This window comes from Pelophylax lessonae (assembly GCF_965119305.1).
Source record: "Pelophylax lessonae genome assembly, chromosome: 3".
In the NCBI taxonomy this organism is placed as follows: Eukaryota; Metazoa; Chordata; class Amphibia; order Anura; family Ranidae; genus Pelophylax; species Pelophylax lessonae.
In genome coordinates, this window is record NC_138770.1 from 540,883,041 (window position 1) to 541,018,309 (window position 135,269).

At 43.7% G+C, this 135,269-nt stretch overlaps 1 protein-coding gene across 2 annotated transcripts; it reads left to right on the forward strand.

Annotated features, from left to right (window-relative positions):
• Positions 1-12,233: 12,233 nt before the first annotated feature.
• LOC309549635 (cystatin-2-like) lies at positions 12,234-83,605 on the forward strand. 2 transcript variants are annotated; one of them, XM_082250015.1, is made up of 4 exons: positions 12,234-12,375; positions 47,394-47,608; positions 70,562-70,681; positions 83,461-83,605. In XM_082250015.1, the coding sequence occupies exons 2-4, from the start codon at positions 47,402-47,404 to the stop codon at positions 83,539-83,541; spliced, it is 408 nt and encodes a 135-aa protein (XP_082106141.1). In that variant the 5' UTR covers positions 12,234-12,375; positions 47,394-47,401; the 3' UTR covers positions 83,542-83,605. The 2 variants fall into 2 exon arrangements, with proteins under 2 accessions (XP_082106141.1, XP_082106142.1); XM_082250016.1 differs by having other exon boundaries at positions 12,283-12,379.
• The last annotated feature ends 51,664 nt before the right edge of the window (positions 83,606-135,269 follow it).

Below are 135,269 nucleotides of genomic sequence, written 5' to 3' on the forward strand. Positions count from 1 at the left end.
ATCAGACTAGCATGCAACAAAAAACGGACGACAGATCATTCGATAATCTGATAGTGTGTGCAGGGCTTAAGGCTCTGAAATGTCAGGACAGTACAAATACCCCCCCAAATTACCCCTTTTTGGGAAGTAGACATTCCAGGGTATTTAATATGAGGCATGGGGAGTTTTTAAAGTTGTAATTTTTTCAAACAATTCTTGGTAAAATTAAGAAATTTTTTTGTTTACACAAAGTTGTCATAATAACAAGTTATTTCTCACACACAGCATATGCACCTATCACATTTCGAATGCTCTGGATCACCAGGACAGTGGAATTACCCACAAAATGACCCCATTTTGGAAAGCAAACACCCCAAGGTATATTCTATGAGGTGTTATGAGTAGAGTTGAGCGGACACCTGGATGTCTGTGTTCGGCGGGTTCGGCCAAACTTGAAAAAAAAGTCCGGGTCCGTGTCCCGGACTTTTTCCGAACTTTACCCGGACACCAAACCCCATTGAAGTCAATGGGGACCCGAACTTTCAGGCACTAAAATGGCTCTAAAACACCAATGGAAAGGGCTAGAGTGCTGCAAATGGCAGCAAAACGTAGTTAAGAGCATGTGCTCTGCAAACAAATGTGGATAGGGAAATAACTTAAAACAACAACAAAAAAAAAAAACAGAAAAATAAAACAATGTTCTTCATCTTTGAAGGACGAGGCCCATATGGAGTAAGAGGGAGGTTGAGGTGGTGATAGATGTGGCAGTGTCATAGGCGTGCGCACAGGGTGTGCCTGGGCACACCCTAATCACCTAGGGCACATTAGCATTATCGCTCTGTTTGCCAGTGAGGAGATGGGAAAGATCTCCCTCAGACCTGCTCTGCCATAAGAGAAGTGCCACACACTTCTATTTCACTTTGCCAGCAGGGAGAGTAATGTACCGGGGCCATATACATGTAGGCAAACACATGCATGTGTATTTAAACTTTGGGGTGCACACCCTAATGCAATAGGCTGCGTAAACCTATGGGCGGTGTAGGTGGAAGCGGCGGTGGAGGAGGACGAGGTAGCCAACACTGCTTTTTTTCAGTCATTTTAAATGAGGGTACACCCCAAAAGAGTGAGAAAGATCAAAAATAGAACAATGGCTGGGTAAGGTCGGTATCCATCTCTATTCTGCACAAGGTACGGAAAAGTCCTGTGGGATCCATGCCTGGTTCATTTTAATGAACGTGAGCTTGTCCACATTGTCTCTGGACAGGCGGCTGCGCTTGTCTGTGATAACGCCCCCAGCCGTGCTAAATACACGTTCAGATAATACACTGGCTGCAGGGCACGCCAGCACCTCCAAGGCGTAAAGGGCAAGCTCAGGCCATGTGCCCAATTTGGAGACCCAGAAGTTGAAGGGGGCAGACCCGTCATTCACTACATGTAGGCGTGTGCACACATACTGCTCCACCATGTTGGTGAAATGCTGCCTCCTGCTAAGACGTTCCATATGAGCTGCTGGTGCTGCTGTTTGTTGTGGCGTGCTGACAAAGCTTTTCCACATTTCGGCCATGCTAACCCTGCCTTCTGAGGTGCTGGCGGTGCCCTGGTTGCGTTGGCGACCTCTTCCTCCTCCTCCTCCTCTGCCTTGGCCTTGTGCTTCCACTGTGGCCCCGCTGTCAGGTGGGAATGCCAGCAGCATCGCGTCTACCAGCGTGCGCTTGTACTCGCGCATCTTGCGATCGCGCTCCAGTGTGTGAATTAAGGACGGTACGTTGTCCTTGTAACGGGGATCCAGCAGCGTGGCCACCCAGTAATCAGCACAAATTAGAATGTGGGCAACTTGGCGGTCGTTGTGGAGACACTGCAGCATGTAATCGCTCATGTGTGCCAGGCTGCCCAGAGGCAATGAAAGGCTGTCCTCTGTGGGAGGTGTATCGTCTGTGTCCTCTGTATCCCCCCAGCCACGCGCCAGTGATGGCCATGAGCTGACCTGGGTGTCACCCTGCTGTGAACATGGTTCCATCTCCTCCTCCATCTCCTCATCCTCCTCATCCTCCAGAACTGTGCCCCTGCTGGACAATTGTGTCCCTGGCGTTTGTGTGTGCAGGAACGCACCCTCGGAGCCCCTTGCGAATGACTGCCCTGAAAGCCTTGGAAATGTTACCTCTTCATCCTCCTCCTCCTCATCCTGTGCCACATCCTCTTCCATCATCGCCCAATCGTTTTTTGAAGGAGGCATAGAAGTGGGATAGTTAAGCTGACAACGGCGTCATCGGCACTGGCCATGTTGGTGGAGTACTCAAAACAGTGCAACAAGGCACACAGGTCTCGCATGGAGGCCCAGTTATTGGTGGTGAAGTGGTGCTCTTCCGCAGAGCGACTCACGCGTGCATGCTGCAGCTGAAACTCCACTATGGCCTGCTGCTGCTCGCACAGTCTTTGCAGCATGTGCAAGGTGGAGTTCCACCTTGTGGGCACGTCACATATGAGGCGGTGAGCAGGAAGGCCGAAGTTACGCTGCATCGCTGACAGGCGAGCAGCAGCAGGGTGAGAACGATGAAAGTGCGCACAGACGGCCCGCACTTTCTGCAGCAGCTCTGACATATTGGGGTAATTTTTAAGGAACCTCTGCACCACCAAATTCAGCACATGCGCCAGGCAAGGGATGTGCGTCAAACCGGCTAGGCCCAGAGCTGCTATGAGATTTCCCCCGTTATCGCACACCACCAGGCCGGGCTTGAGGCTCGCTGGCAGCAACCACTCATTTGTCTGCTGTTCCATGCTCCTCCACAACTCCTGCGCGGTGTGTGGTTTTTCCCCTAAACAGGCAAGTTTTAAAACTGCCTGCTGTCGTTTACCCCTGGCCGTGCTGAAGTTGGTGGTGAAGGTGTTACGCTGACCGGATGAGGAGGCGGTAGAGGATGAGGAAGCGGAGTAGGAGGAGTTAGGAACAGGAGGCAAACTGAAGCACCCTGCAATCCTCGGTGGTGGAAGGACATGAGCCAAATTGCTATCCGCCTCAGGCCCATCTGCCACTGCATTTACCCAGTGTGCCGTTAGGGAGATATAACGCCCCTGACCGTGCTTACTGGTCCACGTATCGGTAGTTAGGTGGACCTTGGCATAGATGGCGTTGCGCAGTGCACACCTGATTTTTTCCCCCACTTGGTTGTGCAGGGAAGGGATGGCTTGCCTGGAAAAGTAGTGGCGGCTGGGCACGACGTACTGTGGGACAGCCACCGACATAAGGCTTTTAAAACTGTGCGTCTCCACCAGAATGACAGCATGTCAAAGGCCAAGAATTTTGAAATGCTGGCATTCAGGGCCAGGGATCGCGGGTGGGTAGGGGGGTACTTCCTCTTCCTCTGAAGTGTTTGGGAGATGGAAAGCTGAACGCTTCCACGGGACATTGTGGAGATGGTTGGTGACCCAGGTGGTGGTGTTGCTGACAGATCATCTGTTTGCGGGGTGGCAGGTGCCGGTATCACTACAGATGTGGATGGAGAGGCCGAGACTGCAGCAGAAGAGGAAGCAGGAGGAGCCAGAGACCTTTCTTGGTTTTGAAGGTATCTACTCCACTGCAGCTCGTGCTTTGCACTTAGATGCCTGATCATGCAGGTTGTGCTCAGGTTGAGAAGGTTTATGCCTCGCTTCAGGCTCTGATTGCACAGGGTGCAAACCACTTGTGTCCTGTCATCAGCACATTTTCTGAAGAACTTCCACGCTAGAGAACTCCTTTGAGCTCGCTTTGGTGCGCTCGTTCCCTTGCTGCGTTGGGCAGTAGCAGGCGTAGTGTCTAGGGCACAGCCGCTCCGCTTCTGCACCCTGCTCCCTCTTCTGCTGTGCTGGTGGCTCTGTGCGACCACCACCTCTTCCTCCAAACTACTCAGGTCACCTGCATGACCTCCATTCCATGTGGGGTCGAGGACCTCATCATCCTCCACATCATCTTCCACCCAGTCTTCACCCCTGCCCTCCTTGTCGGTCTCCACAATTCTGAATGCCGCAGCAGTTGGCACCTGCTTTTCGTCATCATCGGAGACGTGCTGCAATGGTCCTTCCATGTACTCATCTTGAGAAATAAGTGGTTGGGCATCGCTGCACTCAATCTCTTCCACTTCTGGGGCAGGGCTAGGTGGATGGCCCTGGGAAACCATGCTGACAGAGTCATCAAAAAGAAGAAGAGACTGCTGCATGACTTGGGGCTCAGACTGCGTGCCTGATTTGCAAGGGGGTGAGGTGAAAGACGGTTGGACATTGGCTGCAGGTGCCAACTCTGACCTTTCTGCAGTAGACTGGGTGGGAGACAATGTGAAGGAACTGGAGGCACTGTCAGCAACCCAATCTACTATCGCCTGTACTTCTTCTGGCCTCATCACTTCTAGAGGCGCATGATGCTCTACCAAATACTGCTGCAGGTTCTGTCGCCTACTCGCACTTGAGGAAGGTGTTTCACTTGTGCGTGTAGCTGGCACAGATCGACCACGTCCTCTCCTTGCAACAGGAGCTCTACCAGCAGCACCACGACCCAGGCCACGGCCCCTATTTGACGGTCTCCTCATATTTCTGTAATACAAAACAAATACGGAACAAAACAACAACAGTATCGCACCGGTGTATCTCACAGTCAAATATGCAAACTATGCCGCAATTTAATTTTTTTTACCCCAAAAGGGTGTATATTGAATAGCGGAATAGAAAAAAGGATAAAAAACGGTGTATCTCACACATACAAACACAGACTAGGCCCCAATTAAAATTTTTTGTACCCTAAAGGGAGGATGAGGAAGAGGAGTAGGAGGAGTTCGGAACAGGAGGCAAACTGAAGCGCCCTGCAATCCTTGACGGTGGAAGGAGATGCGCCAAACAAATTTAAAAGGTGTATCTCACACGTACCGATACAGACTATGCCGTCATTTAATTTTTTACACTCCAAAAGGGTGTATATTGAATAGCGGAATAGGAAAAATTTTATAATACGGTGTATCTCACACGTACAAACACAGACTAGGCCCCGATTACAATTTTTTGTACCCTAAAGGCAGGATGAGGATGAGGAGTAGGAGGAGGTCCAAACAGGAGGCAAAATGAAGCACCCTGCAATCCTCGGCGGTATGAGATGCGCCCCAAAAATTGGAAAGGTGTATCTCACACGTACCAATACAGACTATCCCGCAATTTAATTGTTTTTACCCCAAAGGTGTAGATTAAATAGCGGAATAGAAAATATGATATCAAAAGGTGTATGTATCTCACACGTACAGACCCAGACTAGGCCCAAATTACTATTTTTTGTACCCCCAAAGGCAGGATGAGGAGTAGGAGGAGTTCGGAACAGGCAGGAGGCAGACTGAAGCACCCTGCAATCCTCGGCGGTATGAGATGCGCCCCAAAAATTGGAAAGGTGTATCTCACACGTACCGATACAGACTATCCCGCAATTTAATTGTTTTTACCTCAAAGGTGTAGATTGAATAGCGGAATAGAAAATATGATATCAAAAGGTGTATGTATCTCACACGTACAGACCCAGACAAGGCCCAAATTACTATTTTTGTACCCCCAAAGGCAGGATGAGGAGTAGGAGGAGTTCGGAACAGGCAGGAGGCACACTGAAGCACCCTGCAATCCTCAGCGGTATGAGATGCGCCCCAAAAATTGGAAAGGTGTATCTCACACGTACCGATACAGACTATCCCGCAATTTAATTGTTTTTACCCCAAAGGTGTAGATTGAATAGCGGAATAGAAAATATGATATCAAAAGGTGTATGTATCTCAAACGTACAGACCCAGACTAGGCCCAAATTACTATTTTTTTGTACTCCCAAAGGCAGGATGAGGAATAGGAGGAGTTCGGAATAGTCAGGAGGCACACTGAAGCAGCCTGCAATCCTCGGCAGTATGAGATGCGCCCCAAAAATTGGAAAGGTGTATCTCACACGTACCAATACAGACTATCTCGCAATTTAATTGTTTTTACCCCAAGGGTGTAGATTGAATAGCGGAATAGAAAATATGATATAAAATTGGTGATTTTTCAATAGCACATGTGAACAGCAGTGTCTTATATCAGTCAGCTCTGCTGCAGGCTATGGAGGGAAAAAAAAAAGAAAATTCCCCTTTTAAGTTAGTAATTTTTAAATAGATTAGTACAGACTACGCCACAATTTAATTTTTTTTAACCCAAAAGGGTGTATATTGAATAGTGGAATAAAAAAAAAGTGTATAAATTTTGAAATCACTCAATAATAGCACATGTGAACACAGCAGTGTATTATCACAGTCAGCAGCACTGAAGGAAAAACGCTGCACACAACTGACTGATAAAAAATACTTTTTTCTCCCTCCTCCTCAGCGGGCAAAAAGATTGTGTTCACACCCCCCCACACACAGCAAAATCGATGTGGACCACTGACCCTGCCTATCTCCAGCCTCGCCCTAAAATGATCGATAAGATCGGTCACTGCCGGCACTGCAAACCCCCCACACAGCAAAGTCGATTGTAGAACACTGACCCTGCCTATCTCCAGCCTCGCCCTAAAATGCCCTAATATCTCGCCCTGCCTGCACTCCGACCTGTCCCTGAATTCTTTTCAGACACAATATAAATTTTGACTGTCTGTCCCTAATCAGCAGCCAGCACGTATGCTCTGTCCCTGTACTACAGCAGAATGACGCAGCGGCGCTCTGTCTCGAACTTATAAAGACTTGGTCACATGCTTCAGATGGCCAATCACAGCTACTAATACATTTGTAGGCATGGCTGGGATGGCTTAAGGCACACCAGTTAAACACTTGTTGATTGGCTGTTGAAAGCCCACCATTAAAAGCGTGCCAATACATACAAACCCGGAAATAAAATGACCGAACACGGATTTTAAACCCGAACATACAGTAAAGTTTTCGGGTCTGTGTTCGGGTAACAAAAATCCAATTATTTGGTACGAACACAAATAATACAGTCCGTATTCGCTCAACACTAGTTATGAGTCTTTTGAACGTGTCATTTTTTTCCACAAGCTTTTGGAAAATGTGTAAAGAAAATTAAAACTTTTTTTTTTTTCACAAAGTTGCCAGTTCATAAGATATTTTTAACACATAACATGTACATAGCAAAAATTACAACCCAATAACACATTCTGCTACTCCTCCTGATTATGACGATACCATGTGTGAGACTGTTACACAGCCTGGCCACATACAGAGGCCCAACATCAAGCAGCACCTTCAGGCTTTCTAGGAGCATAAATTACACCTCTAATTTCCTGACTACCTTTCACACTTTTGAAGGCCCTGGAGCCCCAGGACAATGGAAATGCCCACAACATCACCCCATTTTGGAAAGCAAATACCCTATATATAATCTATGATGGGCGTCAGGTACAGTCAGGTCCAAAATAATTGGGACATCTACACAATTCTAATCTTTTTGGCTCTATAAACAACCACAATGGATTTTAAATGAGGTGAACGGTGTAGGAATTACAACAGTTTGTATATGTGCCTCACACTTTTTAAGGGACCAAAAGTAATGGGACAGATTATCAATCATAAATCAAACTTTCACTTTTTAATACTTGGTTGCAAATCCTTTGCAGTCAATTACAGCCTGAAGTCTGGAACACATAGACATCACTAGACGTTGGGTTTCATCCCTGGTGATGCTCTGCCAGGCCTCTACTGCAACTGTCTTCAGTTCCTGCTTGTTCTTAGGGCATTTTCCCTTCAGTTTTATCTTCAGCAAGTGAAATGCATGCTCAATCAGGCTCATGTCAGGTGCTTGACTTGACAATTGCATAACATTCCACTTCTTTCCCTTAAAATAATCTTTGGTTGCTTTCGCAGTTTGCTTCGGGTCATTGTCCATCTTCACTGTGAAGCGCCGTCTAATGAGTTCTGAAGCATTTGGCTGAATATGAGCAGATAATATTGCCCGAAACACTTCAGAATTCATCCTGCTGCTTTTGTCAGCAGTCACATTATCAATAAATACAAGAGAAAAAGTTCCATTGGCAGCCATACATAGCCCCCGCCTTGACACTACCACCACCATGCTTCACTGATGAGGTGGTGTGCTTTGGATCATGAGCAGTTCCTTTCCTTCACCATACTCTTCTCTTCCCATCACTCTGGTACAAGTTGATCTTGGCCTCATCTGTCCATAGTATGTTGTTCCAGAACTGTGAAGGCTTTTTTAGATGTTGTTTGGCAAACTCTTATCTCGTCTTCCTGTTTTTGAGGCTCACCAATGGTTTACATCTTGTGGTGAACCCTCTGTATTCACTCTGGCAAAGTCTTCTCTTGATTGTTGACTTTGTCACACATACACCTACCTCCTGGAGAGTGTTCTTGATCTGGCCAACTGTTGTGAAGGGTGTTTTCTTCACCAGGGAAAGAATTCTTCGGTCATCCACCACAGTTGTTTTCTGTGGTCTTCCAGGTCTTTTGGTGTTGCTGAGATCACCGGTGCATTCTTTCTTTTTAAGGATGTTCCAAACAGTGGATTTGGCAAGACCTAATGTTTTTTCTATCACTCTGATGGGTTTGTTTTGTTTTTTCAGCCTAATGATGGCTTGCTTCACTGATAGTGACAGCTCTTTGGATCTCATATTGAGAGTTGACAGCAACAGATTCCAAATGCAAATAGCACACTTGAAATTAACTCTGGACCTTTTATCTGCTCCTCGTAAATGGGATAATGAGGGAATAACACACGTCTGGCCATGGAACAGCTGAGCAGCCAATTGTCCCATTACTTTTGGTCCCTTAAAAAGTGGGAGGCACATATACAAACTGTTGCAATTCTTACACCTTTCACTTGATTTGGATGTAAATACCCTCAAACTAAAGCTGAAAGTCTGCAGTTAAAGCACATCTTGTTTGTTTCATTTCAAATCCATTGTGGTGGTGGTGTATAGAGCCAAAAAGATTAGAATTGTTTTGATGTCCCAATATTTATGGACCTGACTGTCAGTACTCAGGTACTCTGATGGGCTGCAGACAGGTACTTGGGTACTCTGATGGGCTGCAGAGAGGTACTTGGGTACACTGATGGGCTGCAGAGAGGTACTCGGGTAATCTGAGGGGCTTCAGAGAGGTATTTGGGTAATCTGAGGGGCTGCAGATAGGTACTTGGGTACTCTGATATAGGTACTCAGGTACTCTAATGGGCTGAAAACAGGTACTCGGGTACTCTGATGGCCTGGGGACAGGTACTCGGGTACTCCAATGGGCTGGAGGCAGGTACTCAGGTACTCCGATGGGCTGGAGACAGGTACTCAGGTACTCCGATGGGCTGGATATAGGTATTCAGGTACTTTGATGGGCTGCAGATAGGTACTTAGGTACTCTCATGGGCTGGAGACAGGTACTTGGGTAATCTGGGCTGAAGACAGGTATGCAGGTACTCTGATGGGCTGGTAACAGGTACTTGGGTACTCTGATGACAGGTACTTGGGTACTCTGAGGGGTTGTGACAGGTATTCGGGTACTCTGATGGGTTGGTGACAGATACTCGAGTACTCTGATGGGCTGTTGACAGATACTCGAGTACTCTGATGGGCTCTTTACCCTGATCGGGGATAGGCTGTGTCAGAGTGACATTCTCCATTCCTGAATGCTGTTCTGTATGCCCCTGGGGGTGCGTACGAGCGAAGTGCACAAGGACAGTGCATGTGGCCAGTTGTGATTGGACACAGCCGGTCATGTAGTAAAGAGGCATTTTTATTGGCTCTTTACACTGATTGGGGATGGGCCATGTCCCAAGGGACACGCCTCATCCAAGATCGCCAGGGGGCGTGCAGAAGTGGACGGACGTCATATGACGCCTGTCCAGAGGGGGAAAGTGTTCCTGCCGGCATCATTTTACAATGCGCCTGTATGGAACTGGGTAATGATCATAGTATCATTGTGCTTGATTGGCCAGCAAACTCGCCTGACCTAAACACCATAGAGAATCTGTGGGGTATTGTCAAGAGGAAGATGAGAGACACCAGACCCAACAATGCAGATGAGCTAAAGGCCGTTATCAAAGCAACCTTGGCTTCCAAAACACCTCATCAGTGCCACAGGTGCATCGCCTCCATGCCAAGCCGCATTGATGCAGTAATTCATGCAAAAGGAGCCCTGACCAAGTACTGAGTGCATACTATACTGTACATGGATATACTTTTCAGTAAGCCAACATTTCTGTATTAAAAACCCTTTTATTTTATTGGCCTTATGTAATATTCTAATTTTCTGAGATACTGAATTTTGGGTTTTCACTAGCTGTAAGTCATCAAAATTAAAAGAAAGAAATGCTTAAAATATATCACTCTGTGTGTAACGCATCTACAGTACCTCAGAAAAGTGAGTACACCCCTCACGTTTTTGTAAATATTTGATTATATCTTTTCATGTGACAACACTGAAGAAATGACACTTTCCGCTACAATGTAAAGTAGTTAGTGTACAGCTTAACAGTGTAAATTTGCTGTCTCCTCAAAATAACTCCACACACACAGCCAATTAATGTCTAAACCCCTGGCAACAAAAGTGAGTACACCTCTAAGTGAAAATGTCCAAATTGGGCCCAATTAGACATTTCCCTCCCCACTGTCATGTGACTCGTTAGTGTTACAAGGTCTCAGGTGTGAATGGGGAGCAGGTGTGTTAAATTTGGTGTTATCGCTCTCACTCTCCAATACATGGCGCCTCATGACAAAGAACTCTGAGGCTCTAAAAAAAAAAGAATTGTTGCTCTACATAAAGATGGCCTAGGCTTTAAGAAGATTGCCAAGACCCTGTAACTGAGCTGCAGCACTGTGGCCATTCAGCGGTTTAACAGGACAGGTTCCACTCAGAACAGGCCTCACCACGGATGAGCAAAGAAGTTGAGTGCACGTGCTCAGAGTCATGTCCAGAGGTTGTCTTTAGGAAATAGACATGTGAGTGCTGCCAGCATTTCTGCAGAGGTTTAAGGGGTGGGGGGGGATCAGCCTGTCTGTGCTCAGACCATACGCCGCGCAATACATCAAATTGGTCTGCATGTCTGTCGTCCCAGAAGGAAGTCTCTTCTAAAGATAATGCACAAGAAAGCCTGTAAGCAGTTTGCTGAAGACAAGCAGACTAAGGTCATGGGTTACTGGAACCATGTCCTTTGGTTTGATGAGACCAAGATAAACTTATTTGGTTCAGCTGGTGTCAAGGTGTGGCAGCAACGAGGTGAGGAGTACAAAGACAAGTGTGTCTTGCCTACAGTCAAGCGTGGTGGTGGGAGAGTCATGGTCTGGGGCTGCATTAGTGCTGCCGAAAACTGGGGAGCTACAGTTCATTGAGGGAACCATGAATGCCAACATGTGCTGTGACATACTGAAGCAGAGCATGATCCCCTCCCTTCGGAGACTGGGCCGCAGGGCAATATTCCAACATGATAACGACCCTAAACACACATCCACGATGACCACTGCCTTGCTAAAGAAGCTGGGGGTAAAGGTAATGGACTGGCCAAGCATGTCTCCAGACCTAAACCCTATTTAGCATCTGTGGGGCATCCTCAAACGGAAGGTGGAGGAGCTCAAGGTCTCTAACATCCACCAGCTCTGTGATGTCGTCATGGAGGAGTGAAAGAGGATTCCACTGGCTACCTGTGAAGCTCTGGTGAACTCCATGCCCAAGAGGGATAAGGCAATGCTGGAAAATAATGGTGGCCACACAAAATATTGACACTTTGGGCCCAATTGGGGCATTTTCACTTAGGGGTGTACTGACTTTTGTTGCTAGCGGTTTAGACATTAATGGCTGTGTGTTGAGTTATTTTGAGGGGACAGCAAATATACACTGTTATAAAAGCTGTACACTCACTACTTTACATTGTAGCAAAGTGTAATTTCTTGTCACATGAAAAGATATAAAAAAATATTTACATAAATGTGAGGAGTGTACTCACTTTGTGAGATACTGTAAATAAAATATATGAGTTCCACTTTTTGATGACAATCTAATTTTATGAGATGCACCTGTATGTCATCTTTATTATTTAAAAAAAAAAAAAGTACTTTACAATCACTTTAAATCCAAGTAACTAGTATTTTAATGCAGGTAGCAATGGAAAATTACACACTTCTCTCTTTGGGCCCCAGTCAATCATATATGAGCCAAACGTAAGGGAAACACAAATATATATAGGCAATGTACGGTAAATAAGGCCCAAATGATATAAGGATACAGAAATGATACGTGACACTCCAGTTTCACCATGGATTTTCCCTTCCTGTATTCTGAATGTGAAGGTGGAGTTAGTTAGAAACAGCTGATGGTTCCGGAAAAACCTGTTCTGTGTCGACATTAGCACACTTCTGTTTATCTCTGTGGTGTCAGCATACGCAGTCTGTGAAACAAAAGGTCGTTGTTTTGAACAGTAAGTAGAAAAATTAATTAGAATGTTTTATTTTACAAGATGCGACATGATAGCAAAAAAACTAAACCAAACACAACTAAGGTTTTTTTGGCTAACTAAAAGGCAGGCTTTGGGTGAAAGCTTTCTAAAACGCTCTTAAAAGGAAATATAGACAAGTAAGCACTCAGTTTAGCACGGGATCCGTGAACAGATCCTTCTGAATCATAGCTGAACAGGACGGATGTTAGCTTTTTAGCATCCATGACTGTTTATTTTGTGTCTGCATTTAGAGAGTGGACATAGGTGGACCCATGATGACTCTATAGGTGACAGGATATAAATGGACTTGTGTCCCTTTACATCAGGCTACCTCCGATCCATCACGTTTAGATGCAGACCTGGATGAACTTGAAGGAAGGCAGGTGTAAATGCACACAAGTCAGTTTACATCAGCCTGCCAATACACCTAAATAGAGCTTCAGATCAGGGCCGTCTGAAAAATCGGTGTTCTGCCGAAAGTTCCAACTTGCCGAGATCTCCAACCCACGTCACCTCCGGTCAGAGATCTCGTCAAGTTGCTGTTACTGCGCATGCGCGAAATCAATGCCCGTGCACAAAAAACTCCAAAGCAGTGCATTAGAGTTGGAGTTCTCGGCAGCACAATTCGATGCTACTATGCATGTGCTTGTGGGTCCACAGTGCCTGACAGTTGCAGCTTTTGGCAGATAAAAACCCATGCACAGTGCTATCCCCCACAGTACTTGTACAATTGTGAGCGTCCCTATGCGCTGTTTGAATGGGCAGAGACCAGTGGTGGCCTGTGCATAGGGGGCGCCGCCCCCCCTAAAAAAAGGAAAGAAAAAAAAGTTTTAAAAAAGAAAAAAAAAAGTTAAAAAAAAAAATTCCCGGTCTCCGGTCTCAGTGGTGGCTATGGGGGGGGGGGGGTGGGGTTTACGACCCAGCAGAGGCGACGATTGGCTGCCTTCTGGGGCGTAACCTGGGCGCAGGTCATAGCGCTAGGACACCCCCACTTTCGTGATATCCTGGCTGTGATTGGTCCAGTCTCCAGCCTGGACCAATCATCATCCAGGACATCTGTTTGCTGACCCCGCTGACGTCGCAATGGGGGCGGTGCCGGTGCGTGCATCAGTCACGCACCATCACCGCCCGATCTCCTTCCCGCCGGACGGATCTGAAGAGCCAGAGAGCCCGCCACCGTCAAAGAAGACAGAAGAGGACAAGAGGAGCAGCGCCGTGAAATCCCGCCGCCTTCAGAAGAAGAGGACTCGAGGAGAGGAGCAGTGCCGTGGACGTCTCACAGGCAGCCCAGGAGAGCAGGTAAGTGATTGAAGCCGACCTGTGACCTGACCTGTGACATGCCCTTACCATGACCTGTGACATGCCCTTACCATGACCTGTGACATGCCCTGTACCATCACCTGTGCCATGCCTGTACCATCACCTGTGCCATGCCTGTACCATCACCTGTGCCATGCCTATACCATGCCTATACCATCTGTGCCATGCCTATACCATCACCTGTGCCATGCCTATACCATCACCCATACCATCACCTGTGCCATGCCTATACCATCACCTGTGCCATGCCTGTACCATCACCTGTGCCACGCCTGTACCATACCTATACCATCACCTGTGCCATGCCTATACCATCACCTGTGCCATGCCTATACCATCACCTGTGCCATGCCTGTACCATGCCTATACCATCACCTGTGCCATGCCTATACCATCACCTGTGCCATGCCTATACCATCACCTATACCATCACCCGTGCCATGCCTGTACCATCACCTGTGCCATGCCTATACCATCACCTGTGCCATGCCTATACCATCACCTGTGCCATGCCTGTACCATGCCTATACCATCACCTGTGCCATGCCTATACCATCACCTGTGCCATGCCTGTACCATCACCTGTGCCATGCCTATACCATCACCTGTGCCATACCTATACCATCACCTGTGCCATGCCTATACCATCACCTGTGCCATGCCTATACCATCACCTATACCATCACCTGTGCCATGCCTGTACCATCACCTGTGCCATGCCTTTATCATCACCTGTGCCATGCCTATACAATAACCTGTGCCATGCCTATACCATCACCTGTGCCATGAATATACTATCACCTGTGCCATGCCTATACCATCACATGTGCCATGCCTGTACCATCACCTGTGCCATGCCTATACCATCACTTGTGCCATGCCTGTGCCATGCCTATACCATCACCTGTGCCATGCATATACCATCACCTATGTCATGCCTATACCATCACCTGTGCCATGCCTATACCATCACATGTGCCATGCCTGTACCATCACCTGTGCCATGCCTATACCATCACCTGTGCCATGCCTATACCATCACCTGTGCCATGCCTGTACCATCACCTGTGCCATGCCTATACCATCACCTGTGCCATGCCTGTGCCATGCCTATACCATCACCTGTGCCATGCCTATACCATCACCTGTGCCATGCCTATACCATCACCTGTGCCATGCCTGTACCATCACCTGTGCCATGCCTGTACCATCACCTGTGCCATGCCTGTACCATGCCTATACCATCACCTGTGCCATGCCTATACCATCACCTGTGCCATACCTATACCATCACCTGTGCCATGCCTATACCATCACCTGTGCCATGCCTGTACCATGCCTATACCATCACCTGTGCCATGCCTGTACCATCACCTGTGCCATGCCTATACCATCACCTGTGCCATGCCTATATCATCACCTGTGCCATGCCTGTGCCATGCCTATGCCATCACCTGTGCCATGCCTGTACTATCACGTGTGCCATGCCAATACCATCACCTGTGCCATGCCTATACTATCACATGGGCCATGCCTGTACCATCACCTGTGCCATGCCTGTACCATGACCTCAAAGTCACGCAATTTGTTTACCGCGTTTTTTGCCGCGAAGCAATACCTATTACATTTTTCTTTTTGCGCCCCCCCCCCCCCAAAAATTTTGAGCACCAGACGCCACTGGCAGAGACACAGCCAGGAAATTAGCTGAGATAAACTTGAATGGGAATGCTGGGATCTATAGTTTCTCTCCATAAAAAAAATGTCACAGGAGTTAGCATAGCTGAGCCTGAAAGTACATGCTAGGATTTATAGTTCCCTTAAGTGCCGGTTCACACTAGTGCGGCTGCGGCGATCGCATGTAATGTCGGAGCGCACTGCTCCTTCATTACATGCGATCGGCTGTGCGGTGCGAGTTTAGCCATACACTTTGTATGGCTAAATTCGCACCGCACCCGCAGCAAAGATGCACAGGACCCTTTTTTGCAGCCGCATCAGGATCGGATCGCACAGTGGTTCACACTTGTGCGATCCGATCCTGTGCGAACTGTAAGATCGCACTGCGATATGCGATCAAACTGGGGGTGTCGTTAAGATTACATTGACACCCCCAGCTCATCGCATATGGCAGTGTGAACTGCCAGGAGTGCGTTTGCGATGCGGAAACAGGCTGCGAATTTGCAGCCTTCCCGCATCGCATAAGTGTGAACCGGGGCTAAAAAACAAAAAACCACAATTGTCAACAGTGCAGAGACACAGGCTGCATGATGGCAGGGACATGGGCTGAATGACGGCGGGGACACGGGCTGCATGATGTTGCACAGATGAGGCACAAATGAGCACTGATGAGGCACGCATGGGCATGAATGAGGCAAAGATAGGCATGAATGAGGCACAGATGGGCATGAATGAGGTACAAATGGGCATGAATGAGGCAGAGATGGGCATGGATGAGGCACAGCTGGGTATGAATTAGGCAGGGGAGTGCCAATCTGTGTGTACAGCGTGCGAGGAGAGAGCTGAACTGGACATGCAGTGGTTTGTTGACAAATGATCGCTCCGTCATTCGATAAAGTAATCACGTGGTAAAGGGCCCCTGACGTTGGCCCTTTACCACAATCTGCAGGAAGCGCGAAAATCCCCAGGGACAAGCACTGACCATTCGGCATGCAAGGGGTGTGTCCCCGTCATCATCCAGCCCGTGTCCCCGCCGTCATTTAGCCCGTGTCCCCGCCGTCATCCAGCCCGTGTCCCCGCCGTCATCCAGCCTGTGTCTCTGCGCTGTTCACAATTGTGTTTTTTTTTCTTTTTGGAGAGGAACTATAAATCCCAGCAGGCACTTTTAGGCTCAGCTACATCCCGCCTTTGTCTCTGCACTGTTGACAATTGTGTTTTTTTTTTTTTTTAAGGGAACTATAAATCCTAGCATGTACTTTCAGGCTCAGCTATGCTAACTCCTGTGACATTTTTTTATGGAGAGAAACTATAGATCCCAGCATTCCCATTCAGGCTTATCTCAGCTAATTTCCTGGCTGTGTCTCTGCCCATTCAAACAGCGCATAGGGACGCTCACAATTGTACAAGTAATGTGGGGGATAGCACTGTGCACGGGTTTTTAGCTGCCAAAAGCTCCAACTGTCAAGCACCGTGGACCCGCGGGCGCATGCGCAGTAGCATCGAATTGTGCTGCCGAGAACTTCAACTCTCATGCACTGCTTTGGAGTTCTCTGTGCAAGGGCATTGGCTTCACGCATGCGCAGTAGCGGCAACTTGCCGAGATCTCCGACCGGAAGTGACATGGGTTGGAGATCTCGGCAAGTTGGAACTTTCGGCAGGACACCGGCAGGCAGACCTGATCGGAAAGTTCATGCGAAAGTGACCCTATGTGTGTTGACAGAGTTAGAAACAGCTGATGGTGCCTGGAAAGCTTGTTTCATATGCCCTAGTTCACACTGAATGAGACTTCAAAGTGGTGCGATTTGGTCCTATTTAAGCGTGACTTCAGTGCGACTTCAATGCGATTTCTGACTATTTCAATACACTGCATCTTGGCTATATCCAATCAAAAAAGTACAGTGTGTGACATAATTCCAAAAATGGCGTGGAATTCCCCCCCAATTTATACCAGGCCCTTCAGGTCTAGTATGGATTTTAAAGGGAACCCCATGCCAAAATGTTTTTAAAAAATGGCATGGGGTTCCCCCAAAATCCATACCAGACCCATATCCAAGCATGCAGCCCGGAAGACCAGGAAAGGAGGGGATGAGCGAGTGCTCCCCTCCCTCCTGGCTTAGTATGGTTTTGTAAGGAGGGGTGCTCCCTCATCCCCCCTTTCCTGGCCTTTTGAGCTGCATGCTCAGATAAGGGTCTGGTAATGATTTTATGGGGGACCCCCATTTTTTTTTTTAATCTTGAGGTGGGGTTTCCCTTAAAACGCATACCAGACCCAAAGGGACTGGTATGGATACGGGGGGACCCCATGCTGTTTTTTTTTCCCACGTAATTGCCGGCAATTCATTAGGAAAGAGTTCAAAATATAGTGAAAAATGATATGGACACAGGCGGGACTTCAATGAGATTTACATTACAGTCTATGAGAGCTAAATCACACTGAAGTCAGAAAAAAAGTAATACATTAACTACTTTTCAAAACACACCACTTCAATTCACAGCTATTAAAACAGAGATTTAGAAATACATTCGGTGCGACTTCGGGTGCAATCTGGAAATTGCATGTCGCACCTGAAGTCGCACAGGTTTGAATGGGGGCTGAACACATTGAGCACAATTCTGCTTATCTCTGGCAGGAGTCAGCATTTGTGAAACACAAGCTTCAATAGCAGGGGGTCATTGTTTTGAACAATACTTTGGAAGATTGACTTAAATGTTTTACTTTAAAAAAATGTAACATGATAAAAATGCAAAAACAAACACAAATGAGGTTTTTTTCCTAACTAAAAGGCAGGCCAAGCCAGTTATTCTCATGTGACAGTTTTGTTGTCAGATTCCAGCAGAGTGTTTCTAGCAACCATCTGACTCCTTGACATTGAGAGGGGGCTTCCCGAGAGTCTGGCAGTTTTGATGCTCTGAGATTAGTTCTACTCGCTGTCCATCAGCTCGAAATAAACTATGGCGTTGCATGCATATAGGCACTCAGGCTTAGCACATTTCCCCTCTGTTCTTGAGGATGGACTCTCCACTCTCCAGATTTCAATGGCCAGACTTGGTGCAATAAGTGGGCTGAGCAGAGTGCTGCCAGCCCGACTGACTTTGTGAATCCACCTGACTGCCAGTGATAAGTTTCCCAGGTGAGGGAAGATTTTGTTTGGACAACATAAGAAGGTAAGGGGGAAAATTGTGCTAGGGGGAAAGGAGATAACTTGGGGTGGAGGTGCTTGGTAGGGGAATATTTTTCTGGGGTCAATGATTTTTTGCTAGAAAGGGGAAAGATTTTTGCTTAATGGTGTTGCTTGGGGGAGGGAGGACACTTTTTCTCTGTAACACCCTCCTCTAGTTAGGCTGTTGTTGTAGACTAAATTTAGATTCTGGTTTCACTGCAGTCATTGGAGCAGTGATTGATTGTTTTTGTCTTGTCAGGGTTTTCCAAGCTGGGCGTTTGATGTCTCTCACCTGCTTCTAGAAGAAGCTTCCAGAATATAGGGTGAGGAGAGTCAAATGAACATTTATCATGCTCCAGGCAATCTATGGAAGCAGGTGTCCATAAGGTGTTTGGGGAGGTAATACATGTTTGGGAGACTTGCTCAGAGTGTTCTTTCCTCTGCCAGGGGGGGTTCCAGTTCCAGTTCTTTTGGGGCTGCTGCCCCTGGAGGCAGTATTACGTAGTCAAGAATTGGAGTCTGGGCCTCAGCAGGAGTTAGGCTGAGGGCCTGGAGACAATTGCAAAGAAGATTTTTAGTTACAGTCTGGGTTTCAGCAGGAGCTTGGCTGAGGGCCTGATGAAGACTGGTAAAGGATCAGTGCTGAAGGCCCTGCCAGAAGTCCCTGTCTGGAGAAAGATCTTTATCTCTTTAACTGAGGATCTCCAAGTGGAAGCTGAGTGGCATACAGCTCCTGGGGCACTGTGAGTATGACCTACCTAATTTGGGACTTTCATATGTGTCAAAGTTATGAGGATTTAATGTAAAGATTATCCTCCTATTGATTCCCATTATTGTTTTGGAGTATCCTGTGAACCTTAAACCCCGCTTCTGTTCAAGTTTACTTAGCAATAAATTAAAAAAAGACATCCCCTAGAATAAGACTGTATTGTCAGTGTGTATGGATCTGTGCTTGTGACTGGTAGCCTTTGAACTAGCTAGGGAGACCTGGGTATATTCTCAGTGGCCCCTTTGAGGGTGAACACTACATCTCTTTACACTTGACTTTGCATTACATACTCTAGAACCCTGTATTACACATTTCTGGCCTCTTCAAGTCATGTTTTACATGCTCCTGAGCACAATACTTTGTATACTACATACTTATGACCTCTGCACTATATATATATGTCGCACTGCCCCCTTGAGGACTACTGGATCTCACACTTATGGGTCCCCCTGGGTTACCAATGGCAACTTTGACATTCACAGTCTATCACTTTACTTCTTAGTTCAGTCAATAATCCGTCCAGGGGTATGTAGTTGTTTTGTATTTTATTTGATAAATTAGGGATGGGAGAAGGGAATAGTGGGATACTCCAAATTAACTATGCACAATTGGTTGAGGACTCCTATTTTCAGGTACAGCCAGGCTGTTGATTCACCCTGCCACCAAAGGTGAATTAGAATTAAGTCTCCTTCCTAAGACCACTTGGTGAACTATTGATTGTTTTCAGGACACTCTCCTCAGCATCCTCTCTCTCTCTTTACTGCTGACACCTATCCTCTGACTATCCTACACGTGGGGTGGCCCTCCTCAGGTCAGGCCCCTTGGCACGAGTACCTGTACTCACAATACTGTTTTTCCAGGATCTCCAGTGTCCCCCCTTCAGTCAGCTATCCTTGGCCTCTGGGCTCAGCTCCTCTCATCCATTCCTCTGGTCTTCAGGACGACCTCCTGTGACCGCATGTACTTAATATGCACCTTTAACACAGAGTCACCTTTATATACTTTTTGTGGCTGGTTTCAATTGATTTAATTCTATTAGCGCTGTACCATTTTGGTTTTTGATATTTTGATTACTTTGCAGTGGTAAGCCTAGTTGGTTCAGCAGCTTTTTGTTGCACTTTATTAACTTCATTATTCATTAATTTAGTATTTATTAGTTTGTGCTGGTATATTATTTTGCACATGTCTCCCTATTGGACTAGTGTTAAACACATTCTAGACATAATGAATCACATACTGAGCACAATGAGCAGACCTCACTAACAGATCCTGCTCTCTTATAGGCAGAGAGCAATATAGATTTGCCTGCTGCTCCTCTGATAGGCAGACAGAGCCAAAAAATATACTCTCTCACTAGCACCTACCTAGGAGGGTGCTACATATACTATGTTGCACATTGCATCCACCTGACCCCTGCACACTTGGGGTTGCAATGTACAGAAAATACTCCTGACCAAAGTATTAGTTTTCTTAACAATTGCTGGTTGCTAAGTTGTTCCTGACTATTTAAATTATTTTTTTTTTTTAATTACGCTATGCTCTGATGAAGAGATAGTTCTAAATTTTGTGTGCAAAAAAGCATATGTAATAAAATAGTTTATTTCTTTTATTATTATTATAAGATGTACTGTATGTGTGTCTTCGAGTCCTATGCTTGTGGTACACTAATTAAAGCATAGTTTGTGGGTACAAGGACTGTGGTATATGTGTGAGGTGTAATCAGTGAGTAGGCTTAGGTCTCAATTGACCATGTCCCTTTAACCACTTGCCGACCGCCGCACGACTATTTATGTCGGCGGTCAGCCCCTCACAAGCAGAGCGACGTAGGGCTACGTCGCTAGCCTTTGAGGGTCTAGGGAGCGAGCGCACGCCAGCGGAGGCGCGCTCCCGCGTGGTCATGGACCCCCCCGCGCGTGTGACTGGTGGACCCGATGTCCGCCGGTCACTCGGTGATCGTCGGTGCAGAGGGAGAAAGGCAGGCGGCTGATGTAAACAAAGCCGCCTGTCATTCTCCCCTGTGTAGGAATGGTGATCACACGGTTCTACTATGTAGGACCATTGATCACTGTTCCTACACCTCAAGCCACAGCCAATCACAGTTAGAATCACGATCCTAGAGACACACATAACCCCTCCCTCTCAAAAAAAGTTAACCCCCTTCACTGCCAGTGTAATTTTACAGTAACAGTGCATATGTATAGCACTGATTACTGTAGAAATGTCACTGGTAACCCCAAAAGTGTCAAAAATGTCAGACAAGGGTCCGATCTGTCTGCCGCAATGTCTCAGTCCCGCAAAAAAAATCGCAGATCGCCGCCATTACGCATTAAAAAAAAAACAACAAAAATGACAAAAATCTTTCCCTTTGTTAGTAAACGCAATAACTTTTGCGCAAACCAATCAAAATGCGCTTTTTGCAATTTTTTTTTTACCAAACATATGGTAAAAAAAAAATTGGCCCAAAATGTTAAAAAATTTTGATTTTAGCCTTTTTTTTGGGGAGAATTTCATATAAAAAAAATGTGAAAAATATTGTTATTTTTGCAAAATTGACGCTGTTTGACCGCGCAATTGTCCGTTAAAGTCACGCTGTGCCGAATCGCAAAATACCCCCTGGTCAGGAAGGGGGTAAAATCTTCCGGGGCTTAAGTGGTTAAGACCCTCTCAAAGGGTGTGGCAATGTGACCACACCCACCATTTGATGCACTACGCACCTCACATCATTACTTACCTCAGGGTACCCAAGAGTAGTCTGGGTATTTAGTAATTCTAGCAACATATTCTGTCAAAACAATCTGAGTGAAAGAGATATAAATAAAAGAAAAATTACTGAAAGCAATTGTTTGTATTGTGTATGATATACAAAGCTTTTGTGTAAAAACAGACAAGGTGAAATTGGCTTTATTGTAATCATTCTTTGTAGAGCAGTTCATTTCCTAAATATTTGATAGTGATCAGGATCATGTTGCAGATATGGTATTTCTATGCATTAGGAATAAAAATAAAGGACCATATTTCTTAAAATAGGCCACACCCACAGCAACGATTATACCTCACCCCTCCCCCCACACACACATTGTATCCAAAAGGGAGCAGCTCTCTGGTGTTTTTTTGTGCTGCACCTAACTGAGACATTTTCTGCATTAAGGTAAACACCCCCTGTTTTCGTTTTTGACCACAGTAACAAGAAAATTCAAAGGAGCAGGATGGAATTTTTTTCTTGAACAAACAAGTTTCTAACAGTGTATGTTGTTTTCATTTGCTAAAGTTCATCAATTACAACATCAAATGGTAAAAGCAAACAAAGTATTTTGAAAGAAATTCAAATGTTCTGAGAATGAGAATTATTGTACAAACTTTTCTAAGACTTTTCCTAAGAATTTGTATTCGAAATGTTAGCCTTTTATGGCTAGCTTAAGACCATTTCAATCTTCCTGCCTCACAGGTGCCTGTTAGGAGCTTAACGTCATCAGAGGCACATCTTGCCTACTCTTTCTGATTACTAAATTACACTAATGGTTTCATCAAGGGATCTTAGAACAGGAAGAGCGGCCAAATGATAGCCAATGGTGGCTACTGAATTGTGCTATGGATAAAAAAGAGAGCCTAGACAAAAGAGCAGCTCTAGAATGTCTACTGTTAGTGCTAAATCATTCACAATTGACTTGTCCTAAACTCTAAAATATATTGTTTGAGTCTGGGTCAACTTTAGATCTGAGTAACTAGCATTTTAATACATATACAGAACCACATAATTCTATGTATGGACTCAATATAATGATCTGGATGTACATCACAGCTATATTATATTGTAGATATCTCTTTTTATTATATGATGGGTCACATGATGACCTTTCTGTCAATCAATTTTATAAATAAAGGTACTCTGCGAAGACCATTAAGCTGCCCAAGAGGTTGCTACAGCACTGTTGGAATATGCTCTTAGTTTTCCGATACTGGGGGGTTCTGTTTTTTGGGATATTTTGACTAACTAGGATACATACTTGTTGATGCTTAATGACCATATACAATCACAAAGAGCTTTTCTGAGGTCCTGTAGGGTGTTGTGGCCACAACATATTCTCTTGTCATAAGAAAAACATCCATTGAATGTGGATATCCTGTGGCAGCTGGAAATAAGATTTGAATGACTTCTTTGTTAAAGTGAAATGATGATGCCGCTTTTGGGATAAATTGACCATCCTATCCTATCTAGAAAAAATTCTTATGGCTGATGTTATAACTACAAGAAACTCAATTTTAAAATGTATCTAAAGGGGCAAAAATGTTTTTCCCTTAATGCAGTACCTGCATTAAGATATGTAGTACTACCTCTGAAGAAGCCATTGATTAGGATGGATCCTTCTTTGTCTCAACCTTTTCAAAAAACCTTAGCCTCTCTAACACACCAGGTTAAGTGTACAAACATACAATATCACAGGAAAACACTGAAAGTAATACTTAGTACCCAATAGTAGCTCTATATCAAAGAAAATAGGCACCATACTAGGTAGAAAAGGCAAACTTAATATATTGTCACACAATATGTTGGTAACTATGCAAGTATAAAATGGATTAACTATGGTAATAGCACAATTAAGCATATTAAGTGATTAACAGAAAGGCATAAGATGATATTGGGTGTCCAAATCAGTATCAACAGTAGCAAGGCCACCTCAAGTGCACCAGTGAGCATTAGTAAAGTTGAATCTACTGAGTGCTGGAACTATACTGCCAGAGCACATTTATGGTGGAGATGTTAGTCCTAGACTGACTGATATGCACTGTCCAAAAGAAAGTAAGGATGGTGGGGTGGGGAACAAAGGGAACAGGGAACGTGCAAAATAATTCTTACGGGAGGGGCAGTTCTTTGGGTTGTTCTTCTGGCAGCTATTGTTGGGGCCCTTGAAGAGCATTGGTGCACTTCACAACTTCCCAAGTTAACCTGCATGCAGTATAAGTAAAGTATAGATACGGTATAGCCTCAGCACAGATGCAAAGTAGATGTGGTTCAGGTGTGGTGAAGGTTCAGCATAATGCAGTATAGGGTTGGTATAGGTGCAGTCTACGTTTAGAACATGTGTGGTAAGGAGTGCAGTGTGGGTGCGGTATGAATTGGGTACACTTAGTGTCTTGCTCCCAGTCCCTGCAAGCAGTGTTAGTAATGAGTGAAAAGCCCATTCACCAGTCCCCGGGATGCTGCGGTGACCTCTCACTGTAGAAGGGGGGCCCTCTTGGTCACTCCCAGAAAGCCTCTGCGGATCAGCAGTGGGAAGCAGAGGGTAAGCTACATATTTTTGGTAACAAAATTGTGCAAAAGTTATAGTGTTTACAAACTACTGGATAGATTTTTGGACTTTTTATTTTTTGTTTTTATTAGTAATGGCGGCGATCTGTGATTTTTTTAGCGGGACTGCGACATTGCGGCGGACAAATCAGGCCCCTAACTGACGTTTTTGACACTTTTCAGGGACCAGTGACATTAATACAGAATTCAGTGCTAAATATTATACACTGTTACTGTAGAAATGACACTGGCAGGGAAGGGGTTAATACTGGGTCTTATCAAAGGGGTTAATGTATGCCTAACTGTGCTTACTGACTGTGGGGGGGGCTCTGTGACAGGCACAGAGAGATCGGGTTTCAGAAGCTTACATAAGCAGGCGGGTCTTCTGTCAGTTACTCTGACGATCGTGAGAGGCCGGCGGCAATCGCCGCCACTCCTCCTGCTGCCTGACTCCCGCTGTGTCTAATCATGTAGTGATCTCGTGCACATAATCACATAGTACTACGTGATTGTGCGCAACCGAGCTGCCCTGCCGCAATAAATCTGGGTGGGGCGGTTGGCAACTGGTTAAGAATCATTTCTTCACTCCTACTGCATGCTGCATAATTGGATCTGTAGTATAAGGATCCCTTTGGCACCATTTAATGGCTACCATCTCATATTACAGCTCCCAGGATTTTCAGCACTCGACATAGAGATCTATGGGCTTGCTTGGCATTTGCTCCCTCCCTGCTGAACGAATGGTGCAGCCTAACATCAGTATCTCAGTAGAGGAAAAAAAGAATAAAAGACAATGTCTCCTCCATATTGCTGTAGCCCAGCACCTGGCTATAGGTAAAGAATGTCCCATTTGTTGTATCACCCCCCTCACCCCCCCTATAATTACTGGAGTCCTATCTCAATCCAGCACTGTGCCCATCTGAAGTCGTGTTAGTCTTTCTCTCTCCTCAAAAGCTCAGAGACCGCAGCAGGAGCCATTGGCTCCTGCTGATGTCAATAAATCCTGTAAGTTGGGTGCGGGGTCATGCCATGCTGTGCATGTCCATGGCTGCACTTAGCCTGGCTTGGGAGCTCGGTAAGTGGCTTCTTATGGGGGTGCAGAGAGAAGAGGAGGAGTAGACAGCAGTGGTTGGGGATGCGCAGAATAGGATGTTCGTGGCCACTTGCACAGATCAGGTAAGTATACAAAGTTTATAATTTTAAAAATAAATAAATGAAGCTTTACAACCACTTTAAGGATTTGGCACCATAGAGAAGCTGTCGTGAACAGATGAAAATGAGGTCTTGAAAGAGTTTCCAACATGAGCTTCTTTACAAAAGTCAACATGTAATATGCCACTTGCACATGTTTCTCAGACATTAGGGAGGCGTCTTGGAAGAGGTCACCTACAGCCTTTAGGGCTGAGGCTGCCCACAGAAGACAGAAAAAGAAGACTTGAGCAAGAGGGAAGAACAAAGGCCATGGAACACATTTGTTCTTCCAATGGCCAAAAATCTACCACAAACATTTCTGCAAGTGTGAAAAGACCTACATTTTAGATTTCCCACCACTATGTCCCGCTTATAATGGCTACCACATTGGACATAAAGGTTGAATCTGCCTGGCGGGTACACAGACAACAAAAAAACTTGACAGGGCGTTTAAAACTTTCCTACTCTACTCAAAACGAAAAAAATAAATAAAAAGTTTGGTATATTTGTACACTTTAACCCTTTAGTTCACAATTTTACAGCTATGTGGCCTTGGATTTATTAGACTGCAAACATCATAGCTTTGTGCAGTAACAGTGTATAATTAAAAGCTTTGTGTTTCTAAACACTTTATCAAAGATCAATACATCTGTGTGGGAATGTTTTGAGGAAATTTGACGTATATTAGTATCTGGCAGTAAAACTAAAACAATTTAGTTCCTTGTTATGAAAGTATTAGATTTTCTTAGTTTCCCTAAAATTGTTCTTCAGTCCTCCATAAACAATACAATTGTTTTGCACATACAGGAAGTAGAAGCGTGTGCTATTTTATTTTGAAATACAATCTGGGTATTACACACAGATAGCAATGCAGAATGGGTGGAGTAACAGGTAATGCAATGAATCACTCACTATCTGAAACTATACAATACCATCACAATATAAAAAGGAGAAGCACAACACTGAGAGCTTTGTTTTAAGGCACGAGAAACGAGTAAGTGATGATATTTGCTAATATACACTTTTATATGTTTTAATATATATATATATATTTTTAAAACAAAAAATGTAGTTTTCCATCACAATAAGACAAATAGATTTTAAAATGTGATTCACATTATCAGACACAGGACAAGTCTATAAATACACTGAATACACCACTTTGGAATAGTTGTCATCTCAAAACAGTTTTTCTAAAAAGAACTTAAGTGGCTTCTTTGTAAAAAGCATATAGTCAACATTGACCTGTGCTAAAACTTTATTAAAAGTAGGCATTCTTGTCATAAGGAGTGCATACATTCTTGCTTAACTAAACTGTCTACTATGTACCCCTAGAGGAGAACAGGCTACCTATTTTTACCCAAATTGAGACAAAAGTGATAAGCAGAGGGGTCTAAATGCCCCAGCCTGCCAAACAATAAAGTAACAATAACAATAGAAATATAGTACACGTAGATATGTGTAGCGCACCCCCCTAAAGAGCCATTGGTAAATTTGGTCCTATTTCCCACCTTAGAGTTAACATAGTCAAGCACAAAGCATTTTCCCCATCCTTCCAGTGGCTCAAAGGATCAGTCTAGGGGTTTATTTTTAGGGTTTTTATTGGAGAGTGATAAACTTGGGTAGGGATGGGGAGCATGGGATACCCCGATACTGTGAAACTGTACAACTTGAGGACTCTTCAGCTTCTGACTGGACTGTACAAGCTGCTGTCTGTATTGAACAAACTTCTGGCTGCACTGTACAAGCTGCTGTCTGTACTGCACAAACTGCTGGCTGCACTTGAGCAAAAGAAATGTCCCACTGGGTCTCTAGGAAGACTGCGACCTGTTTAATATAATGTTCGGTTCCAGTGCTGCTTTAGCAATCAACTATGACCCTACCTCTGCAATCAGCAGCAGCAACCTGAATTGTAGTTGTTTTTTATCATCTATATTAAGAGGTCATCCTCAAGCGTGGACTCATCGGTTGTCTCCTGCCAATATCCACCAGGATATTTCTCCTGACCCAACTGGATCCTTTGACTGGGACTTGCACAAAGGCCCCCAGCTAAGGTTAGAGACGACTGTGACTCCAAATAAAAGATTAAATTATCAATCAGAGTGACATTAGTGGAGTTCTGTCAGTAAATTAGAGAAGGTTAGGGTGAGTAATAGTAGTCAGGTACTGCTGGGAGAAGGTACTGGGATGAAATCATGACATTGGTAAGCAAATGACAGGATGTCAGTAACAGCCCATACTCATATACTCATATGTTTTTGGAACATTTTTTGCCCCACATACTTGGGGCCTAATGACAAATTCCCCAGCCCATCTATAGGCTAGTACATGTCCCACTGACAGCTGCCCAAAAGAGACTTTGGTGAGATTTCCTCTTATTCCATATTTCTCATTCTCATATTGAATAAGAAAGGAAAATGAGTGGCATTTTAAAGCAGACCTTTAATAGGGGATTAGACTAATATCTATTTTTTTTAGGAAAGTCTTCAAACCTTTGCTCTCTGGAGAAATTTTTGTTACAACTGTGTACTCTAGTGATGATTGTCAAAAGGGGCATTTGCACTCCCTTTGTCCTGTCATAGCACCAGTATAGTCAGGAGTAGTGATGAGCCAAACACCCCCCTGTTCGGTTCGCACCAGAACAACGCGAACAGGGGAAAAGTTTGTTCGAAAAAAAGAACTCCATTGAAGTCTACGGGACTTGAATGTCAAAAATCAAATGGCCTCATTTTGAAGGCTTAAATGCAAGTTATTGCAAAATTGTATGGGGTCCGGATACTGACCTGGGGAACATAAAGCAAAGCAAAAAAAATGTTTTAAAACAATCATTTTTAAAGGAGCAGTAATTTACTGATTTTAATGAGGCTTAAAGTGAAACTATAAAAATGAAAAATTCCTTCAAATATCGTGCCTGGGGGGCTCCCCCCTTAATGTGCCTGTAAAGTAGCGCATTTCTACGATGTATGTAGCCTGCTGCAGCAATACTAACATTTCTAAAGGAAAAAATGTCATATACAAATATACGTACAAATTTCAAATGGCATGTGCTTGTCATACAGGTGCAGAAAAATTGGGCCTTGGTTGTTGGTGGTGCCTGAACACTGTAACCCCTCACAGTTACTCTTGCTGGGTGTAGGAACGGGCCCTGCTTGTAAAAATTCCATACAAATTTTGAAATCGCATGTACTTGCAATACAGGTGCAGAAAAATTGGGCCTTGGTTGTTGGCGGTGCCTGAACACCCCTAGCCCTCGCAGTTACTCTTACTGGGTGCAGAAACGGGCCCTGCTGGTAAAAATTCCATACCAATTTGGAAATCGCATGTACTTCTTATACAGGTGCAGAAAAGTTGGGCCTTGGTTGTTGGCGGTGCCTGAACACCACAACATTTACTCTTGCTGGGCGCAGGAACGGGCCCTGCTGCTAAAAATTCCATACCAATTTGTAATTGGCAAGTGTTGTATGTGTTCTTGTCTGTGATCTAGTGGGGGCGCTGTGCTGTCATCTGACCTGGCCTTGAGTGGCGGCTATGCAAACTGGCCGGACTGATGGGGACCTGGAAGGTTAGTATCAGCAGGAACTGAAACTGAAATTGGGCCTTTGGTGTTGGTGGTGCCTGAACACCGTAACCAACACCTCACAGTTATTCTTGCTGGGCGCAGGAATGGTACCTACTGGTAAGAGTTTCATACAAATTTGAAATTGCATGTACTTGTCATACAGGTGCCAAAAATTGGGCCTTTGGTGTTGGTGGTGCCTGAACACCGTAACCCCTCACAGTTAATCTTGCTGGGCGCAGGGCACAGGACAGGGCCTGCTGTTAAAAATTACATAGGAAATTTAAATTGTATGCCCTGTCATACAAATGCAGAAAAATTAGGCCTTGGGGGTTGGTGGTGACCTAAACCAAAAACATTGTTGGAATCAAGGTTGAGGAATAGGATAGGCAGCATATGCAGTCTTCAAGGGATGGCAGACCCCTAGCAAATCAAATCAGTTACATCAGCATCAGGGGTTTGATAGCTGTTGTTGATCCAGGACTGATACATTTTGATAAAAGTCAGCTGGTCAGCAGAGTCTGTGGACAGACGCACTCTTTTGTCCATCACAAAACCTCCAGCAGCACTGAACATCCGTTCGGAAAGCACACTGGTAGCAGGAAAGGCCAGTAGCTCCATTGCATATTGAGCAAGTTCTGGCCAGTGGTCCATCCTCTAGACCCAGTAACCAAGTGGATGCTCACTTGGAAAGGTCTCCAAGTCAGCTCTTGCCCCTAGATAATCATGCACCACATGATGGAGACGCTGCCGATGGTTGCTTAAACAACAACCCTGGGTGCTGCTGAGGACTAAAGAACTGTTTAAAGGCATCGGTCAGCCGGCCGCCTTCTCCACCACTCCTCTTTTCTCTAAATGATGCCTCAGAAACATGTCCAGAGAATGTTAACCTCCCAGTGTCTGGAAAGGTGGTACACACATTTTTTTTCAAGGCCTCCTCAAGATGTTTCATCCTCTGCTCCCTGTGCAAAGGCAGGATGAGCTCTGCAACTTTCCCCTTGTAACATGGATCAAGAAGGTTGCCAACCAGTAATTATCCCTCTCCTTGATAGCACGAATCCTAGGGTCCTTTCGCAGGCTTTATAGAATCAGGGAGCCAATGCAACGAAAGTTGGAGGAGGCATGAGCTTCTGAGTCCTCTGGGTCACTAAGGATGACATTGTCAGCAGCAACCTTTCCCCAACAACGTACAACTCCTGGGGTTTTTGGGGAATAAAAAAACACCCCTTGAAGACTGCTGTATGCTATCCTCTACATCCATGCTGCCGCAATCCTCCTCCTCCTCCTCTTCGTGAGTTTTGTGGCCCTGCAGGAATGATATCTGCATAAAGGGGACCTTGTGAGGAAAGTAAGTCCTCCTCTTCCCCCTGCTGTTCTGCCTCAAGTACCCAGTCCATGATTCCATGAAGCATGTGCTCCAGCAGGTAGACTAGAGGGATAGTGTCCCTGATGCATGCATCGTCCCAGCTCACCATCCATGTGGCCTCCTCAAATGGTGACAGGATGCTGCATGCATCCTTTATCAAAAGCCACTGGCGTGGTGAAAAAAAGCCAAGCTCCCCTGAGCCTGTCCTTGTGCCATACTCATACAGGTACTCATTGATGGCCCTCTGCTGCATGTGCAGCCGCTGCAGCATTGCCAATGTTGAGTTCCACCTGGAAGGCATGTCACAAATGAGGCGGTTGGTGGGCAGGTTGAATTCCCATTGAATGTCAGATAAGCAAGCACTGGCAATGTATGAATGCCGGAAATGGCCACAGACTTTTATGGCCTGCCTCTGGAGATCTTGGAAGCCTGGGTATCTGGTCAAGAAACGCTGCACCACCAGATCCAGGACATGTGCCAAGCATGGAATGGAACATGTGTCAAGTGTCCCTGTCGGAGGGTGGAGAAAGGTTGGTGCCATTATCCCATGCAACCATTCCTGGCTCAAGCTGTGGTGGTGTCAACCATCTCTGAGCCTGCCCCTGCAGAGCTGACTGAATCTCTGCCCCAGTGTGACTCCTATCCCCTAGACAGACCAACTGAAGCACAGCATGGCATCTTTTAGCCTGACTGCTTGCGTAGCCCCTTGAAAGCTTAGGGAGCACTGCTGCTTCAGAGGACAATTGAGCAGAAGAGGACATGGAGAAAGAAGAAGAGGAGGAGGAGGTGGTGGAGTAGCCAGGTGTGGCAGAACCAGCACCAGCTTTTTGGAGGCGTGGAGGAAAAACAAGCTGCAACACTGAACCTTGTCCTGCATCCTTCCCAGCTGCCAGCAGAGTTACCCAGTGTGCCGTGAAGGAAATGTAACATCCCTGTCCATGCCTGCTGGACCAAGAGTCAGCAGTAATGAGCACCTTCCTGCTGACTCCTCTGTCAAAGGAGGTCAAAACACTACCTTCCACATGACGGTAGAGAGCCGGAATGGCCTTACGTGAAAAGAAGTGCCTTTTTGGTACCTGCCACTGTGGTACAGCAAATTCCACAAATTCGCAAAAGGGAGCAGAGTTTACCAGATGAAAAGGCAGCAATTTTAATGCTATCAATTTGGCCAAGCTAGCATTAAGACGCTGAGCATGTGGATGGCTGGGACAGTATCTCTTTCTACGGTTCAGAAACTGGGGTAGTGAAATTTGCCTGCTGCTCAAATCAAGCGGTGGTGTACTCCTAGCAGATTGGGTGCAAGTCTCTGTGGAACTCATTGATATACCATCATCATTCTCAATGCAGGTATTTGAAAAGACATGAGGTATAGTAGGGTTAGAAATCCCAGATGAGGAGCAAGGTGAAGTATACTTGTTTTTATCTTGTGGCTCTTTCAGGTGCTGTTGCCAACTAACTGCATGGCAGGTCGTCATATGCCTTGTCAAGCATGTGGTGCCCAAGCAGCTGGTGTTCTGGCCACGCTTGATCGGCTTCAGACAGATGTTGTAAACAGCAACGCTGCAGTCTACTGCACATGTGCTGAAAAAAGCCCACACTAAGGAACTTTTGGAAGTCCAAGGGGAGTTTGCAGCACCCTGCACCTGTGGAGCTCTGTGCTGTGATGCAATAGGTTGGCTACTCCTATGGCGGCCCCTGGAGCACATCCTGCCTCTTTTTTAGTTGTGCCTCCTCCTCCCCCTCACTTTCCTCCTCTATCCTGTCAGGCACCTAAGTACAGTCAGGGACCTCATCATCCCCTCCCTCCTCATCACTGGCGCAAACTTGGCAGTATGCTGCAGCTGTGGCAACATGACTGCTAGTTTCTTGTCCGTCGTCACACCCTCTCTCTAGGTTCACGTTATTTCCTTCATCAACCTGCGAACTGACATCACAGCTTTCAAATTGCTGCGCATCCTCCAGCAGCATGTCACTGACACTATGATCGAATAGTTCAGGTGACTCCATTGTGCATGATGGTGGGGCGACAGAAGGAGTAGCTGTGGAGAAGGAGCCCTATGAAACGGGCAGCTTTGGCAGCTGCGGTGCAAGGCAAATTAGTGGGAGCATGGGTGTCAGAGGACGAGGAGGATGAGCACGGCTTATTTGTCCACTCCTCCAACTCTTCTACATGTTGTGGCTGAATAACACGGGCTGCACTGGAAAAAAAGAATGCCCCGCCTGCAGAGGGTGCATCATGTCAACTGTGACCACCTCTTTTCACTCTGGACACAGAGGCTGCTTGCCTTCTTTTTCGTGACCTTTGAGCATTTGCCTCTCCCTGTCGGCCTTTTGGACATAATGTGGATTTTAGGGGGGTTTTATTACTGGTTGATCAATATATATATATATATATATATATATATATATATATATATATACATACACAGTGCATTGTGAAAGTATTCGGCCCCCTTGAACTTTTCGACCTTTTGCCACATTTCAGGCTTCAAACATAAAGATATAAAACTGTAATTTTTTGTGAAGAATCAACAACAAGTGGGACACAATCATGAAGTGGAACGAAATTTATTGGATATTTCAAACTTTAACAAATAAAAAAACTGAAAAATTGGGCGTGCAAAATTATTCAGCCCCTTTACTTCCAGTGCAGCAAACTCTCTCCAGAAGTTCAGCGAGGATCTCTGAATGATCCAATGTTGACCCAAATGACTAATGATGATAAATAGAATCCACCTGTGTGTAATCAAGTCCCCGTATAAATGCACCTGCACTGTGATAGTATCAGAGGTCTGTTTAAATCGCAGAGAGCATCATGAAGAACAAGGAACACACCAGGCAGGTCCGAGATACTGTTGTGGAGAAGTTTAAAGCCGGAATTGGATACAAAAAGATTTCCCAAGCTTTAAACATCCCAAGGAGCACTGTGCAAGCGATAATATTGAAATGGAAGGAGTATCAGACCACTGCAAATCTACGAACACCTGGCCGTCCCTCTAAACTTTCAGCTCATACAAGGAGAAGACTGAGCAGAGATGCAGCCAAGAGGCCCATGATCACTCTGGAGGTGGGAGACTCTGTCCATAGGAAAACAATCAGTCGTATACTGCACAAATCTGGCCTTTATGGAAGAGTGGCAAAAAGAAAGCCATTTCTTAAAGATATTCATAAAAAGTGTCATTTAAAGTTTGCCACAAGCCACCTGGGAGACAATCCAAACATGTGGAAGAAGGTGCTCTGGTCAGATGAAACCAAAATCAAACTTTTTGACAAGAATGCAAAACGTTATGTTTGGCGTAAAAGCAACACAGCTCATCACCCTGAACACACCATCCCCACTGTCAAACATGGTGGTGGCAGCATCATGGTTTGGCCCTGCTTTTCTTCAGCAGGGACAGGGAACATGGTTAAAATTGATGGGAAGATGGATGGAGCCAAATACAGGACCATTCTGGAAGAAAACCTGATGGAGTCTGCAAAAGACCTGAGACTGGGACAGAGATTTGTCTTCCAACAAGACAATGATCCAAAACATTAAGCAAAATCTACAATGGAATGGTTCACAAATAAACATATCCAGGTGTTAGAATGGCCAAGTCAAAGTCCAGACCTGAATCCAATTGAGAATCTGTGGAAAGAGCTGAAAACTGCTGTTCACAAACAGCTTGAGCTGTTTTGCAAGGAGGAATGGGCAAAAATTTCAGTCTCTCGATGTGCAAAACTGATAGAGACATACCCCAAGCAACTTACAGCTGTAATCGCAGCAAAAGGTGGCGCTACAAAGTATTAACTTAAGGGGGCTGAATAATTTTGCACGCCCAATTTTTTAGTTTTTTTATGTGTTAAAAAAGTTTGAAATATGCAATAAATTACGTTCCACTTCATGATTGTGTCCAAATTGTTGTTGATTCTTCACAAAAAAGTACAGTTTTATATCTTTATGTTTGAAGTCTGAAATGTGGCAAAAGGTCGAAAAGTTCAAGGGGGCCAAATACTTTCGCAATGCACTGTATATATATATATATATATATATATATATATATATAAAAAATGCACTGCTGATATGTACTGAACTGACCGATAGATACAGAATGGGCTGATATCTAAACATTTGTCCTATATATAGATAGAGATCAATACAGGGTATACTGAACTGACCAATAGATACTCAATGGCCTGATATCTAAACAATTGTCCTACATATAGATAGAGAGCAATATAGGGTACACTGAACTGACCAATAGATTCTGAATGACCTGATATCTAATCAATTGTCCTATATATACAGTAGATAGAGATCAATTGGGGGTACACTGAACTGACCGATAGATACTTAATGGTCTTAGGACAAATATTAATTACACAGGTTCTGAGTCTAATATAAGGCAACTTAAAGAGGAAGTAAACCCTCTGAAAAAAAAAAGTGAAAAAAAAAAACCTGTAAAGACAAAGGCATAATGAGCTAGTATGTAATACAAAACATACACAAAGATAGATAGGTATAGAACCTAAAACCAAAAATAAAACCACAAAAAATCATAAATGGTATATGGTGTGGATCACAAAATGTGAAGAAGCATGTGGAAATCCTCCAAACCCGACGCGTTTCAGGTAGAGATACCTTTCTTCAGGGGTATGTCGATGGAGTGATATGATTTCCTAGATTGTATTAATAAAATGTAAATATCATCACTTAAATTGAAAGACAGTTGGGATCATCATTTGCATATATATATATATAAACATTTAAGAAACTGAATATCTGCATACCAGATGACTGTAAAAGGCGGCATAAAAGTTGAATACAGTTAAAATCACAAGAAGCGGATCAAGGACTGCTGTGGGTGACAATGACCATGAAATGGTGTTGCCTGCAAGGGGGCGAGTGGAGGCGGTAGTATTCCCAGGAGGTCTAGCAAGGATCCCAAATAACAAAGGCCAGTATGTTGTCCCTCAGATGATAGAATGCAATGTCCATCAAAATAAACTGTAGCGGATGATGTGCTAATGTGGTTCAGCACATGGACAAAAAACAGAGTAAAAAAAGAAGAGAGTAAAAAAGGACCGGCATATTGCATACCTGTATGTGTGTCTTAAAACTTGAATGAGATAATGAGAAAAAGCCAAGAGAGGGCGGGGTAATTATGTCCGCAAAGGGTATGTAAAGACTCATTGTGTATTTGGGTAAGAAGCTTTTAAGATATCTGTAAAAAAACAGATGAAAAAAGATGTGGCAAATTCTTATGGTAAAAATAACACGTATACAGTGGGAGAGTATGTAGGACAAAGGAAGAGACTTACATAGTAGCATACCAGCTGGTGCTGGAGCAAAGCTTGTCCATAAGCCATCAGCAGCACAAGAAAGTATTGAGACTGGCAGTTGTTTAAATGTATTGGCGAGAGACGCCCACACATGCTCTGTTGGGGTCAAACTACCGTGCATGCGCTGGAAATGGCCAATGGGATCCCTCGCCCCTGGGACGCACAGCGTGCCCCCCGGCATTGCAGAAGCATGCTGTGCATTCCAAGGGCGCCGGCACACAAATATGGCTGCCTAACAGTGGACTAGGTCTGCCGCGTCACGGTGGGCCTACGTCCATGGGAGGAGACATGTAGATGGGGCGGCGAAAGGTACGCCCCTTTGGGTGCCAGGTAGAACGCCAAGGTAAACAGAAGCAGTATGCCCATGAAGCAGGGATGTAAGCATAGAGTGCAGTAGAAAAAATGTCAAGGGGAAGTAAATGTGACAACTAATAAGAGATGGGAAAAATTAATGTATGTGCATCCAGATAACACACTCCTGGTATTTATTGCCCCTTTAGGATCCTCATGCTGAAGGTACAGTTTGGCCACACTGACCATTCAATGCTGTGCGGTGGGGGGGGGGGGGGGGCATGGTTAAATTCCTGCACCTATTCTCTGAGAAAAAAGCCCTGCATAAGTGTATATAGTCTTACAGATGCAACTGGCCCTTATACACATATGGACCGTTCATTTCATCAGTTCAGTCAAATCAAAATAGATAAAGTATTCATCAGTTTTTCATCCATTTATCATCCGTTTTTTCATCCATTCATTTTCATCCACTATCAATGCAAAAACGGATGAAAAATGGACCGTTTGTCAGTTTACATCCGTTTTTCGTCCGTTTTTTTAAACGGAAGAAAAATAGGGCTTTCATCCATTCCAAAAATATTTGACGGAAGCAAATGAAAACAAATGTTAGTGGGTGATCAACTGTTGTCATCCGTTTTTCCATAGGAATGCATTGATGTCTGTTTTTTATCCGTCAACGGATCGATGAAAAATGAACAAACGGTCTGTATGTGTGAAAGGGGTATTATGCTAATGCGGTTCACAATTCAACCACTTTTGGACCATAAGGATTAATACGCCTTAATAATACGCCCCTTAATGACCAGGCCATTTTTTTTGTGATTCGGCAATTGCGCGATCGTGCGATGCTGTACCTAAATTAAATTGGTGTCCTTTTTTTCCCACAAATAAGAGCTTTCTTTTGGTGGTATTTGATCACCTCTGCGATTTTTATTTTTTGTGCTATAAACAAAGAAAGAGCGACAATTCTGAAAAAAAACAAAAAACTATATTTTTCACATTCTGCTATATAACATTCCCAAAATAAAAAAAAATAAAAATGTTTTAAAATTTTAGGCCAATTTGTTTTCTGCTACATATTTTTGGTAAAAAAATCGCAATAAGCGTATTTTGATTAGTTTGCGCAAAAGGTACTAACTATGGCAAAGATTTATGTCATTTTTATTGTTTTGGGGATTTTTTTTACAGGTAATGGCGCTGATTTTTTTTTTTTTTTTTTGAAAGGTGTTTATTTAAATTTTTGCATAACAGTAACAAAAGGAAAACACAAGGGCAACATTGCCCATAAAACAAGTGTAGGGCAAGCATGTAAATTACACAAGAGTATCAGAAGACAACTTAACCTAACACCGCAGAAGGGGGGGGGAAGTGGGGGGGAATAGAGAGGGGCCAGACGGCCCAAATCAAGGGGGGGAAGGGGAAAAAAAAAGAATGCGTACCACAAAGAGCCAGGAGGGCCAAGCATCCGCGAGGCTACACTCCCAACCGGTTGTCACAGAGATGGGGGAGGGGGGGGGGGGGAAAGAGAAGGGAACACACCAACAAGACTAACCACACCATACATACCCACACAACCACAATGGCGCTGATTTTTAGCGGAACTGCAACATTGCGGCGGACAGATCGGACCCCTAACTGACATTTTTGACACTTTTGGGGGGACCAGTAACATTACTACAGTAATCAGTGCTAAAAATATGCACTGTTACTGTAACAATAACACTGGCAGGGAAGGAGTTAACACAGTGGGTGATCAAGGGGTTAAATTTGAGCCTAGGGGAGTGTTTCTAACTGTATGGGGTTTAGGCTTTTGAAAGGATCACAGAGACCTGTGATCCTATATAGAAGGTTCACAGGCACTCTGTGATCATTCCAGAGAGAAGAACGGTCAGCTGTGTTTACAATAGCTGACCGTCCTTCTCTCTCAGCGGGTAGCGATCGCGGGTGCCCGGTGGCAATTGGAGCCGCCGGACCCGTGCATTGGAGTCCCCGCTGCCGAGTGGGGACGGGAGCACGCAGCTGCAGGTGCGCGACTGATGTAAAGCAAATGTCGGTTTGCGCAGGAGAGCCAGCCTACCGCAGTAAAACTGCGGCGGGCAGGAAGAGGTTAAATTGAGTTTGACACCCCTGGTGTAAGCACTGAATAAAATCTAATGTGCATTTCATGCAGACCTCTGTGTAACTTTGAGGTCTATACCAGCAGGTGAGCAGTTTGGAGTAATAGGGAAGGGGTGTGCACCATCTGATGACTGCTTTCTCGACGAGGAGAGTGTGTCTGCATGAATTGCACATTGGGTTACACAGATTACCCAGTTCTTTTGCTGTATGGTCACAAGGAATTCATTGAGGACTTTAGTGTGTGTTCATATTGGGGGTTCATATTTTTATAACTATTAGTGCACTGCGATTTTTGCATTTTATTTTCACACCCTATGTTTATTGTTGGCACTTTTGCATATATGATTTTGTATCTTTGGATTATTAGCACTACACTGATCAATGAGTTCTGATTTCTCACTAGGTTAAGTGATATCACTAGTGGTGTTAGCAAGCGGTCATTGTTTGTATTGAGCCACCTGTTTCTCATAGTATTTTCATTGATTCATGGTTGTGCAGGTTGATTTTTAGTTCGGTTATCATTTTGCTTTTTATATGCTTCAGTGACTGAGGAAGAGAGAAAGCATACTTGAAAATCATAGGTTGCTGCAGACTGAAATAGAAGGTACATTGAAGTGCAAAATGGATTATAAAGCAAAAGTAGAGTTCATAATAGTTTTAGCCAGGCATGTTCTAAAGAGAAAAATCCCATACATTTTAGTCCAGGAGATGGCAAAACAAAACCTTTGGGGCAACGATTGTCCCTACTGCTACAAGGGCTTACTCATTCTTAACCCTTTCCCTTATGGATGGTAAAATATTTTTTGCTCTATACAGAGCTGATGAGCCCTTGAAAACACTTTTACCTCCCATATCTTTATACTGACATTCGGTATAATTTTACATATGTATCCATTCTCCCTAAGTCATCCCTGTCATCACATGACAACTAGGGTTGCCACCTCCATCCCTTTAATCCAGGACACATATTAACCACTTAAGCCCCGGAAGATTTTACCCCCTTCCTGACCAGGGCCTATTTTGCGATTCGGCACTGCGTGACTTTAACTGACAATTGCGCGGTCGTGCGAAGCTGTACCCAAATTAAACTGACGTCCTTTTTTTCCCACAAACAGAGCTTTCTTTTGGTGGTATTTGATCACCTGTGCGATTTTATTTTTTTTTTTTTTTTTATCATGTGCTATAAACAAAAAAAGAGAAAATTTTGCAAAAATAACAATAATTTTTCACATTTTTTTTATATGAAATTCCCCCCAAAAAAATGTAAAATTTTTTTTAAACATTTTAGGGCAATTTGTTTTCTGCTACATATGTTTGGTAAAAAAAAATCGCAAAAAGCGTATTTTAAATGGTTGGCGCAAAAGTTATTGCGTTTACTAAGGGAAAGATTTTTGTAATTTTCTTATTGTTTTTTTTTTGTTTTTTAACGAGTAATGGCGGCGATCTGCTTTTTTTTTTTTTTTTTTGCGGGACTGCGACATTGCGCCGGACAGATCGGACCCTTGACTGACATTTTTGACACTTTTGGGGGTACCAGTGACATTACTACCGTAATCAGTGCTATACATATGCACTGTTACTGTAAAAATTACACTGGCAAGGAAGGGGTTAACTTTATTGGAGAAGGAGGGGCTAAGTGTGTCCCTAGGGGCGTGCTTCTAACTGTGATTGGATGTGGCTTTTCATGTAACAGCAGAGATCTACGGTCCTACATAGCAGGACCGTATGATCTCTGCTGTTACACAAGGGAGAATGACAGGCAGCTTTGTTTACATTAGCCGCCTGTCTTTCTCCCGGTGTAACCGGCGATCGCGGGTGACCGGCGGACATCGGGTTTGCCACTCACACACGCGGGGGGGGGGGGGGTCCGTGAGCGAGCGGGAGCGCGCCTCCCTAGAGCCTCACAGGCTATCGACCTAGTACTACGTCACTTTGCCTGTGAGGGGCTGACTGCCGACGTAAATCGTCATTAGGCAGTCTGCAAGTGGTTAATTACACAGGTTCTGAGGCTAATAAAATGCACACAAGGCACTAAGTAAGGGCTCTTTCACACGAGCGTTCCTTTTTTTTTTTTGCCCGATCAGGTCCTTTTTTTTTTTGTAATGGACACAGATGACACTTGTGTCATCCGGTCCGTATGTCCGTTTTTCATCCCATCCGTTTGAAAAACTGACATAATGCATGTCTATGTAATACGGATGTCTGCGGATGACACCACTGACATCCGTTTTTGCTTCCGTTCCGTTTTTTGAAAGGAAGAAAAAATAGGGTTCTCCTCCATTCAAAAAAACTGAACTGAACTGACAAAAAACGGATGTCAGAGGATGATCATCCATGATCATCCGATGACATCCGTATTTACATAGAGATACATTATGTCCGTTTTTCATCCGCAAACGGATGGGATGAAAAACGGACATACGGAACGCCCGTGTGAAAGAGCCCTAAGTAAGTTTAGATACCACCTTAATCAGCCACAGAACCTGTGTAATTAATGTGTCCTGGTTTAAAGGGATGAGGTGGCAACCCTAATGACAACATGTTGCGGTACGTAAAGTTGCGTTAAGGCCCCTTTCACACTTGTGCGGCTGCAAAGTCACATGACAAGTCGTACTCCATGATTTCCAAGGAGTAGTGTTCATATCTATACAACTTCAAAGTAGTCCCTGCACTACTGTGGGCTAATTTTAATGCGTTTCGAGGTCCATAGGCATTGCTTCAAGTCTAGTTAAAATCGTGCAACTTTTAGGTTGCACAAGTGTGAAAGGGGCCTAAATGTAATTTTATGATAGTTGTATTGCAACACTACTACACACCAGTGTAGCATAACACACAGAGGCTGATGTGAATGAGTCCCAATACAGATTGCACCCATGACCCTGGTTTTTCAAAGCATTCTGACTTTTTGGCCCCTTTCACACTTGTGCAACTTGGGACTGCAAAGACGCATGACAAGTTGTACTCCATGATTTCCAATGAGTACCGTTCATGTCTGTGTGAATTCAAGTCGCAGCGCCTTCAAAGTTGTCCCTGCACTACTTTTAGTCTGATTTTAATGCGTTTTGAGGTCCATAGACATAGGTATTGCTTTGAGTCCAGTCAAAATCGTGTGACTTTTAGGTCGCACAAGTGTGAAAGGTGCTTAACCACTTAAGCCCCGGAAGATTTTACCCCCTTCCTGACCAGGGGGTATTTTGCGATTCGGCACTGCGTGAATTTAACGGACAATTGCGCGGTCGGGCGAAGCTGTACCTAAATGAATTTGACGTCCTTTTTTTCCCCACAAATAGAGCTTTCTTTTGGTGGTATTTGATCACCTGTGCGATTTTTTTTTTTTTGATCATGCGCTATAAACAAAAAAAGAGCGTCAATTTTGCAAAAATAACAATATTTTTCACATTTTTTTATATGAAATTCCCCCCAAAAAAATGTAAAAATCAAAATTTTTTAAATTTTTGGCCAATTTGTTTTCTTCTACCTATGTTTGGTAAAAAAAAATCACAATAAGCGTATTTTGATTGGTTTGCGCAGAAGTTATTGCGTTTACTATCTAAGGGAAAGATTTTTGTCATTTTTGTTGTTATTTTTTTTAACGAGTAATGGCGGCGATCTGCGATTTTTGCGGTACTGCGACATTGCGCCGGACAGATCGGACCCTTGACTGACATTTTTGACACTTTTGGGGTTACCAGTGACATTACTACAGTAATCAGTGCTATACATATGCACTGTTACTGTAAAAATGACACAGAGGGAAGGGGTTAACTTTATTGGAGAGGGAGGGGTTAAGTGTGTCCCTAGGGACGTGTTTCTTACTGTCATTGGCTGTGGCTGTGTGTGTAACAGCACAGATCAATGGTCCTACAAAGCAGGCCCGAGTGATCTGTGCTTTTACACAGGGGAGAATGACAGGCGGCTTTGTTTACATTAGCCGCCTGCCTTTCTCCCTCTCTACCCGACGATCGCGAGTGACCGGCGCCGGCTTCTTTGGGTACGAGCGGGGGGGCGGGAGCGTGCCTCCGGCGGCGCGCGTTTGCCCCCTATTCGCTCCCAGGCTAGTGACGTACCGGTACATTACTTTGCCTGGGAGGGGCTGACCACCACCGTATATAGTCGGTCGGCAAGTGGTTAAGTGACATTTTATGATAGTTGTATTGCAACACTACTACACCATACACACCAGTGTTCATTGCACTGCATAACACACAGATGCTGATGTGAATGAGTCCCAATACAGATTGCACCCATGACACTGGTTTTTCAAAGCATTTTGAATTTTATGCCTCCTTCACACTTGTGCGACTTGTCCTGCAACTTGGGACTGCAAAGTCACATGACAAGTCGTACTCCATGATTTCCAATGAGTACCTTTTCATATCTGTGCAACTTCAAAGTAGTCTCTGCACTACTTTGGTCCAATTTGAATGCGTTTTGAGGTCCAAAGACCTCCAAAAGCATTGTTTTAAATCTAGTCAAAATTGGGTGACTTTAAGGTCTTACAAGTGTGAAAGGGGCCTTATAAAGAGAGAGAGAGAACCCACAGTAGTTCCTTCCTAAAATGAAACTCCATGGAGGTGTACAGAACAGGGAGTTGAGGGGATACATCATTTAATTGACTCCTTCTGCCATATAGCCCTATAAATAACAGGTTTTGTTCAACAATAGTCAGCAAAATGTAAAAGTTGCTCTGCTTCCACCTCTGTCTCAACCCCAATCGCACCCAAAGCTCATCTGGCAATGAATGACTCTAGACTACTTTTGGTGTACCTAAAAAGACCTTGTCATTACAATCTAGGCTCACATATGCAGCCAATGTATAATAGGTGTTTCTTACAAAAGCCCTGTATGCCGAGCTATCCCCACCACAAATAATTGTTCTTACAGACCAGCAGTGAGCTTAACGCCCTCTAAAAAGTGATCCGTACCTGATGTGTTTTTTTTTTCCTCCATTTTTTATTATTTTTTCATTTGGCTCACGGATGCCGTGTGTCCCAGTTGATCTCAATCTGGTGAGTTTAACAAGGTGGTGCTGCCTTTCCAGCTCTGCAGCCCAATTTAAAAATGCTGTGGCTGCAGGTATTATAGTCCTGGAATGTGTACAGCCCTGTCAGGCTAGAATGTTAGAAATGGCGAGGGGGGGGGGGGGGGTAGTAAACCTGACCCCGTGTTTCTATGCCCCGCAGGCACCCTTGTGATGAAAAATAAAAAATTAAAACTGGCTCCTCTCAAAATGTTGGATTGTTAGACTTCCAGGTCATACATTGCTCCTACCCTTATATACCTCCCCACATTCTACATCATCAGTGTTTCTGCTGAAAGTACAAAAATTGATCCATAGTACACCTGTCGGTGGTTGTTATGCAAGGTCTTCATTGCTAATCATTTGATAATTTTGTAAATCCAGCAGAAATACTGTGATGACTTGACCTTTGAAAGATTGATTTACCCCCCCCCCCCCCTTAATGACCAGGCCATTTTTTTGCAATATGGCACTGCATTACATTAACTGACAATTGCGTGGTCATGCGATGCTGTACTCAAGTAAAATGTTTGTCCTTTTTTCAAACAAATATAGCTTTATTTTGGTGGCGTTTGATCACTACTGCTTTTTTTTTTTTTTTTAATTTTTTGCGCTATAAACAAAGATCGATTTAATTTTGAAAAAAAAAATGTAGTTTTTGCTATAAAACTTAGCCAATAAAAAAAAAAAAAATCACATTTCTTCATAAATTTAAGCTACATATTTTTGATTAAACAAAATCCCAATAAGCGTCTATTAATTGGTTTGCGCAAAAGTTATAGCGTCTACAAACTATGGCGTGTGTGTGTGTGTGTGTGTGTGTATATATATATATATATATATATATATATATATATATATATATATATATATATATATATATATATATACACACAAATCCAAAAAAGTTGGGACACTGTACAAATTGTGAATAAAAACAGAATGCAATGATGTGGAAATTTCAATATTCTATTCAGAATACAACATAGATGACAAATCAAATGTTTAAACTGAGAAAATCTATCATTTTAAGAGAACAATAAGTTGATTTTAAATTTCATGGCATCAACACATCCCAAAAAAGTTGGGACAAGGCCATGTTTACCACTGTGTGGCATCCCCTCTTCTTAACAGTCTGCAAATGTCTGGGGACTGAGAAGACAAGTTGCCCAAGTTTAGGAATAGGAATTTTGTCCCATTCTTTTCTAATACAGGCTTCTAGTTGCTCAACTGTCTTAGGTCTTCATTGTTGCATCTTCCTCTTTATGATGCGCAAATGTTTTCTATGGTTGAAAGATCTGGACTGCAGGCTGGCCATTTCAGTACCCGGATCCTTCTTCTACACAGCCATGATGTTGCAATTGATGCAGTATGTGGTCTGGCATTGTCATGTTGGAAAATGCAAGGTCTTCCCTGAAAGAGACGACATCTGGATGGGAGCATATGTTGTTCTAGAACTTGGATATACCTTTCAGAATTGATGGTGCCTTTCCAGATGTGTAAGCTGCCCATGCCACACGCTCTCATGCAACCCCATACCATCAGAGATGCAGGCTTCTGAATTGAGCGCTGATAACAACTTGGGTTGTCCTTGTCCTCTTTAGTCCGGATGACATGGCGTCCCAGTTTTCCAAAAATAACTTCAAATTTTGATTCGTCTGACCAGAGAACAGTTTTCCACTTTGCCACAGTCCATTTTACATGAGCCTTGGCCCAGAGAAAACACCTGCGCTTCTGAATCATGTTTAGATATGGCTTTTTTTTTTGGCCTATAGCGTTTTAGTTGGCAACGGCGAATGGCACGGTGGATTGTGTTCACCGACAATGTTTTCTGGAAGTATTCCTGAGCCCATGTTGTGATTTCCATTACAGTATCATTCCTGTATGTGATGCAGTGCCGTCTAAAGGCCGAAGATCACGGGCATCCAGAATGGTTTACTGGCCTTGACCCTTACGCACAGAGATTGTTCCAGATTCTCTGAATCTTTGGATGATATTATGCACTGTAGATGATGAAAACTTCAAACTCTTTGCAATTTTTCTCTGAGAAACTCCTTTCTCATATTGATCCACTATTTTTCGCCACAGCATTGGGGGAATTGGTGATCCTCTGCCCATCTTGACTTCTGAGAGGCTCTTTTTATACCCAATCATGTTGCCAATTGACCTAATAAGTTTCAAATTGGTCCTCCAGCTGTTCCTTATATGTACATTTAACATTTTTCGGCCTCTTATTGCTACCTGTCCCAACTTTTTTGGAATGTGTAGCTCTCATGAAATCCAAAATGAGCCAATATTTGGCATGACATTTCAAAATCTCTCACTTTCAACATGTGATATGTTATCTATATTATATTGTGAATAAAATATAAGTTTATGAGATTTGTAAATGAGTCCATTCCTTTTTTACTCACAATTTGTACAGTGTCCCAACTTTTTTGGAATTGGGTTTGTATATATATATATATATATATATATTGGAATTTTTTTTCATTTTTTTTTTTTTTTTTTTTTTTTTTTTTTTTTTTTTACTAGTAATGGTGGTGATCAGCAACTTACAGTGGGACTGAGATATTGTGGCGGACATTCGGACACTAACTCACACTTTTTGGGAACCAGTGACACTAATACAGTGGTCAGTGCTAAAAATATGCACTGCCACTGTACTAATGACACTGGCTGGAAAGTGGTTAAACCTCTAGGGCGATCAAAAGGTTAAATGTGTGCCTAGCCAGTGTTTTGGTGTACTGTGTGTGCTGCTCTTACTAAGGGAAAATGGACTTTATTCCCTGCTTTGCCAGGAAAGAAAATCAATTACTTCCCCCGCTGACAGGACAGGGCTCTGCCTTGCTTACATATTCCTTTGTGAATTCCCAATGATGCTGATCGTCATGTGTTTAATCACCGAACGGCCGTCTGAATTCTCACAATCGGACATTCCAGGACCCTCGTACTCTTAGGTGATGTCAGGGGCCACATCTACGAAGCTTTGTAGGCCACAAACCACTGACCTACAAAGTTCTGATGTGCTTGCTAAATAGTATGGCTGACTGATTACAAGTCTCAGATTGTCTCAGCAGGTAAGGCCATTTTTTTTTTTTTTTTTTTTAGCAACAGTGTCACTTTTAAGGGTCGGTTTACACCGACCCATTTTGGTGCATTGCAGTAATTATCACAATATCTGTTCACACAGGTTATGTAAATTAGCAACTTGCAATGCCATTTATTTCAATGGCACCCCAATTTATTGACCCAACAGATCTCTGATGCGCATGCGTATGATGCACTGCACTAGAAAAAATATGTGCCTTTTTTGTCTCTGATGCATTGGCAGCCAACTTATTTAAATCTCTTCTGCCACCCTTATGTTTTTTTTTTTTTTTTTAGCATTTGTGTGTGTGTGTACACTGTATTTGCAATGCATACTCTTGGGGGGACTATTTGCAAAACATGTATAGGGGAAATGTCACACACATTGATACAGGCTGCTTGAATTTAGCGGTAATTTTGGTAATAGATTACTTCCTAGAATTGCAAGCTCTATCCAGTGGCCAATTTATGGTAGGGTATCCTAAAACACCTTGAGAAAATACATCTCATTTTGACCACAAGATGGAGCTGAAGATCATAGGAATTAATCTATTACAAAAATTCCTGCCATAATTCCTGCATCCTGTACAAATGTGTGTGACATTCGGCCCACAGATTTTTATAAATCGACCCCCTAGGTCCGATCTTCATCATCTGTCACATCACCTGTTATAGTTTTGTGACCAGCCTCTCCACCAATCAGAGTGTTCTCTGCAGGGTATTCTGAGAACACTGTGTAGCACAACACATCCTTTACACTGTCACTAAGTTTTCCATGCTGATAAGAAAAAATAAATATGTTGATACAATATGTTTTATGTTTTGCATACAGGTGACATCATGGCGACTACCTTCTACTTGGGCCTCATGACTGCACTTTGTTTCCTATATGTCTTTGATACAAGGATGACCGGAGGATGGACAAGACGTAAACCTGAAGATCCAAAAATTCTAGAGATTGCCGATTATGCAGTTAAGGAATACAATATGCGATCAAACTATATCTATGCATTCACACTGACTAAAGTTCTCTCTGCTAAATCTCAGGTAATTCACCATTACTGCCTTGAAAAATTAATGTGAAAGTTAACTAAAGGGCTATACACACGGGTGGAATATCGGTTGGCATTGTCTGATTCAATAGAAACTGGCCAACATTCGGCCCGTGTGTATGGCAGTTGGTCCTAAGGGGCATGACCGAAAAAGATCTGTAGATCAGTGCTCTCAGTCAATGCTGAGAGCGCTGAGCGGTGTGTATTGGCGGGGGGGGGGGGCATACCCCTGTCAAAACACAATAGCTCAGTGGGGAAGATCGCTGTACAAACATTGCATAGTTAGTACAGCGGCTCCTCCCAAACTCTTCAGTTTTTTTGTTTTTTTTCCATTCAGTCCGCTGGGTTGAACGAAAAAAATTAATAGTGTGTACTAGGCTTAATTATGTAAATAGGATAGTAGTGCGCTGCCACCTAGTGATAGAAATAATGTACAGCTGCTGCAATCACTAAATATGTTCCCACATCCACAGTAAGTCAATATAAATATGTGTGATCGTGCTGCCTTAGTAACAAAATATAGGGTAAATTGAAACGTGGCAATAAAGAACTACAAATATAAACATTTCATAAATAAAGTGCCAGTGCAAGAAGGTCCGCCTAAATTGAAAAGGATCAATAAATCTTCTAATGAATAGTGCAAGTAGTAGAGAAAGGCATGGTATTTTCAATGATTCTACTCTAGCAAACTTTCTTTCATTTTATTTTTATGCAGTATGTATTGTACAGGCTAGAAAATTTACATACTTTACTATTTGCTCCCTAGGATATAAGTATACATTTTCTTACAAAAAAGCTGTCCTATAAAAAGCTCCCAAAACATGAAAATAAATACGGAGAGCACTGCAAGTACATCTCCAGTTTTATAAGGAAGTTACTTTATCATGTTTACCTGTACAGAAATCGATGATACGTACACAATTTTAAGATGGCATGTTAGTTTACCTGAACTAGTTTAGTTTTGCCTAAGGCAATTGCATGCATTTTCTGTACTTTCCTTTGTGATTCAGTTACACTTGTAGCTGAGGTGTAGCATGATGCGGTGGCAATAACACACACAGTCCAAGTACGATGACAGATCTTGTACTGAAAGTATGCAAAAACAGTTGACTATAAACCCTGTGGGAAGTCAGCCCAAGCAGGAACACTCGCGTTCCAAAAGTGTGTACAGAGCAGCTTTCAGCTGAGCTGACAGCACCTGTTAGGAGGGTCAAAATGCAACCTGGCCATCTTTTGACCAAGTGGGAGAGGTCCAGAGAAGTTGCAAGCTCTAGGCTTTCCCTGCCGTTAGTTGTCCCTACCAGGTGGGTGTACCTGTCCCAACTCTATCTACTCGCAAAATGCACATGAAACCTGGGAGACAGGGCCTTAAATAGGTTCTGCCTGATCCAAGATGGCTGCTAGTCACATGGTGCAGCAGCATCTAATTGGATAGCTTCCCCAGTGCCCCAGAAAGGCATAGAGAAGCAAAGTTCCTCTTAACTGCCTGTCCAACTGGATTGCCGTGTTGTGTTTAATAGGGTTGATCGAACTTTTCAAAAGTTCGGTTCGGCCAGAACATCCGAACTACCCGAAAGTTCGGCCCAGATTTCAGAACCCCATTGAAATCAATGGGACCCGAACTTCGGTAATCAAAAAACACCATTTTGAAGCCCTAAAACCCAATAAATGCCCCTAAAAAGTGCCTAGGGTTCTGGATCATACTATTAAGGGACTATTAATCACACAAAAAAAAGTTCTTAAAAATTGTAATTTTTGATAGAGAGCCAATTATTGGAAAAATTAAAAAAAAAAAATTTTCTTTGGATTTGGTATCTGGGGTGTCTAAAAAGTGTAGAAAACAAAGAAAGGGCGCACCGACCTAGCGCATTATCCTCAATAACAGGCTTTATTTGTGTAACATTAAAAAATGGCTACTCACAGACATAGATGAAAGTATAACATATCGAACTGAATTGCTTAAATGGCCGGGTTAGTCCATGTAATCGTCCATAACCGATGAGATGACGGCTGACGCGTTTCGAGGCCTAGCCTCTTCCTCTTTGTCTAAAAAGTGTACCTGTGAAGTTTCAGCTCTGTAGCATGTCCAGAACCATTAAAAAAAAGATAGTAGTTTGTATTAGAACACTTACAGCACAGGATGTTGGCTTCTCACTTTCCACACCTTGCCGGTTTAATAGCAGGCGTTTTTTTGGGCATTTTTTTGGGTTCTTTTGAGGCAGGAAAAACATCTGAACTTGTGTATAGTGGTATATATACCACTATACACAAGTTCAGATGTTTTGCCTGCCTCCAAAAACCCCCAAAAAATGCCTGCAACAACACACCTGGGCGTTTTTTTTTTTTTTTTGACGCTAGCATTTTTTTGGGTTCTTTGGAGGCAGGCAAAACATCTGAACTTGTGTATAGTGCTGTATATACACACATATTTATATGTATATACACACCTAGACATATATAGGTGTGATAGGAGCGTAACTATATTGGTGTTAATTATTTCATTAGTGCAAGTAGTTTTTTCTGCTTCTTTCACACCTATATATGTGCAGGTGTATATACATACATGGGTGTGTATATATACCCCCTATACACATGTTCAGATGTCATGCCTGACTCCAAACATGTGCTCAAAAAATGACTATAGATGCCTGCAGCCAAAAAGAATCCTGATGGGTGAGAAGCCATATCCCTGCAGCGAAAGTGACACAAGAGAAACTAGCTTTTCTCTATAGCGGTCACCCTGATATGAAAGGGTTTGGTCACCCTGCCATAGCAGTCACTGTCAGTTCACCCTACACTACATTACGGTCACCCTGATATGAAAGGGTTTGGTCACCCTGCCATAGCAGTCACTGTCAGTTCACCCTACACTACATTACGGTCACCCTGGTATGGAAGGGTTTGGTCACCCTGCCATAGCAGTCAGTTAACCTTACACTACATTACGGTCACCCTGACACTTCACACTTTCCCTACAGAAACTAAATTTTTGAAGCTAACTAAAGTGTAAAGGAGCACTCTAACTACACTAGATATCCCTTTCCTCACACTAATAAATGCTAAATGACACTTTTAAAGTAAAATTAGCAGAACTGCTTCCACTCTCTTCCATGTCCTGTATAACAATGCTAGGAATTTGGCGGGGGCTATCTTATATACTGGGGGGCGTATTCACTAATGATTGGCCTAGGGACCCCCTAGTCACTCCAATCACATTCCTAGCATTCTTCTGCCCCCTCAATTGGCTTTTGCTAATGGTTCTGGTCCAATCACGGGCTTTTAAAGCCCATTTCCTGAACCATTGCATTTTGGTCGGTTCTGGTTCCCGAATTCCGAACTTTTTGGGCAAAAAGTTCTAAATTCGGCCGAACCTCGAACACCCAATGTTCGGGCCGAACCGATGGTTGACCCGAACCGTTCGATCATCCCTAGTGTTTAATAAGTTGTCTTCACTGCATCTGAGCATCCCAAACAAAAAAATTATTTTTAATATTCAAAGCAAAGTCCCCCCCCCCCCCATCCATCCATGTCTCCATGGTTTTTGTTGAGAAATCACTTTCTAGCCTTTCTGGCCATGGCAATCTTGTGTGTAGGCAATGATTCATGTAGCCTTTTACTATTTGGAATTCATTTGCCCTTAGCGCAAGCATGCAGGCAGGAGGGTGTGCTTAGCTGAGAAAACCCCTCCTCCTGAAGACTTCCTTGGATGTATGACATCATTTGCCTAGGCAAGAAACCAGGAAGTAACTGAAGAAATGTGAAAAAAAAAACTTTAAAACAAGTAAATAAGATCTACCTTTCTATCTATTTACTAATGTTAGCAGCATTCAGATTAAAAATATCAATGTTGCTTGGAAGAGTGAAGTTCCACTTTAACCACCTCCCACCTGGCCATTGTACATATACGGCCGAGTGGGAGCTTCCTCTTTCTGAGTGGACGTTCAGGAACGTCCTGCAGAAGGAGAGAGATTGCGCAGCCGCGTGATCTCGGTGTGCCTGTGTCCCCTGGACACAGAGCAATGCCGCTCGACAGGAGGGCTCTGTGATTGGCCCTCCTGATCACATGACAGCCATGTCTAATCAAAGCCGTCATGTGACGTAAATAGAGCCGTTGTCATGGTGATCGGGTCTGCTTCTCCTCACACAGTGAGGAGAAGGAGATCAGATTGATGCTGGCAGGTGGCGATCAGTGAGTATGGAGCTGTTTTACTGCTCTTTACTCACTGATCACCCTGTGCTAGTGCCCCCAAAAGTGTCTCCAACCACAGTGTCCCCAAAACTTTCCCCAAACACAGTGCCCCCACGATAAAACACCTGTCACACATCTGTCCCAATAAAATCTGCCCCAGTGAACATCTTCCACATCTGTTCGTGATCAAATCATCTGGCGCACATCTGCCCCATCTGTCCGTGATCATCTGGTGCACATCTGCCCCATCTGTCCATGATCATCTGGTGCACATCATCTGCCCCATCTGTCCGTGATCATCTGCCCCATCTGTCAACAAAAATGTGTTAGGTACTGAGGAAATGAATTTGTAATTAATGCCTTTAGAACGCCTGACGGTGCCACTTGGATGTTGGGCTGTTGGGCCTCTGTATGTGGCCAGGCTGTGGAAAAGTCTCACACATGTGGTATTGCCATACTCAGGAGGAGCAGAATATATTTTGGGGTGTAATTGCAAGTTCATCTAAGCCATGTGTAAGGAATAACTTGTTGACACGACAATTGTGTGGGGGGGAAAAAAAAAATCTTCATTAAACTATTGTGGGCAAAAAAATATTGCAACTTCAAAAAACTCACTATGCCTCTTACTAAATACCTTGGACTGTCATATTTACAAAAAGGGGTCATTTGGGGGTTATTTGTACTGTCCTGACATTTTAGGGCCTCAAGAAATTAGATAGGTAGTCAGTACATCAGAATTGATCAATTTTCGATGATATGTAGTCTAGCTTGTAGACTCTAAAACTTTCACGCAAACCTATTATCATACACTTATCAGGATTTTTTTTACCAAAGACATGTAGCAGAATACATCATGGCCTAAAATTATGATGAATTTTGATTTTATTAGATTTCTTTTAAAACAAAATGAAAATATAAAAAATATTATTTTTTTTTTTTTTTACATTTCCGTTCTTATTTTGCTTATTTTGCAAAAAATAAAAAGCTCAGTAGTGAATAAATACCACCAAAAGAAAGCTTTATTTGTGTAAACAAAATGATAAAAATGTCATTTGGGTACAGTGTAGCATGACTAATTGTCATTCAAAGTGTGAGAGCACCGAAAGCTGAAAATTGGTCTGGGAAGGAAGGGGGTGAAAGTGCCCAGTATTGAGGTGGTTAACCACTTACCGCAAACTGGCGTATATTTACGTCGGCATTTAGCTAGAGGCACCATCCCGGTACCGTGGTTTAGAGCCGACGGTCGGCTTTCCGTCCCCACTCCCGCTGCCTTCCGTGACTTTGCCCGGGCCTCCCGTCCCACCGGGAGACCCGAGCACCCAGCCGGCGCGTCCGCCGGCTGGATGGAGTCCTCGATCCCTCCATAAAGAGTACCTGTCACTGCATATTGGTGTCACAAGGGATGTTTACATTGCTTGTGACAACAATAAAAGTGATCAGATTTTTTTTTTTTTAAAAAAACCTGTAATTAAAAAAAAATAATAAAATAGGAAAAAAAAAAAAATTAGCCATCACCGTTAGTTCGCGCACGAAAGAAAACGTATATGGAAGTCGAGCCGCAAATTAAATCACTGTTCAAACCACACATGTGAGGTATTGCCGCGATCGCCAGAGCGTGAGCAATAATTTAAAAAGAAAGAGCTACACTCTAACTCTAAACTGGTAACCGTTAAAAAAATTGAAAGCGTCGCCTATTGAGATTTCTATTGACCGTAGTTTGTCGCCATTCCACGGGTGTGCGCAATTTTAAACCATAACATGTTGGGTATCTATTTACTCGGCGTGACATCATCTTTCACAATATACAAAAAAATGGGCTAACTTTACTGTTTAGTATTTTTTATATGCAGTGAAATGTGATTTTTCGTAATTTTTCCAAAAAAATTGCGTTTTAAAGACCGCTGCGCAAATACCGCGTGACAAAAAATATTGCAATGACTGACATTTTATTCTCCAGAGTTTTTGCTAAAAAAAAATATATGATTGGGGGTTCTAAGTAGTTTTCTAGGAAAAAATACTGATTTTAACTTGTAAAGTGTCCGAAATAGGTCTGGGGCTAAAGTGGTTAAGGACATACAATATAAGGTTGGTTGCAAAAACCTTATTTTATAACCCTGTTAAAGGAGAGACAAGAAGAGCGCCTCTAAGTGCAATAGTGTTTATTGGACAATAAAACTTGACAATTGCACACTTGCATAGATCAGTAAAACAAGGCTCATCAAGTGGGACAAAACCTGATGTATCCGGTATCCAAGGTGTCGAGGCCGAGATGGTGGCGGGAGACGAGGAGGGTTTTGGCACTCTGCGTATTCCAGGTCGGCTTTGTGTAGGACCAGCTTGGACCGCAGTGTCGAGGGCACATGACGTCACCAGAGGGCGGAAGAGGAACACAACATGTTTCGGAGCATGCGTGACGGCCCCACTGTGCATGCGTGCTCCTTTTTTCAAGTGTCAAGACCATCAAGTTTTGTCCCACTTGATGAGCCTTGTTTTACTGATCTATGTGAGTGTGCATTTGTCAAGTTTTATTATCCATTCCAATAAACACTACTGCACATAGAGGCGCTCTTCTTGTCTCTCCTTTTACTTTAACCTATAGAGTCGACTTCACTCTACTGAAGAGCCTGCCCTTGCTACATATCACCCACCAGTCCATTTGAAGTATACCCCCCCCCCCACCCCCCCCCCTCTATGGACTTTTTTTATGGACTAAGCTTATCTATTTGATGATTTTTATTGTTGCCCTCTCCTGTCATCTACTTTGAGTGCCAACATTAACCCTTTACTTGCATATAACCCTGTTATAGACTGACAAATGGAGAAATGTTAAAAAAAAAATAATCTATGAAGTGTTATGGTTTGCCCCAACTCCTATCCTGTCACTTTTCTGGGACACCTTGGCTTGCATGTAAATTCAAAAAGTATATAAAAAAATATATATATAAAAAAATCAATTTACATATTGAATAATACCATAGGTATTAACCTAATACAATTTTTTTAGGATGCAATAAGGTTCACTATAGTAGACAATTGGGTTCTTTACAACCCCACACCATGGAGAATAGAAGAACCTCTTATGTTGATAGGAATTTGAGAACAGTGCTGGAAATGCTAGGACACCTGACCTGCATATTTGTACTAGATCATTGGCTAAAAGTATAGAGGATATTAGATCAACATGACAGCCAGGCAGTTAGTAATTTCAGAAGGAGAGGTCAGAAGTTTCTTTTAATCCTGTAATGAACTGCCTATCATGATACAGTTCTACTCACTTGATGTTCCTTCTCAGATGTTGACCCCCTATCAGACCCCCTTTTTATAACCACTCCCATTATTTTATCCATTTTCATACCCAACAACTTGTTGGAGATACAACAACTTTAAGCTTAGTCTATTACCTGCTGCAGTTCACAAATAGGACACTAGATGTCGCTAATGCTCAGTGATTTGCTATTCATTTTCTATGATGTGTTGTAATTTCCTGTACATTGTACTGTACTTGTTGGTTACCTCTTCCTGTCTGTGTTTTTCTTACCATGAGAAAGTGACATCTTTGCTATCTGTGGCTATGTTCCAGTAAAGAAGCCAGTTCCTGTTACTCCACGATGTCTGATCTGAATAGACTCCGCTGCACCCAGTGATCGCACTCTGCAACAGGTTATGGGCCCAGGATCCGGATAAAGTCTTATGACCAGGTGCGGCTCAGGCAGAACAAAGCCTCGAACGGCGGACAGTGTGACTGATGCGGAGATCGACATAAGGAAGGTTTCCAGTGACATCTCCTATAGACAAGTAAGACTGTTCATATATAAAGGAGGGAAAAATGGCCGGAAACTCAGAACTTAAACTCTCAGTGGCCAAGCTGAACAATGACAATTATCAGCTATGGAAATTTAAAGTGGAAATGCTATTATCTAGAGACGACTTGTGGGAGGTTACCACCACAGAGAGGCCACAGGACAATCAGGACTGGGACAAGAAAAACCAACAGGCATAGGCCACCATAAGCTTACTAGTGGAGGATGATCAGCTCATACATATACGCCATGAGGACATAGCGAAAGGCATGTGGGATGTACTGAAAAGACTGCATGAAAGATCCATTTTAAACAGCAAGCTGTTTCTGCTGCGGAAACTTTACAGAATGAGACTTAGCAGAGAACAGGACATGCAGGAGCATATAAACACAATGCTGGAAGTGATTTCGCAACTCAGATCAATCGGGGAGAATATAACAGACAGCCACGCTGCAGCCATGTTATGCAGTTTGCCCGATACATATACTGCACTGATCAAGGCACTGGAGACACGACCTGAGACAGATCTGACGCTAGCATTTGTAAAAACCAGGCTCATAGATGAGTATCAGAGAAGAAAGGAATTAGTGCATGACTCCACAGAAACCGACACCAGAACCGCTCTTAAAGCTACAGATGCAAGGTTACACAGGAAAGAGACCAGAGTGGGTTTCAGATGTCACAAACGGGGACACATAAAAAAAGTCTGCACTATATGGAAAGCAGAGCAAATAAGGCAGCGTCCCTCTTATGCTAAACAAAAGGTCAAAGCCACAATCAATGATCCATGGGAAGGAAACTGGAATGCCACATTTAAAGCGACAGGCAACAATAAATGTCAAGGCTGGTGCATCGATTTGGGGGCAACCAGTCACATGACGAGTGATAGAGGTTTTTTCACAGAACTTGATGGAAGCAAAATACATGCAGAAGGATATGGGCATGGAACCCTTGTATGCTCTGATGATGCGGGACACAATCTAGCCATACAAGTGAAAGATGTGCTTTATGTTCCTAATCTAGAAGGAGGACTCTTATCTGTGAAGTGTCTAACAGCCAGAGGACTCACTGTAAAATTCCAAGGTGACAAGTGTTCTATTCTAAACGGCAAACAGACAGTAGCAAGTGCCAAGCTGGATGATCATTTATATCACCTCGACACAGTGAAGGAAAAGGTGAGACTATGTACACACAAGCACAATGACTGTATATATATATATATATATATATATATATATAGCCTTGCAAAAGTATTCGGCCCCCTTGAACTTTGCAACCTTTTGCCACATTTCAGGCTTCAAACATAAAGATATAAAACTGTAATTTTTTTGTGAAGAATCAACAACAAGTGGGACACAATCATGAAGTGGAACGAAATTTATTGGATATTTCAAACATTTTTGACAAAAAAACTGAAAAATTGGGCATGCAATATTCAGCCCCTTTACTTTCAGTGCAGCAAACTCTCTCCAGAAGTTCAGTGAGGATCTCTGCATGATCCAATGTTGACCCAAATGACTAATGATGATAAATAGAATCCACCTGTGTGTAATCAAGTCTCCGTATAAATGCACCTGCACTGTGCACCATGCACTGTGTGTGTGTGTGTGTGTGTGTGTGTGTGTGTGTGTGTGTGTGTGTGTGTGTGTGTATGTATGTATGTATGTATGTATGTATGTGTGTGTGTATATATATATATATATATATATATATATATATATATTAGTGGGTACGGAAAGTATTCAGACCCCCTTAAATTTTTCACTCTTTGTTATATTGCAGCCATTTGCTTAAATCATTTAAGTTCATTCTTCTTCCTCATGAATGTACACATAGCACCCCATACTGACAGAAAAACACAGAATTGTTGCAGATTTATTAAAAAAGAAAAACTGAAATATCACATGGTCCTAAGTATTCAGACCCTTTGCTCAGTATTTAGTAGAAGCCCCCTTTTGATCTAATACAGCCAGGAGTCTTTTTGGGAAAGATGCAACAAGTCTTTCACACCTGGATTTGGGGATCCTCTGCCATTCCTCCTTGCAGATCCTCTCCAGTTCTGTCAGGTTGGATGGTAAACTTTGGTGGACAGCCATTTTTAGGTCTCTCCAGAGATGCTCAATTGGGTTTAAGTCAGGGCTCTGGCTGGGCCATTCAAGAACAGTCACGGAGTTGTTGTGAAGCCACTCCTTCGTTATTTTAGCTGTGTGCTTAGGGTCATTGTCTTGTTGGAAGGTAAACCTTCGGCCCAGTCTGAGGTCCAGAGCACTCTGGAGAAGGTTTTTGTCCAGGATATCCCTGTACTTGGCCGCATTCATTTTTCCCTCGATTGCAACCAGTCGTCCTGTCCCTGCAGCTGAAAAACACCCCCACAGCATGATGCTGCCACCACCATGCTTCACTGTTGGGACTGTATTGGACAGGTGATGAGCAGTGCCTGGTTTTCTCCACACATACCGCTTAGAATTAAGGCCAAAAAGTTCTATTTTGGTCTCATCAGACCAGAGAATCCTATTTCTCACCATCTTGGAGTCCTTCAGGTGTTTTTTAGCAAACTCCATGCGGGCTTTCATGTGTCTTACACTGAGGAGAGGCTTCCGTCGGGCCACTCTGCCATAAAGCCCCGACTGGTGGAGGGCTGCAGTGATGGTTGACTTTCTACAACTTTCTCCCATCTCCTGACTGCATCTCTGGAGCTCAGCCACAGTGATCTTTGGGTTCTTCTTTACCTCTCTCACCAAGGCTCTTCTCCCCCGATAGCTCAGTTTGGCCGGACGGCCAGCTCTAGGAAGGGTTCTGGTCGTCCCAAACGTCTTCCATTTGAGGATTATGGAGGCCACTGTGCTCTTAGGAACCTTAAGTGCAGCAGAAATCTTTTTGTAACCTTGGCCAGATCTGTGCCTTGCCACAATTCTGTCTCTGAGCTCTTCAGGCAGTTCCTTTGACCTCATGATTCTCATTTGCTCTGACATGCATTGTGATCTGGAAGGTCTTATATAGACAGGTGTGTGGCTTTCCTAATCAAGTCTAATCAGTATAATCAAACACAGCTGGACTCAAATGAAGGTGTAGAACCATCTCAAGGATGATCAGAAGAAATGGAAAGCACCTGAGTTAAATATGAGTGTCACAGCAAAGGGTCTGACTACTTAGGACCATGTGATATTTCAGTTTTTCTTTTTTAATAAATCTGCAACAATGTCAACAATTCTGTGTTTTTCTGTCAGTATGGGGTGCTATGTGTACATTCATGAGGAAGAAGAATGAACCTAAATGATTTTAGCAAATGGCTGCAATATAACAAAGAGTGAAAAATTTAAGGGGGTTTGAATACTTTCCGTACCCACTGTATATATACAAACCAGATTCCAAAAAAGTTGGGACACTGTACAAATTGTGAGTAAAAAAGGAATGGACTCATTTACAAATCTCATAAACTTATATTTTATTCACAATATAATATAGATAACATATCATAAGTTGAAAGTGAGACATTTTGAAATGTCATGCCAAATATTGGCTCATTTTGGATTTCTTGGGAGCTACACATTCCAAAAAAGTTGGGACAGGTAGCAATAAGAGGCCGGAAAAGTTAAATGTACATAGAAGGAACAGCTGGAGGACCAATTTGCAACTTATTCAGTCAATTGGCAACATGATTGGGTATACAAAGAGCCTCTCAGGGTGGCAGTGTCCCTCACAAGTCAAGAAGTGCATAGGATCACCAATTCCCCCAATGCTGTGGCGAAAAACAGTGGAGCAATATCAGAAAGGAGTTTCTCAGAGAAAAATTGCAAAGAGTTTGAAGTTATCATCATCTACAGTGCATAATATCATCCAAAGATTCAGAGAATCTGGAACAATCTCTGTGCGTAAGGGTCAAGGCCGAAAAACCATATTGGATGCCAGTGATCTTCGGCCCTTAGATGGCACTGCATCACATACAGGAATGCCACTGTAATGGAAATCACAACATGGGCTTAGGAATACTTCCAGAAAACATTGTCGTTGAACACAATCCACCGTGCCATTTGCCGTTGCCAGCTAAAACTCTATAGGCCAAAAAATAAGCCAAATCTAAACATGTTCCAGAAGCACAGGCGTTTTCTCTGGGCCAAGGCTCATTTAAAATGGACTGTGGCAAAGTGGAAAACTGTTCTGTGGTCAGACAAATCCAAATTTGAAGTTCTTTTTGGAAAACTGGGACGCCATGTCATCCGGACTAAAGAGGACAAGGACATCCCAAGTTGTTCTCGGCGCTCAGTTCAGAAGCTTGCATCTCTGATGGTATGGAGCTGCATGAGTGCATGTGGCATGGAAAGCTTACACATCTGGAAAGGCACTATCCATGCTGAAAGGTATATCCAAGTTCTAGAACAACATATGCTCCCATCCAGACATCGTCTCTTTCAGGAAAGACCTTGCATTTTCCAACATGACGATGCCAGACCACATACTGCATCAATTGCAACATCATGGCTGCGTAGAAGAAGGATCCGGGTACTGAAATGGACAGCCTGCCGTCCAGATCTTTCACCCATAGAAAAATTTGGCGCATCATAAAGAGAAAGATGCAACAAAGAAGACCTAAGACAGTTGAGCAACTAAAAACCTGTATTAGACAAGAATGGGACAACATTCCTATTCCTAAACTTGGGCAACTTGTCTCCTCAGTCCCCAGACATTTGCAGACTGTTATAAAATGAAGAGGGGATGCCACACAGTGGTGAACAGTGGTGGCCAGCCGATAGGGGGCGCAGGGGCGCCGCCCCCCCTCCCAGAAAAAAAGGAAAAAAAAATAATAATTGTCAATTTTTGCCCACTAGGGGCGCCAGCCTTAGTGCTGGGTATGGGGGGGGTGGGGTTTTTGACCCCACGTGCTGCAAATTGAGGCGCCGATTGGCGCTTGTCTGCAGGTCATCGGGGCGCAGAGCAATGCGCCCCGACACGCCCCACTTTACTCATGTTCGGTCTGTGATTGGTCCAGGCCTGGACCAATCACAGAAGGACATGGTGCCGTGACGCTTGGGGGCGGTGCACCGCCCCGGCGTCATGATCACCTTCAGTTCCTGCCGGAGAGAGGACACAGCAGAGCGAAAGCCGCCGCGTAAGCCGGGAGCCTGGAGGACCGAGGTCCGAGGAGTCGTCATCGTCACTCGCCGCCACGCCAGAGGGAGCCCGCCGCCCGGGACATTACCAGAGAGAGAGGAGCCTGGAAGACCGAGGAGTCGCCATCGTCAGTCGCCGCCACGCCGGAGGGAGCCCGCCGCCCGGAGCAGTACCAGAGAGAGGAGCCTGGAGGGAGGCGAAGAAGTGACAGGATGTGTGATCCTCCTGCTGCAGCGCGCAGACTTCCAGTTATTCTGTGCCAGCAGCTGCAGCGGGAGCGGGCGGCCTCACGTTGTGAATGATTGGTCGGCTCGATTGGATCGTGCAGAGATAATCTGCGATCAGATCTGATCGCAGATTATCTCTGCACGATCCGATCGAGCCGACCAATCATTCACAACGTGAGGCCGCCCGCCCCCGCTGCAGCTGCTGGCACAGAATAACTGGAAGTCTGCGCGCTGCTGCAGGAGGATCACACATCCTGTCACTTCTTCACCTCCAGGGATCGGCAAAAGAGGAGCTGCCCGCAGTGCCGGAGAAGTCGGGTGTCCAGTGTCAGCGTGTCATGGTCTGAACCTGGGGGGGAGCACCATGTGGGGGAGCTGTCCATCGAGCCCACAGCACAGCAGTCGGTCCGGTCGAGTGAGCCAGCCCAAGAGCAGTTAAGTGACCTGGCCTGTGACCTGGCCTGTGACCTGGCCTGTGACCTGGCCTGTGACCTGGCCTGTGACCTGACCTGTGACATGACCTGTGACATGCATGTACCATGACCACCATGATCACCTTCCATTCCCGCCCGCTGCAGAGAGAGAGAGAGAGAGGACAGGAGAGGGAGAGCCACGCCCGCGTGACTTGAGGTCGGAACTGAGCTGACTGATGCGAAGCGACGGAGTCGGATCGGAAGTCCGCAGAAGAAGTTGTGTGAGTGACCGTCCCTACCTCTACCTAAAGGCTGCCCGGTAACGGTAAGTGAATGATGCCCCGGGGGGGGGGGCGCACACTGTCTTGTCAGTCAGTTGTTCTGGTGCTATGAAGGGGGCACGCACGCTGATCTCTATATTGGAGCACCACGTATGCTGGTCACTTCATTGGGGGCACGCACGCTGATCTCTGCATTGGGGGCACCATGTACGCTGGTCACTACATTGTGGGCATGCACGCTGATCTCTGCATTGGGGGCACCATGTACGCTGGTCACTACATTGGGGGCACGCACGCCTATCTCTGCATTGGGGGCACCATGTACGCTGGTCACTGCATTGAAAGGGGGCATGTACGCTGGTCACTGCATTGAAAGGGGGCATATACGCTGGTCACTGCATTGAAAGGGGGCCTGTACTGTGGGGTTTGTGCTAGGGGGCCTGCACTGTGGGATTAGTGCTAGGGGGTCTGTACTGCGGGATTAGTGCTAGGGGGCCTGTACTGTGGGGTTTGTGCAAGGGGTCTGTACTGTGGGATTAGTGCTAGGGGGTCTGTACTGCGGGATTAGTGCTAGGGGGTCTGTACTGTGGGATTAGTGCTAGGGGGCCTGTACTGTGGGGTTTGTGCTAGGGGGTCTGTACTTTGGGATTAGTGCTAGGGGGCCTGTACTGTGGGGTTTGTGCTAGGGGGCCTGCACTGTGGGATTAGTGCTAGGGGACCTGTACTATGGGGTTTGTGCTAGGGGGTCTGTACTGTGGGATTAGTGCTAGGGGGTCTGTACTGCGGGATTAGTGTTAGGGGGTCTGTACTGTGGGATTAGTGCTAGGGGCCTGTACTGTGGGGTTTGTGCTAGGGGGCCTGTACTGTGGGATTAGTGCTAGGGGGTCTGTACTGTGGGGTTTGTGCTAGGGGGTCTGTACTGTGGGGTTTGTGCTAGGCGGCCTGTACTGTGGGGTTTGTGCTAGGGGACCTGTACTGTGGGGTTTGTGCTAGGGGGCCTGTACTGTGGGGTTTGTGCTAGGGGGCCTGTACAGTGGGGTTTGTGCTAGGGGGCCTGTACTGTGGGGTTTGTGCTAAGGGGTCTGTACTGTGGGGTTTGTGCCACTCTCAGTCAGTGTATCCCATAATAGGGTGTCTCTCACAGTTTATCCCATAATAGGGCCCCTGCTCCCCATTATGGGATATACTAGTACTGATGGACCCCTTAATATGTGATATATTGGGAGAATTTGTTCACGCAAGCTAAATACAGGGGACAAAATGGGTGGAGTCTATAAGGGGTGGGGCTTCTGAGAAATGGGAGGGGTCAAATGGAAGGGCAGGGTCTTGCGCCCCACCATTTTAAAACTTCACCAGCCGCCACTGGTGGTGAACATGGCCTTGTCCCAACTTTTTTGAGATGTGTTGATGCCATAAAATTTAAAATCAATTTATTTTTCCCTTAAATTATACATTTTCTCAGTTTAAACATTGGATATGTCATCTATGTTGTATTCTGAAAAAAAAAATTAAATTTGAAACTTCCACATCATTGCATTCTGTTTTTATTCACAATTTGTACAGTGTCCCAACTTTTTTGGAATCGGGATTGTGTGTGTGTGTGTGTGTGTGTGTGTATATATATGTATATGTATATATATGTATATGTATGTATGTGTATATATATATATATATATATATATATATATATATATATATATATATATATATATATATATATATATATATATATATATATATATATCTCAATGCATGGTATACAGTAATCCCCCGCTCCATCGCGGTTCAGTTTTTGCGGTCCCGGTAATTTGCGTTTTTTTTTTTTTTTGTAATGTTATTTTACTATATAAATCATTAAAAAATGAAATATTTTTGTGTTTTCCATAGCTCTTGCTATGTCTCTTAGTATCTTTTATGTGTTTAAATGAGTTTCTATTGTTTTAAAAGTGTGTTTAAAGACCTTAAAATGCTTTTACATGTACAGTGACAGTAAAAAAAACATGCCTACAATGCATTTTAATAGGGTTTTTCTATTTCGCGGAATTTCCCTTTTCGCGGCTGGGTCCGGAACATAACCCCCGCAATGGAGGGGGGTTTACTGTATACTGCTTTGCTGATGCTGAATATACTAATCATGTTCCTCTACCTTCCTCAACCACTTGCTATCTAGCTCACACAGTCATACTACTCACAGCTGCTGTGCGAGTAGCCTTTATATAATGTGGGGCGTGTACTTAGCCCCTGAGCCATGATTGACTAAAGACAGCCTGCCTTTGTCCAATCATGGCAGAGTTGATTTGATTGGCCAAAGCATGGAGGTCAGGGTGCATGCTTTGGCCAATCCATAAAGCACTGCACGCACCACGCATAATGAATGCGGGCGCTCAAATTTCCCAGGAAGAAGCCCATTTGTTCGTCATTCGACGAACGGGCAAACAGCCAGTGTTCGAGTCAAGCTTACATTCAACGCAAGCTCAAAGCTCATCTCTAGTGGTCAGGACCATGGGGCCACACACCAGCTGAACACTGTAAAATCCGAGCTTCTGTTTTCAGCCGTAACCAAAAGTGACTTCAAAAACTAAAGTTACACCCAAGTACAGAAAATTCCCCTCCATGTACATATGAAGGTAAATGCATGTGTCAGAGGTGCCTATACAAGAAAACGTCAATTGCACTACACATTTTACATATCGCCATGCATCCCGGAGCGACAGCAATAATTCTAAGCCTGTTATTCATGGGTAACTCTAAACTGATGACTTGAAAGCATCACCTATGGAAATTTAAGAGCACAGCACTGAAATATGGCCTGGTAATGAAGCGGTATTTACCGACTAGTACTCAAGTGGATTTATTAAAGCACCTAGTTTATTTAGTAGAAGGGGTATCTGAGAGAAGTAACAGTCAGGACTTGGAAAAGTTTTTCCTTGCTGATGTTATAGCACTCTTCTAAATAGGTGCTAGGTTAGGTAAATTTATTTCTTGGCTTACTAATCAGTTGAGCTGCATGTAAATAGTTTGGTTTGTTCTGTGTTTTACTGGCTGCAGGGTTGACTGCTTCCCCCTGTCTGTCCACAAAGATTCTGGAAGATAGTGGGCTGGGCTAGTCAAATCAGCAGCTGCATATTAATGCAACCCTGGCCAATCTCTGGTGGCTGGGAGATGGTATAAATACCTGGAACAGAAGGGTAATTTTCAGGAAGGAGGAGATTAAGGCCTGGAGGGCTGCTGCCCTTTCCGGGCAGGCCTGTCATGTGTCTGTTCTTTATCTGAAATCCCAGATAAGCTAGTTTGGGGGCCTATTCTGTTGAAGCTGACCGAGGGACTTTTCGTCTGTGGATCTAGTCTGGTATCACTGGAGATGTGTCTGGACGATCTTGGTAGGAGGCATACAATCATCAAAGGATGTTAGTGAGTTCAGGCTGGTGTAAGAGATCCTTGTGTGCTGTGGCCATCCCTCTGTTGCTAGAGTTAGCGTTGCTCTAAGGGGACATTGTGCCTGGTGTCCTGGTATACCTCATGCCAGTAATTGCTTGTGCAAGGACTCTGCTCAGAATATTAGGTGGAAGATTAGTGTCATCAAGTTGCTGTTGAAGTTACTGGAGTAGCCCACAGTTAACCTGCTCCTATCCAAACTCAAGTTCTGCAATAAAGCAGAATAATGCATAAAAAGCATAACCCTAGACTGTTCATTGAGCCAAAAAACTGACTGTGTTCCTGACTGCGCGTGCAGCTATGGGAAAAGACCCTAGGAACCTTAACCTCTTGCAAACCTCCCCATGCACATATACGGTAATGGGGTGGCTGCTCTGCACTAGATCACATACATGTACATGATCTGGCATTTCCAGGTAGGGGGCGTACTTTCGCTGCCCCATCTGTGCTGTGATTCGCTACAGCACAAATTGGTTAGCAGGTCCCGGCCAATGCTTTATGGCCGGAACCAGCTGATCGGCTTAGCGAATCACCATACAGAGTCCTGTGTTTACTAACAACATATGGCTCTGTACATGGAGCAGCAATGTGGCTGTTTTTGCAGGGAGAAAATCAGCCACATTTACTAGTAAAAGTAGCACCCACTAGTGTCAGTGTAGGCAAACCTATGACCTGACTCTTAGTTAACTTGTGAGTCTTAATTGTGTCAGGATTTACTGCAGGTCAGGCTGGATGACTCATACATGCAGGTCTCTGGTGCTTTCCCCTGGTTCTAGAAGTTTGGAGAACTTTCTATAAGCTATAAGATGGAGGCTAGTAGGGCTGATCTGCATACGTAGGGAGCTTGGCCAATCCTTGGGCAGTGGGCCTGGCAGTGTGCTGAGTCAGCCCTTAAATATGGATGAGTCAAGCTAGCAGGGGAGTCAGGTGGAAGATGGAGTGCTGAGGAGATAGTCGGTGGCCTTAGAGGGGAGCCCCTGGTATGGTGGGGGAGGGGGACTCTTCCTCAGGCTGGAGTTTGGGCTGGCTTGGGAGAACCCCGACAGCATTGCGGTTTTAAAAGAGTCTTGCTTAAGAAGAAGCGGAGAGCAAGGAGGACATCAGCATACATAGGGATTCACAAGGGGATAGGCTACCACATGTAGCAAGCATTTATGGAAGACCACATTGTTTTTAATCTTTCCTTTCCCTTGCCCAGGGAGATCTTCGGAGCCGCGGGAAGCCTGACGAAGAAGCAGCCAGATGGGCTGGTAGTTCCTGCAAGAGTAGAGTTGGGATTAGTGTCTACAGTGGAGCTGGATGCAGCCTACAACACTTTGTGCTACTTTCTAAGGGACTGAGAGTTTTTAGTCTTTAATGGTCTTTTGAATCTTTGATTATCAGACTGTCAGCATTCAGGAGGATGACAGTTCTGGAGCATAAAATTGTTCCTGGTATTGTTGCAATCAAGCTAGGCATCCCATAATTTATATTCCCCATCCAAGTTATTACCCCTAATTAACCACATTAAGACCACCCGCCGCACATTTACTGTGGCAGGCTGCCTCTCCTGCGCGAACCGATGTAGCCCTAAGTCGGTCGCACAAGTGATGTTGTGGGGCGAGCGTGCTCCCGCCCCCATTAGGCAGCGGGGATACCGATGCACGGGGTTAACCCCTTCCCTGCCAATGTAATTATTATAGTAACAGTGCCTATTTTTAGCACTGATTACTGTAATAATGTCACTGATCCCCCCCCCCCCCCCGGCTCCCACAGAGTGTCAAAAATGTCAGGGGTCCAATCTGTCCATCGCAGTATCGCTAAAAATCGCAGATCGCCGCCATTACTAGTAAAAAATAAATAAATAAAAATGACAAATCTTTCCCTTAGTTTATAGATGTGCTAACTTTTGCGAAAACCAATCAAAATACGCTTATTGCAATTTTTTTTTAGCAGAATACAAATTGGCCTAAAAGGATGAAAAATTGTAATTTTCTTTTTTTTTTTTTTTTTGGGAACGTTATATAGCAGAATGTGAAATAAATGTATTATTTTTTTTTCCAGAAATATTGCTCTTTTTTTATTTGTTTATAGCGCAAAAAATAAAAATCACACGGAACCAAAAGTAAGCTCTATTTGTGGGGAAAAAAAGGACATCAATTTTATTTCGGTCCAGCGTCGCACTACTTCGCAATTTTCTGTTAAATTAACGTATTGTTGAATCGCAAAAAATGGCCTGGTCATTAAGGGGGAAAATCCTTCAGGTCCAGAACTGGTTAACAACAAAAACCAAGCTAAACAAACTGATTGTTGTGTCTGGATGGTCGTGGAAAATGCTTCTCGGCTGGCTGTGCAGGAGTAGGGAAACCATCTGCAGCCCCTGCAGGGTAGTGCTACAAACACATTACACTTGTTAGGCACACAGTTAACCCTTTCACTGCCCCTAGATGTTAACCCCTTCCCAGCGAGTGCCATTATTACAGTGACTGTGTAAAATAAAATAAAAAATTCCGGTGTGTGTGTATATATATATATATATACAATCATTTATAGACACTATGACTTTCACCTAAACCAACCAATATATACTTTTTATTGGGATTTTTTTTTACCAAAGACATGTAGCAGAATATATATTGCTCTAAACCTATGAAGAAAATTTATTTTTTTATTGGATATGTTATATAGTAAAATGTAAAAAATATTTGTTTTGGTGTGTTAATTTTTTTATGGTGGGTCTTTTTTTTTCATTTATATAATAAAAAAAAATTAAAAACCCAGTGGTCGTCAAATATCACCAAAAGAGCCCTATTTGTGTGAAAAAAAAATATCTATCTATCTCAATTTAGTTTGGGTACTGTGTTGCGTGACTGTGCAATTAAAGTATCGCAGCGCTAAATGGGATAAAAAAAGGTCTGGTCATGAAGGGGGAAAACCTTTCGGAGCTGAAGTGGTTAAACAACAAGCTCCTGCAGGAGTGAACGATGCAATAATGTTCCAAAATACTGACCTATAAGATCAAGTCATGTACAATGGCACATTTAAAAAGCAGCTGATGGAATAAAGCTTGCGATCTGTTTTCTCTTTTCTTAACCCCTTTTAAATTGCTTTCTGTGTACATATATGCTGGAGGCATAGACTACTATTACATTCATAGGCTGCCATCTTGTGGCTAATGTGATTTACTATATTAAAGCATATCTAAACCCAAAAACAGAAATTTACCACGGGCAGCTTACCACAGATGAGATAGCTGCATTGATTTTATTTTTTTTCCCCTTGATTTTAACCTGGCAATCTTGCTAATAATATATTTCTTGTTCCTTAATGTTTGCATTGTGTGCACTGTATGCCATGATTGTCACACAAGTTTGGCTTCCATACCTCCCAACTTTCTGGGATGATACATAAGTCCAAAAAGAGGGACTAATGAGTAGGAAAGAAGAATGAAGGGATTTGGTTCCAAAGAGGGGCAGTCCCTACAAATCATCGACTATTGGGAGCCATGTTTGCCTTTGTTCATCTCCATTTTAGCTTGCATTAAGTGAAAAGAACTTAGCAAGGTTGACAGGTTTTTCCAGTATTTGCTGAAAATGTCCCTCCTATACAGGGCCAATGCTAGTCTAAAAAAAAACTAAAAATAGAACTTCAACATTTTAAAAAGAGTAGAAAATATTAAAATGGCCTGTAGCTCAGGTGACACAGTCCAGCTTTATATCACCTGATATCCGCTATGTTTCTCTGGATATAAGACTTTTGGTCATCCCCAGAATGGTTCTGGTAGTGTGCCACACTGGGAACACAGAAACCTTGGTCTGTGTATGTACTGAGTGCGGAGCCCTGACATCGGCTCTCACATCCTTGGCCTGTTGAGGGGAGTGCTGGGCCTTACTCTCTGAGGTACTCCCCAGTCGGGCAGGCTCCATGTAACTACTTGGTACCCTGCCAAAACACAATGCACTATGGACCATTGTTGCTAAGGTCACCACCGTGGTCAGGTCATCTGCAGAGCAACACCTGGGCTTTCTAGACCTGGCGGAGGAGGAGTAGAATAGCACCCACCAGGGCTCCCACATGGACCACAGGGTTACGTTCTCCCCAGTACTAGCTGGGTCGAGCTCTGTCCAGAGTCTGCATCGGACGTACCATCCGTGGAGGTGATTGAGACACCACCACCTGCAGCACACCCAGTAGAGGGAAGTGGTTCTCTAGGACCATCGGCAGTACAGCTATCTGCCCTATCCACCGAGGAACGGACACAGTCGATGGTGTTGTGTGGGCCTTCAGCCCCTTGTGAGGAGTGGTCTGGGGCTTTGTGGGATGCTTGTATAGGTACTGCCGTGGCAGAGGAACTATAAAGATCTGTAGCTCATGTCTCTTCACCTGCAACATCTTCACCAGTCCCCACCGCTGTTTTTGTCTGAGAGTGGGTGCTATCACAAGGTCCCCAACCCCTGGGAGACCTGGTTCCCTCCTTACTTGGAGTCAGAGGTGGAGGAAGGGGAGGAAACCAGCAGTGCCCTGGAGACCCTCCAACGCCCACCATCCTACCTGCTCCAGAAGCCGGTGGACAGTAGGGAAACAAGCGGCTGTGGCTGTACCCTAGGTGGCAGTGTGCCCTACTTCACTGCCTAGTTTGCCTAGCAGTAGTGCTGGCCCTGCTCCTAGATTCCTCTTGCAGGTGCTTGTCTCAGGCAAGTGCTTGGAGTTAGAGACAAGCCCTGGTTAGCAATGCAGCCATCTCCTTGCTAGGTGTGTTAACAGACAGCCATGGGTAAAGGACCACATAGGTAGCATTCCACAGCATGAAGGAAGATGGGATAAAGTACTACATAAACACTAATCTAAAGAAAAACAAGATGTCATCTTTAATAGTGGTACTTTTTTTTTTTTTTTCAGCTAAAACCAGTTTTGGCAAGTACAGAAAAACTCCTGTGAAAAATGTTGTGTCCCTGTCCTTCCTATGGTTTGAGATTTTAGTCAAGTCCATACTATCAGCTTTTCCAACTATCTTTTGTGAGCTAAAAAGCAATGCCCCTCTATGTATTAGAGATAAGGAGAGTGGGAAGTGTTTGTAGTCCAAATCAGGAGAGCAGCCCAGGGTGGCAACACTCCTCTCCAACTGATACAATACATTAAGCAAGCGTTACTAACCTAGGTCAGGATGTGTTATTGGTAAAATCGCAAGATGAATTCGAGGGAAAGGAATAAACAAATGAAACTAATGCAGCCATCACACTCAAGGACTGGTAAACTGTAATATATTACATTTTTGGAGGTTTAGATATATATACTGTATATGTGTATATATATATATAATATATCAGACAAACCCCATGTTTGCTGGTATGTATCTGCTGTAAATGTTGTCCAGTTGGTAATTATGTGTGAGTTATCATTTACAATATTTACAGAAAAGGTATATGTTTGCAGTTGATCCTCTTCATTTATCTGTGTGTCTTATTATGGTCCTGTTGTTTATATTTCGTAAGTACTAAGTACTTCTTTGCCATAGGTTGTTGCAGGAGAAAATTACAACATGACAGTCAATATTGGGGAAACTGATTGCAGAAAAAATTATTCTGAAAATGGGAATGCCCAAGCCTGTAATCCGCAGGAGCCAAAAGGAAACAAGGTATTTCACATTCTTCCCCTGTCAGTGGAAGTGTAATGAATAAGGAAATTCAATGTATTTATGCAAAAGCATGGCCTCCAACTCTTGTATCCTAGCCTTGTATCTTAGCCTCCTGTTACTGTTGCGACAGGACTGAATTTCTACCAGTAACATACAGTATGTAAATAAAAAACAAAGGGTGCACTGGCCTAGCGCATTATCCTCAATATAGGCTTTATTAAATTGAAAAAAGCACTACTCCCAAACAATGGTTTTTTGTTTGCAGTACCTTCAGACTACCCCGGTCTTATAGCGCAGCAAGGCCTCAGCCATTTGGGATGCCAAGTGTGAGTTCTGTGGAATGAGTGGATGGGGGGCTCTGGTTCTGAGCACAGGAGTAAGGTGCTACAGCATCTCAATTTTGTTTTGGAGCATACAGTATGTGACTGAATGCCAGTAATACATTCCCATGTATAATATGTAGCACTGACCCCGTAGGAACTACTGAGTATAGATCTATTATGGGTCTCCCTCTGATTATCCTGTTTCCAGATACTGGGTATTTTTACAGGCTGCCAGGTGCGCACACACACTTTTCGCTTGTTGTCTTCAATGACCAGTCTAGGGCAGGGATTCCCAAACTACAGCCCTCCAGCTGTTTAGGAACTACAATTCCCATCATGCCTAGTCATGTATGTGAATGTCAGAGTTTTACAATGCCTCATGGGATGTGTAGTTCTGCAACAGCTGCAGGGCCGTAGTTTGGGAATCCCTGGTCTAGGGGATATGTTTTGTTGTGTTATTTGGAGAATTTGGATAGGAGAAGGGATTAGTGGGATACTCCAAATTCAACTATGTACAGGTGAGGACAACTCTCACTTGGCCTCATTTAGTAGAAATGAATAGCCAATCTTCTGCTGAATCATACAGCACTTGCATTTAGGAATAAGTCCTTTGCTTGTGTTAGCAGCAAACTCAGTGAACTCTGTATCTACAGGACACTACCCAGTATCCTCTTTTACTTTCTAGCATCAAGAGAGGAATTCTAATAGCAATAGTCTCTAGGATCCCTGTGGGAAGTCTGTACTCGCAAGGCCCTGTCAACTTCCCCTGTGATACCAGAAGAGATCCATGGATATCCTCCCTTAGTCAGCCCTCAAGAGTCCCTGGGTTTCAGCATCTCTGTTTCTGGCCCTCGGGTCAACCACTTGAGGCCACATGGCAGCCTGCGCTGGGGAGAGGTGACTACCCCCTCGCCACCTGCACTCTCCTCTCCAGCCAAATACCAGGAGCCACATGTGCACCTCAGATATAAGTACAGTCACCCAGCATACACAAGGGCACCTCCCATGCCTATTGGCCAGGGCTGTACACATATTCTCTGCTCTCATCTGCATGGTTTCAGCCCACTGTCCAATAAACTGTACTACTATTGGGTCAATGTGAAACATCAAGCCAGGATGAGCAGCATCAGTGCACACCAGGCAGGTCCTATCTAAGAATCACAGCTCTCTGTTAAGTAGACAGCTCCTGAATTTACCTGGCTGTCTCCCTGTTAAGCAGAGAAACCAAAAACTGTATACACCTACCCTAGCACCTACCTAGGGAAGTGCTACAAGTATAGGGTTATAGACTGGTGCCCTCTCTGTCAATGCCATCTAATTGGACTTGGTTTCTCCTCCAGCAAAGTTTGTAAATTTTTGGCTAGTAGAAAAGTATAGTGTGTATCTATACTTTAGCTTCTCTGATTTTGGGCTGCTAACAATGTAGGGGAGGTACTTCTAAGTATCTATTCTCAATGTTTATATGCAGATTGGTCTCTTGTAGCATTCTTGCCCCCAGCTTTAGTGCCTCCTGTGTATGACGCCGGAATGTTTGGTGTGATTCGAAGGGTATTCAGTTGACTGGTATAGGGGGGAAAGGCACAAATCAGTTGATCTTGGAAGGAAAAGGGTATTAATCCAACACTGTTCACTGACCAGTAAAGAGGTGGCAGGTCACATTTGACATTAATAGGAAAGGGGAAGATTTGCATGTAAACCAACTGAATTTTTCACTATACTGATTATTTTGACATACAGGACACCCCAAATGAGATTGCGTCCTGCACAGCTCAGGCTTTCACAGTTCACTCTTCCTCTGCTTCCTGCAACACTGCACAGTTCTCCTAGGATGTGAAGTCCCCCTAAGTCTGTCCCTACTCAGGCTGCCTTCCTGGGGACTAAATTCCCCAGCATCACTGCTCCTTCCCTCCGTACAATTGCTGGAATGGGCTGGCCAATCATAGCTTTTCTTTTCTTCAGTGTTGGGCAGGGCTTCCCTGGGTTAATGCTGCAACCAGTGTCAGTGTCCTTCTTTACCTATCTCCAGACAGCCACAGTCCCCTCATGGCAGGGGAGAAGGGAGATAGCCGCCCTGTTGGTTAGACTTGTGCGGTTCTTTTCTTTTCGCACATCATGGGACACAGAGCCATACATCATAACATATGGGTTATATAGCCACCTACAGGTGAAGGACACTGGCAACCAATCAGAAAGGATGTCCCCCCTATATAACCCCCCTCACACAGGAAGAACCTCAGTTTTTTTCGCCAGTGTCTAAAGGTGATGGCCTCCATGTGACCGGAGTCTCTCCACATTTCTCTTCAAAGAAGAAAGAAGACTTGATACATACCCTGATCAAAGATCACTGAATCTAAGGGGTTAGCTATCAGCTACATCTATAACAGTCAATGCACTAAAAAGAGGGTACCTGAGCCTCGGGAAGCAGATACAAGGTTTTGCCTGTAATACTAGCCTTTTTAGGCGCTGGACCCAGGGATCCGGACCCTTGGAATACCAAACCCCAAAGGCCCTCCGTGCAGGGTGCTCTACAGGTTCAAGGCCGTGGCCCCTCTGAAACAAAGGGACCCAGTCCTAGAAGGTTGCCAAGACAAAGCTCACCATGATGGGTAAGGGTTGGATTCCTGTTTCAAACAGAATCCTGCAGCAGGACTGGTGAGTCCGATTTAAAATATTTACACATACAGCAAATTTTGAAGGTAAAAACTGCTGGCATAATTGCAAATTGTAAATATTTTATGCACTGTTCCCTTTAAAAAGATAAGAGACCGAGTGCCATGTGAGTCTCTGCGTGAAACTATGAATGTTAAGCCTAGGCAAAATACATCCTGTTAAGCATTATTTCTGTGCTTGTTTTTCTGACACACTGTTTTCACCCTGTGCTGATCACCTGAAAGGTATCAGCTGTGACAAACCAATGTGTACATGAGACTGTGGATGTTAAGGTATGCAAAATACATCTTGTTGAATGCTCTGGCTTTTCCTCAGGGATTAAATATGCCATTTATACCAATTGTGATTATTTGAGTTTGTGCAGTTGTGGGATTGATGCAAAGTTTGTTTAAACATTATTTCTTTGCCTATTGTTATCACACTGTTTTTTTTTGCCCTGGGCTGATCACCTGAAAGGTATCAGCTGTGACAAACAAAATTCAGCCTAAGCTGCTCTCAGCCCATGTGGTTGCTGTTTTCGCCTTGGCGCATAAGCGCCCACATGTTTGTCTTCTGCCTTGATAGCGTGTTTATGGCGAAGGCCTATTCACGCACGCATACCCCGCATATTGGGCGTGTTTGAATGCGATTGACGTGCATGTTGATGCCACGCATGCGTAGTACAGCATAAATGGGCGCTATTTAGAGGGAACTGTTTCCAATGAGCTAGCCTCTGCCGAGGCTGAAGGGGACACAGAACAGCAGCAGCTGGGTTGCGTGAGTCACTGTGGGTGTTTGTTACTGGCACAAACAGGTCCTGTATCTTGAGATAATCAGTGCTGTTTATGATAAGCTGTATAAGCTTGGCACAAGCCTTTGGTACACTGAAGTTATTACCTCAAGTTTGTCTTGCTATAGAGCAATGTCTGTTCCAAAGAGGGCTGGGGGGGGGGGGCACAGTTGGAAGGGGCACTCTGATGCCACAGTCAGGCCTTGAAGGTCCTAGCCATGCTTCCTATATGTCTACTCACCCCGAAGAGCCAGAGGTGACTAGCCAATCTGAGTCATTATGGTTTTCAGGCATAGTAGCTACCCCAGGTGCTTCTGCCGCAACCTACATCACTAAGGACAATTTAGCATCGGCATTAGCCAGCCTTGAGGGTAAGATTGCTGACATGATTGCACAAAGAGGGAAGAAACATGATAGATTCCCCCTCATCTGAGCCACCCCCTGAATTCAGTTAAGGATTGGGCAGAGGATGTGGAAGAAGTAGCTGATGACCCTATAGAAGGTCAAGCTGAGGTTTCCACTTCTGGGGAGTCAGGGTCAGAGGAGTCTGTCAGCCTCTCGAACCCTGAGATTGTTGGTTCAGTTTCTTAGTGAAATGGTCCGGTCTGGACACAAATTTCCTCCCTTTGAGACGGCTGAAGTCTCCTGTTTCCTCTCTAGGCTCATTGCACCCTCCTCATATTCCTCAGCTGTTCCCCATACATCCGCTCGTGGAGCAAGAAATGTATAATGATTGGGACTATCCTGATAGGATTTATGTTCCTCCTAAAAGGTTTTCACTATGGTATCCTAAGGAGGAAAAAGTTTACTAAGAAATGGAATATACCCACTGTGGATGCTGCCACTTCTTCGGTTAACACGAGTTTAACCTGCCCTGTGGATAATGCCCAGGTTTTAAAAGATCCAGCAGATAAGTTGGAATCTTTATTAAAAGCCTCCTTTGTGGTTGCAAGATCTGCGATACATCCAGCAGTAGCGGCCATAGGAGTTTGTCGGTCTTAAAAGACCTTATGAAGTGAGTGTCCAAGACCGTTCCTTCTCAAGGAGAGTTTGTGGAAGATCTGTCAGATCTACCTCGCACTTTGTTTCGCAGTAGATGCTCTTACAGACTCCATAAAGGCAAATGTCAGGAGTTGCTCTGATGACAGTGCATATGCGCAGAATCCTTTGGTTAAAGAGCTGTGTAAATATTAACTGGCTGGCTTCCCTTTTCAGGGAGAATGCCTTTTTGGTGATGATCTGCATAAGTATATCCAAAAGATCTTGGGGGGGGGGGGGGGAGTATGTTGCTACCTGTGAAAAGGAAGAACAAGCATACTCCTTTTAAGGTCTCCCGCACTCACACTACCAGTGCTTCTAATTCCAGATGGTGGCGACAATTCAACCATCTGGGTCCAGGACCAACCCTTCAGGGCAGGGTCAGAAAAAGCCCTGGGCCCAGAGATCAGCCAAGTCTTTCTCTAAGCCTACTCTGTGATGGGGTGCCCCCACTCTCTTGGGTGGGGGGCAGGCTGGTGGGGTTCTCAAAGGTTTGGGTGGAAATGATCCAAGACAACTGGGTTATGTCCACCATTTCGCAGGGGTACAAACTGGAATTGCAGGTGTTCTCGTATCCTCAGTTTATAAGGTCAAGTGTACCGACCGATCCCCTAAAAAGGTTTCTTTCTGGCGTTGGACCAGCTGAGGGCCCAAAGAGTGATAATGGAGGTTCTGGAGAATGAAAGTTTCAGGGCTTTTTACTCAAACGTGTTCATAATCCCCAAACCAAGCGGGCATGTGAGACCTATTCTAGATCTCGAAGCTCTAAACCCAGTTTCTGAACGTTTATACTTTCCGTATGGAGTCAATTCGTTCAGTCCTAGCATCCCTGCAGGGAGAGAAATTTCTAGCATTCGTAGCCATCAAGGATGCATATCTTCACATGCCTATATTCCAGGCTCATCAAAGGTTTCTACGCTTTGCAAAAGAAAACCATCATTTTCAGTTTGTGGTCCTGCCCTTTGGGTTAGCCACAGCTCTAGGAGTGTTCACAAAGATCCTAGCTCCAGTATTGGCTGTTCTAAGGTCTCGAGGGATATCTGTAATAGGATATCTGGATGATCTTTTACTAATAGATTGATCGGCTTTGGCTCTAAGCCGAAATGTCCTCCAGACAATACAGTTCCTAGAAAGTCTGGGTTGGATACTGAACTTAGCAAAGTCAGCATTACAGCCGGTCCAGCATCTGGAATACCAGGGTCATCTTGTGGATACAGTTCAGGCAAAGATATTCTTGCCAACAAGAAAGGTCACAGACCTGAAGGATCTAGTTTGGTCCGTAGTAAGGCTGAGATATCCTTCTATACGTTTTTGCATGATGTTACTGGGAAAGATGGTGTCTGCATTCGAGGCAATTCCCTATGCTTAATTCCATGCCAGACCCTTACAGAACAAAATTCTGTGTACATGAACCAGAAGAGTTCAGTCTCTGGACTGGTCTATGTCTCCGGTACCAAGAGTACCTCCGAGTCTGAATTGGTGGTTGAAGACCAGAAATCTGGGGAAAGGGGAAATCCTTTCTTCCAGTAACCTGGAAGGTGGTGACTACAGATGCCTTTCTCTCTGGCTGGGGAGCGGTTCTGGAGGACGCAACCATCCAGAGGAAATGGTCTTGGGTAGAGAGAAGTCTCCCCAACAAAATTCTAGAAATCCGAGCAGCCAGTCAGGCTTAGAAATACTCCCAGACTTTGGAGTTACCCTGTCAGGGTGCAAACCGACAATGCCACGGCCGTGGCTTATTTCAACCATCAAGGAGGCACAAAGAGTCTGTCAGCCCAGAAAGAGGTGGATATCATCCTATCCTGGGCAGAGAAGAGTTTGTGCTATGCCTGACAGAAGTTTTTTTTTTTTTTGATCTATCAACAGTTGTTTTTGGGGGAATGGTCCTTACATCCCAGATATTTTAAAATAAATCTGCCTACGCTGGGGGGTCCCAGATGCAGATCCGTTGGCATCCAGGTTCAACAAGTTGAAAAGATTTGTGTCCAGGACCAGGGATCCACTCACAGCTGGAGTGGATGCTTTGGTGACTCCTTGGGAGGAGTATTCCCTGATTTATGCCTTTCCTCCAGTGCAGCTGATACCACGTCTGTTGTGCAGGATCCAGCTAGAGGGAAAACCAGTAATCCTGGTAGCTCCAGCATTGCCGAGGGGGGTTTGGTATGCACAAATCCAAAGGTTGGCAGTGATGAGGCCTTGAGCTCTTCCACTGCATCTGGACCTACTCTCTCAAGGTCCGATATTCCACCCTGCTGTACAGTCACTAAATTTGACGGCTTGGCTATTGAAGCCCTAATCTTGAAGGAGCAGGGTGTATCTGGCCCTGCAGTTTATATGCTGATAAATGCTAGGAAACATTTTATTACAGAGTCTGGAAATCCTACATTGCCTGGTGTGAAGCCAGGAAATATCATCCCTGCAACTATATCACCGGGAGCATTCTAGCTTTCTTTCAAGCAGGAGTAGATATGAAATTAGCCTTGAGCACTATTAAAGGGCAAATTTCAGTCTTATCAGTTTTCTTCCAAGAACCGATAACTTCCCATTCGTTGGTTCAGACCTTTGTCTGGGGCATGTTACATTTTTCTTCCGCCTGTGAAACCACCATTGTGTCCTTGGGACTTAAATTTGGTGCTGCCAGTTTTACAAAAACAACCTTTTGAACCCCTGGGGCAAGTTCCCCTGGTTCTTCTGACCAGGAAGCTGGTCTTTTTGATTGCGATAACTTCGGCTAGACGGGTATCGGAACTAGCAGCTCTTTCTTGTAAAGAGCCATTCTTGATTTTTCATCAAGATAGGGTGATTCTACGTCCACACCCAGGTTTTTTTCCCAATGTGGTGTCCACCTTTCATTTGAATCAGGACATACTAGTACCTTCCTTTTTTCCAGACCCTCGCTCAGAGGAGGAAAAGTTATTGCATTCTCTTGATGTAATGCGTGCACTTAAGTTTTACTTGGAGCGATCAGCTCAGATTCGTAAAACCGAGAGCTTGTTTGTGCTGCCAGAAGGGCCCAGGTAGGGGTTGGCAGCATCTTAGTCTACTATTTCTCATTGGATTTGCCAGGTTATTATCCAGGTGTATAATTTAGAAAGGAAGGTTCCACCTTTTTCTGTAAAGGCACATTCTACCTGAAGAGTAGGTGCCTCTTGGGCACATCGCCATCAAGTCTTGATTGCTCAGATTTGCAAGGCTGCGACCTGGTCATCGTTGCATACGTTCACTCATTTCTATCAAGTGGATGTTGGAACCCAGGAGGAATCTAAACTTGGCCGCAGTGTTCTGCAGGCAGCGGTGTAATCCTTTTTGGTTGTCGGATGGCGGTATTTTTTGGTGTCCCCCTCCCCTCAGATGCATTGCTTTTGGACATCCCATATGTTATAATTTATGGCTCTGTCCCGTGATGTACGAAAATAAAAATGGATTTTTAATACAGACTTCCCTGTAAAATCCATTTCTTGAAGTACATCACGTATCATCTCCTTCCCCTCTTCTTTGGGGCCTTTTTTGCTTGCTACAAAACCGAGGTACTTCCTGTGTGGGAGGGGTTATATAGAGGGACATCCTTTCTGATTGGTTGCCAGTGTCCTTCACCTGTAGGTGGCTAAATAACCCATATGTTATGATTTATGGCTCTGTGTCCCGTGATGTACTTCAAGAAATAAATGACAGGTAAGTCTGTATTAAAAAATCAATTTCTTCATTCCAAACCGAAATTCAGACACATTTTTTGTTTATTGGAAACTCAGTTGTATCTGAATTTCTAAATTACAATAGTAATAATTTTAAACGAATCCAAAATAACGAAACTAAATTTTGTCCGAAATTCGAAAAACAAGAATAGAATAAAATAGAATAGAAAATCAAGTAATAGAGTAAAATAGAATAGAATGCAGAATACTTTATTAATCCCAAAGGGAAACTGGGAACATGTTGATAGAAAAGAATGGAACAAAATTGAAAATAATAGAATAGAAAATAAAGGAATATGATAGAAAATAATTGACTAGAATAAAGTAGAATAGAACAGATTAGAATAGAATGATATAGAAAGAATAAGAATAATATAGAAACCTACATTTGAATAAATAGGAAAAAAAAAATAGAAAAGAAAAACAATAGAATAAAATAGAATATAACCATCTTCCGAAATTTGAACTTCGAATAGAATAAATTGGAATTTGAATAGAAAAACAATAGAATAAAATAGAATATAACCGTCTTCCAAAATTCAAATAGAATACATTTGAATAGAATAGAAAAAATCAGAATCTAAAAAAACAATAGAAAAAATAGAATATCAAATTTCTAATGGAATAAATTTAATGTCTGAATGCCAAGTCAAATTTTACTAATCCACTATAATTGAATTCAATTTGACTAACTTTGAAAAATTTAAATCGAATTTGAAAACTAATAAATTAAACAAAACTAAGCATATTCCGAAAACGATAAACTAATGCAACGAATTTAAGTTAACAAAATCATTAAAATAACAAATCAAAACTAAAATGTTTTTGTTCTGCGCGTGTCTGTTGGTAGCCTGTGTGGCTGCAATGACAGTGGGCTCTCGGGTAGGATACAAGTTTTTACAAAGTGTATGGTTTGAAATGTGTCCTGGGAAAAGTCCTTTGTTTTTTTTGTTTTGTTTTTAAAAAGTAACGCTACACCATTTTCAGGTTTTCTTTGATTCATATATTTATTATTTTATATATATATATATATATATATATATATATATATATACACACAGTGGGTACGGAAAGTATTCAGACCCCCTTAAAATTTTCACTCTTTGTTATATTGCAGCCATTTGCTAAAATCATTTAGGTTCATTCTTTTTCCTCATGAATGTACACATAGCACCCCATACTGACAGAAAAACACAGAATTGTTGACATTGTTGCAGATTTATTACAAAAGAAAAACTGAAATATCACATGGTCCTAAGTATTCAGACCCTTTGCTCAGTATTTAGTGGAAGCCCCCTTTTGATCTAATACAGCCAGGAGTCTTTTTGGGAAAGATGCAACAAGTCTTTCACACCTGGATTTGGGGATCCTCTGCCATTCCTCCTTGCAGATCCTATCCAGTTCTGTCAGGTTGGATGGTAAATGTTGGTGGACAGCCATTTTTAGGTCTCTCCAGAGATGCTCAATTGGGTTTAAGTCAGGGCTCTGGCTGGGCCATTCAAGAACAGTCACGGAGTTGTTGTGAAGCCACTCCTTGGTTATTTTAGCTGTGTGCTTAGGGTCATTGTTTTGTTGGAAGGTAATCCTTCGGCCCAGTCTGAGGTCCAGAGCACTCTGGAGAAGGTTTTTGTCCAGGATATCCCTGTACTTGGCCGCATTCATCTTTCCCTCGATGGCAACCAGTCGTCCTGTCCCTGCAGCTGAAAAACACACCCACAGCATGATGCTGCCACCACCATGCTTCACTGTTGGGACTGTATTGGACAGGTGATGAGCAGTGCCTGGTTTTCTCCACACATACCGCTTAGAATTAAGGCCAAAAAGTTATATTTTGGTCTCATCAGACCAGAGAATCTTATTTCTCACCATCTTGGAGTCCTTCAGGTGTTTTTTAGCAAACTCCATGCGGGCTTTCATGTGTCTTACACTGAGGAGAGGCTTCCGTCGGGCCACTCTGCCATAAAGCCCCGACTGGTGGAGGGCTGCAGTGATGGTTGACTTTCTACAACTTTCTCCCATCTCCTGACTGCATCTCTGAAGCTCAGCCACAGTGATCTTTGGGTTCTTCTTTACCTCTCTCACCAAGGCTCTTCTCCCCCGATAGCTCAGTTTGGCCGGACGGCCAGCTCTAGGAAGGGTTCTGGTCGTCCCAAACGTCTTCCATTTGAGGATTATGGAGGCCACTGTGCTCTTAGGAACCTTAAGTGCAGCAGAAATCTTTTTGTAACCTTGGCCAGATCTGTGCCTTGCCACAATTCTGTCTCTGAGCTCTTCAGGCAGTTCCTTTGACCTCATGATTCTCATTTGCTCTGACATGCATTGTGATCTGGAAGGTCTTATATAGACAGGTGTGTGGCTTTCCTAATCAAGTCTAATCAGTATAATCAAACACAGCTGGACTCAAATGAAGGTGTAGAACCATCTCAAGGATGATCAGAAGAAATGGAAAGCACCTGAGTTAAATATGAGTGTCACAGCAAAGGGTCTGACTACTTAGGACCATGTGATATTTCAGTTTTTCTTTTTTAATAAATCTGCAACAATGTCAACAATTCTGTGTTTTTCTGTCAGTATGGGGTGCTATGTGTACATTCATGAGGAAGAAGAATGAACTTAAATGATTTTAGCAAATGGCTGCAATATAACAAAGAGTGAAAAATTTAAGGGGGTTTGAATACTTTCCGTACCCACTGTATATATATTTTTTTTTCTATGTACGCTTAAATAAATTAGATTGTGTAAATATTCTTAGCAATATTTGTTTAATCTTTTGAAATAACTTTGTTTCTATGTATAATTTTTAATTGTATGCCCCAGGTGGTAGCCATATTTGTTTGTTACATATGTAGGCTCTGAATTCCACCTTGCTGTACTGCACAGTGGTATGTTTTACTTGTACTTCCTACAATGTATGTTGATCAGTTAGGTAACTTGAAATAAATAAATCCGGTGCGCTAAACAAGAGTGAAGAAGTTCTGCAAATGGAGAACACTGGAAAAGGTTAAATCAAAAAACCAATAAACATGTGATGTGTGTAGTGGAATATATATCTCCTAAATAGAATATATAATTAACAGTGCATAAAAACACAACAATATAAATTAAAAAGTCCACATAAGACAACCAATATCCGTGATGAGTGTAGCCCAAAGTGCACCAAACCATCAACGGTACAAAGTCCAAATAAAAGTGTCCGTGATGGAAAAAACAAGCAGAATAGGTGACGTTCAAAGTGATGGTCAGAAAACAACTTGATGTGCTTGATGTCCCACCACCGGTGTGGATTAGCTTCTTACCAGAATTGAATAGAAAAGGGCATATGTGCAACCAGATCCAATTGGGAAGTCAAATGCTGGGGAGAGGGAGAGGTAAATATCTTCCCAGACCTTCCTTATCAGGGAGGGGGAGGGTAAGCCTCTTACCAGATGAACAAACTGTAAGGACCTTAGATATTTCCTGGCTGAAAGTGCGTTCCCTCCTCTCATCCAAATATGAAGATGGACCGATATTCCCTGGCAGTCTATGGCTGTTAATGATCCTCGATGTACAACATGTAAGGCCCCTTTCACACGGGCGTTCCGTATGTCCGTATATCACCCCATCCGTTTGTGGGTGATATACGGACATAATGCATGTCAATGGAATTGTGGATGTCAGCGGATGACGGTAAAACCTGCTGTCAGCTGACGTCACAGAAGATGGTCCAGGCTCTGCAGGGATCCCAACAATAATGATGCTAAGAGGCTGACCCAGCTGCTCCCACCCCCTCCACAGCCTGGCACTCAACCCTGGAGAAGCAGAGTACAGTAGACTCTAAGTCAGCGATCAACGGTTTTTAATCGCTTCATTCTTGGTGTAGAGACAGCGGGTGACAGCTGCAGCATCGGACTGATGCTACAGCCATCTAGGTATGTTGGTTTGGTTTTGTTCTCTTTTTTTTTTTTTTTTTTTCATTCCTGCATTTTTCTTTTAAGAGTGTAGTGATCAGGTGTATATTGTATAAAGCCACGTAGTATCTATAGTGCAGGGCTCAGAAGTGCATAATGCACACAGTGCATGGCTCAGGAGTGTATAATGCACAGAACACTGCACAGATTACAACTAAAAAAGATCCCCTTACTCCCAGCTCCATATCCCAAGAGTACAGATCCGCCCCCCAAGCCTAACCCCTCATTACAGACCCCCCTCCCAGCCCCCTTCCTCAGCACAGCCCAGTCTGGGGTCTGTGATACATGTGGCTTTTTTTGTTTTTTTATCTATGTTTAAAGCTCTTTCTCCTTCTTGCAGATCCTCAGATGTAATTTTACAGTCTTTGAACAACAATGGAACAATTTCAGAGAGTTGTCAAAGTATTCATGCTCTTCTTGAGTTCTGTGGAATCGCTGATTTTCCTGCAGCATTGTATTAAACCTTTTAAAAGGCTTTTACCTGGTCTGGTTTTAATTTCCTAATGTTTTGCTTTGTGTTTTTAGTATGATAGATATTGCTTCTTTTTTTTTTTTTATGCATAATGTTCTTTATAAAACTTTACAATGTCCCATCCATTCTGCAATAAGTAAGAAACTGTATTACCCTTATCCTTAACCACACAAAAAAGGTAATGCACCATGTTTCACTGTGGAATTGGGCTTCCTTTTGGACACAAATAACAATAAATAAAATGTATTTTCACACACATTTTTGCTATCATAAAAAAATTTTGCATTTTCTATACATTTAGAATTTATACATATCCCTTTGACTCCATTTAAAATGTTGTTGTCCTTAGATGACGCTAATTGTCTACACACTTATAGATCCTTGTCACTGCAACACGGTAACCCCTTCAGTCCCAGCATCTTGAGGAGTATCAGTCCCAATTGGGCCTATGCAATAACCTCCTTTTTTAAAGAAAACCTATACTAAGACAAAGATGAATACTATATTATTTATATTTATTTACAAAATTGTGTAATGATGCTGCACCAGTAAATATAACAAAAGTGAACAAAAAATCAGCAGTGTTCAATGTGCCAAGCGTGAAGACTCTCTTAAATTAAAATCCATATATAGATTTTCCACCAACCATCAGATCAGATTTGTTACAGATTTGTGTGACGAAAACAGAGTGCCACCACCTTAATCAAATGCACGCTCACCAAACTGTAACAAGTACAGCCGGCACAGCCTCCCCTGAGAACGTACGTTTGGACGAAACTAGTCGGGTGAGGGTCTCAGTACTCACATCATACTGTTGTACGATTTCAGGTCATCAGCAGCTCTCTCGGTGAGTTTTTACTTTTTTTTTTGTTGTCCTATTGTTTTATCTTGGTAACTGGCTCTGTTTTACAATAAACCTTTCTTTAAACTAGTACAATATCACTGACTTTCTGTTGGCTCCTTGGTGAGCTCTATCTGTTCCATTTGAGAGTTGTCTTTAGCTGCTGCCTAAGAGGAGTTATTCTGGAGTGGAAGTGTATATACCTGGGGAGGACTTGTTTCTGAAAAACATGCTGGGCCAGCTGTACTTACAGTTTATGGTTTAGTGAGAGTGCATTTGATGAAGGTGGTGACACTCAGTGTTTTTACACTACAAGGATATGATAGAAGATCATCATCATTTGACTATATATGGATTTTAATTTGGCACATTGAACACTGCTTATTTATTGATACATTATGCATTTTTTGTTCTATTCACTGGTGCTGTATCAATACACACTATTGTATGTTTTTACTTTTGGGTATATAAAAATTTGTTTGCCAGGAGCCACACATGTTATTTACAGTGCAGATTCATTACAATTGGTTTATTTATATTTTCATTCTTGACTTCGCCTTTTGATATGCTAGTTGGCCATCACATTTATGATGTGATTTCAATAGTTTAGGCAACTGACCTAAAACAAGTTTGGGACTCAGTATTTCTGACCTCACTGGCTGCTGGCTTAGATGTTTTAAAGCTCAACTGTGAAAACAAAATTCAATAACTGGAGGGTCCACATTAAAGTGGAATTTAAAGGAAGAATACTCACCTTTATGCTAATGGTCCCTGTCCCTTGCCAGTGCCGTGTTCATCTTCAGTGTGTCGGTTTTAGGCCATCTTCATTTGTTGGTGCAGGATGAAATTACTTCTGTGCATGCAGGCACACAGGGACTGGGCCAGCTGCTGTAGGCTGGAGTACGCATGCGCAGCTCAGTTTACATGCCAAGGAATGCTGAGAGCAGGCAGGTAGGTGTAAAAGCCTGCCTGCCCACAGTGAATTACAGTGAAACTTCAGTTATGCTTTAAGAATTCTGGTGTCTTTGTGAGAGCAGAAGTCTCTTTACAATGGTTTGACTTCTTCTTCTGCCGTGTCACCATATACAATTACTGTATATGATCTGATTGTACAATCACATTTAGATCTACCCTCAACTATGTAATGCAATGACCTACCTGATTTGGTACACATTAAAAGGATTACTTTTATTATTATTATTATTATTATACAGGATTATTATATTCAATTTTATAATTTTGGTATATTTAAAGCAGATTGTGCAAAGATTCTAAAATCTGGCTGTAAACTATATAGTCAGCTTTTCAACATATCAAAAAATTTTTTTTTTTTTTTTTTTTTTTTCAAAAGTAAAGGATTAGGGCTAGGGTTTAAGAAAACAAAATAGCCCTCACTTGGAGATTAGACTTTATAGGCTGCCAGATCACCAAAAATCATACATTAAAAACATATTTCATTTTATACATATTAAAAAGAAGAATATACATGTACAATAATGTCTATGCATAAACAAAAAAAGTACATGTTCCAACCAAATTGTTGATGAATGTGCAATGGATTCATGCTGTCTCCAGTCTACCCATCAAAATGGCAGACAAGGGAGGAAATATCCTAATTATGTCCAACATTCAATACAGATCAATGTGCATTAGAATTCTTCACAACAGGGACTGGTGTAGACAAATTTCTAGGTCCATAATCAACAAATACAATCAAGAGTTCTATCTTTTGGTAGATAATGCTGTGGTTAACAAACAAATGTGGGAATTTATATGTACAAGCCCCCCAAAAACACCTACTTTCTACAGCTTGCTAAAGATCCATAAAGACAGAATAAAACCCCCTGGGAGACCTATTGTAAGTAAATTCCTAGACGAGCGAGTAAGACCCTAGGTGACAAACCTCTTGTCATACATTAGCGATACAGTACACCTGTTACAGAACATAAAAGGTCTTTGCTTACCACCAGGAGATGCTTGTGGCGATAGATGTAGAAGCTTTGTATAGCTCCATCCCCCTCTAGCAGGGCATCTCAGTGATTAAGCATGTTTTCTCACAGTCCCACAGAGGTAACCAAGACCTACATGAATTTGTCCTGCTGTCCTTGGAGCACAGTCATTTTAACACACAATATCTTTTCTTTGAATGGCTCCCATTTCCTCTAGGTGCAGGGCGTAGTGATGGGGACATGTTGTGCCCCATCCTACGCTACTTTGTACCTGGGGAAATGGGTGCGATCTTTTTTGGCAGACGACCAATTAATTAATATCACTCACCAATAACATCATAGTTTGGTATCGCTATATAGACAATGCATTCATTGTTTGAGATGGATCAGTGGAGTCACTCACTGAATGCTTCAAGGAAATGAATAAAAAAACATATAGGAGAGCTATAAAACGTGCTAGACATAATCTTCTATTTTGAAAAGAAGATATCCCAAAATAAAACAAGCCCTTCCTCTGGATTAACTGTGGGTATAGGATTGTGTATATGGGATTGTATGGTTGGGTTTTCCCCACTGTTTTTTTGCGGGTTCCCGCATCGCACCCGACTCGCAGACAGTTCACACTGCCATAATCAAACTGCTGGGAGTGTTAATACAAAGTTAATGACACCTCCAGATTAAATCGCATATCGCAGTGCAATATGTCAATTCAGATAGGAATCAGATCGCATGTGTTTGAACACCTATGCGATCCGAGTCTGGTGCAGACTGAAAAAAGGGTCCTGCACGACTTTGTTACTAATGCAATGTAAATTATGCCGTATAATTTATATGGCTGAATTTGCATCACAAAGACATCTCATGTGATTTGCCTAGCAGTGCGATGCGAATCGCATGCAATGTCTTCCATCGTACCAGTGTGAACCAGCCCTTAATGATTCAAAGTTTTTTAGGAATCAGAGACTTCTAGGAGTGGCGTATCCCCACTTCCAGGAGCTATCATTGTTGGTTTATTGCTTTTGGCCGAGCTTACAGCTGCCAACAAGCACATAGTAGCCAACCACTGCTGTTTGTACACTGACACTAACTGCTCTCATATCATGAAGGCCTTTTACATTTGCATTGTCTGGCTTCCTGTGAACAATTTGATTTTCATAAAACTTTGATTAAAATTATATATATATATATATATATATATATATATATATATATATATATATATATATGTGTATATATATATATATATATATATATATATATGTGTATATATATATATATGTGTATGTATATATATGTATGTATATATATATATATATATATATATATATTTTTTTTTTTTTTTCTTTTTTTTATAAATTGAAGAGGGATTAGAACGCCTTCCAAGTATTTATAGCTGTCTGTGCCCCTGTTGGGAAAATGCATGCTCTCTATTTGTCATGTTTACCATTATTGCCAAAAGTTAGCAAAAATCCAAATTTGGGGTTTTACTGAGAACACTATCCGAGGGAAAGTTTTCCAATGGGGACAGTAGTTCTGGTGACCTTGGTGATAATGAAGGATTCCCTCATTATGGAGGTATTTCATTTTGCTTCCTGATTTTGCTATGGGAGAGGAAGTTAATAGCAAATCTAGCCAATGGGACACAATGGTAAAAAAAACTGCCAAGGGTTTTAACACTCCCTTACACAGTAAATCAGAGCAGTTTACTGTGCAGTAGCTGTCTGTTTTTTAGCTGCAGTGAGCCAGCTGCAATAGAAAATAAAATATAATATAAAAATATTATACATATCATTTTCTCCAAATGACAGGTATTCAAATAAAAGAGAGTAAAAACTGAGATCACATAAAACAATAAGCACAGGCCAGCAAAAAGATTAGCACACCTTTATTATCCACTTTCCAAGAGTGGCTCTCCTGTGCCGGATCACGTACCTAGTACGTGATCCAGCTCTTCCAGGATGGAAGCGTGCCAGCTGTACTGTGATTAGTAAAAGCAGATGACCAGGTGACGGACAATGGATGACAGCCGGCACCCGATAATCAGCGAGGAGGAAGACAGGACAGAGCTCTGTATACTGTATGTAAACAGGGCCTCTGATAAGGCAGTAGACCTAGCTCTCCTGTACTGGACCCAGGCCTCACCAGTTCAAAGGGGGGCCCAGGCACTTGCCAAGCAGGAGGGCCAGTAGTACTGCCTTCTTGCTGACGTGTGAGACTCTTGTGCAGTGCTGCCGGCTTCTACTTTTCTTTTCTTTCCCAGGTTATACTGCAGGAGGATCAGTTCTAGTATCTATGCCCCCTTCTCCCTGCTGTGTGGGACCCCTGTGTGCCCCTTTCTCCTGCAGTGCTGCTGTTTTCTCTCCTCTCCCTCTGGCAGCTGCTGAGGGCACACAGGTGGGTTATTTCAGGATGGTGAGCGGGGTGGGCTCACTATCCTGAATGAACACACCATCCTGAATGAACACAGTGAGCGATCAGTGCCAATCACTCACTGTTGAGGTGCAGATATTGCCTCTGTTTTGCAATTCACTTCAATGAGTCTTTTTCGACAGGGGGTATCATTTCTGCCATGGCTGCAAAGCATAGTATCGTGGGCGTTGCATTTTAGCAAAAATCTTGTTTGATATTTTCAGAGTAAGGGGGCCCTGTCAAGTAGGCTGTACTGGCCCCGTGATTTCTATCAGCAGCCCTGTATGTAAACAATACAGAGCTCTTTCCTGTCAGCAGGGATGTGTGGGTTGTTGTTTTCCTGCAAAGCAGGGAATAAAACCCAGCACATCCCTTAGTAAAAGCACCTCACAGTACACACACCAAGCACTCTTAGGCACACGTTTAACCCTTTGATCGCCCTAGATGTTAACACCTTCCCAGCCAGTGTCATTAGTACAGTCACAGTTCATATTTTTAACACTGGTTACTGTATTAGTGTCACTAGTTCCCACAAACTGTCAGTTAGTGTCAGTATTACTATCACAGTCCCACTATAAGTCACTGATTGCTGCCACTACTAGCATAAAAATAATAAGTTAATAAAAATTCAAGTATATATGTCAAAGTTTGTAGATGCTATACGTTTACGTAAACCAATTAATATACACTAATTATTTTTATCAGATATGTTTTATAGCAGAAATTAATAAATACTGTTTTTTATCCAACATTTGTGTCTTTTCTGTTTATAGCACAAAAAAATGTGAAAACCAAGTGGTGATCATATACCACCAAATGAAAGCTTTAATTGTGGGGAAAAAACGATATAAATTTTAATTGTTTACAGCATTGCATGAGTGTGCAAGTGTCAGTTAAAATAACACAGTGCCAAAAGCAAAAAAATGGCCTGGCCTGGCCTGGGGTAAATCTTCTGGAAGGCATGTGGTTAAATGTGCCCTGAAAAGATACACAAAACAAATGAAGGCCTCATGTACACTACTACTGATAAACTGACATTTAAGAGCAGTTGGGTATTTTTTTCAGCAGCCCCTGAACTCTCCTCTATGTTATCTTATCTGTCCATGTACACTGAATTTTTGATAGTCGTTTAGAGGCAGTTGCATTTAGAGGCATTTTCTTGAAAGCCAAAAAAAAAGCGTTCGGGATGGAAGTTTATAGGCATTTAAAACGCCAAATGCTTCTAACAGCTTCCAAACGCATCTGAACGCTGTAAAAAAGTGTATAAGCATTTTCGTTAATAGCCGCTTGTAAAAGGAAAACATTGCTGATCATTTGCAATAGGGAAAAACAGACTTTCCAGGAGAGGGAGAGAGAGAGGGGGGGGAGAGAGAGGGGGAGATGGGGAGGGAGAGAGAGAGGGGAGGGAGAGAGAGAGGGAGAGAGGAGAGGGAGAGAGAGAGAGATAGAGGGGGGAGGGAGAGAGAGGGGAAAGGGGGGGAGGGAGAGAGGAGAAGGAGAGAGGGAGGGAGGGAGGGAGGGAGAGGGGGAGATTGAGAGAGAGAGAGAAAAGGGGGAGATTGAGAGAGAGAGAGAGAGGGGGGAGAGAGAGGGGGGAAGAGGAAGAGAGAGAGAGGGAGAAGGAGAGAGAGAAAAGGGGGGGGGAGAGAAGGAGAGAGAGGATGAGAGAGGGAAGGAAAGGGAGAGAGGGTGAGGGAGGGAGAAAGAGAGAGAGAGAGAAGGAGGGGGAGGGAGAGAGGGGGTGAGAGAGAGGGGGAGAGAGTGACAGGGGGGGAGAGGGAGATAGAGAGGGGGGAAGAAGAGAAAGGGGGGAGGGAGAGAGAGTGTGAGAAGGAGATAGAGATGGGGGAGAGAGAGAGGGAGAGAACGAGGGAGAGACAGACGGCATTGTAGGCATTTGGGATCAGTAAAATCTGTTATCTGCAAAAACGCTTCCAAACGGAAAAGCTCAAGAACGCCGGTAAACGTAGCATGTAAAAGTATTCAAACTGACTTTCTTTACTTCATTCACTAGCTGTCAAGTTCCAGCTTTCAGAAGAGCTTTTTAAAACGTCCAGTGTACATGAGGCCTAAAACCAGATGTTAATGTAGTACTTAACAATAGCCACAAGATGGCACACAATGGCCATAATTGTAGGTTTAACAAACTACTAACAGCGATCTTCATGTGAGCTCCTGTATGTTTGCATTGAGTATAGAAAGAAAGAAATTAAAAGTATAGCTAAAGCCAAAATGTTTTTTTGTTAGGACTACTGTCAAAATATCTGTCCTAGAAACACAACAGGGAGTAAGAAGAAATATTTCCAAACTGAGGAACTCTGCATACTGTTGTCATTGGAACTGGTTATCCACATGGCAAAATTTCATTTTTATTCCTGTTCCGGGGGCCCAAATATAAAAGTTTAGATTTCCGATCACTTTCTGTCCCAACAACAAAGGTCACTATGACAACAGTTTGGAGGTTCTAACTATTCCCTTTGCCATCCAAAACTGAAAACAAACTGTTGAAAAAGTTTACATGCGGCTGAATCTTATAAGTCAGTATTTCTCAACAACATTATATTACAAAGGGACGTTTAAATCAGAGCTAAACCCTCCAATACTTTACAGCGAAGGAAGCTGCCATCTTAGCCTCTGTTTGATCTGCTGTTGCCATGGTGCTGTACATGTGACCAATTATGATACCAACCATTGGATGGCTTGACAGTTTGGCTGAGAGCATATCCAACTGCAGCATGCCTTGAATGTAACTGTACTGGGATCCAATTAAATTGATGCCTTCAGTTACACTTTAACAAGCACCATCTGGTATATGTTTGTTTGTCTCAAGTACCCCTCCTAACAAAACAAATTCTGGCAATTGGATGCCAGCCCTGACATCTTTTCACAAAGGGCATGGTCTTCAGCAAAGAGGAGGTCAACCTTCTGGAAATAAAAAGCTCATGGACCCACGTCCAGAGCCCCCTGAAGCAGTGCAGGAAGGTTTGCAGAGGGTCCAAACCGGAGGCATCCAGTACAGAAGCTGACTGATACTATAAGAAGCATGACAGTACCCAGGGCTGAGTGAGCACTAGGATCCATAACCTCCTCCCGCCCTCCATATAGTAAAATGATGGCAGGGCGGGGTGGCTCTCATTCTGGGCCTGATGTCATATAATGTTGGCCCATTCAGACAAGGCAGGCCCACCATCAGGCAGCATGGCGATGTTGGTGTCCCCAGGATACAGCTCATCACCGATAGGGGTAAACAAGCTGTTTATCACGTCATCGGCCGTGATCCATACACAGCCGATCACAAATGTAAACACAGACCGGTAACTGTCTGTTACCGGCTCTTCTCTCCTTACACACAGTTTCAAGTGTGAAGAGAGAAGAGCCAGGGATCAGTGGGTTAATGATCTGTGTATTGTCAGTGTACTGCATAAGCACCTGAATAAAGAGAACCTGTCAGATCGCCCCATCTGCAGTGTACAGTCCTCATAAGTGCCAAGCAGTGTTACTGTTGCCCCTCCCCCCCAGTGCACCTGTCTCCCATCAGTCACCACATCAGTGCCCATAAAGTGCACCTGTCACCCATCAGAGTACCCATCATACAGCCACCATCAGCAGTCCAGTCCCAGCCATGTCTAAACAAAAAGTTTGCAGCAGTGAGAAGGCGTTTCAGAACCTAAGCTTGACTGATGGGAGCGGGGGGGGGGGGAGGGGGTCTCACAGTCAGATTCTGTTAAAAGTTCGGTGTTTGAACTGATCAAAAGTAGTGGATCTGCGACCGAATCAGAGGAAGAAAGAGTCCCTCCTAAAAGGATTTGGCGCTCTGAAAACCAGGCAGCCACCAGCGATAGACCCCAGGATGAAATGCCCAGGCCCAGTACCAGCGCTGGAGTATCACCCCCGAGTACCAGCAATGGTGTGTCAAATCCCCCAAGTACCAGCACTGGAGTGTCAAATCCCCCAACTACCAGCACTGGGATGTCACATCCACCAAGAGTCAGGGACACGACATACTTCCACGATGCTCTTGCAAACCCAACATGGCTGCCTTCCAACTTGAAATCAGCAACCAGCTCACCTTTCACCGTACAGCCAGGTGCGCAGGCTACTACCAATTTTTTTTCTGAAGTAGATTTTTTTTTATTTAATTTTGCCTGACTCTTTACTCCAAGTTATTGGGGACCAGACACATCGATTTGTCCAGCAGTATATTGCTAACAACCCCGGTTCATTCTAAACCCTCCCGTATGAGTGGAGAGATCTGACTTTGGAGGAATGCAAGTTGTTTATGGGCCTCACCCTTAATATGCCCATTTATTTTTCAGTAAATCCTGCTATGAGAGGATCATGTGCTTTCTTCACTTCAGTAACAACACCCAGTGCCCTCACCGAGATCATCCCAACTATGACAAATTATATAAAATTTGTCCACTAATACATTTTTTTCCCAGAAGATTTTCTGATCTTCCGGGAAAATATATCCTCCCTGATATTTTGATCTCCCTGATCAAAATATATGTGTGGATGAGTTCCTGGTACACTTTAATGGCTGGCTAGGAATAAAACAATATATTCCTAGCAAAAAGTAAAAATGTATAAGCTTTTTGAAAGAGCTACAGGATATCTGTATGAGTTCCACATATAAAAAGGAAAAGATTCCCAGCTCCAGTCCCCTGAGCGCCCAACCTACATGTGCACAACTGGAAAAATCGTATGGGAGCTGATATACCCACTGCTGCAAATAGGTTATCACATATACAGTACCTGCATAACTATTTTATAGCAGCCTACCCCTTTTCAGACACCTACACCGTGCAAATACCTTGGCCTGCGGAACCTCCAGAAAGAACAGGAAGGGATTCCCACAAGCTTTAGTGAACAAAAAACTGCAAAGGGGAATCAGCAAGTCTGAGAAACAACAAAGTGCTGGCCTTGAAGTGGAAGGATAAGAGGAATATATACATGCTGTCCACGATCCATGATAAAACACCACAGTTGAGATTCCCAAACGACATGGTCCCATTCAAAAACCTACATGCATCCAAGATTATAACCTTTACATGGGGGAGGATGGATTTCAATTATCAATCAAATGCTTCAGCCCTATTTGGCAACAAGGAAGTTCCGTTTTTTGGTATAGGAACGTTGTGATTTATTTATTTATTAGGGTCTGGAGACTGGAGGCTTCAAAGAGATTAGGTTGGGAGAAGCCTCTACACCTGTGCCCAGGTCTTACCTGACCAAGGCCCTAAGCCTGCTGCTGACTTACTGCCATCATGCCTCTGCCTGCCACATGAACTGACCACACCTCTGCCTGCTACCCTGGGACGGTGGGACCCCCTGGGTTACATAGTTAGTAAGGTTGAAAAAAGACACTAGTCCAATCCGGCTCAACCAAAAAAAAAAAAACAGTAGAGAAAACACATCCATACAATCCCACAGAGTTGTATAAAGTACTCGAAACCCATACTTGAGTAAAAGTACAAGTGCTCGATCAAAAAGTGACTTGAGTAGAAGTGGAAGTGCGAGATCAAAAAGTGACTTGAGTAGAAGTACTAAAGTATTCAACATTTTTTGTACTTAAGTATTGCAAGTAGTTTTTTTAAAAATTTTGCTACTCAAGTACTGAAAGTAAAAATACCAGTAGTTTTGAAAAAAAACTTGCTACTCAAGTACTGAAAGTAAAAGTACAAGTACTGTGTTATGTAGTTATTAAAGAAAGAAGTCAAAAGTTTGAACATCATATTGTTTTTTATTATTTCAAATGCAGCTTTTATTTATACATACAGTAGCTTTTATTTTCGTATGCGCTGATAATACACATGTTTTGAGCTTCATGAAACCTGCCATCTACTGTTCTGGCAGTGGTAATTTTTATAATTGTAACGAGTAACTATGCAGCACAAAAAAAAAAATATCAGAGTAGAAGTATTGAAATCATTGAAAAAATGTAGTGAAGTAAAAGTGGAAGTAGGAGAAAAAAATTCTACTCTAGGAAAGTACAGATACCGCCTTTCGGTACTTAAGTACAGTAGTGAAGTAGTTCTACTTAGTTACTATACATCTCTGCATATACACAATCCTAGACCCGCAGTTGATCCAGAGGAAGGTAGAAAAACCCCAGCAAAGCATGATCTAATATGCTACAGCAGAGGAAAAAATTCCTTCCTGATCCCCCGAGAGGCAATCGGATATTCCCTGGATCAACTTTACCTATGTAGCACTGCCCCTAGAGGACTGCTGGATATTACACTTTCGGGATTTCCCTAGGTTACTTGTAGCAACTGTTTGCATAAACTTAACACTTTCAGTCCTTGGCTCAGTCAATGATCAGTCCAGGGGATGTTGTTTTGTGGTTTTATTTAAACAGGGATGGGAAAAGGGATGAGTGGGATAAATCCAACTGTTAACTATTCATAATGCTGAAGACATCTAACTTGAGAGTGCGGCAAGGCCGCTGCTTCACTCTGCCACTTGAATGAAAATAAGGTAAGTGTTGGTATAGTATTTTCTCCTCAGGGTACTTCCCTTGTACCCCCTTTCTCTCTCTGGGCTAGCTGACACCCATCCACTGACTCTACACTCCAGAATGGTCCCCTTCCTGGGCAGACCCCTGGGCAAGTTCCTCTGTACTCACGGACACTGTTTTTCCAGATTCTCCTGTGCCCCAACTCCTGTAGTCAGCTTCTCCTGGACCTCTGGGTTTAGCCTCATGCCCCTGGTACACCAGGCCAACTGCCTGGGACCACCACCAACTGTTGCAAAAGAGGAGGCAGCCGCCACCCTCCTTCTGGGACCTGGCTTCCTGCCCAAAGACCCGTAGCTTTTTATATCCTGTCCCATAATGCCCCACTGTCTCTGCCAACCCCTGGGACAGTACAAAAAGCCTGTGTATCATTGGCCAGGTTTCCTCCAGCATCCAACAAGCCTCCCCATTGGATCTGCTGGGGACACTCCCTGAGACCAAATGAGTTACACACTGGGCACACTGAGCAGACATAACTACCAATCCTGCTCCCTGATAAGCAGAGTGCAAATAGGTTTTCCCTGCTGCTCTTCTGATAAGCAGACAGAGCCAAAACTACTCTTCCTACCTAGCACCTGACTAGGAGGGTGCTATATCTTTAACTATTAGTACCCAGTTATATTATGTATACCTAGGAAAGAATCCAGGCCTTTTTAAAAGAAATCTAGTGAGATGGCCAGAACCACCTCTGGAGGGAGTCTATTCTACATATTCACAGCTCTTATCGTGAAGAAACCTTTCTGTATTTGGAGGCAAAATCTCTTTTCCTCTAGACTTAAAGAGTTCCCCCTTGTCCTCTGTGATGACCTTAACGTGAATAACTCAACACCAAGTTCACTATATGGACCCCTTATGTATTTATACATGTTGATCATATCCCCCCTTAGTCTCCTCTTCTCAAGAGATAATAAATTCAGTTCCCCTAATCTTTCCTCATAGCGGAGCTTCTCACTGCCTCTTATCAGTTTGGTTGCCCTTCTCTGCACTTTCTCCAGTTCCCCAATATACTTTTTGAGAACCGGTGCCCGAAACTGAACTGCATATTCCAGATGAGGTCTTACTGATCATTTGTACAGGGGCAAAATTATATCTTTCTCTCTGGAGTCCATGCCTCTGTTAATACACGTGTAGCACCCTCCTAGGTGGATGCTAGTTTGAGAGTATAGTTTTGAGCCCTTTCTGCTTACCAAATGAGCTGCAGGTAAATCTATATTGCTCTCTGCCTATCAGGGAGCAGGATCTATTAGTGAGGTCTGCTCATCGTGCTCAGTATGCGATTCATTCAGTCTGAATAGTGTTTCCCGCTGGTCCAATAGGGAAGCATGTTGGACAGTGGGAGGAAACCTGACAAATGGGTGCATAGGCTTTTGATACAGTCTGGTGATTGGCAGGTCACCTCGTGCATTCTGAGATACTGTATAAAAGTGAGGAGTACATGTACTGTGGTGTCTTTGGCTGGAGAGCGGCTGCCTCCTCCTCTGTAGTGGTGCCATGCGGTTGCAGGAAGTTGTCCTGAGTGCCAGTGGAGTGGTGGAGAGGAGCTGAACCCAGAGGTCCAGGAGAGCTGACTAAGAGGGGAGACACTGGAGACCTTGGGACTACTGTATCGTGAGTACAGGGACTAGTGTCAAGGGGCCTCCCCTCGTGAGGGGGCCACCCCTGCTAGTAGGACAGTCAGTGGACAGGTGTCAGCCGAAGAAGAGAGAGAAGATACTAAGGAGAGTGTCCTGAAGATAATTAGTTGTTCACCAAGCCATCTTAAGGCTAAGAGGCTTAATCCACATTCATCCAATGTGGCAGGATGAATCAACAGCCTGGCTGTTCCAAATCTATAGTAAAGCAGTTTTCCACTATTTCCTTCTCCTATCCCCATTCTAAAATAAACAAAAACAAGCAAATACCCCTGGATTGATTATTGGAGCCAAGGAAAATCAAGGACTTGTCTTTACTTATGGTGGGGTGCTGGTAACCAGGGGAAACCTACAGAGTGAATATCCAGCAGTCCTTACGTAGTCAGTGCTACACAAGAAAGGACTTTGCTTGCTTTCGAAACCGCAGCTTGGCATTGCATACTTTTATTTAGCTTATGATCTACCAGAACACCCAGATCCTTCTCCGCTATGGATTCCCCCAGTTCTTCTCCCCCTAGTATGATGCATGCATATTCTTAGCCCCCAAGTACATAACTTTACATTTATCAACATTAAACTTCATTTGCCACATAGTTGCCACATAGTTGCCCAATGAAACAGTGAATTGAGGTTAGCTTGTAAGTTGGAGACATCCCGTAAGGAAGTTATTCCACTGCAAAGCTTGGTGTCATCTTCACTGAAATGGTACTTTTAATCCCAGACCCTATATCCCTTACAAAGATATTAAAAAGCAAGGGTCTCAACACTGAACCTTGGGGTACACCACTGATAACCTTAGACTATTCAGAGTAAGAATCATTAACCACTACTCTCTCTACTCAAGCCTCTTTACAGTTCCCAGGAAGGAAGGCAAGGTACGTCCAATTCTGGACCTAAAGGCGCTAAACTGCTTGTGCGAGTACAGGTGGAGTCAATTCACACGGTAGTGGCATCCCTACTTTAGGGGGATATTTTCTCGCTTCTATCGACATCAAGGATGCCTACCTGAACATTCTAATATGTGCCAGTCACCAACGATTGCTCTGTTTTGCAGTGGGTGAGGAGCATTATCGGTTTGTCGCGTGGACCTTTGGTCTCGCCTCTGCTCCTCGGGTCTTCACAAAAGTGTTGGTCCGGTGCTGGCATTGTTTGAGTCAGCGGGGGATCGCGCTACTGGGGTACCTGGACAATCTTCTTCTGTGAACGGAGTCTCCGACTGCTCTCATGGACAACTGGAGATTGTGCTGCAAACTCTGAGGGAGTGCGGTTGGATTCTGGACCTTTAGGAGTCTGCTTTGGTTCTGTCCACTTAAACTGAACTATTTAGGTCTGACTCTGGATTCGGTCTCAGCCAGCTTGTTTCTTTCTCTGAAAAACAGGAGGCAATTCCGTTTCTGTTGTTCAGCAGACGGTCATCCCTCCAGGCTTGCATGGGGGTGCTGGGCCTGATGGTGTCCACTCTCGAGGCGGTCTGTTTGAACAGTTCCACACAAGATCTCCACTAAAGAGATTCTGGTGAAATGGCACAAGGATCCATGTTCTTTAGAGGTGGCTTTGTTCTCTGGCAAATTCTTTCTCCCCCTGTACTGGACAGTTGTCACCACGGATGCCAGCCTGTCTGGGTGGGGAGGCATTCTCAGCAGATGTGCTCAGGGGGTCTAGACTCTAGAAGAGTCCAGACTGCTGAATAATGTTCTGGAAATCCGAGCAATTCCATCCTGCTTTACAGTCACTGGCTTTGACGGCTTGGCTGTTGAACGTCAGGTGCTGAAGGATGGAGGTTTGTATGAGGCGGTGATTCCTATGCTGTTGAAAGCTAAGAAATGTACTTCTAGGAAGCAATACCATCGTACGTTGAAAATGTACATTGCGTGGTGTGAGTCTCTTGGGGTTCATCCTCGCTCCTTCTCGGTGGCTCAGATCTTAACCTTTCTTCAATGGGAGATTGAACAGAAATTGGCCTTGAGTACCATCAAGGGCAAGGTATAAGTTTTGATGGTCTTTTTCCAACGACCTTTGGCCTCACTCCCTGGTGCGTACCTTTCTTCAGGGTGTTTGACATTTGATTCCTTCAGTCCGGGCTCTGTTGCCGCCCTGGGATCTTAATGTGGTGCTTTCCACACTACAGAAGCCTCCCTTTGAAAATATTTCTGTGGTTTCCCTGTTTGCACTGCCCCAGAAGGTAGCCTTTTTTGGTGGCTATTACCTCTGCGTGCAGGGTGTTGGAACTGGTGGTGCTATCCTGTTGCTCACCTTATTGGTGATTCACAAGGATAGGATGGTGCTTCGCCCCTGTCCGTCATTCCTTCCAAAGGTGGTCTCTGACTGTCATTTGAATGAAGACATTGTGTTGCCTTCCCTGTGTCCCAGGCCAAACATCCGAAGGAAACTGCCTTGCATGCCTTGGATGTGGTGTCGGCAATTAGGGTGTACCTGGCAGCTACGGAGTCTTTTAGGAGGTTAGAAATTCTCTATTTGTGCTCACGGACGGACCGCACAAAGGGTTGTCCGCTTCTTCCGCAACCATTTCCAGATGGATCGGAAAGACAGTGGTTCAGGCCTATTGCTTCAGGGGTATGGTCCCTCCTTTCCCTGTCAAGGAGCACTATACTAGGGCGCTAAGTGTCTCCTGGGCTTTCATCATCAAGCATCAGTGATGCAGGTTTGCAAGGCGGCCACCTGATCGTCGGGCACATTTTTACAACATTTTTATAAAGTGGATGTGTTGGCATCTGCAGATACTTCTTTTGGCCGCTTCAGTTGAGAATTTGTGGCAAGACTTGAAAATTGCTGTTCACAGACGTTCGCCATCCAATCTGACAGAGTTTGAGCCATTTTGAAAAGAAGAATGGGCAACAATTTCACTCTCTAGATGTGCAAAGCTGGTAGAGACATCCCCAAAAAGACTTGCAGCTGTAATTGCATTGAAAGATGGTTCTACAAAGTTTTGACTCAGGGGGCTGAATACAAATGCCCGCCACACTTTTCAGATATTAATTTGTAGAAAATTTTGAAACCCATTTATCATTTTCCTTCCACTTCTCAATTATGTGCCACTTTGTGTTTTGGTCTATCACATATAATCCCAATAAAATACATGTACGTTTTTGGTTGTAACATGACAAAATGTGGAAAATGTCAAGGGGTATGAACACTTTTTCAAGGCACTGTATTAGGACCAAAACAAAATAATGTAATATATTGCAGCTTACCAATCCTTAGATTGCTTCATTTCCCCTGGTGATTCCGACAGTAACACGCTGCCTGTCTTTGGGATTGCAGACCCTATAAATCACCCAAATACCAACCTGAAAAGAAAAGGAAGTTAAAGAAACGACAAAACCAAAATCTTGGAAAATGTTAGGCCACATCCCTTTTTTGGGGTTGAAAACAAATATATAAAACAAATAAAGCGTAATTTAGGCCCCGTTCACATAGGGGCGACACTACTCGGAGCGGCCGCCACGGACTTCATAACATTAAAGTCTATGGCGGTCGCCTCCTGGTCACCCCAAAGAAGCTCCGGACCCTTTTTCTAAGTCGGAGCGACTTGTGTCGCTCCTATTAGAACGGGTCCGCAGCTTCCCTATGGGAGGCGACCTACAGCGACCTGTGAGGCGACCAGGTCGCCTCACAGGTCGCCTTAGTGTGAACGGGGACTAAATGTTTAATAACCATAATCCAAACTTTTAAAATAAATAACCAAACACCAAAAGTTCAGTCATCAAGACTCAAGCTAAGCATAACCAGTCTGTTAATGTATTTTATCACACTGTCCACCTACAAATGTGGGTAACAATACGTAACAAAGGATAGCCACAACTATGAGAGGAAGGGTGGGACGGCTCAGCTTGACTGACAGGAGCCTCAGAATCAAGAATATTTAAAGGTGAGGCTGACTCATGACTAGTTGCCAGGTTTTCCCTCTGAAAGTCTAGGACCAATCTAAAATTATAGAAGACTGACAGTGACCTCTGTTTAGATACTTCTGCCAAGAGACAGGTAACAAGGGGTGACCTAAAACAGACAAAAGAGAGAACCAAAAACTGCCAAATAAAAGGAAACTTCCTAGTAACAGCCTTAACGTAACATAGGCTAAACTAAAAAGGAGTGCCAGGGGATCACAATCCCACGGGGTCACTTTGCCATTTTTGTGGCCCTAACATAGGATTTCAGACCTCATAAGGCACCCAAAAACAGCAACTACTACAAGATAAAAAGAAAAGTAAGTTAAAGGATTAAAAAAAGACAAAAATATTGGAAACTGCTGAAAAAAAAAAAAATGTAAAATCCATAACCAAATTTTTTAAAATAAGCAGCCAAACATCAAAAGCACCAAGACTCATGGGCGTCCGCAGAACTTTTTTCAGGGGGGGGGGGAGCATCATTTTATGGTCACCTATGCTCTGCCCCTTTTCAACAATGTCATGAAGGGGAGGGTGTGGCAGGCGCAGCACTACAAAGTGCCTTATGCGCTGTGGCATTAGAAGAATTGAATCTCTCTGACTTCAGTCTAACCAGACTGTCTGTTACTCTATAAATTCCTCTAATACCGTTCTATGGAAAGCAGTAGGTCTAAAGAGCACACCAAACGCTTAAGATATCTTCTTTATTGACTTCAACTTTTCTTCATAGATAACACTGACACTTTTGCAGCAGACAGTCCATGTACAACATGTGCTGAATACAGTATAACAAATGGTGAACATATTTCTCTCTCTATTGCTGTTTGCTGTTTGAGTTTGTTTGCTTGGGTTTGGTTTTGAGTTGTTAGAGTTGTTTGGGTTTGTTCGATAGTTTGAATTCGATATAACTTTTGAAGTTTGATAGTTTGTTTGTTTGATAGTTTGTTTGTTTGGTGGAACTACAAGTGAACACATAACTAGTTCAGTATACAGCTCTAATCACATTACTAACAATAGGAACATGTATAACTGTTAATTACCTATTTTTGGCCACTTGCTTCCATAAAACTGCTCTGTGGATCTGTGTGACTATTCAGTTCTCTTCTGTAGTGGAAAATGAGAAGGCTGGCTGAAGCATGAGGCTTCAGAGAAAAAAAAATGGGTGTAAGGCTGGCTGTGATTGGCCAAGACTGTTGCTGAGTGTGAGATTGGCTGTGATTGGCCACAAACTCCTTATGGGTTATAAAGTTTAACTCTGTGCTTTCTGGTTTCAACTCTGCTGTGTCTGAGCTTACCTTACATGCATACAAATGAATCTTACAGGCATATTTTTCCTTTGCTTCTGTGAACACAATATACAATTGTTATGTGACATCCAAACATGAAATCACAGTAAATAACTCTGCTTTTGTCTCTCACATATAAACATATGCACTGTATTGAGGTTATTAACAGGTCTAGCTGTATATGCATGTAGGTCATATTAGCAACCTAGGACAGGTTCTAGCTGGCCAGCTACAGAGGGGCTTAGTCATTTTACTTATTTTGAGTATTTATTTGTAAAGAGCAAAAAGCAGCATTTATGTTAAAGCATTTCTTAGCCTAAAATATATATATATATATATATATATATATATATATATATATATATATATATATATATATATATATATATATATATATATATATATATATATATATTGATCCTGTTCCCTTAAAGCATGTTATACAGCACAGTGCTTTGCTGTGTAATTTGGCCCCTTCTATCACCTAAAATACCTGGCTGATCCTGTCTGGCTTTGTCCTACCCTCTGTAAACTGACCACGGTATACCATGGCTGCTGAGCCCTGACACTGTGGTCAGTTTACGTGTCTCCGTCATCCGTAGCCTTCCTGTCCTCCTTTGTCCTCTCTCCCCCCTCCCTCCCTGCCTGTCTGTTCCTGTGTCGGTGCCCCCCCTCTCCTCCTGCTGCTGTAGTTTAATTTAAAATTTCATATCCTGTCTACAGTCTGTTTAATAATCCTGTGTGCCCCTGTGTCTGTGTTTTATAAAAAATAAGCCATTCTTTACAAGTTTTCAGAGCACCACTGATCGCTCACATGACCCACCACCTCTCTCCTCCTCTCCCCCTCCTGAATGACATCATTGAGGAATCCTGGGCCCCGCCTGCTGAAGACAGCTGTCAGATGGGAAGAGGAGAGAGCCGACGGGTCACGTGAGCGGCGCTCGGCCCTCTGAAAACTGGTAAAGATGGGCTTATTTTTTAAAACACAGACACAGGGGCACACAGGATAATTAAACAGACCAGACAGGATGGTATAAAGTGGCTTAAAAACCACTTGAAAGGGGAAGTCGAGATTCCAGGGGGGGAATATGCCCCCCCTTGCCCCTACCTGCAGATGCCCATGCCTAGACTCCAGCTCAGCTAAACATAACCAATCTGTTAATGCAGGAGTTCCCAAACTGTGGGTCGGGACCCACTAGTGGGTCACGAACTGCGTTTGAGTGGGTCACGCTGAGCCAGAAATCAATGAGAGCGGGCCTGCTTAAAGTGTGCCGTGCGAGCCCATGCAAATTACAGAGAGCCAGAGCAGTCAAATTGCTATGGATTCAGCACCCCACCCACACAGTTTACGGAGGCTGGTCTACATTTCCCACGAGGAGGATATTTGCATCAGTGAGTACGTATGTGGGCTGTTATGTAGGATATGTTCATGGGGTGCAGAGCCAGCTCCTCGGTCCTGCTGGCGGCAGCGGTGGTGGCTAGACTGGCGGTGGGATTCTCTCAGCTATAGCGGGCAGAGACGGCAGCCTCGGTGTCATAGGAGGATCAGGTGGCCCGGCGGTGTCAGGAGTTCATGGCAGCTTCTGTGACCCCAGTAGAGGATCAGAAGGAGAACCAAGGGCACCAAGACCAGCATAGAGCTCCTCATCATGGAAACTCTGGGTGAGGTGTGCTGGGCTCTGGAGAGGGCAAACAGGGGCTTCACCTTCACTGTGGACCACTGGGAGAGGAAGGAGGGTGCGTGCCATATAGCCTGCTGATCACTGTCCTGGGGTGGTTGATTTCTGTCCTCCGCCTGCCTTATACTGTCTATGAGGGTGCAGATTACTTACAACTCTGCTTATATGCCACAGGTTTCTGACCCCTCACTTAGAACATCTGGCAAGTGTATTCAATAATACATTGAAAAGTAGTAAATTGATATTTTTAATGTAACATCCCCCTCCCTTTAAAACATGATTATTATTATTTGTATAGCGCCAACAAATTCTGTAGCCCTTTACAATATGCAATTACAAGCAAGTGGGTCCCGAAAAATTACAGTATTCAGAAGTGGGTCTCAGCCCAAAAAAGTTTGGGAAGCCCTGTGTTATGTATTTAACCACATTGATAACCCACAAGTGTGGGTGACAATACCGACCAGCCAGGTTTATGTTTTAACAAAAAAATTAACCCAGCTGCGACCTTATCAATCATAGGGGTTGATTTACAAAACCTGGAGAGTGCAAAATCTGGTGCAGCTCTGCAAAGAAACCAATCAGCTTCCAGTTTGTTTTTGTCAAAGCTTAAAGCGGAGTTCCGGGCACAGAAGTCATTTTTCAATAAACCTACCCCCGGGACAGTCAGGGCTAGCACATTCCACAATGGCTAGCCTCTGATCTGTCCCGGTTCGCACTTACCTTTTAGAAGAAATACTTACTTATAAAATTTCTTCCACAGCGTTTCCATCTCTCTTGTGGGCAGCTGAAGCCGGCGTGGTTCTCTTCTGTGTCTTCTTCCGCGTCTTCTTGTCCCAGAATGCGCCTGCACCGGCCCCTCTCGTCACTTCCGGTCCGGCATCGCCCGGAAGTGACGAGCGGGGCCGGTGCCGTCGCATTGATTCCTGGGAGCGATGACGTTCAGCTCCCAGGAATCATCGCAAGACAGGAAGTGACGGGTGAGCCGCGGCGCTGAGGGAGGAAGTACTCTGAGGTGAGTATTTACGATCTTCAATTACAAGGTGAGTAAACAAAAAAAAAAACCTAACTATCCAATTCCTTTTCAGGTGATGTCTAACTAGCGGAGGGGCACAAAAAAAAAATATCGATTTTGTGCCCGGAACTCCGCTTTAATTGAACAAGCTGAAGTTGGAACCTGATGCCATGCACAGCTGCACCAGATTTTGCACTGTCCAGTTTTAGTAAATCAACCTCATAGATTGCAATTCTGCATTAAAAATGTCTAAACTAATATCACAGAAATGAAAAAGATCTGCACAATAAAGGCCAGTGAATCAATCTTCCAATTCGAAATGCCTGTAAGAGAAAGACCCTAAAAAAGGAAAAACTTACAAAAAAAACTATTAAAGGAGATGCACAGCCAAAGCTCATTTGGCTGTACATCTCCTATGAATTACAGGCGTGCAGTTCGTACTGCACTCCTGTGACCCGCTTTCAGCAGAGAAGTGGTCTGAAGTCCACTTTCTGCTGACGTCACAGAAATCAGTTCAGGGGCCGCGTCATCACAACCACGGAGTTGGGATCTGCCTGATGCCTGGACCAACACCCTGCTCAGCCTCTCAGCAGGCTCCTGAGAGCCTCAGCCGGCTGCTCTCTGCCCCTCCATAGCCCAGTTCTCCAATGAGCAAGGAGGGAGCAGAGCGGAGAGCTGCTGACTGACAGAACTGAGCGATCGGCGGTGTTCGATCGGTCGGTTCTCAGTGCAGAGGTGTCTGGGGACAAATGCAGCATCGGACCAATGCTGCATCCACCTAAGTATAATTGGGGGGAAACATGCAATCTCATACATCTCCTTTAAGCCTCTAGTGGATTTTTACAGGAAAGTAAAACAAGTATTAGAGAAACAGACCAGCCTCAGAATAATTTCCGAAAATATTAAAGCAGCAGAAGGGAACATTAATCTGATGGGCAGGAAATTCATTTTCATTTGTTAAGCAAATCCAGAGTCCTATTGTCTGCTATTAGTTGCTAAGGGTAACCCAGGGGAATCCAGAAGTTGTAATTCTCAGCAGCTCCCTAGGGGGCAGTGCTACACAAGGAAAGCAATTTGGGCAAAGACCATCCTACCTCATACCTTTGACACAATGCCAAGATTTAAACAGTCGTTCATGCTTGAAAAACAGATTTTCTATGTTAGGCCTCTTACGAGCCTAACACACAAAAGAATGTCCCACATAATCTTGAGAGGACCTGGAAAAGAATATCAACTTCAAATTCAGAGCAGGACGAACATACAAGTGATAACATCCAGAGTCCCACTGGCCAGTGCATCAAATACATTCTTGACTAAGGCCTAACCTGTCTGCCTTAGTCGCAGCCCCAATTCTAAAAGAGTGGGAAGACAGATAATAAGAATGAAGGACCAAAGCTGCGACACACAGCCTGAAAGCCACATTAAATTTGATAACAGGAAAGAGGAGAACCTTTAGCACGAACCAAAAATGAAACTAAAAAAGGTTTGGTAGACAAATAAATTAGATACCAGTATAACTGGGCAACAAAGACCATCATTCACAGCTTGCAATGACAACCACCTTCCTCTGCCCAGCTGCTCCATTTTGGAGTTCTGAAAGTGAATAAATAGAACAGAATTCCCTGAACAAACATGCTCATGCAAAAGGCCAGTATCAATGCTGCGAGAATGAGAAACCAGCTCTTGCTTTGTTTTCACTGCATAGGCTGAGAGAGGGATGTATGCTGTCTGCTAACAGTTCACATCCCATTTGACAAAGTCACAGCTGGCAGGAATTTAAGGCAGTTTTCTATATAGAAAACTGCCATATTCCCTCTGGTAACTCTGGTAATGAGGTGCAGACCTGAGCTAGTTTGTATTTAACTCTGAAATAGAAACTGGTTCAGTTGGCGCAAATAGCCTGAGCCTTTGAGAAAGCCCATTGGGCACTGTGCGTGAGGTGGGTGGTGACGTAATCACGCTGGGACTAGGTTGACCTGTGTATGAGGATTGTATTGTGAAATGCTTGTTTTTTTTACTTCTGAAATGTGAGTAGATTTTTATATGGAAATAAATACTTTTATCAGCAATTTGCACTATGGTTCTTTCCTCTTGCCTCCTATATGATTGACACCACACTGAGAGCCACGGATTTGAAGTGTACAGCCAGTGGGAGAGGTGCCACTTATAACACTGCAAAGTGCATATAGACCTCCTTTAATTAGTGAGATCCATTCAAGCAGGTGAGAAGACACCCATAGGTGGGGTGAAGAGCATTGTGGTGATCAGAGGCAACTACTGAAGAGTTTCTGGTGTAAAACAATATTTTTCACTTTCTTTATAACATTCCCAATAAGAAAATTAAAAATCTAATTTTTACATAATTTTAGGCCAATTTGTGATCTGCTACATATTTTTGGTAAATAAAATCCCAATAAGCATATTTTGATTGGTTTGCGCAAAAGTTATCGCATCTACAAACTAGGGGAAAGATTTATGTCATTTTAATTTATTTTATTTTTTTTACTAGTAATGGTGGGGATCAGCAATTTTTAGCGGGACTGCGACATTGCGGCGGACAGATTGGACACCTAACTGACATTTTTGACCCTTTTGGGGGACCAGTGACATTACTACAGTAATCAGTGCTCAAAATATGCACTGTTACTGTACTAATGACAGTGGCAGGGAAGGGGTTAACCTAAGGGTGATCAAAGGGTTAAACGAATGCTTAGGGGGTGTTTTCTAACTATGGGGGGGGGGCTTATGGAATCATCACAGGGACCTGTGTTCCTAACTAGGAGGCACACAGGAGTCCTGTGATGATTTCTGAGAGAACAACGGTCTGCTGTGTTTACAACAGCAGTCCGCCATTCTCTCTCAATGGGGAGAGATCAAGGTTGCCTGATGGCAATCACGGCTGCCGGCCCTGTGCCTCAGCTAACTCACTGGCGAATGGGCGTGCGCCCCCAGGATCGCTCCTGCGAGCCGCCGTACAGGTACGGCGATTCCTGGGAACCTGCTGACCAACTGCTGTATATCGGCGGCGTCTGGTCGGCAAGATAAAATAAATTAATTTATTATCATAGAAGATTTTTACACTATTTTCAGATATTTATTTATGCACTATTTGAAAGCACCTGAAGGAGAGCGCTACACTTTTTTGACTATGCAAATAGACCTGAGACAGGTCTATCTGCTTTGGTTAAAGCGGTAGTAAAATCTATATATATCTTTACCTACAGGTAAGCTTACAATCAAGCTTACCTGAAGTTACAATGAACGTGCACCTTTTAGGAGATATTCGCAATAGCTAATGACGTCACCTGCACACGTACAATGATGCTTTGCATTCAGGGCATACAGTATGCCATGCAATGCAGAGCACTGTGTTATGGCTGCGGCTCCCGCACACATGCATAGGAGTGACGTGATTGTGGCCCTGGCTTTTCAAACAGCCGGAGCCCGCAAACCTGAAAGAAAGACAGGGTGATTATTGAAGCGCTGGGGGGAGCCGTGACAGTGCTGTGCTGGAGGGCTCCATTTGCAGGTAAGTCTGTCACAATGTGCTAGTATGTGGTGCATACTAGCACATTAAGTCGAAAACCTGCAGGGAGCCATTTATTTCTTTTTTTGGGGGATTTACTACCGCTTGAATGTGAAGCACGCAACTTCTGACAGTTTCCTGTGCCATTATAATGGCACAGGGAGCCTAAATATTTCCCCTTGTAGGAAGCTGTCAGCTTTCAGCTGTCGAGATAAGATATTAGCTGCACAATGAGTGTATTGTTTTCAATGGGCCAGGTTTACGAAAGAATGAGCAAATTTGCAGTCACATTGATGGGCTCACAAACCAATCTGGACAATCCAAATAGTTTCTCCCAATATTTACTGAGCACACAGGATGCTTGCAGAGATGTATGACAATACAATTATGACAGTGCACATGTTGCTATTTACTTATATATGTGATTTGTTAAGCAGTACCTGCTCCAGAAGTCATACATATGTTGTGCTACCCCAAAAGAAGGCACTGGATGATTGGGTCCCCTGATTCCCGATGACAATGACCCTTCTGGCAGACCACACCCTATGACACATCAAGGCTGTGAAAAAGGATGTTTATTTAGGCGACACATCCAACAAAACAAATAATAGTGACAACAAGAGCAAACAATTTTTAAACAAAGGGGCAATTATCAGTAGAACGCGGCGAACGCGAACTTCCACAAATGTTCACGAACGGGCGAACCGCCATAGACTTCAATAGGCAGGCGAATTTTAAAACCCACAGGGACTCTTTCTGGCCACAATAGTGATGGAAAAGTTGTTTCAAGGGGACTAACACCTGGACTGTGGCATGCCGGAGGGGGATCCATGGCAAAACTCTCATGGAAAATTACGTAGTTGACGCAGAGTCGGGTTTTAATCCATAAAGGGCATGAATCACCTAACATTCCTAAATTGTTTGGAATAACGTGCTTTAAAACATCCCGTGTGTGAATACGATCAGGTATGATGTTGTATCGATCAGGTAGTGTAAGGGTTACGCCCGCTTCACAGTGACAGACCAAACTCTGACAGACCAAACTCCCCGTTTAACGCACCGCAAACAACCGCAAACAGTCCATTTGCAGTGGGCACAGTACAGTCTGTGGGCCTGACACTCACTGGCAGGCAACTGCAATTATATTACAGAGGAAAAATGTAATTAATTTTTTATCTGCAAGGTGCTGTGCCACCCTATATGAGTGGTGGGCAGTGGGCACAGTACGGTCTGTGGACCTGACACTCACTGGCAGGCAACTGCAATTATATTACAGAGGTAAAAGTAAATTAATTTTTTATCTGCAAGGTGCTGTGCCACCCTATATGAGTAGTGGGCACAGTGCAGTCTGTGGGCCTGACACTCACTGGCAGGCAACTGCAATTATATTACAGAGAAAAAATTAAATTACTTTTTTATCTGCAAGGTGCTGTGCCACCCTATATGAGTGGTGGGCAGTGGTACAGTCTGTGGGCCTGACACTCACTGGCAGGCAACTGCAATTATATTACATAGGAAAAATTAAATATATAAATATCACTACTTGTACTAAATTAATAGACGATGTTGTAATCCACTGCGCTTTAGGAAATACAGGTAACACAAACCTGACAGAATAACACAAATAACACTTCGCGAACATAAAATTTTATGTTCACGACATCTCTACTGATAATTGCCCCTTTGTTTGCTCTTGTTGTCACTATTATTTGTTTTGTTGGATGTGTCGCCTAAATAAACATCCTTTTTCACAGCCTTGATGTGTCATAGGGTGTGGTCTGCCAGAAGGGTCATTGTCATCGGGAATCAGGTGACCCAATCATCCAGTGCCTTCTTTTGGGGTAGCACAACATATGTATGACTTCTGGAGCAGGTACAAATCAGGTACAAATCACATATATAAGTAAATAGCAACATGTGCACTATCATAATAAAAAATAAAATTCATCCAGAAAAAACAGAAACTGGCTTTTTCATTCGATTTTCAGTAGCGCAGGGATGGTGATAACCTCTTACCAAATAAATAGGATGATAACATATACCAAAATATATGAATCAGATGTGATAAATATAAGCATAAAATCATAAATACATAAAAGCATGAAATCACATCAATAGGAGTCCATAAAGTCCATAGGTATAAAGTGCATAGAGCAATGAAAGTGCAAACATAAAGGATCACAGGTGCAACTTATGGGGACCACCCTTGCTTGCCACCACCATACAGTGCCGGGAGAAGTATCTGAAATTCAGACTCACCAGACGCCTATGCCTAACCACTCTCATGGACTAGCCAACAACAGCATATAGTAAAATCTGATTTCCTCCAGATCTCTAATTTGTGCTGCAAAGACTCCTCTGGAAGATTTCCTGGTAAATTTATAGTGAGTCTGAATTTCAGATACTTCTCTCGGCACTGTGTGGTGGTGGCAAGTAAGGGGGGTCCCCATAAGTCGCACCTGTGATCCTTCATGTTTGCACTTTCATTGCCCTATGCACTTTATACCTATGGACTTTATGGACTCCTATTGATGTGATTTCATGCTTTTATGTATTTATGATTTTATGCTTATATTTATCACATCTGATTCATATATTTTGGTATATGTTATCATCCTATTTATTTGGTAAGAGGTTATCACTATCCCTGCGCTACTGAAATTCAAATGAAAAAGCCAGTTCCTGTTTTTTCTGGATGAATTTTATTTTTTATTATAGGAAAAATGTAATTAATTTTTTATCTGCAAGGTGCTGTGCCACCCCATATGAGTGGTGGTCAGTGGGCACAGTACAGTCTGTGGACCTGACATTCACTGGCAAGCAACTGCAATTATATTACAGAGGAAAAATTAAATGAATGTTTTATCTGCAAGGTTCTGTGCCACCCTATATGAGTGGTGGGCAGTGGGCACAGTACAGTCTGTGGACCTGACACTCATTGCCAGGCAACTGCAATTATATTACAGAGAAAAAATGAAATGAATTTTTTATCTGCAAGGTCCTGTGCCACCCTATATGAGTGGTGGGCACTTGCAGTGGGCACAGTTCAGTCAGTGGGCCTGACACACACTGGCAGGCAACTGCAATTATATTAAAGGGTAAAAATTAAATGACTTTTTTATCTGCAAGGTACTGTGCCACCCGATATGAGTGGTTTGCACACAGTACAGTCTGTATATATGTAGAAAAAAATAAATAAAAGCAGACTGATGTACCAGCCCTAAAAAGGGCTTTTTTGGGGTGCTGTCAGGATGCTGTCCTTACAGCAGGAGTGGACACAGAACACTGGCCTAGCTAATGATTTCCCTATTAATTCAGCAGCAGCAGCACTCTCCCTGCTCTAACTAACTCTGCAGCTTCTGAATGAATCTAAGATGGATGCTGTCCTTGCTTTTTTATAGGAGGTGGGAGGGTCTGGGAGGGAGGGTATGCTGATTGGCTGGAATGTGTCTGCTGACTGTGAGGTACAGGGTCAAAGTTTGCTCAATGATGATGTATAGGGGGCGGACCGAACATCGCATATGTTCGCCCACCGCGGCGAACGCGAACAAGCGATGTTTGCCGGGAACTGTTTGCCGGCGAATAGTTCGGGACATCTCTAATTATCAGTTGCACTAGTAACAAATTACAAACAGGGTATCCATAAAGTATAACTAAAGGCATACATTTTTCTAGTTTTGGATAGAGTGGAAATTAGATTACACTCCCACCATTATGCTTGACTGTAGGCAAGACACACTTGTCTTTTTACTCCTCACTTGTTTGCTGTCACACATGCTTAACACCATCGGAACCAAATAAGTTTATCTTGGTCTCATCAGACCACAGGACTTGGTTCCAGTAATCCATGTCCTTAGTCTGCTTGTCTTCAGCAAACTGTTTTCAGACTTTCTTGTGCATCATCTTTAGAAGAGGCTTCCTTCTGGGATGACAGCCATGCAGACCAATTTGATGCAGTGTGCGGCGTATGATCTGAGCACTGACAGGCTGACCCCCCACCCCTTCAACCTCTGCAGCAATGCTGGCAGCACTCATACATCTTTTTCCCAAAGACAACTTCTGTATATGATGCTGAGCACATGCACTCAACTTCTTTGGTCAACCATGGCGAGGTTGTGAGGTCTGAGTATAACCTATCCTGTTAAACTGCTGTATGGACTTAAGTTTCAGGGTCTTGGCAATCTTCTTATTGCCTAGACCATTTTATGTAGAGCAACAATTCTTTTTTTCAGATCCTCAGAGAGTTATTTGCCATGAGGTGCCATGTTGAACTTACAGTGACCAGTATGAGAGAGTGAGAGCGATAACACCAAATTTAACACACCTGCTCCCCATTCACACCTGAGACCTTGTAACACTAACGAGCCACATGACACCAGGGAGGGAAAATGGCTAATTGGGCCCAATTTGGACATTTTCACTTAGGGGTGTACTCATTTTTGTTGCCAGTGAAGTAGATATTAATGGCTATATGTTGAGTTATTTTGAAGGGACTGCAAATGTACATTGTTATACAGGGTGTACACTCACTACTTTACATTGTAGCAAAGTGTAATTTCTTCAATGTTGTCACATGAAAAGATATAATTAAATATTTTCAAAAATGTGAGGGGTGTACTCACTTTTGTAAGATACTGTATATCTGTATCACAACTATTACTGTTCCCCTAAAGATACTTTGCACTTTAAATCATTACTCCTGAAGAAGCAGAAAAGAACCGCAAAACATGTCGAGAAGAAATGGATAAGCTCCATGTGATAGACAATATCATCTAGTTGTTGATAAATACATAGTATTTTTCCAATTAAGAGAGAGCAATTTTAGTGCCTGTGAGACTGCACAATAGTATGTGTGTGTGTTGTGTTAAAAGTATGTAATAAAATAATGTTTTTATGAAAATGTATGTGTTGTTATCCATGGGAGTACCAATAAAGTCCTCACAGCCTCCAATACAAATTTTCTGATGTGGACTTTAGAATGTAGGTACTTTTAATTTATTTAATAATGTTTATTGGCACCGCAATTTTCTAATGCTATTTTATGTTTACCTAACTTTTACTTTATCTATGAAATTGGGGAGGTGCGATGAGTGTGAGTGATATAATATGAGGTCGTTTAGATGCACTGTTTAAATGGTTCTTGCACTTAGTTTTTTTCTTTTTTTTAAACAATGCAGCAATGTGCTGCAAACAAAAGGCAGCTCCAAGAACAGATGGTATATATCAATGAATGCTTCCCTTTAAGTACACAAAACATAAAAAGGCTCTACCAACATAAAATGAAGATTAAAAAACAAAAACAAAAGAAAGGATAACACCAAAATAACATCCCTGAAATATAGAGATATTTAACCCCCTAAACCCACTTTTAGAAAGGAATCTTGCAGCAAATCAACCTAACTAAAGACCAAAAAAAAACAAAAATATATGAAAACCCCAAAATACCTCCCCTGGCCCTCCCAAAAAAGGATATTGCGCTAAAAGTGTAGGTAAAAAGTAGAAAGAGAACCTTAGCTAAGTGGAAGAGTGGGTTTGATATAAATATGGCAGTGCCTCCACCCAGGACAGTGAACAGATAAGAGAATAGAGATATCTCCAGATTAATTTGCAAAACCAGTTGCAGGGGCCCTAAGGAAATATACTGCATTTGTCTTTGTGTCTAAACCTGAAGACAAGATCAGCAGTCATGAAGGTATCCTCCAGCTGTTGTCTGACCAGCCTGGAATGGGTTATTTCACCTGCAATAACTGTGTTATGGCACTGCAACTCAGCCTATATACTCTGCACTTTACTCCTTCCCAAGCAGTTTTAAATAACAAGAACAGATTATAAACTCTATTGCAATAAACGGGTTTACTTACATATATACAGCAAGGTGACCACTACATAAAGTAGAGTACATACAGTAACACAGAGCTATCTGGCACTCTGCATGTGAAAAAATACCAAATACAAGGCAGAGCTACAGTATTCTGTCTGTCACAAAGATTTAGATATACACTATGCAGTTTCTGGCTTGGTGCATATACAACAGTAGCAACTCAATGGACAGGATATGTGGCTCAGCTCTCTCTCAATCTAATTCTTAGAAACTCCCCTTTACAAAAGTATCAAAGTCCTCCAATCTGGGGTTTCTGACTAAGCTAGAAGGGACAGCAAGTGATGTACATAAATAACTCAATCACAGTAAGAAGCACACTTACAATTACAGAGTAGATGTCAGCAGATCCCTACATTTGCAATGTACAGGTCAGCAAACTAAAAGTGACCGCTGACCTTCAAATCAACCACAAACTAAAACTAAACACAAAAACCCCAATAGCAAGGAAAACAACCCCAGCAGAGGGGTTGATTTCCCAAAGAGCTATCAATCAGAAAAAAGTAGTTTCCATACTGACTCCAATCTTTCCCTGTGTAGATTTTGGAGCTTTCCATATGCTTTCCCTGCAAAAGCTCTTAGCAACATAGTTAAAATGCAGTGCATTAACCACTTAAGCCCCGGAAGATTTTTCCCCCTTCCTGACCAGGCCCTATTTTGCGATTCGGCACTGCGTGACTTTAATGGACAATTGCGCGGTCCTGCGATGCTGTACCCAAATGAAATTGACGTCCTTTCTTTTGGTGGTATTTGATCACCTGTGCAAGTTTTACTTTTTGCACTATAAACAAAAAAAGAGCAACAATTTTGAAAAAATAACAATATTTTTCACATTTTTTTATATGAAATTCCAAAAAAAAAGAAATGTAAAAATCTAAATTTTTTAACATTTTAGGCCAATTTGTTTTCTGCTACATATGTTTGGTAAAAAAAATCGCAATAAGCGTATTTTGATTGGTTTGCCCAAAAGTTATTGCGTTTACTATCTAAGGGAAAGATTTCTGTCATTTTTGGTGTTTTTTTTTTTAACGAGTAATGGCGGAGATCTGCGATTTTTTTTTGCGGGACTGCGCCATTGCGGCGGACAGATCGGAGCCTTGACTGACATTTTTGACACTTTTGGGGGTACCAGTGACATTACTACAGTAATCAGTGCTATACATATGCACTGTTACTGTAAAAATGACACTGGCAGGGAAGGGGTTAACTTTATTGGTGATGCAGGGGTTAAGTGTGTCCCTAGGGGCGTGCTAACTGTAAAGGGGTGTGGCTAGTGATGTAACCACAGAGGCATACGATCCTACATAGGAGGATCGTATGATCTCTGCAGTTAGATCAGGGAGAATGACAGGCGGCTTTGTTTACATCAGCCGCCTGCCTTTCTCCCTCTCCACGGGGAGATCGCGAGTGACCGGCGGACATCGGGTCCGCTGGTCACACGCGCGGACTTGTTAGGGAACGAGTGGGGGTTGGAGCACGCCCCCGGCGGCGCGCGCTCGCCCCCTAGAGGCTCTCAGGCTAGCGACGTAGTACTACGTCACTTTGCCTGTACGGGGCTGACCGCCGCAGTAAATAGTCGTGCGGCGGTAGGCAAGTGGTTAAATGGTTTGGAAAAAAAAAAATCTTCTGGACTAATCTGTTTATAAATTTGCTGAGATGACAAATCTCCAACCAGCAGGATTTGCCTCAAACCTATAGTAGCAGCAAACCTTGGCCTCACCCCCAATTGTTGCCATTGCTGATTTCTTATTTTGCAAATGCTGGTTGTCAGACTGCCTTACTGTCCTTGACCCACAACAACTGTATAAATAAGGACTTCTGACTTTCCTGATATACATACTTGTTCCAGGAGATTGACTTACCAGGTATAAGCCCTGTCCAAACCAGGTAACATTATGACCATTGACGGGGATTGTGAATAACAATGGCTATGTTGTTGTGATGGCACCTGAAAGTGAATGGGGTATACAGTATTAGGCAGAAAGTGAACATGTTGTCCTTGACCCTGATTATCTGAAAGCAGATACAATGGACAAGTGTAAGTATTTGAACAAGTTTGACAAGGGCCAAATTTTAGTGGCTAGAAGACTGGGTGAGAGTATCTCCAAAACTGCAGCTCTTGTGAGATGTCCCCAGTCTGCCGTTGTCAAGAATTACCAAAAGTGGTCCAAAGAAGAAACCGGCAACAGCGTCAGGACTGATTGGTTGTGGGGAGCAAAGATTGGCCTGCATAGTCCGATCCAATAGATAACCTACTGTAGCTGAAATTGCTGAAAAAGCTAATGCTGGCTTCAATGGAATGGTGCCAAGACATACAGTGCATTGCAGTTTGTTGTGCATGAAGCTGTGCAACTGCAGATCAGTCAGGGTGCCCATGTTGACCCATTTTTACAGCCAAAAGTGCCTATAATGCGTACATGAGCACCAGAACTGGACCACAGAGAAATGGAAGAAAGTGACCTTATCTAATTAAAGCGGAGTTCCGGGCAGAGAAACGTTTTTTTTTTTAACATACCCCCGGGACAGTCAGGGCTAGCACATTCCACAATGGCTAGCCTCTGATCTGTCCCGGTTCGCACTTACCTTTTAGAAGAAATACTTACTTAGAAGTTTTCTTCCACATCGTTTCCATCTCGGTTGTGGGCAGCTGAAGCCGGCGCGGTCCTCTTCTCTGTCTTCTTCCGCGTCTTCGTGTCCCAGAATGCGCCGCACCGGCCCCTCTCGTCACTTCCGGTGCGGCGCCGCATTCCTAAACAGCTTCTGGGCATGCCCAGAAGCTGTTTAGCAGGGGAATGCGGCGTCGCCCGGAAATGACGAGCGGGGCCGGTGCGGCGCATTGATTCCTGGGAGCTATGACGTTTAGCTCCCAGGAATCATTGCGAGGCAGGAAGTGACGGGGAGAGCCTCGGCGCTGGAGGAGGAAGCTGTCATAGGTGAGTATTTACGATCGTCAATTACAAGGTGAGTTTTAAAAAAAAAAAAAATCTAACTATCCAATTCCTTTTCAGGTGCGGCATACCTAGCGGACGGGCACAAAAAAAAAATATCGTTTTTGTGCCCGGAACTCCGCTTTAATTCAAGAGTGGTTTGAGGAACACAGCCAAGAGTTCATAGTCCAATCAAGCATCTGTAGGATGTGCTGGAAAAACAAGTCCAATCTATGGAGGCCCCACTTCATAACTTACTTAAAGCATAACTCCAGTTTTGTTGAGAAAAAAACATCCCCTCTGGGTGATCTCTGTACATGGCTGGGATTTTAAGAAACTTTGTTGCAGATTCCTACCTTTTGTTATTCTGAAGAAATCATTGTCTGTTTCTTTGTGCCTCTGTGCTGAATGGGTCAAATGGGAGTGGTTTCATAATTATCTGTCAGCTGTGGCAGCTGCAGGGCTCTAATGAGGAAAGCTGCTGGGCCTGCATCCCTTTAAATCATTTTCCTATTGGGAGTATCTCACACAAAATGACATTTTTGTTGCAGGGGATGCCAAAAATCTGACTTGAATCTTAGGCAGACTTCTGGGAACATTGGTGAGCCAATCAAACAAGTAGGAAATGAGGTGTCTGGGGTGTGGTCAGTGCACATTCTGTGTACAGAACAGCTCCAGGTAGCCATATTGCATTGCATTTTCTGAAAATTACAACAGCTGCAGATTGAACAGGAAAGGTCATTTTTAATAACATATGATTTGTGTCGCAATTGTATACGCTATATTGTTTTTTCTTTTTTTTGCTGATTTTTTTCCCCACGAAAGTGGAGTTACCCTTTACAGACAGGACTTAAAGGATCTGCTACTGAAAGCTTGGTGCCAGAGACCACAGCATTACTTCAGAGGGCTAGTGGAGTCCATGCCACGATTGGTTGTGATGGTCATAATGTTAAAGCGGAGTTCCAGCCTTTTCACTCACCTGTCCCACGGTCCAGCAATGCGGCCACCCGAAGCCTCGATCCTCTTCCCTCTGGTCTCGGCGGCGCCGGCATCACTGGTGTGGGCACCCGGCTGTGACAGTTTGCGGCTTCACAGCCGGATACGCACTGCGCATGCGCGAGTTGCGCTGCGCATCTTGATTGGCCGGCAATCTTCTGGGACCTCTGACATGTCCCAGAAGATTGCAGGGAGGGAGGGGGAGATTAGAACTTCCGCTCCGAGTGGAAGTGGGAGTGGGTACCTGTCAAAACAAGGTACCCGCCCCCAAAAAAATGACATGCCAAATGTGGCATGTCAGGGGGTTATTACTACCTAAAACGTAAGTTCCACTTTTGGGTGGAACTCCGCTTTAACCTTGATCAGTGTATGATCTTGGTTTCTACTGTAATTGCATGTATACTTTTTAATCCCACAAATGTATTCTGTTACAAATTAGTAACAGCTTGTTATGTATATGCAAAAAAAAAAAAAAAATCATACAATTATTTTAAAACTATTGAAAAATGTATGATTGCTCCATGTACCTTTACTACTATTTTGTCTTTTACATTTAGAAGTTTATAGAATCATACCTAAATATAAAGGATAAGGATGGCATCTGCATTGTAGTTTTCTGTTGCAATTACATGAACAAAAGGCTTCAAAGTGAATGAATAATTCAGCTGTGAGACAGTTGGAATCCGCAGCATGAAGTAAGCACTAGGTGTAATAGTAGAAGCTGGAAGCCGACATGTTAGCCTGCTCTCAGTGCAGGTGTGTCTGATGAACTGGAGAAAACAATAATTTAGAGTAGCTCACTAGAAATGGCACTTATCTTATTCACCATAGAAACAGACTCAGCTGTCTTGCATACATAATTATACATAATTATATGACAGCAGGTTTCAGCGAAAGCATCCTAAATGAAAACCATGTATAAAATTGAAGCTTATATAACACTTTTTTTTTTTTTTAATATCTATTATGTAATAAGACTAGAAGCTTTGGGCTCAGCTGCACTTCTCTGTACTATTGCACTAAATTTGTCCAGTGCAAAGTAGATGAAATAGGAGAGCAAATAGCTGTGTATATCACTTTTTTGGGAAACATTTGTTCTTTTATGGCTTATATTTTTTTTTATTCTCAATAAAAACTTGTGGTTTGGGTTACCAGGGGGACTTGTCAGATTATTATGCTGAAAGTTTCATACCATTTTTACCCTTTTTTTGGAATAGGCAATATCTTCAATACACATGTAAAGCCTTTAGGAACAAAAGATGTTCATGGTATGACACCCCACAAAACTTAATTTCTTGCTAAAGGTCTATTTTACTGTCTAAAGGCCCGTACACATGATACAAAAATCGGAAGTAGAATGATCTGCTGATTTTGGGATTGTTAGTATAGCGCTTTCGACAGCCGATTACGAATTTTCAGACGACAAAAACTGGATGTGCAGGCTATATAATTTTTATCGTACGTGAACACAATGTCTGATTTTAATCTAATTAGTACAGTTTTCATCCGAAAAAAATCATAAGAGCAAGACTAGGCATGCTCAGAAATGAAAGAATACGTACAAAACAATTCAACACATGACCACTTCTGGAGTTGAATTGTGTCGTACAAGAATTTCCGTATGAAAGTAACCTCTTCACTTTCCATATGAGACTAGCATGCAACAAAAAATGGACGAAAGATGGTCCGATAATCTGATCATGTGTACGAGGCTTAAGTTTGGCACATTTATTTCTTTTCAGAGAGAAAGGTTCCCTTTTTATCCAAAAAATTGTATTTTTTTCCAGAAAATGCATTATTTTATTTTGAAACTTTCAAAGACCAGTTCACCATTATTTTACTACACTGGTCAGCCTTTCAGTCACTAATAATTGTGGTGATATAGGCTCCCAAGAGTGGCATATGAGAAAATTATATACAAATATCCACCATGTCATTAAAATTGAAACCCTAAAGCAGGCCTTAGACGGATTGAACCATGGTGGGTGCAGCAGGGACCGGCCAGGATTGGGTCCATTTATGGGAAGGCTGGTTGTACTGAAGTTGATCCTTCGAATAATTTCAGGACAACCAGCCTGTCAAAATTTTTGCATGTGATCACCACTGATGGCAATAGCAGTGATCATTGTGTTCTGCCAGCAGAGAAGGCTCTCCGCCAACAGAAAACAATAGCACTGCGGGAGGGATTCCCTTATTAGCACTGACTTTGTTGATGGGGGAATAAAGCATGTTTTACTTTCCTGTATCCAACGGTTGTCAGGGCAAAATTCATGTCAGGGCAAAATTTTAAAAAACATATGAAGTACATCTTGGCATTACATGGGTGCGTCCTCATGTTTTGTCTCTTTACAATTCTGTAAAAATACCCAATAATCAGGACAAAACCACCCAACTCATAATTTCCTAGGAGTCCCGCCAAGTTCTCATCTGTTGGACTATAGAACACCCTCTCCTCTTATCATCTCTATAACATAGGAGGAAGAATTCTATAGTCCTTCAGTGAAAAACTAGGCAGAGCTCATAATACTTACAAAGATTATCCAATTTTGCCCATACATACGCTTTATGGTGGAATTCCTGGCTATCACTAAATGATCTTAAAAAGGCTCCCACTTCCTTTCTAACACCTATACTAACTCACCTGTAGGAGAAAAATTAATCCAGACTGGTGACGTATTCACCTTTGTGTCAGCCAGCGCCAGCTACAGGGGAGAGGAGAGAGCGATCCCACCAGACTTGAATGCCTGATAGGTGATGTAACAGAACCGCAACCCACACTGTACTTGTGGACTTCCGTCAGTATACGGCTTCCTTCCAGTGGTGAACATATATATCAGATTTTCCCAGCCGCCCTCATACAAAGCTAGCTGACAACTTAGCTTGTATAAGTTTTGGAAACTTCCAGAATAAGAACTGTTTATTCAAACACCGGCACAAAGAGATATACACTGTGGGACAACCCCCCCACCCTCCCCCTTAGCAGCCAATCCATATACACATATACATCCCATAATAGGTTGATCTTAAGGCAGACAGAAACAATAGAACAATGGGATACAGGCCCTTACTAATAACAAACCCCAGCCCACCTCACTAGCTAGCAAGTGTCTATGAGAGACTCCAACAATATTCAAGCAACCTGAAAAGTCAAATTTTTTATCTTTATATATTTCTTGAGGGATATTGTTCAGAAATATTATTGTCCCAAGTGAAAGAGGCCCTTCATTCTTTCAACACAAACCACACATATAGAACCCAGGATAACTGGGGTAACACGAAATGCAGTGTGGTTGTACAGTGAGTCTGATTTGTGCAGACCCGACTGGGGTTCTTGGTCACCCTGTGCCCCTATTAGACACAGGGTGACTTACACATAAGCGGGGACCGGGAAGCTGGACAAGGAGTTTCCCAACCTCTCTAAAGTAATCTGGGTTCCACAAGCCCCCCACCCAAAGTGACTCTTGTCACAGGTGACATTACCTATAGGCTTACTTTTAGCCATCTTTTGTCGCTTCTCCCTTCTTTCCCCTGAAGCCGGCTGCTGGATGACACAGGGGGCCGATCATGTGACCTTACTGGAGCAGTGTGAAAATAGGTAAGTATATAGAGTTTTCTTCTACAGGTTAGTTAGTATAAGAATTAGAAGGAAGAGTGGGAGCAATTTTAATGTTATTTCGAGATAGCCCAGACTTCTACTCTAATCACAATTTAATTCTATAACTGAGTGAGAGACAGACATTTATTGACTATCGTATTGGTTCCACATTATAAAAAAATAAAGAATATTGTGAACTTAAAAAAAATCACTCTAGGACTCCAAAATATGTAATCATTTATAGCAGCTAGCACAATACCCTAATACATGGTATACACAAAATAGAGAAAACAGCAGTGCAGCACTATGGAAATCACATTAGTGCTCCATTCAAATAGTAAAAATGTACTTAATACAATTATAAGCAAATAAATATTTAAAAAATTGTAAAAAAACATATGTACGTGCATAAAAGTGATAAACCATAAGTCCCAATGAAAAACCAGAAGGTAGGTTAACCAGTTGTCAACTGCCTAACATACAATTCCTGCGGCAAAGTGGCTCTATTGCAGGAAATTATATGCCTGTACGTCATTTCATGCAATAGCCACTAGGTGGCGCACAGGATGAATAGGCAAAGGGGGAGCTAATCAGCGGCTCCAGCTTTCGTTTTTCCCTGCCAGTGTAATTTTTTTAAATAAAGGAAGCACACTGCAATGGTGCAATGTGTCAGGCTTTAGTGTACAATTGTGTTGTACATTGCCGTGCCATTCACAATGAATAGTGTTGCAATCGGGGCCGAGACAAGGGGTGGGCAGGAGGGACGGTTGCCCTGAGCGCAATGGTTTATTGCAGGGATGGGGGGGCACCTTGACCCAAAACCTAAGGGAAGGGCATCCTTGCCCTGGGCGATGGATGACCTTGTCCCGGCACTGGTTGCAATGCCCCAAACATAGAGCAGGTGCATTGTCATGTTTTGTGGCAATTTGTGTTAAACTGTGCAAGTAGGCAGGTGTAATTTACTTTCTTCACTGCAGGTGGCACTCGTCCACAGCTGCACTGCAGTTAGAAAGATAGTCAAGAGGAACATGGCTCCGCTATGGTTTTCTAGGCCATTAGGGAAGCTATCTCATTGAATGCTGGTGCCCCATGCGACTCCTGCAGCCATCTTGGGTCAGGCAGAGCCTTTTTAGGGCACTGGTTCCCAGATTTGGCACGCATTTGCAAGCTGGTAGAGTAGGGACAGACACCCTGTCTGATAGGGACAGAACTAGCGGAAGGGACAAGGAGCGAAAGTGTAGGGTTTCCTGCTTCTCTGGACATCTGTCTGCTTGGGGGCAAGACAGCCAGGCTACAGGCACTGTCTGTTTGGCTGATTCCTGCTCTCTACACGCTGTTGGACCTTTGAGTTTCCCAGCTGCGCTGCCTTCCCACCAGGTTATTTTTGAACTTTCTTTGCATTGTTTCAATACAAGTTCTTTCATTGCACTGCGACTGTGTGTTATTGCCATCACACCATGCTGCGCCCTACCTACATGTGTTTTCACACAAATGTGCATTAGTCCTCAATCACAAAGTACAAAATAATTTGTTCATTGATCTCCTTGAGTCATTTATTAAATCTGAATAACGTTTTAATTTTTAGATTCATTAGTCAGTCTTATAAACGCTAGTCTCTCACACGATTGAGCGAACATGTAAACAAATTAGCGATAAGTGGGTAGTGAAGATCATGAAGGCAAGTTGACATTGTGTATTTTCCAAAAGAGGTTCTTAAAACATCTTCTTTGTATGCATTGTGCCTCATAGTGTTCTCTTGTGTCTAGACCCCTTAGTCATTCATTGTGCCAGCCAGAATGAATTCAGAATTACTCTTCAAATATTAATCATATGTACGTAGTTAGCGAAGTCATCCCTAGAGACACAGGAGACAAATAGATCTGTAGCTTAAGCAACACAATGAACACAGTCTAATCATGTCATGTCATAGGTAGACAGGAAGATAGGTAATTCCAGCTGTTCTGGGTTCCCTTACTACCTATAAATGCATATTGAAGTGTTTATCTATGTCCACAAAGTTTGACTGCTTTTGCATTCTCTATTTTTCTGTATAGAAGCATAAAAAAAGAAAAAAACATTTTTCAGGATATTTTTCTCACTAAAGCTGGATACACACTATACAATTTTCTTTAGATTTTTTTTCCTTTAGATTTACCAAAACCATATAATATGAGGTCAAACCTAAACACTTTCACTTTGTATGTAATCAGGCAGGCCCTTGTACTACATAGTTGAAGGTAAACCTAAAGGAAATCTAACAACAAAAGTTGTATAGTGAGTATCCAGCCTTAGCATCTCTAAATAAACAACAAATTTATCCGAATCACACATGGGGTAATCCTTGACTTTAAACCAGCAGTTACAGTATATACGGATGTAAGATTTTCATATTAGATGACATCTTTAGGATCAGTAAGTGTTGAAAAGTCTAAGTTTTACTAAACTTAGACTTTAAAGATGAACTTCGGGAAAGAGACAAACGTTACACTTGCTCACTGCAAGGGCTAAATACTCATTTAGTCTATTCTACCCTATCCCTCATTCCACCAGGCTTCTGTGCTGTTCTCAATCTCCAGGTTGTTAGTTGGTCTCTTGGCACCATCACAAGCAGTGTAGGGCTATTATTTCTGCATTATATCTTGGGGGGGCAAGCATGCAACTGCAGCTCGAGGCTAAAGTAAAGAGTAAAGCCGCATTCTGTGAAAATCATACCATGAAGTTTATTGATTGTATTTGGCTTTCAAGCACAGCTCCTGCTTTAGGCCACGCCCCTCGAACCCATTTCACCCCATCTGGGTTTATTCGTAGACTTTGCGAAAAAGCCCAGTCGGGGTGAAATGCATCAGAGGGCATGGCCTAAGGCTAGAACTTTGCTTGAGAGCCAGCTTCATTGAATAAAGTTTTTGGTATGATTTTTAAAGTATGCGGCTTTACTCTTTACTCTTACTTCAATACCTGAGCAGGACAAAACCCTTCTAAACCTGTAAATGTTGAAGAAAAGGACCTAGGAAGCAACATCACAGGACTTGGAGTGGTGCAGTGTCTCTTTGAATGTCTGCTGCGGCTTGAAGCTGCTTAGGGATGACGTTGTGGGGGACCAGTTGCATGGATTAAGGAAGCCTGCCAGAACCAGAAACAAGTATTGCACCTTATCTCTGCACCCCTAGAACAAACAAGCACTTTTCCCTGAAAGGGGAGAAGGCGGGCACTGCACAGGTAGATTTGGTCTCATTCCTCCTTTCGTTCTCAAGTTCTTCAGTTTTGAACTTGAGGTAAAGAAGGGATGCCAAAAATCATTATTCCTATATTTACTTATCTACAGTTGTCTTTGATATTAATTTCTATTTCAGCACTTTCTTGGACTTTAATATAAATAGCAAAGTGGCACTTGCCTGTGGATTGCATTGATAAGAAACCAGGGATGGGTCCTGGAAGGCAGGTACTGTATATATCAACACTGTTTGGGTTGTGGTCCCTTTATGGATTACAACAATGTATACCTCCAGTACTCAGGAATTCTCACCCATGCAGGGTTAGGGGTTCTGGGGTGATACCTCACAAAGAGGAAAAACTGACTTGCAGCTTTCCTATGATTGTTAAGTGCTGATACAGGACCCAGAATTTGGTGGCTCTGAGAGATCCTGGGTGTGAAATAGCCTCCAACCCTGACTAAGATTACTTTTGGACCTAAAACGAATAAACAGCCTGCAAGAGAGGCCTAAAAGGGGTAGAAAGGGTAGAAAGCAGCCAACAAGTGTCCATGAGGTATGAGGCAAAGCAGGACATGCTTGTGGGGAGGAGCTGTATGCTGTTCATTGCTGAGACACTGCTGTCTGTGGGTACATTTTTCTCTATAGTCCTGTTAAGAACCAAGCATTTTTCTGGCAGTAAGCTGAAGGTTTATTTTGGTCCAGAGTTTATGTGCTTCTGTATGCTGGTTGGTGATTCCCAACCCCCAGAATATACATTTACTATATATATATATATATATATATATATATATATATGTTATGGATGTAATTAAAACAGCCATAATGCCCACTGTGACAACTTCCTGTTGGCAGCCATCTTAGTACACCCATGTCTCCACTTCCTGCCCAACCCAGTACACTTCCTGTCGACCGCCATCCTGGTACACCAGGAAGGCCTAAAAAAGGTCTATACCCTCCTCTGAATATATCCAGTTCTCTCTGTTCTAAACCAGGATGGTTCCTACCACACTCCCATCCTCCCCGGATTACAGGTCCAATATACTAGTGATGGACTCACAGTTCCGAGGGCTTTAGCCCCAACCCCAGTCCAGGTTACCAGAAGGGGCACCGATGATGTATGGCGCTTTTACCCCGTCACAAGCAGCGACCTTAATGACAAGTCTGCCTGACCCAGAAAAACAGCCAATTCCCTTCTACCGCAGGATAGTGCAGATACAACAAACTTATTCAGCTGCCTGGAAAGACTTGATCAGCCTATGTCAAACTAAAGCAGGACCTACACTCGACAACCACCCTTGCCTAGTACCAAGGAAAGGATCACCTGCTATAACTGTGGGAAACAAGGACACTTTAGAAGAGAATGTAGAGCCCCAAGGCGTCGCAGACAAGACAAGGATCCCCGTGATGGTCAACAACAACAACCATCACCACGTCCCAACTCCGCTAGGAAATGGGCAAACCCGTGTCACCCCTTATGACAGTGTCTTCAACTGGGACAATATTAACAGTGTTTCTAAGCAACAATGAACAGATATTAACTGAAGTCCCAATAACCCCAGAGACAACATGCTGAGATGTGGTGGAGTTTTGCAAGGAGCCTGGGGAAGGGGCATGTTATCTGGGGGAAGTTTGGCGCAGCAATGAATGACCCCTGCCCTTTGATCACCTGATGTTTGATCACTTGCAGAAGTTGGGCCCGTGCAGAGAAGAGGTGAAGTTCTTTCTGTGTCATGAGGAATTCCCAGCAGAGGGCAATGATCAGACAGCCCGTCAAGCCTCAAACCAGAGAAGTAGTCTGACTGGTGAAAAACGTCTTGAAAATGGGACTGGGGGACCCCTTGCAAAGGTCACGTTACCTATACAGGGAAAACCTACCACCTTCCTCACAGACATGGGTGCAGCCAGAAGCGCGCAGGGTGCAGGACCTACCTGCTAATACTTTCCTTTTAACTGTTGATGTTTCCTGCGTGGGTGTGGATGGGGTCCAGTCCCCTTACTGAGCCGCTCCAACTAGGAACATACCCTGACTTGCTTGCCAGATTTGTGGTGTCTTCTACATGCCCTTTGGATCTGCTAGGAGCTGATGTGCTGTCCAGACTACAGGCCTCAATCATTTCCATGCCTGAAGGAGGAGTGCAGCCACATACTCCTCTATCCTTAGAAGACTTATCTGCTTTGTGTTCTCTGCCTCTCATGATGACACTTCATATAGGGACAACTCCAAGTTCAATACCACAGGAATTATTTGGCAGGATCCCTGCGGGCCTATGGTCCACAGGACCGGAAGACATCGGTCACTTAAAAGTACCACCAGGTCAGGTTGCAACTGAAACCTGGGGCACTCCTGCCCAGTAAACCATAGTACCCTTTGAAGCCAGCTCAATCCGCAGCTATCTCAAAACAGGTCGGGAGAGAGCTCTGATACCCTGTACTTCCGAATGCAATACACCTTTGTTCCCAGTGAAGAAACGGACCCCAAGAGGAAAACCAGAGAAATACAGAATGGTCCAAGACCTCCAAGCAGTTAATGAAGCCACAGTGTTGGAAACCCCTATTGTGCCTTTTTCAGTGTCGCCCTTGACCCTTGTTGTCAATTCCTTTTTGCCTTCACCCGAGGTTACACCTAGACAGTAATGCCTCAAGGAGCTCAAAATTCCCCATCCCAATTTGCCAAGGCAATGACATCCCTTTTAGACACATGGATCCAACTCCACCCAGAGGTTGTGCTCTTCCAATATGTAGATGATCTCTTGCTTTGTGCGGACACCCAAGAAGAGGCATCAACTCCCTCTGAAAGCTTCATTTGCTACTTGGCCGAACAAGGCTGCAAAGCCTCAAAACACAAGATCCAGTGGTGAAAAGGCACAGTGGTCTTTCTTGGTCACTGCATCTCAGAAGGCACATGACATCTTACCCAAGAACGAGTTGCCGCAATCAAGGCCATTCCAGTGCCAATGGGTCAGAGATCCCTCCATCCAATCCCTCCATCATTCCTGGGACTGATCTCCTACTGCCATTCCTGAATTCCAGAGGCATCTCTACTGATGCAACCACTGTATGATGCCCTGAAGACCGATCCTTTCCCACTATCCCCAGAAGCCCTCACCGACTTTGAACTTCTGAAAGAAATTCTGTCCATGGCCCCCACCCTCAGCCTCCCGAACTATGAGAAGCCTTTTAAGCTATTTGTCTCAGAGAGAGAGGGACATGCCACAGGAGTACTGGCTCAGGCCCATGGCAACAGGCTCAGACCCATTGGGTACTATTCTTGCCGCTTGGACTCCGTGGCTAGGGGTGGCCCTTGCTGTATAAGCCATGTTCGCTGTCCAAACACTGCTAGACAAAACTTCAGACCTCGTTTTAGCACACCCCCGCTTCTTCTGGCACCGCATGACATTGCTGCCATCCTGAATCAGGTGCAACCCAGACACCTGTCGCAAGCAAGACATCTCAAGAAGGAGAAGGACAAGGAGAAAGTGAAGAAGACCCCTATAATACTCCAGATATGCAGACGAAGTAGGCAAGTACCACACCGCTTATGCTTCAAGCCCTCACTGCAGCATGCAAGATAGCAGAAGGAAAAAGAGAAAATATTTACACAGACTCAAGGTATGCCCTTGGAGTAGCTCATGATTTCAGTATCATCTGGAGGTGTAGAAGGTTCCTGACAGCGGCCGGAACACTGGTGAAACATGGCCCAGCCATCAAGGATTTAATGGATGCACTATTCCTGCCTGAAAAAGTGGCTGTCTTGAAGGTTAAAGCACATGGCAAACTTAATTTTCATGAAGCCAGAGGGGACCACTCGGCAGAAATAGCGGCTAAACAAGCAGCAACAAACCAATGAAAAATGGCTGAAGTGGCCAAAGAGGAGAGCGAATCCCCAGTGCAGATGCCTTTAGCAGTGCATGTGCCATCTGACAGGCTATACCTAGCCTCTATGCAAGAGGCAGCTCACACAGATGAAAGGCTGGAATGGATCGATAAAAGGAGCAGACTACGATGGAGATCTGCATCTGATGAAAGGGAAAACCCGTTTACCAAAATGTATGTATCCAGCAGTCATCTAATGGGTGCATGGACCTGCACATCTCTCTAAGAACTTAATGAATTCACTGATCAGCAAATATTACTGGGCCCCAAGAATAACCACCTTAACCAGAAATGACTGCGCCTCATGTGCAGTATGTGCAAAGGACAGAAGAGACACCACAGAAACATTTGGTGAAACCCCTTTATCCGTTCCAGAGGATACAAATTGATCATATACAGATGCCAAAAAGCGGCCGATATGAATACGCCCTAGTGGTGGTGGACATGTTCTCCAGTTGGCCAAAAGCCTATGCCATTACAAAAATGACAGCCAAGACCACGGCCAAGAAACTACTCAGTAAGATAGTATGTAGATTTGGGGTCCCAGAGGTGGTAGGGAGCGATCAGGGCCCAGCTTTCACAGCAACCCTTACAAAAGAGATTTGGGCAGCACTGGGAGTTCAGTTGGCTCCACACACCCCATACCACCTTCAAAGTAGTGGGAAGGTAGAAAGGATGAGTGGGACTCTAAAGAACAGGATGTTAAAAATGGCCCAGGATGTTAAAGATGGCCCAAGAGACTAACATGAGTTGGCCAGACAATTTGCCCATTGCCCTGTTCAGTGTCAGACACACACCCCGGGGGAAACATGCCCTGTCTCCTTATGAAATTTTGTTTGGTTTAGCCCCCAGACTTGGCTGTTACTTCCAACAGCAGTTGCAATTACAATCTGATGTGTTAACTAGTTATGTTACACGTTTGTCTAAAGCATTAACTAATATCCATTCTTGAGTATTTTTCTCCATTCCAGATCCAGAAACAGACTCGGGAACCCACAGTCTTCAGCCAGGCTACTGGGTGTTGGTGAGGAAATTCACAAGGAAAAATTCACTTGATCCCCAATACAAAGGACCATTCCAGGTGCTGCTGACTACAGCTACATCAGTCAAGCTAGAATGGAAAAGCACCTGGATACACACCTCCTACTGCAAGAAAGCCCAATCTCCTGAAGACAAGATTCTGCCGGCAGCGCAATCATTGTGCTGTATATCCTTTTTCTTATAAGTCTGATAAAAGCTCAGCAAGTGATTATCACCAAAACAGGTACGCAACAGGCGGCCATCACTAAGACAAATGGTATTGCTACATTTTGGTACAATTCATCCAGCACACAAGTGGTTGCGTTTACTTTTGATTTTTTGTAGTATAATACCCCTGATAAATACACTGACCTAGCACCCACTCACAAGAGGAAGCGAACAGCTCCCTCTAGAAGCTTTGACCCCTATGTGTATATAGATGCTATAGGGGTCCTAAGGGGGGTCCCCAATGAATTTGAATCCAGGGATCAGGTGGTTTTGAGTCTTTGTTAAGTTGAAGAAGAACTCAGGTATTACAGACCCTTGGGATCAATATTTTAGCTGGATGAATGGGTGGCAGAAGGTGCTCACCCAGGTAGGGATAACAGTACTAATAAATAATCCTAGTTCTTTTGCCCCTTATTGTATGCTGTATTCTACCATTTGTAAAGAAGTTAATGAGCAAAGCTGTAGACAATAGCACACCTATATTTCTCCACCAAGAAGAAGACCGCCTTATGATGGAAGAGGACAAACACTTCACCCCTCTACAGTCACTCCCTATTCATAATTTCACAGTTCTATAGGGTTATAGGGATAGGTATCACCTGACTGCCCTCTCCAAGCTGTATCGAGGGGGATAGTGAGTTAGTTACTGCCCTTCTCTATATACATCCTCACAAAAAGTTCTGGAGGATTATGGGCCAGGTGAGTAGGTGCTTTAGTAATAGGGACAGATTGAAATAGACATTTCAAGGGGGAACTGTTATGGATGTAATCAATGGTTATAGTGAAATGCCTATTTCATTTATGATGTTTATGATATTTATGTTATGATATTTATGCTATTGTTGCAGTTTATTTCATTTGCCTTATTTCCTTACTCAAAATGGCTGCTAGATTACCCCTCCCTTCGTCTGAGCAAAGATGGCGACCTCAAAAGGAGGACACACCCAACAGATAACATTCCTAGCTCGGAGGGAGGGTACCTTATAATGAACATAACCAATTAAGAAGCTACTTACAAGCAGATGAAATTATGTTTATCTACATACTAATTGATGACTCTAATAACAATATATACAGTATATATATATATATATATTACTGTGCCAAAGTTTTAGGCAGGTGTTTAAAAAAATGCTGCCAAGAATGCTTTCAGAAATAGAAGTGTTAATAGTTTATTTTTATCAATTAACAAGATGGAAAGCAGTTCAGCAAACTGTTTGCGGGCTTTCTTGTGCATCAAATTTAGAAGAGGCTTCCTTCTGGGACAACAACCACACAGACCAATTTGATGCAGTGTGCGGCGTATGGTCTGAGCACTGACAGGCTGACCCCCTACCCCTTCAACCTCTGCAGCAATGCTGGCAGCAAAGACAACATCTGGATATGATGCTGAGCATGTGCACTCAACTTCTTTGGGCGACCATGGAGCGGCCTGTTCTGAGCAGAACCTTTCCTGTTTAACCGCTGTATGGTCTTGGCCACCGTGCTGCAGCTCAATTTCACGGTCTTGGCAATCTTCTTATAGCCTAGGCCATCTATATATAGAGCAATGATTCTTTTTTTCAGATCCTCAGAGAGTTCTTTGCCATGAGGTGCCATGTTGAACTTCCAGTGACCAGTATGAACGAGTGAGAGCGATAACACCAAATTAAATACACCTGCTCCCCATTCCTAGGACCTTGTAACACCAATGAGTCACATGACACCGCGGAGGGAAAATGGATAGTTGGGCCCAATTTGGACATTTTCACTCAGGGGTGTACTCACTTTTTGTTGCCAGCAGTTTATACATTATTGGCTGTGTGTTGTGTTATTTTGAGGGGACAGCTAATTTACACTGTTATACAAGCTGTACACTCACTACTTTACATTGTAGCAAAGTGTAATTTCTTCAGTGTTGTCACATGAAAAGATATAATAAAATATTTACAAAAATGTGAGGGGTGTACTGACTTTTTTAAGATATTGTACATTGTATCTATACATGTGAGGGGTGTACTGTGACGAGACCCTTGCTCGCTCTGTCCGCTCTCCCGACACTCCTTTGTTTCTAGTCAGTCAGCTTGCAGATCACAACGTCTGAAGGTTCAGTCAGCCAAGGATCCGGGATCCGAACTACAGCTATGTGCCGTTCGGAATCCATTAGAACAAACACCAAGCAGGCTGTATGTAAGTTCAAACAGGAAGACAATTTATTGGAAGAACACAGCACACTTTTATACAGAATTTGGAACATCCTGCCCCCAACAACCGCTTTCCTATTGGTCAATTGTAAAGTACCTGCAGTTCCCATTCTGGTCCTCTCCAGACATGCAAATGAGGGCTCGAAAATGAGTCAGTAGTGATTGGTCAGATAGCTTGACCAGGAAATGCAAATGAGGACTTGAAAATGAGTCAACAGGGATTGGTCAGATAGCTTTGACCAATGCAAGGAGACAGAAGCCCCAGGGGGCAGTCAATGTACACAATAGTCAGACACGGAACAATGGTTCCCTAACGAGCCCTCAATACACATTACTCTGTGTCAATACCTCCCTTAGCAGACAACAGGTGCGGTCATTAGCACACCTGACAATAGTTGAATGGGGAGCCACCTTAGACAGTCCGGCTCCTTAGAACTTCCTGGGATGACCATATTAGGAGTGGGCTTCCTGCTCAGAAACCTCAGGGCAAAGGGAACAATTGACCTTACTGACAAAAATGAAGCAATTCAACCCATTTGTAGTAGTCCAAACCATTTTCAGTGTTCACCACCCTCCTGGTCACCCTGCATCCATAACAGATGCAGGGTGATTTAAACATAAGAGAGCCCCATAAGGCTGGGCATGGTACCCCCCAACCTCTCTAAAGGAATTTGGGGTCCACAACCCTCATGCCCAAAGTGACTCCCGTCACATTTCTCCCCTTTCGGCAGGAGACTAACACAGAAGGAGACCCTAACCGGGTTTACTTTGAAGTTAGTCCATAGTTCCAGTCCTTCAATGTCTGCACCCACAAAGTACCCCAAACAAATTGTCCGGGACAGAACGTCACTCACCCAGCCAACCTCTGCCTCTCTTGTAGAACATCTCCTCTGTGGGGAAGAAGCATGAACTGGCCCTTCTCCCAGGATTCCTTTCAGCTGCTGGAGGAAGGACAGGGTGGCTGGGCTCACTTCCTCATGCTGTTGGGGATCTGGGCCGACTGCCCAGCATCCCTGGGGTAAACAAGTGGAGATTGTAGTATCATCCACCTTCTCAGGAAATCCATTGTTTGTAAGTTGAGGGTAGAGGCCAGCAGCGCTCTGCTTTGTTGCCAGCCCTTCCGCTGGGTTGGGGTTGGCGAATACTACCCCTAGGACCTGGTTGGGGGCCTGCTGTAGAGAGGAGGGATCGCCTACCTCCTCCTGGTATTCCTGCGGGGCGAGTTGGGGATCTGGACCGGCCGTCCAGCATCCCTGTAGGTCTGGTGCAGAGACCACGGTCCCATCTGTACCATTGGGGTCAGGGCTGTTGTCTCCCTGTGGTTGGGGAGAAGGATTAGTTGTCTCCTCTCCCTGGAAGGTACACTGCTGCTCTGAAGGAAAGATGACAACTTCGGCTCCTGGTAACTCCTGCTGTAGCTGGGGACCTGGGCCGCCTGCCCAGCCTCCCTGTAGGGCCGGTAGAGAGACCTCGGTCCCATCTCCACCTGCCATCGGTGGGTCTTCACAGTACCCCCAGTCTGTACTGTCTCTCCAACTGAAGGGTTGTGGGCCTGGATCTGCCACCCAGGACTCCGGCTCTGCTTGCAGGGTAGATTGGGGTGGAATGGAGCAGAGCAGGCGTTGGTAGTCCTGCTCCAGTTCCCACTCCATTCTGACCAGATTAATCAGGTCTGACCCCAAGTCATCCGCTTTGGGGAGACCCAGTAGGGCTTCCCTGGTGTCCTGGATTTCCCAGCGCCGAAACTCTGCTGGACATCCAAAGTCCCTCTCCTCAAAGGCCTTCCACAGCAAGCTCGGGCCACTATAGTCTTCACCTTCCGGCATATTGTCATCAGCCATCCAGTGGTTGTAGCTGGTGGCGTACCACTTTAGTGCCCGGTAAGCTTCATCCAGCCACATCTCCTTCCAAATTAGGTTCCACAGCTCCGTCACCCACTCATCCCGGGGGTTGCTCTCCTAGGAAAGGTAACCGCAGGGCAACGTATACCTGGAACCACTGTTCTTCGCTGGGAAGGTTCTCTCTCCGCCTCCACTGCACATCCTCTAAGGCCTCATACCACATTTCCTTTCGAGTGAAATCTCTCCAGTCCAGTATGGCTTCCTCTGATCCAGGCTCATCCTGTTGGACCAAGTGTTGCTGCAACCTCCAGTGAAACTCCTCCTCATATGGGGACGCTTTAGGTGTTTTCTCTGATTGCTGTATTTCTGCCATTCTCTGCTCATGCTGCCGCTCTCGTTCTTTCTCTTGCCGCTCTCGTTCTCTCTCTTGCCATTCTAGTTCTTTCTTTTGTCGCTCATCCTGCAGCTGGATGTCTCTAATGGCATTCTGTATGGAGGTCTCTGATGGGTTAGCACCATATAATGCCAACTGCTCTCGAACTCGTTGCTGAAACAAGTCTTCAACTGACCGGGGTCCTGAATCACCATCCCCCTTATCCATCTCGGATAGCTCACTGATCAGGGTGGCCTTGTTCTTTGTCTCACCGATCCCTCCATGGCTCTCAAGTAAATCTTTCAGCGTGGCTATCCTTCATGCTGCATAGCTGGTCATTGACTGTGGTGGTTTGGAGTGTCCCGGTAACTGGAGAGCAAATCCCACCGCTGCCAACCAATGTGACGAGACCCTTGCTCGCTCTGTCCGCTCTCCCGACACTCCTTTGTTTCTAGTCAGTCAGCTTGCAGATCACAACGTCTGAAGGTTCGGTCAGCCAAGGATCCGGGATCCAAACTACAGCTATGTGCCGTTCGGAATCCATTAGAACAAACACCAAGCAGGCTGTATGTAAGTTCAAACAGGAAGACAATTTATTGGAAGAACACAGCACACTTTTATACAGAATTTGGAACATCCTGCCCCCAACAACCGCTTTCCTATTGGTCAATTGTAAAGTACCTACAGTTCCCATTCTGGTCCTCTCCAGACATGCAAATGAGGGCTCGAAAATGAGTCAGCAGTGATTGGTCAGATAGCTTGACCAGGAAATGCAAATGAGGACTTGAAAATGAGT

Excerpts from the sequence above, each read along its gene's own strand:
- LOC309549635 (XM_082250015.1), top strand. The coding sequence starts at position 47,402 with ATGGCGACTACCTTCTACTTGGGCCTCATGACTGCACTTTGTTTCCTA. Across the intron at positions 47,609-70,561 it reads TTCTCTCTGCTAAATCTCAG|GTTGTTGCAGGAGAAAATTA; the intron begins GTAATTCACCAT and ends TCTTTGCCATAG. Across the intron at positions 70,682-83,460 it reads AGGAGCCAAAAGGAAACAAG|ATCCTCAGATGTAATTTTAC; the intron begins GTATTTCACATT and ends TCCTTCTTGCAG.